The 121,896-nt window shown below is 37.8% G+C and overlaps 10 protein-coding genes and 2 long non-coding RNA genes across 19 annotated transcripts in view; 8 read left to right on the top strand and 4 right to left on the bottom strand.

The window, feature by feature from the left end:
• The first annotated feature begins 285 nt into the window (after positions 1-285).
• Positions 286-2,846, top strand: LOC121805959. Its single transcript, XM_042206013.1, has 3 exons — positions 286-540; positions 635-2,517; positions 2,597-2,846. Exons 1-3 carry the CDS (start codon positions 366-368, stop codon positions 2,672-2,674), a joined length of 2,136 nt encoding a protein of 711 aa, XP_042061947.1. The 5' UTR covers positions 286-365; the 3' UTR covers positions 2,675-2,846.
• Positions 2,847-4,905: 2,059 nt separating this feature from the next.
• On the bottom strand, positions 4,906-9,948 carry LOC121805650 (serine/threonine-protein kinase TOR-like). The gene is made up of 16 exons (XM_042205590.1): positions 9,890-9,948; positions 9,648-9,761; positions 9,365-9,568; positions 9,030-9,110; positions 8,865-8,939; positions 8,710-8,776; positions 8,420-8,580; positions 8,102-8,275; positions 7,868-7,996; positions 7,689-7,772; positions 6,702-6,763; positions 6,552-6,624; positions 6,329-6,463; positions 5,660-5,836; positions 5,330-5,586; positions 4,906-5,158 (listed from the first exon to the last, which is right to left on the bottom strand). The coding sequence occupies exons 2-16, from the start codon at positions 9,753-9,755 to the stop codon at positions 5,140-5,142; spliced, it is 1,806 nt and encodes a 601-aa protein (XP_042061524.1). The 5' UTR covers positions 9,756-9,761; positions 9,890-9,948; the 3' UTR covers positions 4,906-5,139.
• A 9-nt stretch (positions 9,949-9,957) lies between these two features.
• LOC121805651 (serine/threonine-protein kinase TOR-like) lies at positions 9,958-13,559 on the bottom strand. Of its 2 annotated transcripts, XM_042205592.1 has the most exons (6): positions 13,074-13,559; positions 12,281-12,619; positions 12,129-12,203; positions 11,594-11,699; positions 11,018-11,224; positions 9,958-10,013 (listed from the first exon to the last, which is right to left on the bottom strand). In XM_042205592.1, the coding sequence occupies exons 1-4, from the start codon at positions 13,194-13,196 to the stop codon at positions 11,688-11,690; spliced, it is 549 nt and encodes a 182-aa protein (XP_042061526.1). In that variant the 5' UTR covers positions 13,197-13,559; the 3' UTR covers positions 9,958-10,013; positions 11,018-11,224; positions 11,594-11,687. The 2 variants fall into 2 exon arrangements, with proteins under 2 accessions (XP_042061526.1, XP_042061525.1); XM_042205591.1 differs by lacking the exon at positions 9,958-10,013 and having other exon boundaries at positions 10,020-11,224.
• A 2,163-nt stretch (positions 13,560-15,722) lies between these two features.
• On the top strand, positions 15,723-17,308 carry LOC121802307. Its single transcript, XR_006050759.1, has 2 exons — positions 15,723-15,843; positions 16,512-17,308. It is a non-coding gene; the product is annotated as an uncharacterized LOC121802307 (long non-coding RNA).
• Positions 17,309-25,362: 8,054 nt separating this feature from the next.
• On the top strand, positions 25,363-28,582 carry LOC121804975 (pyruvate kinase isozyme A, chloroplastic-like). Its single transcript, XM_042204715.1, has 8 exons — positions 25,363-25,542; positions 25,649-26,210; positions 26,307-26,394; positions 26,491-26,681; positions 26,956-27,074; positions 27,209-27,452; positions 27,729-27,963; positions 28,081-28,582. The coding sequence occupies exons 2-8, from the start codon at positions 25,662-25,664 to the stop codon at positions 28,407-28,409; spliced, it is 1,755 nt and encodes a 584-aa protein (XP_042060649.1). The 5' UTR covers positions 25,363-25,542; positions 25,649-25,661; the 3' UTR covers positions 28,410-28,582.
• A 7,856-nt stretch (positions 28,583-36,438) lies between these two features.
• On the top strand, positions 36,439-39,974 carry LOC121805647. 3 transcript variants are annotated; one of them, XM_042205588.1, is made up of 4 exons: positions 36,439-36,925; positions 37,886-38,050; positions 38,483-38,547; positions 39,701-39,974. In XM_042205588.1, exons 1-4 carry the CDS (start codon positions 36,745-36,747, stop codon positions 39,821-39,823), a joined length of 534 nt encoding a protein of 177 aa, XP_042061522.1. In that variant the 5' UTR covers positions 36,439-36,744; the 3' UTR covers positions 39,824-39,974. The 3 variants fall into 3 exon arrangements, with proteins under 3 accessions (XP_042061522.1, XP_042061523.1, XP_042061521.1); XM_042205589.1 differs by lacking the exon at positions 38,483-38,547 and having other exon boundaries at positions 37,892-38,115; XM_042205587.1 differs by lacking the exon at positions 38,483-38,547 and having other exon boundaries at positions 37,886-38,115.
• LOC121805648 lies at positions 38,556-42,498 on the bottom strand. 3 transcript variants are annotated; one of them, XR_006051518.1, is made up of 3 exons: positions 41,470-42,498; positions 40,128-40,293; positions 38,556-38,712 (listed from the first exon to the last, which is right to left on the bottom strand). It is a non-coding gene; the product is annotated as an uncharacterized LOC121805648 (long non-coding RNA). The 3 variants fall into 3 exon arrangements; XR_006051517.1 differs by lacking the exon at positions 38,556-38,712 and having other exon boundaries at positions 40,002-40,293; positions 41,470-41,605; positions 41,689-42,491; XR_006051516.1 differs by lacking the exon at positions 38,556-38,712 and having other exon boundaries at positions 40,002-40,293; positions 41,470-42,495.
• Positions 42,499-42,804: 306 nt separating this feature from the next.
• Positions 42,805-45,748, top strand: LOC121805646 (probable zinc metallopeptidase EGY3, chloroplastic). Its single transcript, XM_042205586.1, has 6 exons — positions 42,805-43,488; positions 43,616-43,813; positions 44,046-44,270; positions 44,744-44,982; positions 45,061-45,215; positions 45,301-45,748. The coding sequence occupies exons 1-6, from the start codon at positions 42,946-42,948 to the stop codon at positions 45,651-45,653; spliced, it is 1,713 nt and encodes a 570-aa protein (XP_042061520.1). The 5' UTR covers positions 42,805-42,945; the 3' UTR covers positions 45,654-45,748.
• Positions 45,749-50,654: 4,906 nt separating this feature from the next.
• LOC121803223 (protein SOB FIVE-LIKE 5-like) lies at positions 50,655-51,868 on the bottom strand. Its single transcript, XM_042202917.1, has 4 exons — positions 51,308-51,868; positions 51,145-51,222; positions 50,996-51,066; positions 50,655-50,931 (listed from the first exon to the last, which is right to left on the bottom strand). Exons 1-4 carry the CDS (start codon positions 51,638-51,640, stop codon positions 50,901-50,903), a joined length of 513 nt encoding a protein of 170 aa, XP_042058851.1. The 5' UTR covers positions 51,641-51,868; the 3' UTR covers positions 50,655-50,900.
• A 22,595-nt stretch (positions 51,869-74,463) lies between these two features.
• Positions 74,464-76,649, top strand: LOC121804202. Its single transcript, XM_042203731.1, has 5 exons — positions 74,464-74,587; positions 74,865-74,995; positions 75,165-75,619; positions 75,735-76,203; positions 76,620-76,649. Exons 1-5 carry the CDS (start codon positions 74,464-74,466, stop codon positions 76,647-76,649), a joined length of 1,209 nt encoding a protein of 402 aa, XP_042059665.1.
• Positions 76,650-96,593: 19,944 nt separating this feature from the next.
• LOC121803312 (telomere repeat-binding factor 1-like) lies at positions 96,594-101,055 on the top strand. Of its 2 annotated transcripts, XM_042202992.1 has the most exons (7): positions 96,594-96,725; positions 97,121-97,308; positions 97,413-97,630; positions 98,079-98,163; positions 99,590-99,673; positions 99,813-100,160; positions 100,630-101,055. In XM_042202992.1, exons 2-7 carry the CDS (start codon positions 97,159-97,161, stop codon positions 100,654-100,656), a joined length of 912 nt encoding a protein of 303 aa, XP_042058926.1. In that variant the 5' UTR covers positions 96,594-96,725; positions 97,121-97,158; the 3' UTR covers positions 100,657-101,055. The 2 variants fall into 2 exon arrangements, with proteins under 2 accessions (XP_042058926.1, XP_042058927.1); XM_042202993.1 differs by lacking the exon at positions 96,594-96,725 and having other exon boundaries at positions 97,168-97,308; positions 97,403-97,630.
• Positions 101,056-115,136: 14,081 nt separating this feature from the next.
• Positions 115,137-121,896, top strand: part of LOC121805637 (centrosomal protein of 128 kDa-like) — a 6,930-nt gene continuing 170 nt past the window's right edge. The window contains exons 1-18 of one of the 2 annotated variants that reach the window (XM_042205579.1): positions 115,137-115,410; positions 115,715-115,774; positions 116,233-116,326; positions 116,456-116,559; positions 116,653-116,691; positions 116,938-117,021; positions 117,177-117,238; positions 118,197-118,299; positions 118,546-118,695; positions 119,340-119,408; positions 119,510-119,566; positions 119,652-119,918; positions 120,304-120,387; positions 120,459-120,569; positions 120,763-120,833; positions 121,082-121,276; positions 121,448-121,541; positions 121,626-121,896. The exon at positions 121,626-121,896 is cut by the window's right edge and continues 170 nt beyond it. In XM_042205579.1, the coding sequence (XP_042061513.1) occupies positions 115,736-115,774; positions 116,233-116,326; positions 116,456-116,559; positions 116,653-116,691; positions 116,938-117,021; positions 117,177-117,238; positions 118,197-118,299; positions 118,546-118,695; positions 119,340-119,408; positions 119,510-119,566; positions 119,652-119,918; positions 120,304-120,387; positions 120,459-120,569; positions 120,763-120,833; positions 121,082-121,276; positions 121,448-121,541; positions 121,626-121,896 (1,894 nt within the window). In that variant the 5' untranslated portion in view covers positions 115,137-115,410; positions 115,715-115,735. Of the gene's footprint in view, positions 115,411-115,714; positions 115,775-116,232; positions 116,327-116,450; positions 116,560-116,652; positions 116,692-116,937; positions 117,022-117,176; positions 117,239-118,196; positions 118,300-118,545; positions 118,696-119,339; positions 119,409-119,509; positions 119,567-119,651; positions 119,919-120,303; positions 120,388-120,458; positions 120,570-120,762; positions 120,834-121,081; positions 121,277-121,447; positions 121,542-121,625 lie in introns of both variants that reach the window. The other variant, XM_042205578.1, reaches the window with a different exon arrangement.

The raw sequence follows: 121,896 nt of genomic DNA, 5'->3' as shown, positions 1-121,896 counted from the left end.
TAGTGAATTTATTTATAACTTTTGCATCTTATTTAAAATTTCAATCTTCATAAAAGCTTCTGAGTATACAAAAATAAAATACAATAGAGAAAAAGAAAAAAAGTAAAGATTCAATCATACACCAATTTAATAATATGGGTCGATCCAACGGCTGTCACTCATCCTTTTTTCTACCGCTTTCGCCATATCGCAACGGTCAACTTATCAATCAATTTGAATTTACAGTGCAAGCTCAAAACTAGCCGTTACATCAGCTCCTTCAAATCATATCAAACCCAGAAAATAATCCTCATTAATTCAATATCAAGATCCTCCATCTCCATTCAGATTTCCAAAACAAAGAAACTCGAAAGCCCCCATCATCTATGGCGGCTCATTCCAACAGATCCCCCTCCCCACTCTCCTCCAGACCCCTCAATCCAAATCCAAGAAACCCCGAAACCAATTCAACAATTCGCAGAAGCTTCAGTGGTAGCAGACCCTCGCTTCTCACCAATCAGAGACGCCTCGATCCGTTCACTCCTGCTAATAGCCCTTCAGGTAATTCATTCATCTCACACTTTTCTTGATTCTTGACTCGAAAATTGACCCCTTCCTCTGTTTCTTGTTGACTGATTTTGATTGCTATTACCAGATTTTGGGGGTAGACGATCTGTGGGTAAATCTTGGGAAGAAAAAGAGAATGATGAAAAAGACTGCATTTTGAAAGGTTCGAAACTGCAGTCGCCGGCGAAGGGTTGCAAGAATTTCATGGCTCCCACGATTTCAGCAGCCTCGAAGTTCACTCCGTCTCCGAGGAAGAAGGTGCTGGTGGAGAGGAACGAGCCGATTCGGACCTCCATCTCTTTGACTAATGGAAAAGCCCTCTTTTTCTCTAATGATAATTTCTCCGACTCAAATCTTGCTGGCTCCGAAAACAAGAAGGCTGCTGTTGTTGAGAGTCATAAACCAGTTTCGAAGCCTTGCAAGAAGGTGTCGTTTTCGGAGATTCCATCGGATTCTCAGCATTCAGCTGAATCAGTGATTACTGATTCTGATGGTTTGAATGTGGGATCAAAGGTTGTTCAGTCTCCCATCGCGCCATTTGATGCTGATCCTTCTCTCCCGCCGTATGATCCGAAAACCAACTACTTGTCTCCGAGGCCTCAGTTTATTCGTTACAAGCCGAATCCCATAGTTGAAATGCTTTTGAACAAGGAAACCGAGCTGGATTCGGATGAGGTTGAATATAGCTTAATGGCAGAGATGATGATGTCTGAGGGCTTTTCAGACTCTTGTGAGGCCTCGGCAGATATGGTGATTGGAATGGATGAAGAGATAGAAGCCGTTGATCATGTCCCCGAGCTGCCTTCTTTGGCGTTGCCGGTTAGTACAGCTGCAGCTGAGGAGATCTTGGTGGAGGAATTTGTTGGGAGTAATGGGAAGAAGCCAAGGAGGGTGGGTAGATTGATGTGTTTCTCTATGGTTCTGGTTTTTCTGGTAGCAGCTTGTGTGTCGGTTTCTGTGACTCGTGCTCCTTTATTTGATGAGTCCTTTTTCAAGAATGACCTGAGCTTATCTGATTTGAGTAGCAGCTTGTACGAACAATCAAGAGCTGTTGTTGCTTCTGCAAGAGTGAGTTTAGGCCGTGTAGCTGCCAGTTCTGTGGCTCTTGTGTTCGAGCTGGTTGAAGGCGAGAAACAAGCTCCCGTGCAGGTGCAGTTCATGAACCTGTCTGGTCAGCAAGAGAATGCTTGGAAGGAGGCGTATTTTCTGAAACAAGTGGAGAGCATTGAAGAAGAAGAAGAGTTTGAAGGGGAGTTGGATACTGAAACAGAAGAGGCAGATGAGGAGTTTGATTGGGAGCTCGATCTTGAAGATGAAATTGATGCAGTTGAAGAGGAAGAACCATATGCAGAAGGTGATGAATACATTGAGGAAGCTGTGAATCAAGATACTGCTCCAGATTCTGTGATTCAATCAGCTATGAATAAAGAAACCGAGGTGATTCAATCAGCTATGAATCAAGAAATTGCTCCAAATTCTGTAATTCAATCAGCTATGAATGAAGAAACTGAGGTGGAAGCTGCAACTTCAGTTGCAATTGATCAATCAACTGCTGCTCATCAGAATGAAGAAACTGACGTTGAAGTTTCAATGGAAACAGAGAAATCACAAGGCGACATCAATGTTGGAGCATCTGATAATGCTGGCACAGAATCAACAGGGAGTGTTATGGCAGTGGGAATAACTTGTTTCATTGCTGGTGTAGTGGGGGTTGCGGCCTCGGTGTACAAGATGATTCCCAGATCATCGTCTAAAGTTAGTCGGAGGAGCAAAACTAAGGCTATGGAGGAAGAAAAGGAAGGTTGTTCAGAGAATTGGGAAATGAGCAGCAGATACCCGAGGAGTGGTGGTGGAAATGAAGTAGAGAGCTCGGAGAGGAAGGCCAGAAAGTATTCGAAGCTGGCTTCTTCATCAGAGTCACCTTCTAATGGAAGCTTCACCACTTATGAGAGAATTCCCATCAAGACTAATGTGAGTGTAACAAAGCATATATATCACTTCTTATGAAATGTAGTACAAAAGTTGAATGTTAATGTATGTATATATGCAGGGCGGTGGAGATGAGGAGATTATTACTCCTGTTAGGAGATCAAGCAGAATCAGGAAGCAGGTCACCATTTCTACGTAATGGTGTTGCGACTGTAGTAGAAGTAGTAGTAGAAATACGAGCGTCTGAGGCACGTCTCTGATGTGAAACAGACAGTCTAGTTCTGATTAGTGTTCTTGTATTGTGAATTAGACTTAGTTTGCAACATTTCTTTTACGTTTCTGATGAGTGGAGTGCCTTCACGTTTCCAACATTTGCAGTTTCTGTGTGTTTAATAGTGTACAAACTTAGTCGTCCGATTTTTATCTTTTCTTGCTTTACTGAATTATGATCAAATCGTAATGTTAACATAAAAAAGGTTGAACGATGAATTTTACCAAATCACTTGGTGACATCGATGTCCATAACGTGATGTGTTACCTACAAAAGTGTTGAATGATAGATTAAGTGCTAAACAACTGTACATAAATTTTGACAGGTGAAAATGTTTTTGAAGAAAAAGTTGAAATCTTTGTACAAATAAAAACTACTCCATATTGCCTAGTTTTCATTTTTTAGTGGGGAGAGGAAAGAACTCATGCAAAATACGAATTAATAACTAAATTAGGTATCGCACAAGATTTAATAAGAATTTATAATCGGGCGATTTAAGTTTTAGAGTGAACTACGCAAATGGTCCCTGAACATGCCTTTTGCACACCAATGGTTCCTGAACTTTAAAAATATCGTGGGTAGTCCCTGAACTAAGGTGTAATCACATTTATGGTACTTTTTCACTATTCATCACAATTTTACACCCAAAATGCCCCCAAGGCATGAAGGGCATTTTTGGACTTTCATATCTAGGTATTGAATTTGATATTTTCTTTTATCTAGTACTAAATATGATATTTTCTTATAGTTTGAGTACCTAAAATGATATTATTCACTTCAAGTACCTAAAATGATATTATTCACTTCACTTTTTCAACATTTCTTCTTTCTCTCTTTCTCTAAAAATAAAAAAAAATAGTACTATGAAATTATTAAATATATTAATTATGAAAATCAAAATTATAAATTTAATTATAAAATAATTTTCGCAAAATTTAATTTTGATTGTGATTTGATTAATTTTTTAATATTAAAAATTAATTTTTTTAATTAAAACTAAACATTAATTTTTGAAAAATTCTTAATTTTTACGAAAATTCTTAATTTTTGATGATATATTCTCTTGATCTATTATAAGTTTTGATGATATATTCTCTTAATTAATTTTTTTAATTAAAACTAAGCATTAATTTTCAAAAAAATTAAGAATTTTCGCAAAATTAATTTTTAGGAAGTAAAAAATTAATAAGCTTACTTGCATGTAAAACGTGTTGAAGTCGTTGTAGCCATCCCTACATACATGGTAAAAGAAAATTTTGACGCTTGAGTACGAATGCATATACAAGGCTCATCAATCAGCAAGGTTATTAAGTTATGACTATCCCAATTCCCATGGTCAAAAAACAGTTGCAATCATAGATTCTTGGCCAAAAATAAAACTTCCATAATTTCCCAAAACATCAAATACTTTGTGAATTACAAGAGTTTTCCCTCCACACCCAACTGACAACAATCAATCTTCATGTGAGTGAACAATAATAGATCAAGAGAATATATCATCAAAAATTAAGAATTTTCACAAAAATTAAGAATTTTTTGAAAATTAATGCTTAGTTTTAATTAAAAAAATAATCAAATCACAATCAAAATTAAATTTTGTGAAAATTAGTTTATAATTAAATTTATAATTTTGATTTTTATAATTAATATATTTAATAATTTCATAGTACTATTTTTTATTTTTATTTTTAGAGAAAGAGAGAAAGAAGAAATGTTGAAAAAGTGAAGTGAATAATATCATTTTAGGTACTTGAAGTGAATAATATCATTTTAGGTACTCAAACTATAAGAAAATAGTATCATATTTAGTACTAGATAAAGAAAATATCAAATTCAATACCTAGATATGAAAGTCCCAAAATGCCCTTCATGCCTTGGGGGCATTTTGGGTGTAAAATTGTGATGAATAGTGAAAAAGTACCATAAATGTGATTACACCTTAGTTCAGGGACTACCCACGATATTTTTAAAGTTCAAGGATCATTGGTGTGCAAAAGGCATAGTTCAGGGATCATTTGCGTAGTTGACTCTAAGTTTTAATAACTACTCCATTATACACATAAATTGGGTTTTCCAATTTATAAAACAATAAATAATCGATTGAGTTTTACTAATTACTACTAGTACTAGCTCGTGATCCAACATACTGTACATAGAAGGGAGCATAAAATATAGTAGTATAGTATTATTTACAAAATAACTTAACGGTCTGTACAATATTTACACAAATATACATAATGATCTGTACAACAGCAACTGGAAATTGGATAGAAATAGAATTATTACTTGTCCAATAAAGCTAAATTATTTACAAAGAAATTGTTGACTCCACTCACCAATTTTACAACTAGAAACATCTGATACATATTTTTTCATCTGGAAATCTTCACACCTTACCAGAAAGGACACCACCTGAAGCATGAAAACACTTTGTCAAATACAAATGCATCAAAAAAAACTAAAAGATGCAAATAAATACTAATTGAAAAGAGATTCTTAAGCTTAGAGAAAACTGTTACTACCAATAAGTAGGGAATTTGATTCATTTGGAACAACCATCAATTTCTATAACAAAAAACATACCCCACATAGTTTTGGCACAAATTCTCGTGTGACATTGCTTGAAGAATAAGCTTCTGGACTTGTAATTTGACAGATAATCCATGGTCAGCCTCATGAGTGTCACCAGAAATCAAGGTACCATGCTCTAGGGAATGTTGGATGGAGCTCGATGGTATGGAAGAGAAATCCCTTCCAGTAAGTTTGTTGCTCATCCTTGCCATGACAACTACCGCTCTTTCATTCAGAACCTCATTAGCATCGCCCAATTGATTTACAGCCTATAAAGCAGTTTTGTTTAACGTCAATGAGCATGGCTTACAAGCAACAAAAATTCAGACTATTGAGGCATACCTGAAGGAGCTCCCTCTCGCGAACACCTCGCTGTGGTTGAAGCATCTCTCTATTTGAGATAGATTCCTCTTCGTTGACAGCGGGTTGGGCATGCATACTACTTGTGAGGGTAGATATTTGAGGGACTTCATTTAAGTTGAAAAGACGCCAGTTTATCAAGGGATCATGCACAAATGCCTGGACACCAACCAGATATTGTTATACTATTTGAGAGGATAAATGAATTTGTGAAACCACATCTCAGGGTCTTGGATTAAGTCAAAACTATGCCAACTATAAGCAGATAATATAGAAATGTCTAAAAGTTAACTACAAGTTAGATCTAGCAAGATAACATAACTGACATAAAATGATAGTACAAAAGTATGTTTCAATTAGTCAACCCTAAGTGACTTCCTGGATAAAGTTGAGATAGGAGTGTTGCATATTTGAATTAACTTCTGGAGTAGCATATTGGTTGATGAATTGGAGAATGCCCTATTACAATTAACCTACTTGTTCAGTAGTCCAAACACAAGAGAAGCCCTATCTTTTTAATTCCTAAATAAATAGGACAAATTAATATACAAGGATAACATCACAATTATGAACCAAGTTATCACCAGAAAACAAATAAATTTGGAAGCAGACACAAGATTTATTAAAAGCATCTGAAACAGTGAGTTTTACCTCCATCATTGCCATAACACTATCTTTGTTAGTCCGCAAAACCTGCATGACACTTTCACAAGTGGAGCGGAAATTTCCTTCAATACCACTGACCTCCATTGCTTTAACAAGCATTCTTGTGAGCCGAAAAGGAACCTAGACCAGCCAATATTTATTACTAAGACAAATGCCCAAACTTCCACATTTTCCAAGAAAAGAAAGAAAACAAAATTTACTGTCCAACCTTTTCTGGGAACTTTTCCCGGTTCATTGAAGCTTCAAAGCAATCCCCAAAGTCAATGTGCAGTATCTTGCCACTGTCAACAATATCTTTTCTAAATAAACTAAGAAAATCAAACTATTGACAATCATAAATTTGTTATATCTTTGGTACCTGAACCGATGCAGAATGAGATTGCTTGGATGCCGATCACCCAAGCCAAGCAAGTACCCAACCTGGAAAAGGTGGGAGTAAAATTTAAAGCTAGAAAATGTTCAACATGCAAGAGAATTCTGCGATAAAAACAAATGTATATTATTCAAAGCGATAAAAACAAATGTATATTATTCAAATTTAGGGCCAAAAACTATTTTCTTTTCATTAACAGTAACTTGCCAACACTTGAATAGTATTCAAATTATTTGACATTGTTCTACACCAAAATGAATACTCCCTTCGACCCGCCACAAGTGATGGATTTCTTTTGGGCACGAGATTTAAGAAAATGATATAGTACTATATTAAGTTAAAGTAGAGAGAATAAAGTATAAGAGAGGAAAAAGTAAGAAAGAGATAATAAAGTAAGAGAGGGTTAAAGTTTTGTTTTTTGTTAAAAAAGGAAACTGATCACTGGTGGGACAAACCAATATGGAAAGTTGATCGCTTGTGGTGGGACGGAGAGAGTTAGTATTTAAAATCAAAATCAATCTGCGTAGTTGATTTTACAAAAAAACAATGAGATCACTTCAAACTTTATGTTAACTGATAGAGCTAGATGAATATCTCACACTGTGTTTCAGGGATGTAATGAGAAGAAAATTTAACACTAAGGTACCCCTTATCCCAATGTACTAACATTGGAGTACTTTAAATATCACACTGAGCCATTGAAATTCTACACTAAATTATAAAGTATTCCAATATATACAAGCAACAATAATTCATTTAAAAATCTCTTTATAATATATAATTTGTATTTTAGCAATTATATGAATATTGTATATATAATTCCATAATTACATCAAATACATATGTAAGTCTGAACTCTGAACCATACATATACATATATGACGGAAGTTCATAATCACCATTTAATTATTAACTTTTGTCATGGTTTTATAAACAAGTCTACATCTAAATGCTTTTAGAACATAATATTACCATACTGATGACAGCTAAGCTTCTTGTGTAGTTGGTCCTCCTGTCCAACCAGACTTCTGAAGTGCGACTCTTTAGCCAGAGCACCTACCATTTCCATACCAAAATAAGTCAATCCATGGAAATCCATACTTCCATGGGGGGAAGAAATCAAAATAAGCCAATCCATGAACAATCCATACCCTTGAAAGGTCATTGCCTTCTGTATTCTGTAGTGCATAGTCAAACACCTCAACCTTTGCTATAAGAGGCAAATGATCGTAATCTGGAGCAAAACCAAGCATCAGCTTATGCTCCTGGTTCAAAGTGATCTACAAAACAAGAAATAATTGCTATAACTACCAGGAAAAGCCCATAACTATAAATAAGAGATTTGCCGAGGTGCACAAAGGAGGAATAGGAGAAATAGGTTAAACCTTTCTAGCATCTCTGTACTCACGAATGAGATGGTGCAAGGTATCACAATTTGGCACCCATCCTATGATGCCGCTGTTTGGGGATAGTGGAATGACTGAATATCTTTGGATAGAGAGATCCTTTTCAGCAGTTTTTCTAGAATTTCCTAGTAGAGTATTTACCAAACCGAACAACTGATGGAGAAATGCAACAACATTAATTGTTTAAAATGGAAAAGACAATGGATCACTCTGTTACAAGATTAAAAAATTACAGCATGACACTTTGATATTAGAAAAAGAACCACTATTGACAGAGTATAGAAGTATCAACAACACCTGCATGACACGCTCGTCTTGGCGTAAATCTTCATGCCCCTTCAACAAAAAAGCATGTTCTTCCCCATCACTTCCATGAATTGTCAGCTTCCGAGGTCGTTGTTTGGACGTGATGACAACAAGCTGGGGTGCAAATGATGCAATTGTCACCACAGGTGAATCTGGGAAACAAATTGTGACTTCATTAGAATATAGCAATCCGTAATGTATATATATCCACATGGGATGTACATACGTGTTTTTTGGGGCTTTGGGGGGAGAACAGAGCTTGACAAATAATCCAACTATACCAGCTATATAGGTTCCAAGCACAGCTAGTTTCAGATTACGACATTCCAACAGCTCAGGAGAGACAGACTAGTTTATCCAAAAATAAAATAAAATAAAATCAGTCAGCAACTTCTCCAAAGTAAAAAATAAACACCAGTTAGAAATTTCTTCTTGCCTGCAAATCCAGAGTGGTCAGCGATTGAAGCTGCTTATCTATACGCCGAAACACATGATAATACAGATTCCAAGCCTGGACAGATTTAAATAAGCAGGTAGTAATAAAGTCAGCCATAACTTCAATAAAGGTGGAAACATCATGATATTCCTTTACAAATCATACCTGAGTCAAGTCTGCATCATTTCCAGTTCTTCTGTATCTCATGCAGCATTCATAGGCCTCCAAAAGTTCATGCCGGTATGCCTGAAGAGCAAATTGTTTCTCAATCAACGAAAACAAAAATGAAACTGGAATGATTGAAGTGAACTCATTAAAAAAGGTCAATTTTCTTTCTTTTAATAGTTTCAAGGGAAGAGAGGATCATTTTGCACATAGAGGAATATGTATAAAAGAAAATGAAAACTATTACGAGTGCCATCTTATTATAAGTTTTTGGAACTTCAAAAATATATGCTCATGATATTAGAAACAAGCAGTACTGTATAAAGGAGCTCTACCTGAATGAAGGCTTTCTCTTTTATAGTTGAAATATTCCTTGCTGCTCCTTCCTCAAGCATTCTGTGTAATGGCTCTAAGACATTCAACATGCCTTCAATGTTATGTTCGCCGAAGTATAAGCGGCTCGCCTCTTCCAAACCCTCATGCCACATTTCATGCCAAAGTATTGCAACTCGGATCAATTCCGTGGACACAAGTTGTGCCTTTTAATTCAAGAAGCAATGTCAGATAAAGGGGGAAAGCAGACATCAGAGAATAATCATTACGACATTCCTCCGTTACCTCATCCACTAGTATACCACTATGTTGTCGAACTTTATCAACCACTTCTTGCGCTGCCTCTCTCCTTAAATTGCTAATGGATTTACATGCCACGAGAAGAGGGTACATAAGAGCCTGCGTAACAGGCTTAAATTAGACATGTAAACAATAAAGAGATGCTCATATAGTGAAAAGGTTCAGAAAAGGATAATCAAAGTATCAAACTATTCATTACACTAGTCTAGTATCAGTTACATACTTACATTAACTTATCCTCCCTCCGTCCCACCGAAGATGACCCACTTTCCTTTTTAGTTTGTCCCACCCAAGATGACTCATTACTAAGAGTAGAAACCCCGTTATCTCTACTTTATTCCCTCTCTCCACCTAACACACAAAATAAAAGTGCATAAAATTCCGTGCCGCCCAAGGAAGGGGTCATCTTCCTTGGGACGGAGGGAGTACTTCAAATTCGTTCACTAAGATCCTAATATTGAATATCAAATGTTGTCTTGCAGTATCAGCTTGGTTATCTAATTCCTAGTTCTGATTTTTTTTTTAAGAGGTCAGACTTCCTACCTCATTAGCATTAGATTCAATACTACTTCTGACTCTAGCCTCATCACAAGAAAACATAAGTTTAGATAGTTCTAGAGATATGGGAAGAGGGTGTTCAGATAATTCCTAGATTCTTGGTTTGCTAGTAAATTGTTGAGCCTCCATGGTGGAAGTGATCCTTAAAAAGTAATCCATCCATCCCAAGGTAGTTGATTCGTATTCCGTTTCGAGCTGTCCCAAGTTAGTTGAGTCATTACCTTTTTTGGCAAAAAACTTTATTCTCTTTTCTTCTTAATCTCTCATTCTCTCTCATATTTATTTTATCTCATATTTTAGTCTCTCCACTTTAACCTTTAAACACCAATTTCATAAATTATGTCCTTAGAACTATTGTCCGTAATTGTGTAACATGCTCACCACAGGAAAAGTTGCATTTTTTTTCAGATGTCAGATAATGAAAAATAGGCAGACTTTAAGTTTGACCGAGCACTTCACTGTTTTCTGAGTGTTTTTTTAATACTCAGTGTTAGAAATAAACTACCCATTTTTACCTTTCCTAATGGAAAACTACCATTCGAAAAATAACAATCTTTAAAAATTTCAAAATTATTATCACCAATTATTCACAATGCAGCATAGCTGAAAAGCTTATCAACTTCCTAGATGCGACTGAACAAAATTGCACCAAATTTAGAACTTGTGCTGCATGAATAAATTATCCTAAGAAATATCAAGAGAATAAACAAAACATAGTCAGTTTGACCAAAACTAACTATTGATGCCATTGTCTGCTAGTAAACATATGATTACACGGGTTATCTTCCAAAACAAACCTGTGGATGACTCTGACCAATTCGGATTAATAGGGATTGTATCAGTTCCCTTACTGCATGGTTATTGGAATGTATCCTGGCAATTATCTGAGGCAAAACAACCAGCCAAGTGTTTATATTAACAAGGGAAAACCCTGTCTGCAATGCCATCTGAACTTCAGTTGTAGCTCCATGGTTGAACCATAAAGTCAGGAGACGAAGGATATCCTGAAATTCCATGATCACAATGATAAGTAATAGGGTTATCAATGCATGCAGAAATTTAACAAAAAAAGGTAATATCAGTATCATACAATAGAGAATGTCGAGGATATATCTCGAACCTGAGACTAAGCATCTCACTAATGAGAATGCTTGTTGAAATAAAGAACATAAAAGCACTAATAAACATATGAAAATTTACAACCACACCAAACAATACAGAAGAATTCTCAAACAAAACTAGAACATGATAGATCAAATAGAGGAAAACACCCATCCAATTTTCAGCAAAAATTACTTTAAATAACGCAGAAGACCTAGGATTTGATGACCCATAGTCTCACAATAATAAAGAACAACCCCAAAATACAATACCTGTAAACTATCATCCACTCCCTTAGCATGAGCTGCACAAGCTATCGAGTGAAAATATCCAGTTACAGCAGCAACGACAAACTGAGAAGCAATACTAGGGAAACTCCTGAAAGTGTAATGAGACATAACTGCTGTGTTAAAAAGAGCCCATTTATGCCAAGAAAAGAAAAATCAAATTTCAGCTACAAAAGTCAAATCGTCCATTAGTCAAATGAGTAGTCATCCCTTCGGGAACAAGTTGGAAAAAACATAACAATAGGGAGTTATCTCCATTAGTGACTTAGTGTTTGCCACTTAGCTTTTTATACTAATACTATACAAATCAAAGCCATATATCATAAACATTCATGCATCATCAAGACACCAACTCCTTTCAATGTTCTTTCTTCCATTACTCACACAAGCAAACGCAATTTATTTATTTTGCGGAGGGAAACTCTAGCAATATTCAAACAATCATAGTCAAAGTTGTAAGCTTCAACACATAGGTAATTTGGTTTAAGAACAATCTGTAGGAGCAGGTGGCGGGACGTACCTTTAAAATTAAAACAGCAGCAAAACGGCGGTATTCAACTCTATCACCGCGAAGCCAATCCAATGCAATTCTTACCTGAGAAAGACAGCAAGGATAACAGGTCAAAATAATCTGAGGTATTAGGCTACTAATCGCAGAAATTTTGAACATACCAGTCTTTCCACTTCATCAGCTGTCATTGCTCCACCAGCTCTCGCCAAGTGGCCCAAAACTTTACTAGCAATAACTAAAGTTTCAGATTCACGTTTTGCCTCAAATGCAGTTCGCATATAATTTGCGATTTTTGCCACTTTGACTGCATTCTCTCCAATTTCCACATCTATCAGCTCGTCAATGGCCCTCAAAGCACCCAAATTTTCAGCAACATCACTGCTGTCTAAAAGACCAGTAATACGATCATATAACTGATCCATAAAACGTGAAAACGCTTCACCACTGAGATCACGAGCTTGTTCTTCGACATATCTTCTCAATGCTGGAGCAGCTCCATCCTAACAAACACTTCATTCATCAATATGTCCAACAGAATTTACATATTTACAAGTAGTATTGTAGTAGTATAATACAATTTAATTCCTTTAGGGGTGTTCGATTTGCAAGATTGTATCTCGGATTAAATATATAGTGTGTTTGGTTCATGAGATTCAATCCCACAATTCAATCCTAGATGGATAATCATGGGATAAATAGTCATAGCTAACTCCTATGACTAAAATAATCTCACAACACAATCCTAGATTGTATCTTGGCATTATTTTATCTAGAAAACCGAACACAACCTTAGCATCCTGGAAAACACCAAATCCCAGCCCCACAACATCGCAAGATGAGGAAATAAAAAAACAAAATGAAACGGGCTTTAGCTTTAGCTACGTTTAGCTTGCAACCTCAAAACACAAATTAAGTGCGCGCGGCTGATAAGAACAGCGAAACAGTTTTTCAGACCTTGGGATTGCCGCGGATGGAAAGGTCAGCAAGTAGTCGGTAGAGAGCATCAAGGTTGCTAGCTCCGGTGGCAGCTGCCGGAGCAATGTAGCGAATCGACTGTGTTGTCGTTGCGAGCGCCATCCTAAATATACATGTATATACGTGCAAGGACGCTCCAAGAGCAAAATCTCAAAACACGAACCCAAATAAGAGTAGTCTGCTACTGGTATATGGCACAAATTGCGAGTATTTACAGTGAGTAGGGTGAAAATCTTGTGCGGAATCCTCAGAAACCTAACGACGATCTTGTATCTCTGTCACAATCAGGCAGTGAAGACTGAAGATCAACTTGCTGAATTTTTCGGTGGATACATGGAATAATCTATTCTGGGCTAAATTGTAAAACGAGAAAATCATGTAGCAACGCCATATTCTATGGAAGCTCTGCCCGTCTACCTAGCCAAAAACCTTCTTGTGTTATTAGGGTGCGTTCGGCACCACGGAATTAAGGCAGTTGTTCGGCAATATAAAAATATGTGGATTTGGAATTGAATTCTAATTCTACCAATTCTAATTCCATATGGATTTGGAATTGAATTCTAAGAGCATCTCCAATGGCGACGAGCGGACAGGCTAGCTGATTCCTGGCCGGTCCGCTCGCCGAACTATTGGAACTGGCGAGCGCCATTTTGGCGAAAAAATCGGCGACCCGACGCCGATTTTCGGGTGCTGGTCGGTCCGCTCGCCGGTCGGCTGGCCGCCATTGCAGGCTCCCGATCGGCGAGCGATCGGCCAGCTCATTTTTTTTTCGAAACATTATATATACGCGATTTGCACGTCATTTTCATTCGCACCACTTGTTTTAACGAGTTTTCTCTCCATCTTAATTTCTGTACAAGAGCAACAACGTGAAATGAGTAATGCGGGTGGTAGTAGTGGTGGTAGTGGTGGTGATGCTGAGGAGTACGAACGGCAAATGAACGAAGAGTTGGAGGCCTACACGTCCCTCGAGATAAACCGGTTGATACAAAGGGCCATGCAGCCGGTGGTACCTCGACCTCCACCCGTTGTCCACCGACGAGCAGTGATTGATCGGGATCATGTAGCTGCACATCAGCGGCTATATGAAGACTACTTTGCGGAGGAGCCGCAGTTTGGGGCGCCTCTTTTCAGGGGCGTTTTAGGATGCATAGGGCAGTGTTTATGCGTATCGTTGATGCTTTGGAGCGTCGATATTTGTGTTTCCGGTTCAGGTACGATGCGGCTGGCAGACCCGGCCACACACCTATACAAAAGTGCACTACGGCAATCAGACAGTTGGCCTACGGAGGCGCGGCAGACATGTGGGACGAGTACCTCCACATCGGTGAGACGACTGCCCTGGATTGTCTGAAGTATTTCTGTCAGAGCGTCATTGAAATATTCCGTTATCAGTATCTTCGAAGCCCTACCCCTGAAGAGTGCCAGGATCTGATGCAGATGCACGGGGAGAAGCATGGGTTCCCCGGGATGTTGGGCAGCATAGATTGTATGCATTGGGAGTGGAAGAACTGTCCCGCTACCTGGAAAGGGTTCTACACGACCGGCTACAAGGGAAAGAATCCAACGATGATCCTCGAGGTCGTAGCTGATTACCGGTTGTGGATTTGGCATGCATATTTTGGGGTAGCCGGGTCGAACAACGACCTCAACGTCCTCAACTCGTGGCCCCTTTTCAACGAGCAGTGCCAGGGTGTCAGTCCGGCCATCAGTTTTATCGCCAACGGGGACCAGCATGATATGGGCTACTACTTGGCGGATGGGATATACCCTAGGTGGCCTGTCTTTGTGAAGACGATCAGATGCACATCAGATGAGAGGAAGACCTACTTTGCGGAACGGCAGGAGTCGGCGCGCAAGGACGTGGAGCGCGCATTTGGTGTGCTCCAGTCTCGATGGGCGGCAATTAGGGGTCCAACGCGTTTGTGGCATGTCGGCTGCATTGCTGATATAATGTATGCATGTATTATCCTGCACAACATGATTGTCGAAGATGAAGGTGTACAACTGACTAGTTAGGCAAATGACGATGCTAATGAAGCCGGCCCAAGCCACGGCGTGGCCGCCCCCAACGTACGAAGGGGGTACCTCACGATGAAGTCGGCCGCCTCAAGGCACATGCCGACATGCGCCAAGTGGATGCTCGTATTCGACTCCAAAAGGATTTAATTGAAGAGTTGTGGGCGCGGAGGACTGCACGTGGTTAGATTTTTTTTAATTAATGTACTTTTTTAATTTAAATATTATTATTGAATTTTCCCATATCTGTGTCGTAAATTTAATTCCGTATTTTGTGTGATGGTTAATTATTTGTTTTTTATAATTTTATTTATTGTGGCTAGTCTATTGCTTGTCCAGTTGCTTATCATGCTGACGTGACATGAGGAGTTTTTAGTACTGATGATGTGGCAGAAGGAGTTTGTTACTAGCTTATGGCTGACCTATTACCATTGGAGATGCTCTAGTTCTACCAATTCTAATTCCACAATTTTATCTTCATACCATAACAAAAGAATTATGATTCAATTCCATGTAAAAACGGGTTGGAATTTAAAAAAAACGCAGACCCCACACCGGTCAAAATAGAAACGGGTCATATAAAAACTGAAATATGCAACACTTTTTCGTTTCCTCTCTCCTCGCTTCTTTTTTCTCTCTCCCTCCGTCTTCGCGTGCCCTAGCTCTTTCTCTCTGCAATTGCGGCGTGACCTAGCCGCTTCATCTCTGTGATCGATTGATGGATAATCAGGTGAAGAATCAAATTATCAATTTGATTAGTTTTGTTTCGTATTTGATGGAGAGCCACGGTGATGTTCTTAATTTTTTGGATGAATTTATTTGAAATTTTGTTGTTACGAATTAATTTTACTTGCTCATCTTCCGATTCTTGCTTCGATTAAGATTAATTGTTGCTAAATGCTAACCCTTGTTTCCCTAGATTTTTTTCGTGCATTGGGTGACTATCTTGAATTTGTGCGTTTGTTGAGTGCTTTTCCTTCACTTTTCTGCTGCCATTGTTGTGGTTAGTGCTTAGTGCTTACTATAGTCCATCTGTACTTCATTTTGGTTAATTTTTGTTCGTTTGTGATCTTAAAGTTTTCGTAAATTCATCCTGTCTACTGAGCTTCAATTTCGAAGTTAGATGTTGTCAGTCCACTATTTTTTTTGTCTGTGATTTGTGTTGGATTTTTCTCAGAGATTGGGTTTATCGATTCTGATCTTATATACGGTATTCTTTATTGCAAATGCGATTAGTTAATTCTGCTTAGTTCTAATCTGATCCTTATTTCTGGTCAATTTTTAAGCATCCAATGGTACTATTTGTTTGTTGTATATAGTAGTAGTACTTGTATAATTTGGTTTTCAATGAATAGTTCTCTATGATAATGTTGTTTTCTTATAAATGTGTTTCTATAGTTTCACTGAGCTTGCGGCGTGCAGCAAAGAACTAGTGCCACTGGTGGATCATCTTGGAGAGATTCTTGGCAGTAATCATGTTAGGAGGAGTAAGTTATGGAATAATGGAAGTTGGTTTGTGGTTCTGGTGCTGATAGAGCACGAGAGGAAGAGGCTCTGCTGCGTGATGGAGTGCCAGAAGCCGTTCGTTGATGAGTGTATGCGCAAACTGCACAGAATGAGGGTCTCTCTCTGAGTGGTGGTGCAGGTCTTCTTCTCTGAGCAGTTTAAGATAAGCAACGTGGTTGCCATGAAAGATGGCGGGGAGTCACTGTACCAGCCCATGGTGCCAAACCGGAAGACATTTTTGGAGGGAACTTCTCAATCATTTCAAGAAGGATAGATAACGGCAAAGGAGGACATCAGCACTCTCAAGTTCAAGCTGGAGACTGTCAGAACGACATGGAGATGTTGCAGCGCGACTTCAACAAGTTGGACAAGCCCAAGCAGACGTCGGCATGAACATCCGGATGGAAGAAATTCAGCAAGCTCACGAAGATGGCAGACGGCAATGACAATGGATCCCAGCCGCCAACTGCTAGAAGATGGAGAGAAACTCCATTTCTTGAATTGCTTTTGGTCGTTGCTAGGTGCTGCTGTTGTTTCTACGTGTGTTTTCTGTTTAGACTAGTTATTTAAAAAATTTGAATTTTAAATTGAATTCTAGTTCAATTCCAATTCATTTGTTTTGAGTTACTACCAAACAAAGGATTTGGAATTATAATACAATTCCGTATCAATTCTTTAATTATACCAAACAAAGGATTGAAATTGAATTATAATTCAATTCCTTCTAATTCAATTCCATGGAATTGCAATTCCAATTCAATTCCATGGAATTGCAATTCCAATTTAATTCCAATTCCATGGAATTGGCAGGCAAAATGATTTAGGAAAAAAATGAATTTAAATAATACTATCAAAATTTTAAATTTTATAGTACTAGTATTTAATTTAAACACTAAACCAATATTATAATAATTAGAAATTTCATTAATAAAATAATTATTAATAATAATCATATAATCAATACTTTTAAAACTATACTAATACTAATATTTTTTTAAAATAATAATTAAAATATAATAATAGAAAATAATTATTATATTTATTATTATAAGCATAATTTTAAAATTAGATTAAGATTTTTTTAAAATTATAATTTTATAATATCATAATAATAACATATAATTCCTATGTAATTATTTATTAGTATCGTAATTGAATATAATTTATAATTTTAAAAATTCATTAAGACCTTCTATTAGTTATTAATTTATAATAAAATAATAATGACAATAATAACTATCATTATTTAATATTATATGATTTATAATTTAAATAATTATATTATAATTGTTTTGTAAACAGTAGTAATAATAATAATCATAATTAGATATAATTATAATTATTATTATTATTATTAAGTATGATTCATAATTTTTAATTAATATTAAAATAATAAATTAATAATAATAATAATAATAATAGTTGTATAGAAAAATAAAAGTTATTCTCTATTCAGTACTTAAATATGAAGATCCTAAAACTGAGAAATTGAATACCAAGAAAAAGTTGGAATCAGAATCCTGAAAAATTATTTTCCATGATTTTGATTACTTTCCTAGTTTGATTAAAAATCAAGCAAATACTAAATTCCAAAAATTAAGAAATCAGGTTACTTTCCTATATGAAATCTTGACAAACAAGCATGAATATTGTATGCACAACTACTACAAAATGTGCTAATTGAAATAGAGGAAGATATAACAAATATAGAGAAAAAAATTCAAATAGGTTAAAAACCATAATTTTATTCCTGCAATGTTTTTGGAAGCAAATTTATTTTTTTCTACAATGTTAGCACTTAGTGTTTTTCCACAATATAAATTTTATCTCTCTCTTTTCTTTTAAATAATACTTCCTCCGTCCTACAAAAGTATGCGCTTTTAGTTGGAGGTTTTAATATACAATTGATAAAGTAAGAGAAATAGAAAGAAAAAATAATTAATACTATTTGTTAGTGAATAACAGGTCCCACCTCATTGTGAAACGGACTAGAGAGAAAAGAGATATTCTTGTGGGACGAAAGGAGTAACTATAAGGCTAATTTAGGGACCAAATGAGCTTGAGTTCAGGCTTATCCATTGAGCTAAATGTTGATTAACTTAAATTTCAAAAATGTATCTCAAAATATTAACAGAATATTAATATTTATCTCGAAATTAATATTGTTATGATGATATCTCAACTGAATCTCAAACTACTATAATTTGGCCACCTTGACATTAACTATTTCCTATTGTTTAAAATATTTAATACGGAGTGTTAGTTAATTAATTGAATATGTTGTTGGTTTACTTTATTAACTAGTTTTTTTAAAATATCTTGTTCAAGACTTTTATTTATTATGTTTGAGTTAAATTCCAATTAGCCAGAGTTTATGTACAATAAAACTTTATTCTAAAACGTGTTAATAGTATCTTATCAACCCACGTCAAGACGTGATTTGATACAATAATAATTTTAGCACCTTCTAGACATTAATTATCAACACCCAATGTGTGATGATTTCTCCAGTTACGAAAAATCTCCACATTAATTAACAATAATTTGTTATACCTTGTATTTCAGTAATAAACAATATCCTTTGGAGACGTGACTCAAGGTTGTTAGAGCATCCACTACGCTGTCCCCCCACCGTCCTTAAACTATTATTTAAGGACCTCACTGTACTTTTTTACTCCATCTCTTAACTAAGGGGCGGAACCTGCAACGCTCCGTCCCTTAAACCGTCCCTTAAATTATTATTCATTCAATTTCATTTTTTATTTTTATTTCCAACCCAATTAAAACAAACACACTTCATTAAAAACACACACAACATAAAAAAAAGTACAACTTAAAATTTTAAAAAATACACACAATTAAAATCCTAAAAAATTAAACGGTTGCATAATTTAAAATACAAATTTAAAGAAAATAAAAAAAACTACTCCGCCGGCGAATCATCCCCCGAAGGCGGTCGAGGTGGAGGGGTAGTCGGAAGGCCAAGTTGTGCTGCCATATGCACAATTCCGTTACACCAGGCTGCATATTGGGAGGGCGAGTAGCGGGAAACGTCCGCCATTGTGGCGGTCATGTACACCGCCATAAGTGTGTCCGAGCCTCCCCGCGAGCCCGGTCCCGAGCCAGCCTGGCTTGATTCACCTCGGCCCTTCCTCGCTCTAGCCGCTTTCACCGCCTTCGTCCCTTGTGGCAGACGGCGCCCACGGCTGGATCCCCCGGCATCGCCGGTCGTACCCGCAAAACTCCTGCGAGGCAGCCTCTAGTGCGTCGCTGCCCTCACCGGTGTCACCAGACGAGTATTGGCCACTCGCCGTGTGCTTCGTGCGCTTCGAGGTTGAGCTCGAGCTGGAGCGGACACCGCCGGCCCACCGTTCCACGTCCTTGACAGCCTGCCAAACATCAACAAATTTGAATTGTTTGTCGGTGTCCTGGTTGTAGGCGCGCAAAGCCGCCCTCAGAATGTCGTCTCCCGAAGCGCCGCTTTGGTAGTTCGCCGCTTCGGTCGAGTAGATGCCGCATTATTTTTTGACCTGTCTGTCGACTCGGTCAAAATGAGAGCAGAGCATTTTAAATGTGCGCTTGCGGGAGCCTTTCGGCTTCATCTGGTGGTAGAGCTCGCAGACCTTTTCCCAAAAACACTTTCGGGGTTGTTGATTCCCGACGATGGGATCGTACGAGACGGTAACCCAGGCGTTGGACACCGCCAGCGTTTCGAGGTTGCTGTATGGATGCCAGCCTAGATCCTTTTCCTCTTCCTGTTCCTCTTCCTCTTCCCCTTCCTCCTCCTCCTCCTCCTTGCCCGCCTGGGGTTGTACACCGCCTTGGCCACCTCCACCGCCTTGGCCACCTCCACCGCCTCAGCCTACTCCCGGCGTGGGATGAACGGAAAATCCTCCCGAATCTGGGATAATCCCTGCGAATACTGCGGGGCGGAGGGACGGGCATAAGCATCAACGTCAAAATTGGGTGGTTGGTACCCCTCGGCGTCGCCGAACCCTGGGTCCCCGGCGTCGACGAACCGGAACCTCCCAGTGTGTTGATCATGGTCTCCCAATCGCCGAACGCATTGAGATCCCACCCGCCGGAGCCGGAACCGCTGTAGTTGCCGTCGCCAGACATCTTGGAGAAGAGTTGTTAGATGAAAATTGGAGAGGAAATTTAGATGATTTAGGAAGAATAGATGAGTAGTTGTGTGTGAAATGAGGATGAGTTAGGAGTATTTATAGAGTAAAAAATTAATTAAAAAATAAAAAAAAAAACAAAAAATGGTATTATTACCGTTAGATTTTTTTCTTTTATTTTTATTTTTTTTTAAAATACAATTTTTTTAAAAAATATTTATTGCGTCAGCACGTGACGACTCCCACTCGCGGGCCGGCGAGTGGGCGTCATGCACGACGCCGGGTCGCACCACGTCGCCGAGGCGCGCGGCGAGAAGGCCCGTTGCTTGTCTCAGAGACACGGGACCCGGGACGGGCGCAGGACGGGTCGGCGCGCTGCAACGCGTCGCGCGACAGACCCGTCTCTCCGGGACGGGTCACGGGACGCCGGCGCGCCGCGTAGTGGATGCTCTTACTAGACGTCGACTCCCCAAGATGCATACAACGAATTGGCCCAAGGCCCCAAGCCTTGAACAACTTTCAACTTTCCGATGAACCAAAGCTTCATAATAGCCAACAAGGGCGGATCCAGGTGGAGTCGGGCGGGGTCGGCCGACCCCGCCGCCGGCCAACTAAGGCAAGGAAACTCCATTAGTTCCGGCCTTTGAAGTCGCCCGCCGACCCAATGATGCGCCGGAGCGGGAAAGAGAACAGTCATGATTCTTGGTGGTCATATGTGAGTGAGACGATAAATTTATAGGCAGAGAGGAGTTGTTTGAATATTTGAGAAGAAGAATTTAAAAAATTGAGTTGCAGAGAGTGAAAAATGGAGTTACAGGTGAGAAGACGATGAAAAAGAAAAATACTACCCAACTTTTGGTTTGTTAATATAACACTTTTATCCCGCGTTAAATATTAAAAATAAAAATTCTTTTTTTTATCTGTCGCTTAAAATTTAAATTTTTTATTTTAGGAAATAAGCTCCACAATCCATTAACACTGCTTTCATTATTTTTTCTCATTTTTTCCTTTCACTTTACTCTTTTTTTCTCTCATCTCCCTTACTTTACTAATTTTAAATCGAAACTTGTTCCGTATTCAAAATTTCTATTTATAAGAAACTGATGGAGTAAATAATTAATTATGATGGCCACTAGTATTTCTACTTTTTCATACAATGGATTGATAATTACTTATAGTACAATGTTATGTTGTGATCAATTGCTAACTACTTCCTCCGTCGGCGAATAAGAGTCACATTTCTTTCCATCATCAGTTTTAAGAAATGCTAAGAAAAATGGGTAGAAGAAAGTTAGTGTAATATGAGTCCCACTTATTTATATTACTCCCTTTCGTCCCTGAAAATTTATCACTTATTTCTATTTTCGTTCGTCCCTAAAAATTTGTCACATTTCACTTTTACCATTTTTGGTAGTAGACCACACATTCCACTAACTCAAACACATTCACATTTTACTACCCCCTCTGTCCCTTAAATTTTGTCACATTTTTCATTTCCATCCGTCCCAAAAAAATTGTCACATTTAACTTTTTGCCATTTTTAGTAGTGGACCACATATTCCACTAACTCATTTCTCCCTCACATTTTATTATAAAACTAATATATAAAAGTATGATACACTATCCACTAACTTTTTCACCTCAATTTCCTTTACATTTATAAACTCGTGTCCGGTCAAAATATGACAAAATTTAAGGGACTGATGGAGTATTAAAACTAATATATAAAAGTGGAACCTACATGACACAAATTTTATCAACTCACTTTCTATTATATTTCTTAAAACTCATGCCGGGTCAAATGATGACAAATTATAAGGGACGAATGGAGTAGTTTTAAATGATACTATGTGAGTGGAATAAATTGGTGGAATGTGTGCCTCTTTACTTTATAGTAATTATGAACCGGGACTCCTATTCGCGGACGGATGGAGTAATTAGCAATCCAAAATTAAGATAAATTCTTATCCATTAGATTAGAAGATCTAGAAGTTGAAATAATGCCAAGTATATTATATTTTAAATTATATAATTAGTAAATATATTTAAAGAGTATTAATGTCAATTATTATACTCCCTCCGTCCCACTTTAGGAGTCCCGGTTTACCATTTTTGGGTGTCCCACTTTAGGAGTCCCGTTTGAAATATTCCATGAATGGTGATAGGTCTCACATTCCACAAACCATTTTATTATAAAACTATTATATAAAAGTAGGATCCACATTCTACTATCTTTTTTCACCAACTTTTCTTTACATCTCTTAAAACTCGTGCCGAACTCAAATGAAACTCCTAATGTGGGACGGAAGGAGTACACAGTAGTTAAAACTTTCTGTCTCTTCAAAATCATCTCAAAACTTTAAATTTACGTAATTCTCTCGATTTAATTTTTTTTCGGCAAATAATATATCAAATTAAAGGTAATTTTACAAGGATTCTAACGAGATCTCAATTGCATATGTTCCAACTACGTTCGGATGTTGAAATTTGATAATTTTTATTTCAATTTTTGCATATCAACAAATGCATCAAAAAATTTCAATATAATGCATGAAAATATCAATAAAACTTTGTTGAAATTTCTGTGTACATATGTTGAAATACTCATGTGTCCAGAGCCTTTGCCCTAGCGGCAAGGAGCTTAGACATTATTGTATGAAGTGCCGAGTTCGAGGCCTCTTGACATCAGTTGTAATTTCCTCCTTTCTATAGGAGTTTATTTGTAATTTCCTGCATATAGGAGATAAATTCTTTTTTAAAAATGTTGAAATACTCATGTCATTGTGTTGATATTTGTAATACATTATGTTGATATAAAAAAAATCATGAAAATTATCATATGATAATAGAATGATGATCTTACATTTTTGTTGATATTTTGTCTACTATGTGTTGATATTTGTAATACATTAGGTTGATATAAAAAAAATCATGAAAATTATCATATGATAATAGAATGATGATCTTACATTTTTGTTGATATTTTGTCTACTATTTATTGAAATTCATGAGCTTTAATCTCATCCACTAATTTTAAAATTCAAGGGTGTAGATTTTATTTTAATTTTAGATTATGATACTATAAGTCTTATAAAAATACATATCTATCTTATTTATAAAAAAAGAATAAAAATACATGATTTCGTTAAAAGACATCTATTATTTTCGTCTAATTTAAAAACATGTCAAATGTCAATTTTTAATGTCGATATATTTGTCCATCTTAGTAATCTTTCTGCATAACAATTCTTATCGAGTTTATGATTTTATATTAACAATGAAATAAAAATAAGATAAATGTTATTTAAGGCGAGTTGCGATTTTTAAACCACGACGAAGAGCATGAAAAAAATAGTTTAGATGCTGATAATCTTTGCAGATCTGATTACTTTAGTAGGATTTATGAAGACGACAACAGAGAAGGAAGCAACGAAAAGGATGCCATCAGAGTCGAAAAATAATGGAGTATAAATATTCTTTATTGTATCCGACCACGAATTTCATTTCCTGGATCAGTCACTATAGGCAATAGGTACAATTGTAATATGCCTCCAAGTAACGAAACATATTTTCAAAGCGTGTGTCGATATGAACGAAGACCATGTCGTCAAAACTAACAAAAACAAAGACTTTTTGGTAGAGAGATGATCAACCCGATTTTATATAGTGCCGCACGCACATGATATAAGATGAATCTGGCCCCATTTTAACCGAGTTAACCCGGTAATCTAAAATTTATGTGTCATCTGCAACAACTAGAAATTATGGTTGATCGAGGGTCAAGTGAAATTAATACCACATTATTCGAGAGACGATGACCATCTATCAAGAATATAAAAACAAACCTATAGTATAAAGTAATACCAAGACATGGAAAATGTTTGATGCATCGAAAATTGGTCAAATAGCAAATGGAGGCCCAAACAAAGCGCATAAAGCACACCTCTGGCTACAAACACTTCACAAGCAACAAGGAGTTGCGATGCAATCGGCTCCAATAGTTATGAATGACATCACAGCTGGTAGTGTCGGAACCAACTAATTCGACAAAAGGGTGAGAAACGCAAATACAATAGGAAGTCGACGACCTCGAGCAGCACCGAAAAGAAGCGCGATCTATTAACATGGAATGGAGCGAGTAACCAATAAGTGGTACTCATCCGTCCCTCTGTAGCTGAGTCGTATTCTTTTTTGAATTGTCCCATTATAGCTGAGTCATTTCTTTTTTTGGCATAAAGTACTATACTCTCTCTTCATCTCGCTACCTTTTTTTTTCTACCTTATTCTCCTTTTATTTAATTTATTTAAACTAAATTAAAAGCGAAAAGAAATGCCTAAGAACGGAGAGGGAATGATTAAGCTATGTAATATAAAAAATTTGTTTATTATACTATTTATTTAACGCACTCCACGCGTCCATGTGATCAGTATTTTTTACTGTTTTCTGCAGTGAAAAACAAAAACAGCAAAACTAAAATTGAGTCGCCATTTTTGTGTAGTGACAGAGACGCCACGAATCACGTGTTGAACGTTAAACTTGGACAACCCTTAATTAGAACGTACTATGCCGCCCTTTTTTAGCTGTGCCTACTTTTCAAATTAATTAGCTCGCATTTTTTCTCATAATTAGGGTTTGGATTTTTTTCACATTATATATAGATATATACTGTAGATGTCAGCGGCAGTAACCAACCAACTAGCGGGAGTATTTTTCTTGTTAAATCCGAAAATCTTGGCATATTAAATACGAATTCCTGACGGGTTTACCGAACCTAAACATTGGCAAAAGGCTTCTTGTTTTGGTTCGACCTTCGGATTTTAAACAACTTTTGATTTTCTTGATTACTGCAAAGTTTGGTTCCTTCGCTTTTCCTTATACTACTACTTGGCAACTTTTGATATTTACAGGAATTAAAAGGTCATGGTTGCTCTGGGAGATTTAGCAGTCAAGTTTGGTGGGATGATCAAGAGAGAGGGGGCTTTTGATTTCAAGAATGGTGTATTTGGTGTCCCAATTAAGAGGAATGAAGTGTGTGCACTTAATTTAAGGAAGCTGAGAGCTGGTGAGTCTAGAATTGGTGGAGTTCAGGCTGTGATGCAAGTAGGAGTTGAGAGTGATGCAGGGGTTTCTCCAGATTCGAAGAGTTTGGAAGGGGCTCTGGGGTTTGATGTGGTTACAGAAGTGGAATTGAGGGAGAAGGGGTTCTTGGGGCTGAGGAAGACGAAGCTTGTGTGCACGATAGGGCCCGCGTGCTGCTCTCTCGATGATCTGGAGAAGCTGGCTATGGGAGGGATGAATGTGGCTAGGCTCAACATGTGCCACAATACTAGGGAGTGGCATCAGGATTTGATTAGGAAGATTAAGAAGTTGAATGAAGAAAAGGGGTTTTGTGTGTCTCTGATGATTGATACTGAGGGTAGTCAGATTCATGTGGTTGATCATGGTTCTCCTTCCACTGTTAAAGCAGGGGTATTGATTTTGTGACACGGTTATCATACTCTTATACTAGTTGAAAAAGTTGAATTTTTTTGTTATGATAGTTTTCAATTTTTGTTGGATTGTTAGGAAGGCTCAGTTTGGTTCTTTACAAATGAAAAGTTTGAGGGTTCTCGTCCATTTACGATTCAAGCAAATTATGAAGGTTTTGCTGAAGGTATGTGTGCAGTCTGTGAAATTGAATTGGTGACTTCTACTAGCAACAAAAAGCTTTCTTGTTTTGGTTGTTGTTTCAATCGATCCTTCTCTTCAGGCATACATGTAGGCGATGAAATCGTATTTGATGGAGGAATGGCAACCTTCAAAGTGGTGGAAAAGGTTGGGAATGATCTGCGTTGTCAGTGCACAGACCCTGGCTTGCTCTTGCCACGAGCTAAACTAAGTTTTTGGAGAGATGGGAAACTTGTTGAAAAAAATTATCAGCTTCCTACTCTGTCACCTAAGGTGAAGCAAATCCAACTTATATGATTAAATTTCATGTAATTATCATGTGATAAACAAATAGTTTCTGCATTGCCGATGTATAGTGTAGTACTAGTAAATAAAGTCCCTAATGCTAATACAGCTGATTGATATAGTGATCCTCGGAAACTTTTTCATGCACTAAAACAAGTGACAAAAAGGGATTTGATTGACAAACTAGAAGTGAAATTACACATCAGCACTAATACTTTGTTGCTTGATTGAATGTTATAGAGGTTTCTGTCTGATTTATCAGGATTGGTCCGACATAGATTTTGGGATTTCTGAAGGTGTTGATTTTATTGCTATGTCATTTGTGAATGACGCTGATGCTGTCACGCATCTGAAGAACCATATTTCCACCAAATCCTCCAAGTAAGAAACTTGTCCTTTCTCGTATGAATGTGCAGCACCATCAATTGGATGTTGCCAACCATTACTTATATAGGCGTGGATTCCATTTCCATCTTCTATAGTATGTGATGTGATGGGAAATTTATTGTTCACAGATCGATACAAGTATTGGCAAAGATAGAGAGTTTGGAGGCTCTTCATAAATTGCATGAAATCGTTGCAGCTTCTGATGGAATCATGATAGCAAGAGGAGACCTTGGTGTCGAAATCCCACTAGAACAAATTCCAACAGTACAAGAGGAAATCACCTACGTATGCAGGCAGCTTAATAAGCCAGTATTGGTAGCTTCTCAGCTTTTGGAGTCGATGGTTGAATATCCCACCCCGACAAGAGCTGAGGTAGCTAATTCTTTTCCTCATCAGTTAAATTTCTAAACATTGTGAGTATCTAGTTAGTAGATTGGGAAATAAAAGTCTCACCTTTTCAGAAATGCAGAAACCTTTTGATTTACCTTTCAGAGCACATTGCACCCTTTGCTCACATTGCACAATGTGAATTTAAAAAAAAAATGTCTCTGCTGGTTACATCAACTATGTTGGATTTCAGTGTGAATTTGCTAAATTTGAATTGAGAACTTGTAATGTGTTGGTTATTCGTTTGCTACTGTGATCTAGGTTGCTGATGTTTCAGAGGTCGTTCGCCAATATGCTGATGCACTGATGCTCTCTGGAGAGTCGGCTATTGGACCATTCGGACAGAAAGCTCTCTCTGTGCTGCGGATGACCAGTAGCCGGATGGAACTGTGGAGTCGCGAAGAGAACAGGCAAGACGTTCTGTTACAGCATAATCTCGAAGCATCTTTGCCAGACCGAATTGCTGAGCAAATCTGTAATTCTGCTGCAGCAATGGGTATGTTTGCTGCCAAATTCAATCCCCATTCCTAAGTGAAGATATCTGATGTGATCATCATTTCGATTTGCAATCTTTTACTTCAGTCATGTTTACATGCTTTTGTTTTGGTTGCAGCAAACAACTTAGGGCTAGAAGCTATCTTCGTGTACACAAGGCACGGGCAGATGGCATCAGTGATCTCACGCAACCGTCCAAATCCTCCCATATTCGCATTCACAAATGACAGCAGCACGAGGATGGCCCTCAACCTACGTTGGGGAGTCACTCCACTTCTGGTCGATCTATCAGATGATATGGAAGGTAACATCACCAGATCTGTCCATCTTCTGAAGACCAAAGGATTGATCAAGAATGGTGATACGGTGCTAGTCGTCTCCGACGTCATCCCGACCTCCACGACACAGACTGTGTTTCAATCCATTCAGGTGAAAACCATTGTGTAGGTGTGTTGTAGGTGGAGAGGATTAGTGATTGATCTATTTAGTCTGCTTGAACTTTCGAAGGTTTGCTTTTCTGCTTTAGACATGTTTAAATATCAAGTTAAATTAAACTTTTAAGACCTCTATCATGTTCATGTAATGCCAATTTCCACCAAGTGCGACAAAATTCTTTTCAAGAAATGTCTACTTCAAATCAAATTGCCAGAATAATATTTGAACTCTTCCTCAATATCATTGGTGAACAAACAATTTTGTCTGATTGAATCAGTAAAAAATAATTTTGAAGAAAGCGAATTGAAGTATGTAGCCAAACTTCATGTTTTGTTATTAAGACTCAAGTGTCATTGAGATTGACATAATACTACAAAAAGGGTTCATGTCAACCAATTAAATGACACAGTTAATATACTACTTCATCCTCACCTTATCACTCCATCTCTCAAAAATTTGAACTTTCTAATTTTAGAATAATTAAACAACACATTACACCTACACATCATTTTATTTACAACTTATATAATTATATTATATTAATTATGATGTGGAGCTTACTATCCACTAACACTAATTATTTACACTATCCTTTATCTCTCTCTTAATTTACCAATTATATACTTCATCCGTCCGTGAAAATTTGTTACATATTTCCATTTTCGTCCATACCTGAAAATTTGTCACCTTTTATTTTTACCTTTTTTTATAGTGGATCTCACATTCCACTAACTCATTCTCACTCACATTTTATTATAAAACTAATACGTAAAAGTAGGACCAATATGTCACTAACTTTTTCAACTCACTTTCTATTACCTTTCTTAAAGCTCGTGCCGGGTCAAATGGTGATAAATTATAAGGGACGGAGGGAGTATTAAAACTCGTGCCGAACTAAATGTTCATACATTTTAGGCACGGGGGGAGTAATAATTATTTTTTCATGAATTTTAATGCAAAATTGATAAAGTAAAAGATAGAAAAAGTGTGTTAGTAGATAATGAGTCTCGCCTTATTAGAGAAAATAATTTTCTTAAAAAGAAAGTTTCTATTTTTAGGGAATAGATAAAAAAGTAAAAAAAAAAATTTTACTAGACGAATAAAAAAGGAATACTTTTTATTTATATGGGAAGGAAGAAATATAAAAATAAATAGAAAATAAAATTGTGGGCCACCCTATTAAATCTAAACAAATATAAAGTGCCAGTTTTTTGGCATGCCACGTGGCACTGATTTGGGCGGGAAAATGAAGTTGTTTCATTTTTTTTATTTTTCTTTTGCTTATTTCATGCATTTTTGTTAATGTTTTTACACTCAATGTAAAAGCAATTTATGGCTCCAATGTTTGTATTCTGTTTTTTTTTTCGATTTTTTATCTATAGGTTTCATTGGTGTGTGTACTTAAACCTATTCTATTACAAATAAAGAGATATTATAGAAAATTACATATATACATATTTTTGAATAGAAATTGAGATACCTAATTACTCCAGGTTCCAAGGCAATTCGATTCCTGAACAAACATAAAAAATATATTAGTTTTCATACATTTATAACATGAACCATGGGAAAAAATAATATAACTTCATTTGTACAACTATAATATATTCATAAAGTTCAGTTAAATAATCAATTGAAAATCTGCAAAAACAAGAGACTTGGAGAATAAAATCAGAATTATAAAACATGAAAAATAAGACCGTTTGAGAGAGAGAGAGATTCATATTTTATGCAATTTCTAACACATAGAGAAAGATTCATATTTGAGAGAGAGAGAGAGAGAGCTAGAGAGAGAGGGGGAGGTATATTCATATCTTATGCAATTTCCAACACATAGAGAGAGATTCATATTTGATGTTATTTCCAATGCAATTAATACCTGAACAGAGATCAATAATATATTAGTATTCATATGCAAAACATATAATGTGAAATATATATTTGAAATTATGGATTTTGTAAGTACCTGTGATATGAATATCATAGTTACAGAATAAAATCAGATATTAGAACATGAAAAATAAGAGAGAATAATATCACAATTTTAGAACATGAAAAATAAGGCAGAGGGAGAGATAGAGTGATAGAGAGACACCGAGAGAGAGAGAGAGGGACAACTTATTAAATACAAAAATAACTCCTGCAAATCAAAAGAAATTAATTTATCTGTTTCCAATGCAAGGTCTCATTGAACAAAGTTAAATATTGAGTTAGTATTTATATTTAAAATCTACTATGTATATGTTTGATAAATACAGATATGCATTAGATAAATGAGTGATTTTGAATATTTCTTTTTGTGGCAGAAAGCACCAACTGAAGTAATGGCGCCTTTCAATACCATGATCGTATGGTACGTTTGCTAATTTTAGACATTCTAAAACTGAATTTATAAACAAAAATTCATTATTATAATAAACAATCTAAATGAAACAGGAGGCATTAAAAGATCAGTTTTATATACAACAGATGTATTCATTCTAAAAAGTTTTTATTTTTATTTTTGTTTATAGGGCACCAGGTTCCAAGCATCATCTCCAAAGAATTCATGCTAGAAAGTTGGTTCTTAACTTAGGGAATGAGGGATTTTCTTCATTAGGATTTTTGTAAGGGCAACCAATCTCATAAATAAGACTACCAGTTACCAATATAGGCTTTGCTAAAACAAAAATTTTTTAAGTGACTGACTGTAAATTCCAATTTTGTATTTTTAATTTAAGACCTTTTAGGATATGTCAAGACTTTTCAAAGCTACAGAAGAATCATTCTTTGGGACCCAGAGGCTACGCAGCTATTAGGAAAGAAAGTTTCTAATGTTACTGCAAATGAGGAACATAGCTTAAGATATCTTATATTATATTCTAAGTTGTAAATTTTTGTATCTTTTTTTTGTTGTAAATTCATGCAACTGATTTAAGCAAGTAACAATGAGTAGAGGCTATTGACTCACTAAATATGAGGCTTATAACATCTGTATATCACATTCACCACAGTTTTGTTCTTTAACTGAAAATCTTATCTTTAATGCAAAGTAAATTAGCTTTTAACATCCATATTGAGACCAAACTAACCAAAAAGTTTTAAATATCAGTAAAGCATGGTCATATATATTGCAAGCATGCATCAATCTATTTACAAACATACAAATCATGCAAAGTAAATTATTTGGGCTTCAGATTTAGCTTATGTTTTCTACAAACACCCATATTGAACCAAAATGATCACATTATCACAAATATTAGCAAAGTATGCCATACATGTCAAGAAATTTTTGAATTGCCTTGACTGCATAGCATCGGTTTTAGTCATTTTGTACTCAGAAAAACCATTCACTTCATGTACAGAATATGGGAGTGAACTTTAGTGGACAATAATTAAAGAGATGTAGAAAAAAATCATAGTACAGTTTAAAACTTTAAAAAAATCAGGTTGCTGTTTATTAGTATTAAAGTATTGCATACATATTTAAGTTACTACTATTCTACTGTTGAGTAATTACTAAATTACCTTGAATGCAAAACACCAAATTTAGTCTTTTTGTACTCTTAAAATGTCATTCTATTCCTATGCAGAATAAGAGAGTAAACCTTATAAGTTAATTAAAATAAATATATTGCAGATACAAAGGGCAGAGATATTCAGTAAAATATTTTATAGTTTATTATCTTTAAGACTAAAAACTTAATGGAGTAATATTAAAAAACTTAACGGAGTAGTATTTAAAAACTTAATGGAACTAAAAACTCTGAACAACACGTTCAGATACATTCAATTTGTATAAAATAATAAGGAAAAACAAAATATCAACAAATAATACTTTAATATATTCAGAAAGTTCAATTAAAGGATCAATTGAAGATATTGCAAAATCAGTAAGAATGATCATACTACAAAAGGTTCTAAAACATCCCAAACATTGACTCAAATTAAAAGAAATATCATACTTTGTAATGCAAGTTAAGGTTGTTGTTACACACTTCATTTCCAGTGCCAAAACTTTGAAGATTTGAGCAAATTCATTCCTAGGTAAACCCAAAATCCTAGGGTTTTGTAGTGTTTGCGTCATCTGTTGTCAGATCTGTACATCTTGAATCGTCTAAAGCCTTCCATTATTTCTCTGAGTCTGTAAAATAATAGTACATGAAAGATGTTAGAATCTAAGTAAATTTCGAGGATTGGAGAAAAAAAATTAAATTTGTTTAGATTTTACCTTAAATCAAAACCATCTTCGGTCTAACCGAATAACTTCTGAACACCTTGAATTGGGGCTGGGGTTTGCGATTCTATACCGTCGTCGGTTGAATCGAAAAGCTTATCTGCCGGCGATGTCTGTGCCTTGGTCGTCGCCGCTAAAAATCGGCGGAGTAGGGTGGAAGCTTTAGAGTTTGTGGTGAGACGACGCAGTTTTGGCAAGGAGACGTCGCGATTCAGTCCGTTGTGGTCAGATGTCGCAGTTTACGTCTGTTGATGGCGGCGATTCAGTTGCCAGAGCTGAAGATAGCGGAGTCTTCGAATTTCTAGGGTTTGTGTGTGTCGGCGCCACTGAGGAGAGAAGAAATGGTGAAAAACTATATTTATATGTTGTAATAATCAAGCTTAGAAATCCCTAAGTACGATTAATTTAATTAGTTGTATCTCTCATTAATTTAATCAGCTGCAAAGTGTAATTATTTTAATTGTTCAGTAATTGGATTAGAGTTGTGGGGGCCATGAGTATTGTTTCTTTGGGCTATAGCGTTTAGTATATTTTTTGTGGACAAATATGTTAACTTTTATTGGGCTCTTTTTTGGATATTCTAATTCTAATATAATAAGAATTAAATTCTTATATCAATTATATTATTTTTGTAAAATATATTTCTATTTTTGTTTTAATTTACAGAAATTCAAAATTTGAATGATATTTTATTTATTTGGTCGTACTAATAATTATTTATTTTTTTTTAGTCGATGTGGGTGGATCCGTTGAAAGTCGTATTATTCATAGCGAACATAATTCGTGTATTTGAATCAAAATAATTTTGTTAGATTGAGGTATTTTTAATCACTCTTTCTTTTAAATATCAATAATTTTGTAAATGCATTTAGAAATGCCACATTTTCATGAAAAGGTTTTTATCTTCAACGCATATTTATGTGTCAAAATATAAGTTTCTTAACTAAATTTAGGGTTTATGTAATTGAAAACGAATACAAGTCTATAAGTGTTACTCCATAATTATTTTTTTTAGCCGAGGTGGATGAATCCACTAAAGTCGTAATCAAGGCTATCATTCAAATTCCAACAATGACAATTTCCTTTAGGTGTATTGTATGCAATGGCGATTAGCAAAAGTCCATATCAATCTCTCTCTCATGTTGGATTATTTTTAAAAATGTCATTCATCAGACACGGACAACTGCATGTTGCTATATCCATAGTCACAAGTCGTGAAGGTTTGAAAATTTTATTTTTTGGATATGATGATGATATTAGGGGTGATTCTACCGTTAGTGTTGTTTATAAACAAATTTTTTAAAATTTATGAACTACTGGTTTGTTGTTATTTTTCTAATTTTTTTCCTATATATGAATATCTATGTTTTGTTGATCAAAACTATTGAACTAATTATTTAATCAGATTATATGTTTTTTCCTCTTTGATTCTTAGTCGTACATTTTCCTTTATTTGTATACCTTATTCTCACTAACTCATACTATTTGATCCTTAGTCGAACATTTCCTCTTTGTCATTTGCTCTATTTTATTTTACTCTACTCATACCAAAAATTAAAATTGTATAAAATCGTTTACCGAATATGAAACGTTTCATTTAGAGCGAGTTGAGAGAAGTACATTTCCCTTTTAGTTATTATTTATAATACTTTTAATTGTTTACAGTGTTATGGATACTTTATTTGTTTATCGAATTTATAATGAACTATTTATTTTTTTAAATAATTTTATTTATTTACTTTGGTATTTAGTATTTCTCAATCTTTTGTTTGTATATCCTATTCTATTTCTATTTATTTCCTCATGTCCTTTCGTTACAGTGGATTGATTGATTGATAGATGTGGAAGTAGAAGTATGTTTTTTAAATCTTTATAATCTTATGAATACAACATTTAAATAGTTTCTATTCTTGATTTGCAATAACTTTTATATTTTTTTTATATATTCTTTATTTTGATTTAATCCATTTTAAATATATTTTCTTATTTTTTGAAAATCATTTGGCCATAGCACAGGTGATACGGGTGATAAAAGTAGTCGGTTGAAATACTCCCTCCGTCCCGGGCTACTCGCTCATTTCCTTTTCGGCTCGGAGATTAAGGAATGAGTGTATAGGAAAATAAAAAATGACGGCTGTAGGTGAAATTTTTTACTAAAAATGGAAAGAGTGCAAGTAACTTGGGATGCCCAAAAAGGAAATAAGTGCGAGTAGTGCGGGACGGAGGGAGTAGTAAAGTTAAAAAAATTGTTAGGATTTTGTCGATGCACGGTGATATGTAAAATGGTGGGACCAACGAAGTTGAAAAAAACACAACAGAAATCGTTTCAGAAAATCTTTCTTGAAAACTATCATGTTGTCATATACTCTTGTTTTATTTATTTATTGTTTTGTTTTATTTTTTTTAGATCCTTATTCTCTGAGTACTTTGCTCACAAGTATCAAGCCCACATGTTATATTTTCTCCTTCCCGCCATAAGCAATGGACATATAAAAAGTTAAGTGGAGAGATTAATTTATTAGTAGTAAATCATATAGTATTTGCCTAAGATGCACATTCTTAAATACTCCATTCTTCCATAAAAATTAATTCCATTAGTAAAATTTAAATACAAAATTAATAAAGTTTGAGAAATAAATAGATAAAGCGTTTGAAGAAAAGTAAAAAACAAAAACAAAAGATAAAGCGTGTAAATTAAGAGAGAAGATAAAATATAATAAATGTAAGAAAAATAAAAAAAAGAAGTAATAAATTGAGAGTAACTTTACATTTTTAGTATTCTTGCTGTCCCACTATAAGTGAAACGCTTCTTTTAGAGCATTCCCAAGGGGAGGGGTAAATGAAAGGATAAAGTAATCATTCTCCAAGAGGAGAAGTATTTGGGAATGTACTTTACCATTTATCATTTTGAAGAGATATCTTTATCTCTTCATCAATTGAGAAGTAAAATCTCATAACTAGCATATTTGTCTTTTTTTATGAAAATCATTCTCCAAGGGGAAAGTATTTGAGAATGTATCACACTTTATATTTTTTAATGCATTTTGTACCATTATTTTATTGATTTACCTTTCTATATACATTTTTCCTTTGGAATGTGTTATTTTTTGGAAGGGTATATTCCACTTTATGAGAAGGTAAGATAATATACCTCTTTCATTTACCTCTCCTTGTTGGAGATGCTCTTAGACATGAGATTTAAGAAAAATGATATTAAGAAAGTTAAGTGGAAAGAGAAAATAAAGTAGGAGAAAGAGTTTTTTTATTATATTTTGTCAAAAAGAAAAATGACTCACTTTAGATAAACATCCCAAAAAAGAATACGGATTATGCATGGAGAGTGCTAAGTAAAGGACTTCATCCGTTCCTTGTTAATAGAGACATTTCTTTTCGTCACGGAGTTTAAGAATAGTGTATTAAATAGATGGTGAAAAAAGTAAGATAGAATAAAGTAAGAGAGACGAAGAGAAAATAAAGTAAAAGAGAGAATTAATTTTTGCCAAAAATAAAAATAACTCAATTAATTTAGAATTTTTTAAAATAAATAAATGACTCTATTAATATGAAACGAGTTATTATTACGGACTAACATGAATAAAAAGATGTGACTAGTTTTTGTATTGAGAGAGTATTGAATAGGCATTCAAAGAACAAATTTTCTCCCATTTCCAAAATTGAAAATTAGATCATATTTCTTGAATCTAAATTATAAACAGTAAATAAAATAAGTAAATAACCAACCAACCAAGCAACCATGGGAACAAGACAATTCTAAATTTGCATTTGCAGCTGCAGCATCCATAAAATTGAAACAAGACAATTTACTTTACATTTAATGGGGTGACCGTCACAGTGCCACCTCAATCTCCAGATATCCGACGCCTCCACACCACTAACCTCCCACCTTAACTTCTGACCACAAAAATGGCGCCACAGCGCAAAATAGCCATCCACATCCGGCTTTTTCTACCATGCGCCAGTGGTGCGACCCCAACTTTCAGAACCCTGCGTCGCTTTTCGTCCCATTCTTTCGCTTCTGTAGCAATATTCATATTTTCACCTAATCATTACATGATCACGGATAAACTCATCTCTCTTGAAATTTTAATTTTGATTTTTCCGTAATTTGTAATGGCTTGCATTCAGCTGTTAAAACCAACTCCATCAAATTCACAGTCCAAAATCGCCTGTTTCTACGCGGATTTCAGTTTGCAGAAAAGGAGAATAAGACTTCGGAATTCAGGAATCCAAAATAATTACAGGAGATTTAGGGTTACTTGTAAAGTAGAAGACGGTGATAAACAAAGTAATGGTAAGTAGGTGCGTTCATTGTGATCAATTTTTCAATATATGACGCACAATTTTGCTATATATTACTCTATATGCTAGTTATGGGTAACTATTGATGTGCTTGCTTTTCATTTGGAACGGCTTGATGCAAACCCTTTGAAAGTTATTACTATGATCATAAAGATTAAAGGTGTGTGCGATTGAGTGGAGAGCTTTGTTGTTTGCTGTTTCTGGATGAGGTTGCACATGATTGTGATCTACCTGAATTGAATTGAGTCCTCTAGGACTTGAGACTAGACAGATAGTTATTGAAAGGACATGGTTTGTTGATGAACTGATAAATCGCATTAAGTGTTGGCTGAGTTTAATGAATAACATGAAAATAGGTGATGGTCAGAATCCTATTATTTGATATATGGTGAATCCCACAGCATATTGAAAGTATCTTACAAGGAAATTCAATTGCTTTGTTTACACTGTAATTATTAGGCCTGGCAGAAACACAAGAGGTGGATGAAAAGGAAACAAACCATCCAAATTGTCTCTAGTAAATGTACATATGAAAGTAGTCTGTTTTACATAGATAATGCTTTTTAATTCCTGTATTTGAGTCTTTGATAAAAAACCTTATATCTTCACCCAAATTTAAAGTACCATGGAGTTATAGGTCTAAATGGCCCCATGCTCATGCAATTGTGATTAGTTGGGTGGAAAATTAAAAGGTGCATTGTGAGTATTTTCTATAAAAAATGCACTGCTTATGTGCAGTGTGTACTGTATCAATACCTTAACTCCCCATCTGCATGCACATACTTGTAGATATACATGCGATTGTCTAATTTATGCTGCACCTATGTCCCTTTAATAGCACAAGTCTCTTTTTCCTATTAATGATTGCATTTCCTGCATCCGCATGTGATTAATTCCCTCTGGTTGCTTATTCTGTTACATCTTCAAATATCTTTGTGTCTGTATGTCTCAAGTGAAGAACCTCCTGAGTCTTTATTTACGAAGGAACTAAGACGAAGAGGGATGACTCCCACTTCTTTGCTTGAGGAAAAGAATAAAGATTCTGTGAGAGAGGAGATAAAGTTTAGGGAAGAAGATGGGGGTTGGGGTTACTCAAGAAGAAATGGCATCACAACAGGTGCAGAAACAAACCTGACCGGTCAAAGGGAAAAGTCCATGGCACTTAATAGTGAAGGTCTTGAGGTAGGAAGATCTTTCAGTTTCAATTGATGATGTGAATGGATCATATAATGAGTCAACTATTAAATGTATTTGTTGCCTGATTTAGGTCAGCTTATTTAGGTAAGACCCTTTCTCTTCCTCTTCAGCACAAAAGGGTCTTTCTGGTGCTCCAAACTTGCACGCGGCCTTAAAGAAAACATAATTATATATAGTATTAGATTTGTTATTTTGCTTGTTTTAAAGAACTAAGAGTCCACTGAGAGAAAGAGATTTAGCCACAGGGTGATGGTGGTGGAAAGTATAGATGGACTACTCTACTAAAATGCAATTACAAGAAGAATGTGGTTAGTGAAAGAAGATACATAACATATGAATGGCATCACAACAGGTGCAGAAACAAACCTGACCGGTCAAAGGGAAAAGTCCATGGCACTTAATAGTGAAGGTCTTGAGGTAGGAAGATCTTTCAGTTTCAATTGATGATGTGAATGGATCATATAATGAGTCAACTATTAAATGTATTTGTTGCCTGATTTAGGTCAGCTTATTTAGGTAAGACCCTTTCTCTTCCTCTTCAGCACAAAAGGGTCTTTCTGGTGCTCCAAACTTGCACGCGGCCTTAAAGAAAACATAATTATATATAGTATTAGATTTGTTATTTTGCTTGTTTTAAAGAACTAAGAGTCCACTGAGAGAAAGAGATTTAGCCACAGGGTGATGGTGGTGGAAAGTATAGATGGACTACTCTACTAAAATGCAATTACAAGAAGAATGTGGTTAGTGAAAGAAGATACATAACATATACAAGAATATAACAATTTGAGCAAGGTACAATCTTGGTAAAAGGAGCAAAAAGTGGAAAGCAGTGGAACCTTTTAAACTCACATATGCCTCACATGTTGGGTGTCCCTAAAAGTCCTCCAGTTCTATCTCACACCTGATTGCTAGGGAGGATTATGTCATTAAATTAGAGCTCTCGTGTTATTTAGATAAGACAGAAAAAGAAGCTGGCTTCTAGGCCTTGAATTATTGAGGCTTACAGCCTCAAACACAATGTAAAGTAGGAGAGTTGGTGCCTGGGCTCAGTCTTTGAGGCCTACGTGCCGAGACACATTTTTTATTCTCTTTCGACTGCTTATACTTCCTTGTTTAGGACTTTGACTATGATAAGATTTTTAGTTTTACCCCCTATTTGTATACCGTCCGTATAGCAGGTATACTTCTTCAGGGGGGGGGTTAAGTATTTAGAGGCTCTCAGCAATCTCTGTTTTATGGATCTTTTTCCACACTAAATGTTATTCTCCTCAGTGGTTTGATTCCGTATTTAATCTTCGTCCTGGATACAGAACTTTGTCTAACGTCTTCATAATTATTTCAGCTATTGGCTCTACAATCCATGATATGAACTACTCGATCACAAACAACTTATTTGATTGTTCTTGTTTTTTTCTCCGCTTTTTTTCTATGATGGTTGATGAATTTGTAGAGCATAATGGCAGAGCATAATGGATTTGCAGAATGGCACTCTTGTTATGTTGCATTTTCCGTTGATCCTGTTATGTTTGGTTTCAGTACTACTGTAACTGACCCCCATACTCTGGTGCAGTACTTTGGAGCAGAATTTGTTCACGATGGATGTGATAATCCAGCATCTCCGCCCCCATATGTTGATCCTTATGAATTACTTGAAGAAGAGAGGATGTATAAGACTGCTCCCCCTCTTAATTGAAGGACTACGAGCTTCGTGTATAGCAGCATTTCCACTTCATCAAAGATTGAGTTTCTGTAAATCTCCCATGCATGTCAATCACCTTATAACTGAAATGTGTAAAAGCATTACTCTCTCATGTCGGACTTAATATAAAATGTTATTCTGGTTATACTGTTTGGTGAATGAGCGGTTGAACTGTTGTTTGAAAGGTTACGAAGCTTGCTCATAAAATTTGAATATGTACAAATTTAATCTTCTCAAGAAGCATATGTTGTTTTTTGGTTAGGAGGTTAAATAGAATTTTGGTCCATAAATTACTCACAGAACAAAACATACTAACATCCACGCAGCAAGTTGAGACCGATTCCACGACTGGGGCTCGCTCGTCTTCATATGTTCAATAACTACGGTTCTCCTGCAAGTATGAAATCCCACTCCATATTCCACGAATAACCAAAATACTCACGAACACTACGCGTGCAAATAACCTGAAATTATATTGAGTAGAAAATAGATGATCAACAAAATCACATATATCTTCAAGTTTTTTCCAGAATTACAAGACTTAGCCTCTCTGAGAACAAAACATGACATATGTAGCAAATCAAAGACATTGGTAGTTAAAAACTCAATTAGATTTTGAAGTGATTTAGTGAAGTTAGCCACAGGAAAAGTAAAAAGATGTGGAGCCCCAGAAAAATCAAAGAAGAATGGTTGAACATTACTAATGCAGCTAGATATATAACAAGAAAACAAGCACAACAAAAGTCAGCCTATCTATCAATAATCACACCCTAGGGTTCTTATTTAGAGTTCAGGCACTGCTATGAGCAAGGCATCATACAACACATAATATTCATTGAAACCTCAATAGGCCAAAACAATGGCAAAGACCAAACTAGAGGAACATTTCTATTTACCACTCAATGTGAGCAGGAAAAACTCTCAATAAACTAAAATGGAAGCAAATTCACAAAGTCATTCCCTGAAGAAAAGCTTTCAAAACCCACATAAAAGTCAAAATTATGGTTCCATTAACAGCAAATCCGACCTGTATATTAAAGAGAGGACAGGCGCCAACAAAAAATATTTATACAGAAACACTTGATGCAAAAAGAGCATCCACTATAATTTGCAACTAAGGCATAATTTACCCAAAACATTATTTACTTTTATCTAGAGGCCTGTGTATAATAACTAAGAATATTAATCACAAGGAGCATATTTTTACTGGATAATAGAAAAAACTAACAGATGAAATAGCAAGAAACGCAGACCTATGCAATAAACAAGCAAATGATATTTGCAAAATGCAAACAATCCCAACACAATGAAACAGATAGCATGGTCACAAAACAGGATCCAACAAGGCAAGATTGTGATGGCCAGAATTCTCATAACTATTTTTAATAGATGCAAAACAAAACCAACCAGGTTCGCCTAAATGTGCAGAAGCCTGTTAATAGAGCAAGTTGCAATCTATACTTTCACTTCAGCATTCCAAATTTGATGTTTATATACCAAAAGATTTCATATTTACAATCATTTTCAGCATCAAACACCATGAACAACGCCAATAATGCATTTTCTTCAAAACAAACTCGATGCACAATCAAAACCAGAGCACCAGAATTTGTCCAATTTAAGCTCGAGCTACATAATACCTCGATTATTATTGCTCCTATCTTCCTCCTCCTCGTCTTCTTCATCCTCATCATCATCGATGTAGTCACCCATCACCATACCACTTCGCGGCCTTGCGCTTCAAGCCCGAGCTTCGTGGACCGGATTCCGGCATTTCTGTGCGAATCAAAAGCCAATCACTACTTGTGTTAATAATTACCATAAAATCATGTCTGATTTAACTTTACATCGAATTTGACCTTGAGAGGAAGAAGATAATCGTTCGTGAGAGAGAGTATTATCGAGTGAATTGATAAATGTCATATCATACTTACACCGCAGCAAGTAAACTAAAAAACTAGCACAGTCTAAACTCATGGAATATCAATTTTTGGAAATATAGACAAGAGAACTCAAAAACGAGCACAATCTATCACTTCTTCTTCTGTTTCGATCACGAGCGCTGTTCACTGCCCACTGCCGAGAGCTTCTCATCTCAGATCCATATCTGGAAGTAGTGGAAATGCGGCGGATCGCGACGGCACGAGGACTAGCGGCGGGAATGGCGACCACAGGAACAACGTCTACGACCGCAGGAGGAGCTTGGTCGCCGCTGACCATAGAAGGAGCTTCGTCGCCAATGAGAGCAGGAGGAGCTCCTCCTGCGGTCGGTGACGAAGCTCGCTCGGCAACGAAGCTACTGCGGTCGTCGACCTTGTTCGTCTCCGCCCCAGCCGCTCATCCTGGCGCCATCGCGCGATCTGTCGCATTTCCACTATATCTATATGGATCTCCATTTCATATCTGGATCTGTATGGATATTAGATGAGAAGCTCTCGACAGTGAGTTTAGACAGTGCTCGTTTTTTTATATCTCTTGCTGCTATATTTCCAAGAAGTGATACTCCATAACAGTGGCGGCGGGACCTCTGCTTTGACTACAAGAGACAGCGATGCTGAGGACGGAGGGTGACGGCGATCGCCACGACGCCGCCATAACAGTGGCAGCGGGAGCTCTGCTTTGACTGCAAGAGACGGCTCGGATGAATTTGACAGGTTTTGAGGGACTATTTTGAGATTTGGGAAAATTTTGGGTACATATAATGCTTGGTTGCGGATTTTCGCTACTATTCATTTTTCTAAATAATTCACACATTTTTTAAATTTTTTTTGAAACACAGAAATAGAGTTTTCTGTTTCTTTACACGTGGAGATTGAAGCACAAACAAGACAGATTCATGTATCCAAACTCAACAAATCCATCAGCAATTTCAAATTCAAGTAATCCCCACATTATCTTTTCCGGAGTAAACATATCTGTTGGTATCTGTGTTTGATGTGATTCCAGTCTTCCTGTTTCCCTTTGTCCATGTCACTACCTTCAATCTCACTTTCCCTCCAGAACCTCCTCCACTCTTCTGGAAAAATCATGCTCCTCTCTAAAAAGCCTCTTTCTGCCTCTCATTATTCAATTCAGAATCACTCCAACCACCCGATTATACCACCATCACAATTCCAATGGCAACTGTTCTCTTCACTTCAGTTCCGTGCTCCTCTTCTTCGCGGATTGTCGAGCAAAGCTCGCTTCACATCTCATCCTTTTCTTCTCACTCTTCCTTTTCCAAAAGGGCGAGATTTTCGCGCCACAGATTCAATTTTTGTGTGAAAGCTGAGAATTCAGATAAGCCCTCTTCATCTTCGTCTTCATCCGTGGGGGTGGAGGAACCGAAAGATGAAGTGAATGAGAAGAAAGAATTGCACTTCGATAATGGTTCGAGTAGCTCCGAGCACGAGGATGAGACGGAGGAGAGAGAAGTGCGGCAAGAAATGGACTGGAAAGTTGATGAGGAGTTCAAGAATTTCATGGGGAACCCCTCGATTGAGGCTGCAATCAAGCTTGAGAAGAAGAGGGCTGATCGGAAGCTCAAGCAGCTTGATCGAGAGAGGAGTGACAACCCTCTAATTGCTTTCTTCAACAATCTGGTTCGTGAAAATGTGTCGAAAGAGAAAGAAAGGTTGGAGAAAGCGGAGGAGACCTTCAAGGCTCTTGATCTTAACAAGGTTATTATATTTTGCTTTATTGATTTCGTTGATTCATGTTTATGATCGCATTGTAAGTCCTGGTTGAGTTAAACATATTGATTGATTGTCTGCCTGCCTGCCTTTTTTTGGTGGAAACAAATTGCAGCTGAAGAGTTGTTTTGGATTCGATACGTTCTTTGCGACGGATGTTAGGAGGTTTGGAGATGGTGGAATTTTTGTTGGGAATTTGAGAAAACCGATAGAAGAAGTGATACCTAAGTTGGAGAAGAAGTTGTCGGAAGTGGCAGGGAGGGACGTGGTGGTGTGGTTTATGGAGGAGAAAACAAATGATATCACTAAACAGGTACATTTAAATACTACTTGCTAACCCGATTGCTTCTTTGTTTTGCGTATACGGACTCTTGGTTGATTATTTGTGTTTGTTAGGTATGTTTGATAGCATTTAATGTAAATTTCGATTTAGCATTGTTTGGAGGTATATTTGACAATGGTGATAGCTTCTTTGTTATTTATGTACATAGAGTCCTCATGCCGTATCATATTGGGATTCTCAGTTGATTATTTGTGTTTGTTAGGCATGTGTAGTGCAGCCCAAGGCCGAGATGGATCTCCAGTTTGAATCTACGAAGCTAAGTACTCCGTGGGGTTATCTTAGTGCAGTAGCACTATGTGTTACAACATTTGGGACAAGTGCTTTGACAAGTGGCTTTTTCCTGAAGCCTGATGCTACCATTGACGACTACCTGAATAATGTTGCGCCTCTGTTTGGTGGATTCTTGACCATTATTGCGGTCTCTGAGGTACGTGTTGAATTAATCTCCTAACTTGCTGTATGGTTATTGACAGGTTGAAGAAGGTAACATTACTCATAAGCTGTTAGTATACTATCATTATTTTGTGTTAAACAATGAGTTTCTTGGTTGAAATGTTGGTATATAGATGATTTACTGAACGGGATGACTAAATATTATGTTAGGATATGCTTGATTGTACTATGGTGCCAATTTGTATCCATAATACAATCTTAGTTACATAATTCTGAAAGAATAATTTGGCTTTGATAATACTTGTATTCTAGGAAAACTTTTTGAACATAGAGCAGAATAGTGGTAGAAACCTTGGGTGTTGTTAGGTTTGATGCATTCATTTTCTTCACCTTTTCCTTTATGTGTCAAGACTACTATTTGTATATTTGGATAATATGTTAGCCCTCTACTATATTTGTCCACATCAGAACTATGAATTGTGTGTGTAATCTCTTTGTTTTCCTTAGATTGCAACAAGGGTGACTGCAGCTCGTTATGGAGTTAAGCTAAGTCCATCCTTTCTCGTTCCATCAACTTGGACTGGATGCCTCGGTGTCATGAATAACTACGAGTCTCTACTTCCCAATAAGAAGGCTTTGTTTGACATTCCCGTGGCACGAACAGCCAGTGCTTATCTGACATCATTGGTCCTCACTGTTGCTGCATTTATTGCTGATGGTAGCTTTAACGGGGGTGACAACGCACTGTAAGCAACCCTGTTCTCCTTCATACAATAATGCTCACTCATGTTCCCTGGGATTCAGTTTCCCTTCTTTTTATGCAGATACATAAGGCCTGAGTTCTTCTACAACAATCCCCTTCTTTCCTTTATACAATATGTGGTAGGGCCATACACGGATGACCTTGGCAATGTGCTGCCATATGCAGTTGAAGGTGTGGGAGTCCCTGTTGATCCTCTTGCTTTTGCTGGACTGCTAGGTTGGTCTCCTTGTGATCCGAACATATTTATAACTACCCCATGGCCTATTACAATCGGCTTTCTAACTGGATGTTTCTTGGACAGGCATGGTTGTGACTTCTTTGAACTTGCTCCCTTGTGGGAGACTCGAAGGAGGACGCATTGCCCAAGCTATGTTGGGACGTAACACTGCCACTTTGTTATCTTTTGCGACTTCCCTCCTGCTAGGGATTGGCGGCTTAAGTGGAAGCGTGCTGTGTTTGGCGTGGGGGCTCTTCGCGACTTTCTTCCGAGGGGGAGAGGAGATCCCTGCAAAGGACGAGATTACTCCGTTGGGAGACGACAGGTTTGCTTGGGGGTGTGTGCTCTTCCTCATATGTTTCCTCACCCTCTTCCCTAATGTAGGGGGAACTTCCACCTCATATTTTGGAGGTCCATTTTTCAGGGGTGATTTGTAGGTGGTTGTGTATATATGTATGTAATTTGTATTTAAGATTTTATTTTGGCAAGTTAAAAATAGCAAATGAGAGTAAACTCTCTTCGGCCGTCGGAATATAAATTTGCAACATTAATTAGTCGTAAAATATTGACCATCCGATCTCTTAGCATCTACATATATACCCAAATTAAGCTTGGACCTTACTTAGAGAAATTAATCAACATCATGGGCAAAACCAGTACCACAACTATTTGCATAATCACAACATTCCTCCTCCTGTCCTCACACATCACTGCTCGACCGTGCCCTACATTTCACGACGTCACTCCTGAGTCGAGTCGAGTCTCGTGTATAGCCATATATATAGTTTAATACAATATGCGTGTAGTGCGTACATACACGTACGATACGATCTTGGTGTATATAAATTCCAGTCAGAAACAAGGGTGTGTAGGCTGTATACCCAAATATTTTAGTATTATTATTATATAATTATCAAGCAGTTATTATTATATAATTATCAAGCATTTATTATCAAGCATTCTATTCACTATATGTTGAAATTTATCCAGTATTAGACACAAATGGGATTGATTTAGGTGTACGTTCCTTAATACTACTATATGAGTTCCATTTTAAGATAGAATAATTTGTTGGAAAATACTGGGCTGCTACATTACAAACTTAATGTGTATAACTATTTTAAAGTGACCCAAGTTTAAGTTATGAGCTCAAATGTATTAAAATGGTGGATTTTAAAGTGTGAATACCATATTATGATTTTCAATTTGTTAATGAGTCAATTAATAAAAAAAAAGATGTTAGTATTATTATAAGAAATTATGATCCCCAGTTCCAATTTTTCGGTTTTTCGTTCTCTCTTTGAAGTAGCTTGACATAACTTCTCTAATCAGTTGAAAGACCACAACCAATCCGAAGGCCATAACAATCAAGAAATACTACAATATGGTATTAGTACACATCCTTTTATGTGTTTCTAATCCGAATTATTTTAGCCCCAATGTCTCATAGCATAATAACCCAAAAATCCAATAGGATTGGTTTAAAAATATCCCAAACACGAATTGGCTGGCCCTGAAACATTGAGGTTCAGGGAGCCCATAAGTAATTATCTAAGTATTCATTAGGCTAAGTTTTGTTGAAAAATGATTTCTTGGGTTACATCCTTTCATTTCTTTATAAGACTTCAAACAGAGCTTCCATTACTCATCTTGAATCCGTATAAATGTTGACATGTGAATTTTCTAATATAAAAATGTGAACTAAAATTAAAGATATTAATTTAAATAGTAAGACTACTCAAAGCACCACTTGGTTTTAGATAGAATCTTACTGTGAGTTTGATTGGTCTCCATTCACTTATAATGTATGATTCAATGAATGTGAGATTACCTGGTTCCAGTAAAATCTAACAATTTCAAATTAAATAACATAATAATAATGTAAATTAGAGTCTAGAGAGAGTAGAATATGTCTTGTCAATTAAAAGGCTCTATAGTGTATTAGATTTTGTTTATTTTGACATCTATTGAAATGGTTAACAAGAATCCTATCTATAGTTGCTAGATGATCCTTCTATATAAATCCCTAATTAAAAACATAAGAAAGTAGAATTATATACCATAGTCTATAGACTATTCTAGCCACTACATGAAAATCTAGAATTCTCAACTATAAACTATTCTAGCTACCACATAAGAATCTAGAATAGTTCGAATCTTCTAGATGATTGCATGACTCTTCAATAATAATCAAACATATTTATATCAACTTATTTTCTTTGACAGATAGAAGATTGACATGCTATAATGACTTTGATTTATGCATAAAGAAAAGAAATTCTTTTTCCTACATGTTATAATTGTTTGATCTATTTTGGTTAAAGATAGTAGCACAGAGTCAAATATAGCTAAACGGGGAAGAATTTGACTGTGAAAATTCTGGAGGAGGAGACAAAAACAAAAGAAAACAAAGGAAAAATAATTTGAAAATGGATAGGTTTATTATGGGTTGAACAATGGGGAATATGGGCTAATGCATGGTTGGTCTGAGCCATATATCATGGTCATGCACTGTATCTAATCTCATATTCATTAAATTTCTTCACTTGTTTTTTTCTTTTTCTTTTTTCTTCCCTACTTTGCTCAATCATATTCAACTTCTTCATCTGTGGTCCTATCTCGATTTATCATCTCATCAATTTCCTATATAATACCTGCCATCACCCTTTATGATGCTGCACCACTTGTCTCCATAAAATTGGCATCCAGAATTATATAAATTATAATACATATATTATAATTATTGCCATTATTAATGTACATGTACGTACACCTTTGGATCAAGACAAATGTGGTATTTAAAGACGAACTTTTCCGTCGGTAATTCTCAAAAAAACAATATTATCGACAAACACCTTAACTTCATTTGAATGCACTATTTAAGTAAATAATGTGTGACATTATAATACATGACCTAGCATCAATTAAGGTTGCAGTGCAAGTACGAGATCGGAATAGCTAGATTAACTAATTGAGCCTTTATACGAAATGACAGATACATGTTATTTCAAGTAGCTAGACACGATGGCATTAATTAGTAATTTTAAGTTCCACGGTGACATTAATTAGTCGGAAAACGACAATTGTTCGTGTGAAAACGAGAACAATTAAAAGTAAGAAGTAACCTTGGGTATATGATTATTGCAGCTCGACTGGTGCAAAACACATGGGTGTGGGGCTGCAAGAAAAGCAGATGTTAGAAGTAATAGCTACAGCGACTGCAGAGATAAGGAGTAGAAGATATATTATTTACTGTCATGAGAGGAAGAGTGTTGTCATCAATATTGGGAACAGTCCTAGGTGAAATTATTTAATTTTTTTTCATTTATTTGGAAGAAAATAAAACAATTGTTATGAATATTAATTGGTAGGACAAAAATGTGTCCCTCCATACCCTTTTGATGATCCCATCCAACATAATTCACTGCAAACAAAGAACAATCCAATCATCTATACAATATACAAGTAATTGTTTGTTGGGTTTGTGTTTGCTATCTTTTTGTGTATTCATTGCTTTGTTGGTATTCAACTTTTTTCTTTCCAATACTATGTGCTTAATTTAGTTGGTTGGAGCTAGCTATAAATTGAAAATTGATAATGCATTATTTTAATTTCATATATTCATTTATGATTTATGTTGATTCACACGTGACCTTCATGGATTAATATTTGAGTAGAGAGCAAATGAAAAATTAGAGGAAGTAATTAATGCACTTAACTCACACTAGGAAGAAAAAAAATGGAAATACTGAAGTCAACTTGTTAGATGATACACTCGAATTCGAACAAAATTTTGAAGGAACTCTATAGAAAGGACAAAGGTGCGCTTAGAAGGTCTACTATAATGAATTTTGTATAAAGATTGCATATATATGAATAATTCCAAAAATAAGATAATAAAATATATAGAGGGTGTTTGTAATGGGAGAGGAAGATCTCAGGCAGGATCTGCACACTTTGAAAAGGGTCACAAAGATGCATATGAAATATTCCAACATATGTTTTGGCTTTTACCTTTCATGTCTGACTGCCCATCACCTAGGATTACAAAATCTTTTTATCCTTGCAAATCATTTTATCCTACATTATAATGCATGTCCAAAAACCAAAAAAATGAAACTAAAAAATTAATTTTCTTTTTTAGTCATTAATGTAGAAGAACAATTAAGGTGGGGGTTGCCACCACTAAATAAATAAGTGTGTTGATAGATATTTTGCATCAATTAATGATGTCGTTTGTCATAATTTCAGTCATGTGAATAAGGATTAGAGAACTAGAGGCTTGCTATAAAAATTAATAAATGAAACACTTATTACATTAATATTTTAATACCTATAATTTGACTGGATTTTATAATTAAGTAGGAAAGGGAATTATTCTTTTAATGCAATAAGAAATGGAATTATTCTTTTAATGCAATAAGAAATTAGCTAAGGGTCTATAGTGATCCTCATTTCTCATAATTTAGAGACTCAAACCCGTAGTTCGCATTTTACCAATTAAATTATGCTCCATCTTGAAATTCATTTTTTTAATTTTTTTTCAATCACAAGAAAATCTTGTTAACGCAATGAAGGCTAATTTCAATAATGAGGGGGTTGGATATATAGAGGCGACCGCAACCCCAGGCCGCTAGAAGAACCTTTTTCTTCTAGGATTGGCTGGAAACGCCATGGTCACCCCGGTCTAAATAAATTTTTTTAGAAGATGTCAAACAATGTCGTATTGAGATTTTTTAAATTATTTTAATAAAATTATGATTTTATCCCTCATTTAAAGTAAACAAAAAATCTGCTCTCTCTTGCATTATGTTCTCTTCTCACCATTAATAACCGTGTTTGTCAAAATAATTAATAGTAACTCTAACTTTCCCTGGCTCATAAAGAAGAATCCAATGCTTGGTATAACAAATAAAGTTGGAAGACTTCCAGTTTTTATGTCTAGTTTATGTACTAAAGAAAGTGTAAAAATTTTGAAAAAAAGACAAAAGCTTACTTATACTCGTACTGGTCCAATCTAAAGATCCCTCATGTGGATATCGATATATAATTGGCCCACTTAATAAATCTCGGTTGCTGACAATAATATTGTTACACTTATAGTCTACACTATTCTTGCTCCAAACAAATATTTTTTGACTCAATTTATGAGAATCAAACACTGCTCAAAGGTGGAACCTTTTTTTTGTCCAAGATTTTATTTACATTCATTCTCTTTATGGGATAATGATACACATATTAAGTCATCCAACCTCACCAATAACTTTCACACTAAACCAAATGTAGCTCATACCAATAACTTTCATTGAATATTTCTTTTCAGAATAGCATATATTTAATAGTTACCACACGAAGATAAATTCTAGAGATCTTCAATATTGAAGCAAAATGGTGCACAAGGGGCTGGTTACATAAAAATTTTAAAAAAATTAACATAATAAACCAAATAATTGTTGCCATTATTTCTAAGACAAGAAAATGTAGTTGAGAATGAAATTTTCTTATCTTTTCTCTGAAGCTGTTTCCCACTTGCGTTACAGCTACAAAAAGAGATGGAAGAAGAGGAGAAAGGGAAACAAAACCCCCTTTTTTGAGATTCAATTTCACCATTTTAAAAACATAACTTTTTTTAACATTATTACAGCAGCTAACAAAGGACAGTTGATCAATGTTGTTCCATTTCTTCACCACCTTTTACCTTCGATTTTAAACCACCTGCCACAGATTCACACTACACATTAGAAAAAAAAAGGCTTATTTAGTAAAAAAAAAACTCAACTGGTTTTGCTGCTGCAGTTGATTTCTAGACTGCAAGAAACGATAATGCCCCTCCTGATATGCAGTTCTCTCCTACAAATTTATGCAAATTAAATCTATAAGCTATATTAAATCAATAATTAAATGAAGAGAAGCAAAAAAAAAAAGTACTTCAAACTGAGTTGAGGAGTAGCCTTGTGAATATTCCATTTCCACCACATTCTCCACCGAAGCCTGACTTCTTGTTTTCTGCATATTTATATATAAATTCGGTAAATAAAATAAAATAAAATAAGAAAAACATTAGAAATGTGATGGAATGAATTGAACTAACATTGTAAAGCTGGGAGCTAGCAGTGTCGTCGAGTTCCTGCACCTTTTTCCGACATCGATTTTCTCTGGTTTTGGACAAGGGTTTGGCAAGGGTAGTAGTGTAGTTAAACAAGCAGCCGTTTTTGTCGTTTCCTCCACAGCCTTCTTCCTCATGCAGCTGCGGCGGTGGCCCGGACGAGGCGTCCGACACCATAGACAGATCTTCGTCCTCATTCGATCTCTTGGTCTGATGCTCGGGCGATTCGTCAGTGGAAATCGAAGACTGTTGCAAGTAAAGAGTCCAACCTGACTCGCAACCGCTGCTGCATTCTTCATTTCCGAACATGTAATTCATTATTTGTAATGCAGCTACCACTGTTTGATCAATGTATGTTTATATATATATATATATGTGTGTGTGTGTGTGTGTGTAGGGTTGCTGTTTGTTGGTGTTCTTAGGTTTATGGGAGGAGTAGATATTGAGGATGAAGACTGGGGGTTGAAGGGGAAAAGACGAGAGAAAATGAGAGCTGAATTCAGAGGTTTTTTTTTGGCAATATTCAAACTTCTCTATCTCTAAAGAATGAATAACAGTTGGGCACGAGGGGGCTATGTGTAATATTGCCTTAAGAGCATCTCCAGAAAGACTGGACGTCAAATAGCCCTCACATAGCCTTCACACTGCTACATCATCAGCACTACAATTCTCCTGCCACATATCAGCTTGCCACATCAACTGGACATCAAATAGCTCTCACATAGCCTTCACACTACCCATCCACATCACTAATAACAATTATATAATTTAATTTACACTCGTATCAACATACGTAATTTAATTTACGAGACAAATACGAAAAATTCGAATAATAATATTAAAATTTCAAAAAGTACAATAATTTTAAAAAAATACATTTAAAAAAATTACATTTAAAAAAATTACATAAATTTACATAAAAACTAACGACTTGCAATCCTCCGCGCCCACAACTCTTCAACTAAATCCTTTTGGAGTCGAATATGAGCCTCCGTCTGACGCATGTCGGCATGTGCTTGGAGGAGGGCTTCTTCATCGTGAGGTACCCCACCTCGTACGTTGGCGGTGGCGACGTCGTGGCTTGGACCGGCCTCATTATCGTTGTTGGCCCAATCAGTCAGTTGTACACCTTCATCTTCGACAATCATGTTGTGCATAATAATACAGACGTACATTATATCAGCAATGCAGTCGACATTCCACAAACACGTTGGTCCCTTAACTGCAGCCCATCGAGCCTGAAGCACACCAAATGCGCGGTCCACGTCCTTTCGCGCCGACTCCTGCCGCGTCGCAAAGTAGGCCTTCTTTGCATCTGATGCGCACCGGATCGTCTTCACAAAGACGGGCCACCTAGGGTATATAACTCTGCATCCATCGATCAACCTCACGGCTCGTATATGCATCTAGCTCTTCGTTCATCATACGCTCGTACTCATCTGCATCCCCACCACTACCACCGGCATTACTCATTTCTTGAATTGATCTTGAACAGAAAGTAAGGTAGAGAGAGAGTACTCGTTAAAACAAGTGGTGCAAATGAAAATGACGTTCAAAGCGCGTATATATAGTGTTTTCAAAAGAAAAAAAAATAAAAAATAAAATCTGACGCCGGTTTGACGCTGATCCGGGACCCACAATGGCGCCGTGAGGATCGGCGTCGGAACCGGCGTCATCGCGCGAATCGGCATGGCCACGCCGATTTTGACACCGATTTCGCCGACGCCGGTTCCAATGGTTCGGCGTCAGAACCGGCGTCGGTGAAAAATCGGCGTCGCGATTTTGACGCCGTTACTGGAGATGCTCTAAAATGGCCAAATGATGTCTCATATCTAACCTCATTAGTTTGTGTCACATTTTTAATGTTTAACACGAAAACTTGTTTTAGATTTGCCTAACTATTCTACTCTATCTACACTCACTTTGCACTTGCAATATATACTGTAAATGTTCCGATCGATTCCGATTTTGAATCTGGATAACAAGGGACAATTCAGTGATTTTCATAGCTAGACTAGCATACTATCCAGAATCGATCTTGAATCTGGATAACAAGGGACAATTCAGTGATTTTCATAGCTAGACTAGCATACTATCCAGATCCACTTCACACTCGCATATATGAAGTGGATGTTGTAGATAGTGATGAGGATAATGCTGGAATTACAAGAGATAAACAATACCAGACGTAATACAACCCAAGAAGGAAGGAAGAACTAAAACTGAAAATTACAATGAAATCGAAACTGTAAAACTGTAAAAGCGTTTAGCCGAGTCGAGGAATCCTCTTTCCGCAAGACGGGATACGCCCCGGTAGTGCTCTCGGTTTGGCGTGTCGTCCCCAAAGATAAAACGGCTACGTCTCTGGTGAAGCAGCATCGCAATCAACAGAGCTCCGGCGAACTGGATGGAGGAGAGGGCAGAGCTTCGGAAAGAAAGACTATGCAGAGAGTATGATGCTTGTGAGTATGTTGTTCTGATTGTGCTCTATCCCTAATGCAAGGAATGACTAGCCTATTTATAGGCTTGGTCCAATGCAGGGGTCAACTCAGCCTTGATGGCTGTCATCATGGCTCATTATGGCGGGGCTGTAACCGCCGGCTGTTACGAGTTTGAAAGCTGGAGTGGTCGACTTTGAATCTAGACGTTGTACACGCCCTAATTCAACCGTCACATGTGGACTTCGACTTGATCAAGACGCTGATCAAGCCATCGCTCAAGGCGCGGGCGCGGGTGCGGGAACGGGATCGGCTCGGCTCGGCGCGCATGTGGGCTCTTTCACCCATCTTAGTCCACGATAATTACTAAGTGTAATAAGTCACTTAATAAATACACATTTAAAGATGTGTCTCATCTCCTATGTGGGATAATTAACACTAGTTAATTACTCCCTACACTTTCAACTCCTAGTTTTATCAAAAGCTACAATGTGACCAACTTTAATCCACTATTTCTTACTCAACGGGAATCGGATTTAAGAAAATGAATATACTACGGTCATCTGCGCGGAACGTAGATCGACGCTATATCATTTAATTCTCCAAAATTAAATGTCTCATCATATTTATTATTGGTCAAACTTCATTGACCGGACATCTTAAATCAAGATTCCAACAATCCCCCACATGAGTGGAAATAGCCAAATGCATATGCATGCAGACACAAGCTCAACCCTCACGAGGTATATAAGCATAAGGATAGGTAGTTGTTGGCTTTGAACCCTCCATAGTCGACACCATCAGATACACATGCGGCTTAGTAGCGCGATGCTTTGAACTAATCCCCCACGGAGTGCACCGAGACAATGGTGTTAACGCTTAAACACCTCAACCTCATCCGTTCTCACGTTTTGTGTCCTTTGCGGCCTTGGACACCACTTTGGATTCATAAGTGTGTTATTAGAAGCGGCCTCACTTCACACTTATATAGGTGATTCCTAATCGAGTATCTTGCCCTACTCGGTCTCCTTGAGAACTCAATTTCCTCGAGATCCTTAGGAGTCATTAAAGGTCATAGACTTAGCCTCACCACTAGGCAAGTTTTCCAACACTCTATTGCTCTCTAGGGAATAGATATAGTTGAGTGTTTCTCATGAACTCTCATAGCTTAGTTGTCCCTTTGAACCAAGTTCTTGGGATCTCCAGTCATCATGGTTGGGTTACCACTATGATAATTCTTTAGTTTGTGGATTTCAAACACATTCCCTCTAGCAACTTATTCATTTGATCACGTTTAACCCTTTGGTTAGCGGATCCGCTAGATTATCTATTGACTTCACATAGTCAATTGTAATAACGCCAATTGTGATCAAGTGCCTCACGGTATCGTGTCGTCGACGTATATGTCGAGACTTACCGTTATAGAAGCCATTGTTTGCCCTTCCAATAGCCGCTTGGCAATCGCAGTGGATCAGCACTGGCGGCACTGCCTTAGACCAACATGGAATATCTTCAAGGAAGTTCTTAAGCCACTCGGCTTCCTCACCAGCCTTATCTAAGGCAATGAACTCTGATTCCATTGTTGATCGGGCTATACATGTTTGTTTTGTGGATTTCCACGATACAGCACCACCCCCAATAGTAAAGACGTATCCACTTGTTGAAAGTGAGTCTCTATTGTCGGATATCCAATTTGCATCACAGTACCCTTCAAGTACCGGGGGGTATCTCGAGAAGTGTAACCCATGATCTTGAGTATGTTTTAAATATCTCAAAACCCTCACAAGAGTTCTCCAATGCTCTTTGCTTGGATTGCTCGTGTAACGACTCAACTTGTTCACGGCACAAGCAATGTCAGGTCGAGTGCAATTTGTCAAGTACATAATGCACCCGATGACCCGTGCATACTCTTCTTGTGCAACGGGCTTGTTCTTGCTCAAGTGAACGTCGAGTTCAATTCGAGTCTTAACCGGCGCGCCATCATAGGCTTTGAATTTATTCAATATCTTCTCAACAAAATGAGATTGTGTTAAGATGATTCCATCAGACGTTCTTAGAATCTTCATTCCAAGAATTACATCGGCTAGACCCATGTCTTTCATGTCAAAGTTTCTCTTTAACATAGCCTTTGTATCGTTAATTACTTGAGTGTTGCTACCGAAGATTAACATATCATCAACGTATAGACACACTATAACGTGGCCTTTATTAGTGCTCTTGATGTAGACACATTTGTCGCACTCGTTATTAGTGATCAGGCTACTGAAGCTATCGCTCAAGGCAGCAGGCCGAGTTGATCAAACTGCTGATCAAGGCGCAGCATGTCAAGTTGATCAGGCTGCTGCCCAAACAAGTCCAAGTCCAAGTCCAAGTCCAAGTCCAAGGGCGCGGGCTCGGCTCGGCTCGGCACGCGTGTGGGCTCTTTCACCCATCTTAGCCCACGATAATTACTAAGTGTAATATAAGCCACTTAATAAATACACATTTAAAGATGTGTCTCATCTCCTATGTGGGATAATTAACACTAGTTAATTACTCCCCACACTTTCAACTCCTAGCTTTATCAAAAGCTACAATGTGACCAACTTTAATCCACTATTTCTTACTCACCGGGAATCGGATTTAAGAAAGTGAATATACTACGGTCATCTACGCGGAACGTAGATCGACGCTATATCATTTAATTCTCCAAAATTAAATGTCTCGTCACATTTATTATTGGTCAAACTTTATTGACCGGACATCTTAAAACAAGATTCCAATAGATACTAATAATATCCAATTTCAGTCTGGAATTTGAATATAGCGACTATTAGACCGTCTAACACGAGATTTCTTCTTGAGATAAAAGATTTAGATAGGATGCTATATTTAGGGAATCATTGATTTAGGAGGGACATATAAGTAATTTCATTATAGTATATAGGTAGATAGGGGAGTGGGGTGAGGATGTGAAGAAAGGGAACGTATTATGTAAGGCATGAAGGGATTCACATGCAACACAGCTGGGTAGAGCGTACGTTCATAGCAAAACGGGGTACAACTTCCATTCCCTTTTCTTCACTATTTGGATACATCCTTTTCTTCTATAATAATACTACTTCTATCACTATATATCACAACTCATTTCTTCACTATTTGGATACATCCTTTTCTTCTATAATAATACTACTTCTATCACTATATATCACAACTCATTTCTGCCTACCTACATATTTATTTACCCATATTCTCCAGCTACTCATTTCCCAAACTAAATGCAAATCTTCTTTCTCTAACGTATACACGGACTGAGTCACGTATTTTGCGCTAAAATCCAAGAAAACATTTCACAACTTTCTCATTCTATTAATATTAAAATTATATAGGGATCATCTTTATAGGTCCACAAACTTTGTTAAAGTATCATTTTAGGTCCGTGAATTTTGAAAATATCACTTTAGGTCCGTTAACTACAAGTTAATATCATTTGAGGTATTTTGAATTTTTTCCAGACGAAAATGCCCTTAAGGCCTTCAAAGGGCAATTTGGACAATTCTTTCGCCACTCATCTTGCGTCAAACACCTAGAGTCCAATAATTTTTTTACAACTATTTAATCTAATTACCATCCAAATTGAATTTAAATATAGTTAAAATTTGCCGTAAAAATAGTATTATGTGTTAATTTTTCAATTATTAGATGACCAATTATATAGGGATAGTGAATTGGAACTTGATACTTTATTTTATTTTTTCAATCTAAACTGCATTTTAAGAACTTAATACATGTGATTTGTGAATTATATTTAGTTTATTTGTCTTGAAATTAGATAACTATTAATTTGGATGGTCATTCGGAGTATTATTTATATGAATTTTAGAATGGAGATCAATTACCATCCAAATTGAATTTAATTATAAAAATTTGCCGTTAAAAATTATTGGACTATAGGCTTCTGGTGCAAGATAAGTGGCGAAAGAATTGTCCAAATTGCCCTTTGAAGACCTTAAGGACATTTTCATCCAGAAAAAGTTCAAAATACCTCAAATAATGATATTAATTTGTAATTGATGGACCTAAAATGATATTTTTAAAGTTCACCGACCTAAAATGATACTTTGGCAAAGTTCGTGGACCTAAAAAAATGTTCCCTCAAAATTATAATATAACTTAACTTACAAAAATTTAATAAATCTTCATAAAATTAATAAAAATAAAACTTAATTTAAATCTCATGCTTAAATGTTTGCTTATATCGGAACCTTAGGGCACCCGCAACGCTGTGCCGTTGCGGTTCCTATGCCGTTCCGGCGGAACGGTTCCGCAGCGGCACGCGTTGCGGGGTGCGTTCCGTCGCCGTTCCGTGCCGTCGCCGTTCCTATGCCGTGCCGCGTTCCGTTCCGGAGGAACGCGGAACGGAACGTTCCGCCACGCGCCGAGGCGACGTGGCGGCCTCCCATTCGACGCGTGCAGCCCACTCGCTGCCCCGCGAGTGGGCTTCGTCCGGTGACGCAATAATTAATTTTTTTTAAAAAAATTAGAATTTAATAAAAAAAAAAATTTGGCAACGGTAATGAGACCGTTTTTTTTATATCCGTTTTTTATTTTTTTTTAATTTTTATTTTATTTATTTACTCTATAAATACTTCTATTTCATACTCATTTCAATCACAAACACACATCTATTCCTCTCTATTTCCACCTCAATTTTCATCTCAAATCAACTATATTTTCCTTCTCCCAAATTTAATCAAACTAATGGATCCTTATGAACAAATGCGTCAAATATTAGAACAATCACTTGAAGAAGATCGACGACGGGAGGCGGAAGAAGCCGCGCCACCCCAACGACGCTCCCGTATGTACATCCATCGTAACCGGGAGGAAGCCGCCGCAAGGTTAGTACGCGACTACTTCTGCGATAACCCGGTTTGGGGAGATACGTACTTCCGTCGCCGTTTCCGCATGGGGAACCGTTATTTCTCCACATCGCGAATACTTTGGCAGCCCGGGAAGAGTTCTTCCAGGAAGGGTTCGACGCGGTCGGCCGTCCCAGCCACACGACGCTGCAGAAATGTACTGCAGCAATCCGCCAGCTTGCGACTGGACAAACGGCCGACATGTTCGACGAATACCTCCACATCGGAGACAGCACTGGGCGAATGTGCTTGCTCAAATTCTGCCAAGGCGTCCGGGCAGCCTTCACCGACGAATTTCTCCGAAGGCCAAGCACGACCGATTGTCAGTTCCTGCTCAACCTTCACGAAACAGTGCACGGATTCCCCGGGATGCTCGGCAGCGTCAATTGCATGCACTGGCAATGGAAGAATTGCCCGGTGGCGTGGAAGGGGTCCTACACGAGCGGCCACAAAGGCACCCACCCAACCGTTATACTTGAGGCCGTTGCCGACTACCGTCTTTGGATCTGGCACGCGTACTTCGGGGTCCCCGGGTCGAACAACGACGTAAACGTGCTCCACCAGTCCGACCTCTTGACCGATGTTTTGGATGGTAAAGCGCCGGCCATCAACTTCGTCGCCAACAACCGGCTTTATAAAATGGGGTACTATCTCGCCGATGGCATCTACCCGAAGTGGCCTACCTTCGTGAAGACGTGCAGTGGGTCTGCGAACCCAAAGCAGACTCTTTTTGCGCAGAAGCAGGAGGCTGCTTGCAAGGATGTGGAGAGGGCGTTCGGGGTTCTCCAAGCGTGCTTCAACATCATCAAAGCCCCGGCTCGTACGTGGTTCATGGAAAACATGGTCGACATCATGTATACGTGCATAATCTTGCACAACATGATTGTCCAAGACGAAGGACCCGAGGCGGGAAATTGGTTCGACGACGAATCCCCCGGAAGCTCAACCGCAAGTAGTCCGCCTCGAAGTGGAGCGCATCCGTCTATACAAGAACTGTTATCTATTCGTGCAAGGACACGCGACTCTAGTGCCCACACCCAACTCCAACATGATCTAATTGAGCACATTTGGGCAAATTTTGGCGGATGAAATTATTAAAATTGTGTACTTTTATTTTTTTAGGATTTTAATTGTGTGCTTTTTATTTTTTTACGTTTAAGTTGTAATTTTTTTTAATGTTGTGTGTTTTTTTAATAAAGTGTGTTTGTTTTTTAAAGTGTGTTTATTTAAATTGAATTGAGTTGGAAATAAAAAAAAATGAAATTGAATGAATAGTAATTTAAGGAACGGTTAAGGAACGGTTAAGGAACGGAGGGTTGCAGGTTCCGTTCCTTAGTTAAGGAATGGAGTAAAAAAGTACAGTGGGGCCCTCAAATAGTGGTTTAAGGAACGGTATAGGAACGGTATAGGAACAGCGTTGTGGATGGCCTTAGTGAGTACTCCCTCCGTCCCAGCCTAAGCGAGACGTTTCATTTTTGGACCAGTTTTGGAAAATTAAAATTAGCTAAGAGAGAGAATAATATAGAAGAGAGTCTCTTCTATATTATTCTCTCGCAACTCTCTTCTATATTATTCTCTCGCTTACTTAATTTTATCCCCACTTTAACTATTTATCATCATTTGCGAAAATGAAACGTCTCGCTAAGGCTGGGACGGAGGGAGTACTAGTTAAGTAAAAGACAACCCTTTCTCTATTAAATTGAAAAATACTATTGGTGGAAGCTGCAATAGTATATTCCAAGTGTTAGTTCCAAAACTTAGCTTAAACTAAACTAATACTATTAGTTTAGTACTATGTCCCCTGATTAATTTAAAACCAACTAAAGAAATAGAAAGGATCAAGAAAAGACATAAGGGTCAGTCAAAAACTAAGTCAGTTTGACTTTTAGATGTTCAAAAAAATTGTTTTTTTTGCCTGAAAAGGGAAATTCTTAATTGTGTAATTAATTAGATTAAAATTGCAGGTTGAACTAAAACTTGAAGTATCCAGCATCGGATTCTTTCAAAGGGAGCATGCCGTATTTGGGAGTCCTTAAACTACTAGATTGTGTCCCTTCAAATGTAATTAATTATCTCATAGTATTATACTTAACAAAAATATTAACATTACATGCATTGATTACATTTCATATTGCAATTTAATTGCGTAATTAATCTCTATCACTAGTACACGTGGTATACTGTAATATTTAATGGTGAAATACAATTTGAGATTAATTTAACAGCGGTAATAAAACTAGCTAGGAGGCTTGAGAGAATATGTGGTGTTTCAAGTGTTAATTATGAGATTGGCTGATATTATTATTATTATTATTATTATTATTATTATTATTATTATTATTATTATTATTATTATATTATTATTATTATTATTATTATTATTATTATTATTATTATTATTATTATTATTATTATTATTATTATTATTATTATTATTATTATTATTATTATTATTATTATTATTATTATTTTTACTCTATTGCTGGTGAATCTTTTACCTCTGAGCATTTTCTACCGTGTGAAAAAAATGTGTTAGAGTGTTTTTAATATTGGTTAATTGAGTTTCACATGCCCTCACTTCCTCTCCACTCTAAATAAACACGCACTCACACACACATGTCTGCACGTGTGCATATGGCAATTCAGAATTTCCAACAGATATACACACATGTATGCACGTGCGCACACATTTCAATCTTATACATGGCCTTTCTAGGGCTTAATTTTAACCATTAATTAATTAACTACTTGTTTTGGGCATGTGATCTTTGCTTAATTACTCATTCCAATGTTCAGTTCCTGTTCATTCTTATCCTCCATCATCTAATCATATTTTTATTTTATGCCTCAACACTCACTAGTTTTCATCGACCAACATTTAAACATAGCCTATAAATTACTCAATTTTAAAGATTCTAATTTTGCTCAATTTTCCAACTTAAAGCATCCGAGACTACTGAATTTTTTATTTATCTAATTTTTCTTACACGTTGAATTGTTGACTAATCTAATTAAGATGGCCAAATCGGCCGACGAATAAAACCACTTCGTTTAGAATAATAGCACATAAATTACTAAAGTTTAAGGGATACATACTTCGCATGTTTATTTGACAAATACTGAACTTTTAATTTTGTCTCATTTTGCTAACAAGTTGCATTAGGAGTTTAGGACCTAAGATGTTGACACAAAAATACAATGACATTATTTTAAATATCCAAAATTTTACTTTTCGATAAAAAAAAATCAATAATAGACTGAAATTAATTTAAACATGGCACCAATTTATTATATGATGTTGGAGTACTTTATCCTTCTCTATTTTTATATTTTTGCTCTATCCTAAATTCACTATAAAAAAACTTACATTCATACATTTAATGTCACGTGTGACCACAATTATGTAACTGTCATTTTCTGATTTCCCCAAAACTCGCGGTCTCATTAGCAAAATCGGGTAAAATTGAATATTCAAATAAGAATAAGAATTTGCAACAAGTTCAACAATTTACCTACAAATAGTCCTTAATGCGACTACTATTTGTTGTAAATATGATTGTTTTGCAGTTCACAAATAGCGATAGAGTGATAGTTTGTTGTAGAAAGATATACAGTTAATATAATTGCTAGTATACTACTTCAAATAAAGTTTAACTTAACAAAGTTGTGATGCAGCCTCAAATCAGTTTGATCTAGTTGTAAACTTTATAAATATTTTTTTATAGTTGTTCTAGTATTTTAATCACAACAAATTTCATTTATAGTTTGAGTCGTATATATCCTAAACCCATTGCAGTAAGGGCCATATGTGTTGCAGTAAATAAAAGAAATAAAGATATTTAATTTGAAATTAAGAATGAATTTATGAAAGAGAATGCTGGGAACCATCGGTTAAATTGATGTTATCTGGCAGGGAGACGTGGATTACAACGTTAATTGCAAATTATATATGTATGTACATATGAACCAAGAAGGAAATGGTTATTAATAGTATTAGTATGAAATTAAATAACGTATATAGATATATTTAGAGTGGTGGTGTGCAGCATGATACTTTGATGGGGCTTTGGCAAATGCTGCCTGCCAACATGATAATTGTTATTAAAGAAAACAATTTTAGTTGAGAGAGTTATTAAAGTTTAAAGTTTTAAGATAATTTTTGGGAGAGAGAATGTGATTAGGGCACCCACAGTGGGGCGGACGATAGGCCGCCCGATGCCTCGTCCTCGCCCGACAGATAGTATGCGGAGGAAGCGCGGACGATAGGGCATCGTCCGCGCCATCGTCCGCCCACTATGGGCGACGCGGACGATGCAACGCGTTTTTATTTTTTTTTTAAATTCAAAAAATTCATTTATATAAAAATCCCCTACCCTACCTTCATTTGTAACATTTTCATTCGCATTTTCACTCTCAATTTACACTAGAAAATGGATTCCGGTGATTACTCAAGTCCCAATATTTCTAACTCGTGTAATTTTTTTTAATCAATATAGTATTTGCCGTTTTTTAGTTAATCGTTGTGTTTTTTTAATTAGTTTGTATTTATATATTTGAAAACATTTAAATTAATTAACAAAACAATAGTAAAACCTATAGGGTGCCCCACTGCAGGTGAAAGGGTAGGAGGATAAAATGCTGACGTGGCGGTGCATAGGACGGGCTTTAGGGCGCCCCACTGCTGATGTATTTACTTAGTCCTATACTCATATTCACGTAAATTAGCCACCCTTTACTTATGTAGTGACTAAAATACTCTTATTATTAGCGGAAATGATACTTTCTTCCATAATATGATAGTTTATGAAATTGAATATGGACCACGTATTTTTGGATTGCATGGTCTAAATTGACTTATATGGTTATCACCTAAATTCTAGTTGTCATTCTAATACACCCTTATATATATATTCTTAACTAAATTAATACTAAAATCAAGAGGCGTGATCCGTTGCTAACTTTCTTAAGTTGTTAACTCTATTAATCTATCAATGCAATGCATTAAAAATGTCAACATGATGACATTGAAATGTCAGCTTAAATTTAGTTGATATTCTAATACATTATGTTGATATTGATATATAAAATGTCAACACATTATATTAAAATGTTAACACAAATTTGTGTTGACATTTTAATGTGATCGTGCTGATATTTTTATATACTGCATTAATGAGTTAGTAGTTAGCAATTTCAAAAAAGTTAGCATTATAACGCACCCCTACTAATCAAATCTTTATATACGTATATATGCTGATTTTCCTTTTTAGTAACAGACTACATAGTAAATAAGACTAAAACATACTCTCTTCGTCACATGCTACTTGCACTTTTCGTTTTAGATCGTAAATTTGGAGTAATTAATGTAATTAAATTAGTATTTGAAGTGTAATAAGACAATACTTAATTAACTTGAATATCTTGATTAAATACCCTATTCATATTTAAAATAGAAATACTACAAGTAGTTTGGGACGAGCCGAAATAAAAAAAATCGAGTACATGAGACAGAGGTAGTATATATTATTCAATCAATTAATGAATAATTGATTGATAACTAATTAATTAGTAGATTTAGAAAAAAAAATATTGTGGCTAATTAAGATAAGTGACAAATTGGCAAACGTCCATTTCCATAAATATATAGTTACCAAAAAAATATATTTTATCAATGTGTATTATATTAAAAATATTCAATTCTATTTAAAATTCTATTTAAAATTCTATCACATATTATCACATACTTCATGTGAGATACTCCATCCGTCCCAACTTAAAAGTCATGTTTTGTCATTTTCGTCCGTCCCAACTTAAGTCTTATTTCACTTTTATCATAGTAGGCCCACATTCCACCAACTTATTCCACTCACATTTTATTATAAAAATAATATATATAAGTGAGACTCATATTCCACTAATTTATTCAATCCACTTATTTTCATTTCTTAAAGTCTGTACTTTAACTAATTAGGACTCTTAAGTTGGGACGGAGTGAGTATAAAACTAACTATTCATAATTGAGTGGATCGTTCATCAGTTCAATTAATAACGACCAAAAATAACTATGTATTTCATTATTTAAGAGAAATAAGGTAAATGGATTGTTCAACTGATAAAACTCAGCATAGTTCATTTTTATAACTAGGAAAGTATATTTGGTCATCTGCAACGCTGTCTCTTATCCGACCCTTAACCGTCCCTTAAATTACTATTCATGGGCTTCACTGTACTTTTTTACTCCATCTCTTAACTAAGGGACGGAACCTGCAACCCTCCATCTCTTATCCGTCCCTTAACCGTCTCTTAAATTACTATTCATTCAATTTCATTTTTTATTTTTATTTTCAACCAAATTAAATTAATAAAAACACACTTCATTAAATAAAACAAAATTACAACATAAAATATAAAAAAAAAAAACTTAAAATTCAAAAAAACAAAAAAAAACACATAATTAAAATCCTAAAAAAATAAAAATTACATAATTTAAAATACAATTTTATAAAAATTAAAAAAACTACTCCGCCGGCGAATCATCCCCCGAAGGCGGTGGAGGTGCACTGAAGCCACCTGGAGGCGTAATACCAAGTTGTCTTGCCATAAACTCAATTCCGGCAAGATAGGCTTGGTATTGGGGAAGCGTCATGCGAGAAGTGTCCGCCATTGTGGTGGTCATGTACATGGACATTAGGGAGTTCGAGGGTGCCCCTAAGCCCGAGTCCGCCTGGCTTGATTCGGCTCGGCCCCTCCTCCCTCTAGCCGCCTTCGCCGCATTTCTCCCTTGCGGCCGACGGAGCCCACGGGAGGACCCCCCGGCATTGTCTGACGTGCCCTCAACCTCCTGCGAGGCAAACTCTTGTGCGGCGCTGCCAGAACCGCCCTCAACAGACGAGTATTGGTCACCTGTCGTGTACTTCGTGTGCTTCGAGGTCGAGCCCGAGCTGGACCGGACACCGCCGACCCACCTTTCCTCGTCTTTGACGACCTCCCAAACATCGTCATATTTCAATTGTTTGTCGGTGTCGTCGAAGTAGACTCGCAAAGCCGAACTCAGAATGTCGGCTCCCGTGGCTCCACTTTGGTAATGAGCCGCTTCACTCTTGTAGATGGCGCATAATTTTTTGACCTCTCTGTTGACTCGGTCAAAGTGAGCGCGGAGCATCTTAAATGTGCAGCGGCGGGACCCCTTCGGCTTAATCTCGTGGTATGCCTCGGTGACCTTTTCTCAGAAGCATTTCCGGGATTGTTGATTCCCGACGATGGGATCGTATGAGACGCTGATCCAGGCATTGTACACTGCCAGCGTTTCTTTGGGGCTGTATGGATGCCGGCCTAGATCCTCCTCCTCCTCCTCCTCCGCCTCCGCCCTGGAGCTTCCACTCCTCGGCCTTCTTCCAGAGTGGGTTCAACGGAATAATCCTCCCGAATCTGGGATAATCCCTGCGAATACCTCGGGGCGGAGGGACGGGCGTATGCATCCACATCAAAATGGGGTGGTTGGTACCCCCCGGCGTCGACGACCCTGGGTGCTCGGCTTCGACGAACCGGAACCACCACCCAGGACATTGTACATGCCCCCAGTCATCGAACGCGTTGATATCGAACCCTTCGGAGCCGCCACCGCCAGAGTTTCCATCGCCGGACATTTTGTGATAAGAGGTTAGATGAAAATTGGAGAGGAAATGGAGATGATTTGGGAAGAATAGATGTGTATTTGTGTGTGAAATGAGGATGAATTAGGAGTATTTATAGAGTAAAAAAATAAAAAAAAATAATAAAAAACGGTAATATTACCGTTTTTCATTTTTTTATTTTTAACTTTTTTAATTCAAAATTTTTTAAAAAAATGATTTATTGCGTCAGCTTGACGATGCCCACTCGCGTCCTGGCGAGTGGGCGTCACGCATGGCGCCGGAGAGCGCCACGTCGCGCTGGCGCGTGGCGAGACGTCTCGCCATCCGTCACGGTGGGATGGGGACGAGACGGGGTGCTGCAACGCGTCACGCCGTTGTCTCGTCCCGGCGTGCCGGATTATGGGCCACCCGCGTGACGCGTTGCGGGTGGCATTAGTAGAAATTGGGCATGTCAACTATTTTAAAGCCCATTTACTTCCACCTTATATTTGAATTGCGAATCCCTTTCTGTTTATTTCATGAATAAATGATGGCATGCCACATGCGCCACAACGTGCTCAATCGTTGGAACACGACATTGAGCATGTCATCCTCACACGCCCTTGTGCACATATTCGCTGGCCAATCACGTACTGACTTACGATAAAAAAAATAGATTTAAAATTAATTATTGCTACTTATTTTAAATCATGCACTAGAGTACTAGAGTGTGAAATTAATGGACAGTTTTTCATATTCGCTTTGATATTGATAAAAAGTTAAGCTCGGGCTCTTATTCGAATTAACTTATTATTACTCACTCCGTCTCATAAAAAAATGTCACACTTGGATGATGATACATGATTTTAGGAGAGGTTGTTTGCATGTTAAGTGGAGAGAAAAAATATATTTTTATATATGAGTGAACTACATCAAAAGTCCCTAACGTTTCCATTTGTGTCACTGCAGGCCCCTATCAAAAAAAAATATCACCAGACAACCATAACCTTAAACATAATCACATATCATGTTTTTTCTGACTATATTACCCTTAAGCCCTAAAAGGGCATTCCGGTCATTTCAGTGAACATTCTGACAGTGGCGGCCTGCATGCTGCGACTTCTACTGTTGCTGACACAAGTGATGGTTGGCGATTGGACATATTGTGCAGCCATTTCGTATTCTTCACATATACACTTGGAGCGATAATTTTAAAACATTTCAAACTATTCACAATTTCGATTCTACACTTCACAATATTTCCCTCCACACCACTTCACTCCCACACCCCTACTCAGTATCTGTTGTAAACCCTCCCTTCGTCATTGAAGTCTCTTGCATGAATGGCGCCAAAACGGAAGCGAGTTGGGTCCTCCGGTGCTTCCTCCTCGCGAAATGGGTCTCGGCGTAAAAAACATCCTGCACCACCGCCATCGCCATCGCCACCGCGACCACCTAGACATGTACCGGAGGTCATCGATGTGGATAAAGAAACCTGGGATGTCCGAGATCCCGAACTGAATTTTTTCTATCCCGAAGAAGAATACAGTAAGTTGCTTTAAAATCGCAATTTACAATTTCACTGATAGATAGTCTCAGTTTGTGATTTAGGGCTCCGAAATTTCTAAATTTTGGTAATTTAGATCCATGTCTTGGTTTGATTTATTTCCATTTCTCAGTTTGTCACAAGTTAGGTTATTTAATTTTGTCTGATTTTGAATAATCTTAACAGAGGACGCTCCTGGGAAGTTTTTCGTTGCTTTCCATCATGGTGGTTCGTTCTCGAAACCAAAGAAGAGAAGAATTATGTTGGTGGTTATTTGACTTTCTTCGACGACTACGACATTAACCAGTTCGAGTTGATAGACTTGTCTAGTATGGTATTTAAGTTGAGGTATGACAGGAAGACAATATGCAAATTTTATTATTGTCATCCAAAGTATAGTCCTTGCTGTGAGGACAAAGTAATAGGAGGCCCTTTGATACCCATTGTTGAGGATGCACACCTAATCAAATTCTTCAAGGTTGCTGCTACTAGCACAAAGCTAGTTCACATATATGTTTTGGAGATAGCCCGGGCGGCCGCTATACTAAAAAAGATGAAAGATGAAGCGCAAGAGGTTCTCAAATTCTGGCCGTCGAAATCCGCAGGAGTGATTACTGAAGAGATTGAAGAAGCTCAACTAACTGTCCCAAAGCGTCCACCGAGAAGGAAGAGGATGCAGGAGCAGGAGGTGGTGCAAAAGAATCTGCCTTTGATTATTGGGTGGTATGATAAGGATGTTGAGTTCGATGAATTTCTTATAAAAAGTCTAGAAGATGTCTGTTCTAAGTGGAAAAGGGACGACGAGGTAGCACGTCAAAATTTGGAGAAAGCCTTTGAAGAGGTATCATCCGAAGCAGTACCATTCGAAGCCCCAGTCTCTGAGGTTGAAGCTATGAAAAAAGTTGCAGATGTTATACCAGCAGTGTCTGAGGTCGAAGCAGTGCCAGACGTTGGAGAAGCAGTGCCATACGTTGGAGAAGCAGTGCCAGAAGTTGGAGAAGCAGTGCCAGATGTTGTTGAAGAAGTGCCAGAAGTTGTTGAAGCTATACCACAAGCAGTACCAGATGTTGTTGAAGCTATGGCAGATGTTGGAGAAGTTGGAGGAGAATACTTCCATGCACACGTGCAAGAGGTAATTAGTTGTGATTTGCAATAAATGATTATGATATAGTACCCCGTTTGTGAGTTGTGATTTACATGATTGATTTTAGTACCCCGTTTGTCAGTTGTGATTTCCATAAATGATTTAGAACCCCATTTGTGATTTAGTTCATTTGTGTTTGTGTTCTGTTTTGTTGTGTTGAACATTCCACGCTAACTGGTCTCAATGTCTCCTCAAACTGGTCCCAATGAATTTAGTACATCTGTGTTTACTCTTGTCAGTGTGTTGATTCAGTTTTGTTTTGCGTAGGATATAATTGGTTCGTCATGCGTTGAAGATGAAACTGTGGGTGTCAATGTACTAGAAGATGTGTACCAACCAGTCATGGACGGTGGGTGTCAACCACAAGCGGACATACAGGTTGGCAGTTCATTCTTCCCAGTTCTTGAGGACATTACCCATGAACTGTTCATGTCCGAAGTTGACACCCCTGTGCAAGGGTCAGCTCCAACTGCTGTAGTTTTAGAAGAAGCCGAACCAACTGCAGGAGAAGTACCCCAACAAGTTGCCCAAGATGATGTTTATTGTCCTTCTTTCGAGTATGTTCCGGACGAATGTCATCTTCATAATGAGGGATATAGGAGTGATGGTGATGAGGATGGGGTCGGCCATTTTATCTCCTAGGCAAATGATAAGTCGTATTCTAGGCCTTGGTTACTGGTCAGTATAACGTGCATAATTGGAATATATCTGCAAAACAGTTGCTAAAGTGTGCAGGGAAAGGGTTCCAGTCAGAAGGAAAGGTATCGGATAACTCAGGTGAAAAGGGCATCAGAATGTTGCTATACTGACCAGTATGCATGCCAAAAAGGCTCGAGATGGAGAAGAAGGATTGCTGGGAAGATCAGCCACAAGTAAGGGCAAAAAGGTCATTTCACGAAGAGAGTCTACCCTAAAAATTAAAGGCAGGCCTCCATATAAAAGGGAGCCACTTGGAGAGAGAAACCATCATCGATCATAGGGAATCAACCTTAGGAGCTTTACACTTAGTTAGAATTCTCTCTCGGCAGTTAGTTCCTTCAGCTTTGTCCTTCATATTCTCGTACCTTGCCACAACCATGGTCACCTGAAGTCCACCAGTTCGCCGGAGTTCCGCATTATCTCATTCCAGCCAGCGTGTTTCGTAGTGTTAGCAGTTTCATCGCCCGGAGTGGCAAACAATCTTTATTTGCTTTCTTAGTTAATCTTTACGTGTTTCCTTACGTTGGACCTGCTGCACTTTCAATTTCCGTTTGCTTTTGAAGTATTTCGTTTAGATCCAAACACCTTTTATGCAATGAAGTTATTTTTATGCATTTCTTTCTGTTTGATTCTGTTTCTTTCTGTCTAGATAGCTTAGACTAGTTATTACTGTAATTCTAAGTGTTGCGAGCATGTTTTCATTTCCGCATTGATAAATCTGAGTTCATGAATTTAGATAGCTGTTAGATTTTAGATCTGAAATGGTTAAGTTTGAAAGCCTAGTCTACGTGATTTCTGCCACCTTGCATGTTACCCAGTAAGCGTAATTTCAGTTTCGTTAGTTTAATCTTTTGATTTGGAGTTTAGATTGTAGATTTGTTCTTGTGAAGTTGTTAATCTGCATTTCTCGTCCATGAATCCGGGTTTGTTAATCTGAGTTTATTCATGTTGAAGAAGAAGACATCCACATCCAAGTTTGGGACCACTTTTGCTTTTTAGTTACTTTTTGCTTTTGTCCTTACTTTTATCTACCTTTTCTGGTGGTACCCTACAGATCTGTCAGCCTAGTCACCTAACTACCACTTATTCTCTGATATTCTGTTTAGTATTTTATAGTAACCCCGTACCTCCCACATATTTTCTGAAACATAATGTTCCCCCACTCTCACGTACACAGCTGTTTATCAATCATTTTTCACCCCTCCTAGTTAGTAAAGTACCACCTTAATTTCCTGTCTAGTTAGAATCTCAACCCCAAGCGTGGTAGCTAACCAACCTTTCCAGAATATCACCACAATTACCAAAACGCATTCATCTCTGTGGGATTCGACCCTTACATCCACTATACTAGTCAGTAGAAGTGGGTTGAGGAATTTTTGATACCAGGTTCAGGCTTAGCTAGGACTTCCATCCTGATCAGTAGGATACATCATTTGCTTGACGCGACACATGCTCAAACCTGGCACTTATCAGCAAACATGTGTCGAGATGATCAGCCATTTATATCCTATTACCAATCCCTATGTCAGCAACAACCGGAACAACAAGAGGAACAACAACGGAGTGCGGATGCGGAGACTGAACAACAGGGGTTTGGACAGCAGAATGGTGAGGGCAGTGGAGGGTCTAAGAAACGGCGAAAGTATTCCCCTGTTGTGGAACAAAGGAACTCGACGGATACAAACCCACTATGCGAGCAAGAAACAGTGGATGAGCTACAAGATCTACAAGATCTTGAAGATTTGGAGGGGTTAAAGAAGAAGGGTATAAAGTACACCCCATTCAAGCTGACCAATGAGCTTCCAGTTTGGAAGCCTGGTGATATTTTTAAGGATAGAGATTTCTTCTATCAGGTCATTCGCTAGTACGCGATAATGACTAGACGACGTTTACATGTATCCAAAAATGATGGCAAGAGACTCCGTGCCAATTGTAAAGGCATGGCATGCGAATAGTGTGTGTATGCAAGGAAGATCGAAACTGTTAAGGACATAATTCCTTAACGGAGATCGGCGGCTGTCTTCTCGGTGATCAAGAGATTTTTCCGGCGTCTCGAGAGGAGATCGGCGGTGGTTCTAGTGTCTTGTTGTGCGCGGAACTCCTACGTCGGGCAGCGAGTAAACTAGGGTTACGAGAATATTTCACAATCTTGTGGACTAAATAATATTTCATTCATTGAATAATTAAAATGATAACATCCTCTCCTATTTATAATACTAGAATACTACTACTCTAACTTATTGAATAAGAAAACAAAGATATGGAAAAGATACTATGAATCAAAAAGATAACTAAATAAAAGATATGGAAGATATGGGAAGATATGGCAATGTCTCGTATCAACTCCCCCACGGTTAAAATTCACCTTGTCCTCAAGGTATGAACCACGAAGCAACGAAGAGTTGAAAGAAGAAGCTTTGGCGACTTATCTCCTCCGGGATCAAATGTAAATGTGCACGGACGTTGTTTCAATCTCCAATGACCTACTATTGCATATTCGATGTAAACCTCCTCAACGAGCATCCTCATGATCGTAACCTGAAATGGTTTGTTATCAAGTTCCCCCATCCTCTTCACACCCATACGAGAGTATATGGACTTGTCTTTCAACCTATTAACAGTATCTTCGCGAGCATCTTTTAGCTCATCTTTATACCGATTATGGAGCTTCTCTGGTATTGAAGGTGACACGAGGGATGTCTTTGGAAGACAACCATCGAAATCAAATGTTGCAATTTTACCTGAATCATGAAGACCACCATCGGCATCAATTTTATCTACCTCTATAGCTCGTGCTTCTTCATCTACTCCGTGCTTATCACAAAGCAAGGCCATCGACTGATTCGTTACACCAACCACATCTAAATTAGATGCACCATGATCACCCACTCCGTCCACCTCTATTTCTAATCTAGAGTCCATTAAAAATGAACTTCCCAGATTGTCACTATGCTCCTCCAACACATCATCTTCGTCCGCATAACACAGGAGACGTTGTTTACACACGTGCCCCATTACCCATTTTTTCGGGCAATGCCAACACAATCCCAGACGGGAACGTTCCGCCTTCTCCGCCTGAGAAACCCGAATTAAAGGGGGGCGCTGCTGCTCCGGAGCCCGTCCTGAACTCCCCTGTGTCGGCTCTGTACCAGGTGCAGACCGAGTCGGAGGGTGGTTGTTGGTTGTCACCGTTGTGCCACGGTTGTCCCTGTTCTGCCAAGGGCGACGAGTAGCAGCGGAAGGCTGAGGCTGAGGAGCCCTGTCTGCTTGGGAGTCAGCAAATTCCAACGTGAGAGCCATTGCTGCGGCTAGGGACGACGGGCGATGAAGCTTCAGCCGCTCCTGCCAATCTGGTTTAAGACCTGCCACAAATAAAGTGAAGAGGTCCAATTCGGAGACTCCCTTAACCCGGTTTAGATATTTTTGGAATGTGTCATGGTACTCCTCCACCGTTCCTGTTTGTGTGAGCTTGGCGATCAGGCCGTAATAATTCTTGAAACTCTGCCTATCAAAACGGTGTCGCACATCTTCCAAAAATTCTTGCCACTTGACGAAGTCATTATTTGCACAATAATTAAACACCCACTCCGAAGCCGGGGGGTCAAATAACATCACCGCATAGTGAAATCGCTGTGCCTCCGGTATCATCAAGTGATCAAAATAGTAATGAACCCTGGACCCACTTCGTCGCATCCGATCCATCGAAACGGGGTGTCTGCATCTTCACCCGCTCCGTTTTGTCGTACCCAGATTCGTGTGATTGGAATCGCTGGGGGGGATCCCAACAAGAAGTTGGTCTGTCAAATTACTGCTCAAAACCTCCCTCTCTACCTCGGTGATTTAGAGTACCCGGCGGACTCCAGCCACCGCTAGCACGGTCTCGCCTGTCACAGCGACCACGATCCATCACTGGGCCCTCGCGAGAAACTGGTTAGGGTTTCGTGTCTGATACCCTCTCTCCCCTGGATTTCGCCTGCGAAAACCCTCGTCCACCCAATCATCGCCGTCATCAAACCCTAAGGGCGGTTCCACATCGCGAGCGATCGCGAGTTCAATATAATCAAACCATCGATCTGCCTCGTCCCTCCAAGCTTCAAACTTGTCAAATTTCTCCATCAAGCGAGCCAGTTTGTGGCCAACCGAATCATCGGGACGCGTCTCGTCCACGAGTCTACTCTCGAATTCACTGTCCTCAAACTGCGGGCATTGGTAATTGGCAGAATCGCGGCGGACAACATGTTGTTGTCGACGCAAAAATCCGTTCGGAGAAGTATCAGGGCGATAAGCACCCCAGGGCGCCTTTCTGTTGTTGTTAAAGCGTTTCATGAGTTACACAAGATGAAAGCACCAGTTGTTAAGGACCTAATTCCTTAACGGAGATCGGCGGTTGTCTGCTCGGCGATCAAGGGATTTTTCCGGCGTCTCGAGAGGAGATCGGCGGTGGTTCTAGTGTCTTGCTGTGCGCGGAACTCCTCCGTCGGGAAGCGAGTAAACTAAGGTTACGAGAATATTTCACAATCTTGTGGACTAAATAATATTTCATTAATTGAATAATTAAAATGATAACATCCTCTCCTATTTATAATACTAGAATACTACTACCCTAACTTATTGAATAAGAAAACAAAGATATGGAAAAGATACTATGAATCAAAAAGATAACTAAATAAAAGATATGGAAGATATGAGAAGATATGGCAATGTCTCGTATCAGAAACCCACAACAATACCGATTATGTGGTAATGAATATGTAGAGAGATAAGAGATGGATCACGTCCAAGTGGCTAGTTGAGCGTTACATGGAGAAAATCAAAGTGAATCCCCACATTCCGTTGGCAGCTATACGGCAGTGTGTGGATGAGGAGTTTGGGCTGAAAGTTGGTAGGATGAAGGCATATCACGCAAGAGACAGTGCATTAGAAGGTATCTTTGGCTAGGCGGGACTCCAATACCGGAGACTGTTCTACTACAAATTTGAATTGGAACGGACACACCTTGATTCGAGTGTGCATATACACTACAAGAACTTCAGGGATCTTGAAGCTGTAGGCCCGAGATTCTTGAGGTTTTATTGTTGCCTCGGGCCTTTGAAAAATGGTTGGATGCATTTTTTCCGTCCAATTATATTCTTTGATGTCTGTTTCTTGAGAGGTATGTACAGAGGCTAACTTATGACGGCCATGGGAATTGATCTAAACAGCGGTTGGTGGCCTATTGGTGACTGAGGCAGAGAGCTATGATCTGTGGAAATGGTTTCTCGCCTACCTATCAAAGGACCATCACATACAAGAGAATGCCCCAAGATACGTCTTCATGTCTGATCAGCAAAAGGTACGAGTAATGTGATTTCAGTAAAAAGTGTATACTGTAATTGTGATTTTTTAAATAATAATACTTAGTTGTGATTCGACCTATAGATTAATAGTTCGATTGTGATTATAGATTTTGTGCTGTGGCTTATACATGTGCTAATGGGTGTTGTGTTACATGAATTTGGTAGGGTCTTGCAAAAGCCATCCTTGAGGATTTCCCACAGAGCGAGCATCGCTTCTGTGTTCAGCACATATACAACAACTTCAAGAAGAGATTCATCGGGGAAAATTTTAAGGAAATATTGTGGGAGTTTGCGCCGAGTACAACCCACGAACAGTATGTGGAGCGGATGGATACGTTGCGGATTATATATCCCCAAGCACATCAATACATACTCGGTGTTGCTCCAAAACAAAAATGGGTGAATGCATATTTCACTTCACATGTTTGTTGTGATGTTATCCTCAACAATATCTGCGAGACCTTTAATTCAAAGATATCAATTGCTCGAGAGTTGGCCATTATCACCATGTTGGAGGAGATCCGGACGAGTCAAATGGAGAGGATTCAGATTAGAGGCCAGTGCATCAAGACATACGATCACGCACTGTTGCCCGTTATCAAAGAGATTGTGGATAAGTTGTACGTGGGGGACTTCTTCCTGGATATCAACATGGAACGGAGAGGATTCGTACCAAGTGGCTGGACCGTCAGCCCAGTATGTAGTGAACATGCGTGAATTTACTTGCTCGTGCAGATCACGACAGCTGACTGGGATCCCGTGCACTCATGCCGTCGCTACAATCAACAAGAATGAGAATGATGTATCAGGCTATGTCTCCCACTATTATTTACGGTCCACAATGTCGATTCTGTACGAGAATGTCATGTACCCAATTAATGAGATGGATAATTGGCCTAAGACTTCTGACGTTGGATTTGAACTGGCACCCCCGAGGACAAAGCGACAGCGTGGACGGCCAAAGAAACTGAGGCGTGAAGAGCCCCAGGTTCGTCATCATGAGAATGGATCTGAGTCACTACGATTAACCTTTGTACTCAGATGTCGTCGGTGCGGACAAGATGATCATAATAAGAGAACATGCACCAATGATCCCCGTGTAGATGCTCAAACTGAAGTTGGACAGAGTTCACAGCCCAGTGAGCCACCCACGACGGATAGCGGTGACAGAGCTGAGTTGTCTAACTTGTTTCAAAGTCAAGAGGTACTATTCAGTACGATTATATGAATTCCCTACCCGTTGGCCTGTATTTTAATGGTTTGTTTGTTACAGACCAATCTATCTCGTCTGGGACGACCTAGCACACGTCGATCTACGCAGCCAAACCAAGAGGTAGTATTCGGTATCAATTTTTCACTTTTCATTTCCTAACCATTGACAGTCAATTTGACCGGTTTGTTGTTTGTTGTAGACTAATCCCACTGGTCCCAAGGGCTAGCACACGTCGGACCAGGACTCAGCCGCAACGCTGTGGCCATCGCGGGGATCAGGATTGAATAATTGCGGTGATCAAGTTTGGGAACCTTAAAAGTCTAAACAATGGTGTTGGTTTATGTTAGTGTCTTGAAGCCTTTTTTTCAAACATTATGCTGATATTATATTATGACTATGCTTGTTAGGGATCATCATGGGAAGGCCCTTGTATGTAGTTAACTGTCTTTTTTGTCAAACATTATGACTATGTTTTTGTCTATGCTTTATGGGAAGGCTCTTGTATGTAGTTGTAGTTAACTGCATTTTTTGTCTGTATTTTATGACTATACTTTTGTGTATCCTTTATGGGAAGGCCCTTCTTGTCTGTTGATAACTACCTATACGTATGTTATTAATTGAGTACTGCATATTTTAACTTTGTACGTAGGATGTGATTTCACAAAAAGTCTTGTACGTCGGGTGTTATTAACTAAGTATTGCCTATTTTAACTTTGTACGTAGGGTGTTATTTCACAAAAAGTTTTATACGTCGGGTGTTATTCAACAAAAAGTTTTGTACGTAGGGTGGTATTTCACCAAAAGCTGGGTACTTCATTCGTTATTATAAAACGTCAGAGTGTTAGTTTAATGTACCTATTGTATTTAAGGTACTTCATTCGTGATTATAAAACTTCATTCGGGAACTTCATTCGTGATTGTAAAACTTCATTCGTGTACAATAATTAAAGTGTCACTTATTTACCCCTTACTGTGGAACTTCAAACGTTTAGTACTAAAAAATCCCCTCTTATTGATTGAAGAAGAAAAGTGTTACCATTACATTAGGAAAATAATTAAAACGCATAACAACAATATTACAATCTTCATATTTCGGGACATTTTGGTGGTTTTAATAATTTCTAAATTAAGACGTACACTCCTCAGTCTTCATGCTCAATTTAAAATTCAGCTCTTCACATTAGTCACTTTTCATGAGCAATTTATCTTCAAGAACACCTTCTACAATATTCTTGCATCGGAGTTGTTCTTCAAACTTGTCTCGTTCGAGCTTGATTCTTTGAAAGTAAGTGTCTTGGCTTGGCGATAGACCCGCATCAACCAACGAAATAATCTGCAATCATCTTCCTTCCATATTGGACAACGATAGTAACGTCGACCAGGATTAGCAGCCTTCCTAGATATCACTAGCTCAGCCTCAAGATCATGATTATAGTTCATAATCTCTGGAAGAGGACAATTCCAATTAAAACTTGACCCGTAAGATTGAGAACTAAAAGAAGACATTGCAACAATGACCTGAATTGAAAATTAAAACCAAAAATATTTTCATAACTTATACGCTATTATTTGTCAAACGAATCCCCAAAAATTGGAATGACACAGCCCAAAAATTAGAACGACACAGCCTAACACACATAAACCCTATATTGAACACAACCAAAATCAGTTGCAGGAACACACAAAAAACATCCTACATTTTACCGGTCACAGTGGAACTTACCTAAATTGCGATGTCAAACTCAGCGATAGGGATGAATGAGTGAGTAAACGACGGTAGGTGCAGACTCAAAACCCCCAAGTGAGATAAATGATTTGAAGTGTGAGAAATGAAAATGAAGCATACCCCTAAACCCCTTACAATATGTATATATCGTGGCAAATTTAAAATATGACATGACATTACAGAGGGTAGGTCTGCAAGGCAGTGGAGGTCTGCAGTGTAGGTGTACAAGTTTTTGGTAAGTTGACTAAAATGCCCCTGGAGGAATTTAGGCATTTTGGTCCGAAAATGGCTACAAATATACGATATGTGATTATGTTTAAGGTTAGGGTTGTCTGACGATATTTTTTTTGTTAGGGGCCTGCAGTGACACAAATGGAAACGTTAGGGACTTTTGATGTAGTTCACTCTTTATATATTAATGTGAGAGAGAACTTTTTGAAAAAAATGTGACTTATTTTGTGGGACAAACTAAAAAGAAAAGTGTGACATATATTATGAGATGAATGGAATAGTATTTGGAGGGGGCAGTGTATTCAGCTCACTTATAATATTCCTTGTCGTGGTCAAAGGCCTATCTATGGCCTATAGATTGTGTTATCATATTAATAAATTTAAGATTATTGCAGCAAAAAGGCGATTCCGTTGCCTTGGCGGCCCCCACACTCTGGCCCGATATTATGTGAGGGGGTTCAATCAGGGTACGCATAAGCCCGTTAAAGGGGAGGCCTTAAAGCACTAACTGTCAGAAGTCCATCTCCCAAGGCCTCAAACTTGTGCTTTAGAGATGAAAGCAACTACACGACAGCAGTGAGATTTGAACCCAAACTCATTGCAGCAAGATCTGCCCTCTGTTGCCAACTGCGCTGCCCCTGATGGCATAAATTTAAGATTATGGTGTTAATAAATGTAGGGTTGTGGATCTCTTATCCTATAGCCATATTTGGAGTTGTCCTTTGTCCTTGGGTTCAAGATTATTGAATGGCAAAGGAGACCTACCAAATTCATATTATCCAAACTATGCAAACAAGGATAGCTTTTATGGCCATTCGCCTTTACTACAATCCTCTTTCTTCACCAGCCCAGCATCATGTGATAATCATTTTCTTCTTTATATATATCTAAGTGGAAAATCTCAAATAATTCCACAATTAAAATTTAGAGTAATGTTTACACTGGTTCGAGAAGAAAAGCATGTGTGTACGTAATTTATAGTGAGTACTAAGTATTAAGATCTGAATTATTGATCAACTTTATCAGAATATTGGTCATAATTCATATTGAAAAAAATAATGGTATGGAAATATAAATGGGGAGAAGACCATGTCTGCAAGGGTGACCACCACTCCTAGAGCATCCGATCATCATTATGGATGGACCATAGCTATAAATCATAAACCTTATTAATGTAGAATATAGAAATATTGGTCCCATCTAAATAATTCAATGATTAAAAATGAATAACTCAGACTACCTACTTATTTCTTATAATAAATTGTACTCCCTCCGATAGAAATGTTGGTCCCAACTAAATAATTCAATGATTAAAAATGAATAACTCATACTACCTACTTATTTCTTATAATAAATTGTACTCCCTCCGTCCTAGTTAAGATGACCTCTTTCGTTTTTCGCACATGTTTTATAAAAATCATTATAAATAGTTAAAGTTGAGAGAAAGTAAATTAAGAAAGAGAATAATATGGAAGAGACTTTCTTCTACATTATTCTCCCCCTTACTATATTTTTCTCCACTTTAACTATTTATTAGTATGATTTTTCCAAAACACGTGTGAAAAAAGAAATGAATCATCTTAAATGGGACAGAGGGAGTAGTATAACAAGAATGTTTGTTCTTCGACTCTATATCGGAATTTGATAAAAAAAATGTTTTGTTTTCCCTTGAACAATATTAATTACTAGCATATACTCCCCCCGTCCGCAAAATATTATCCATGTTTGACTCGACGCGAGATTTAAGAAATATGAAGAAAAATGAATGGAAAAAGTTAGTGGAATGTAGACTCCACATTTATATAGTTTTATAATAGAAATGTGAGTGTAATGAGTTGGTGGAAAGTAGAGTCCATTAACCAAAAATGGAAAAAAAAAAAAAAAGGTAAAGTGGACAACATTTCACGGATGAACCGAAATGGCAAAACTGGACAACATTTCACGGACGGAAGGAGTAGTATGTTACGCATAATAAAAAACCATAATAAAAATGTTTTATTGAATACTACTCCATAACAAAACGCATTTAATTTTCTTTGGAAATGTCAGTTATATAGATTAATAATTTAATACAACTATTCTTTTTAATTAATCCTTATTCACTTCCCATGCACACACATTAATTTAACAGATTTTAAATTACATTATTTTAGAAATGTTTAATTGTGCCGCGCGTGTGAGGGGTGATTGTTATAGAGATGAGGTCGGCAACAACTACAATAACTGTTTTTGCTGAGTTTTTCCAACTTCATAAGGCCACCCGCAACGCGTCACGCGGGTGGCCCGTAATCCGTCACTAAGGGACGAGACAGCGGCGTGACGCGTTGCAGAGCCCCATCTCGTCCCCAGCCCGCCACACTTTACGTCCCACCATGACGGATGGCGAGACGTCTCGCCACGCGCCAGGGTGACGTGGCGCACTCCGGCGCCATGCGTGACGCCCACTCGCCGACCCGTGAGTGGGCATCGTCACGCTGATGCAATAAATTATTTTTTTTAAAATCCGAATTAAAAAAAAAATTATAAAACGAAAAACGGTAATATTACCGTTTTTTCTTTTTTATATTATTATTTTTATTTTTTTACTCTATAAATACTCCTAATTCATCCTCATTTCACACACAAATACACATCTATTCTTCCCAAATCATCTCCATTTCCTCTCCAATTTTCATCTTTCCTCTCATCATAAAATGTCCGGCGAGGGAAACTCTGGCGGTGGCGGCTCCGGCGGGTTCGACATCAACGCGTTCGACGACTGGGGGGCATGTACAATGTCCTGGGTGGTGGATCCGGTTCGTCGACGCCGGGCACCCAGGGTTCGTCGACGTCGGGGGTACCAACCACCCCATTTTGATGTGGATGCATACGCCCGTCCCTCCGCCCCGAGGTATTCGCAGGGATTATCACAGATTCGGGAGGATTATTCCGTTGAACCCACTCTGGAAGAAGGCCGAGGCGGAGGAGGAAGCCGAGGCGGTGGAGGAGGCCGAGGCGGGGGAGGAGTCCGAGGCGGAGGAAGCTCCAGGGCGGGGGCGGATGAGGAGGCGGAGGATCTAGGCCGGCATCCGTATAGCCCCAAAGAAACGCTGGCGGTGTACAACGCTTGGATCACGTTTCGTACGATCCCATCGTCGGGAATCAACAAATCCGGAAGTGCTTTTGGGAAAAGGTCACCGAGGCCTACCACGAGATTAAGCCGAAGGGGTCCCGCCGCCGCACATATAAGATGCTCCGCGATCACTTTGACCAAGTCGACAGAGAGGTCAAAAAATTCTGCGCTATCTACAAGAGTGAATCGGCTCATTACCAAAGCGGAGCCACGAGAGCCGACATTCTGAGGTCGGCTTTGCGAGTCTACTACGACGACACCGCCAAACAATTCAAATGTGTCGATGTTTGGGAGGTCGTCAAAGACGAGGAACGGTGGGCCGGCGGTGTCCGGTCCAGCTCGGGCTCGACCCTGAAGCTCCCGGAAGCTCATCCACAAGTAGTCCGCCTCGAAGTGGAGTGCATCCGTCTATACAAGAACAGTTGTCTATTCGGGCAAGGACACGTGACTCTACCGCCCACGCCCAACTCCAAGATGATCTAATGGAGCACATTTGGGCAAACTTTGGCGGAGGAAATTAAATTATGTATTTTTAATTATGTTTTTTAAATTTTTTTCGAATTTTATGTTGTAATGTTATTTTATTTTTAATGAAGTGTGTTTTTTATTAATTGAGTATATTGGAAAAAAAAAATGAAATTGAATGAATAGTAATTTAAGGAACGGATAAGTGACGGAGGGTTGTAGGTTCAATCCATTAGTTAAGGGATGAAGTAAAAAAGTACATTGAGGCCCGCGAATAGTAATTTAAGGGACGATTAAGGGACGGCTTAGTGACAGCGTTGTGGATGGCCTAAGAAATTAGCGCTCACAATATTGATATCACAATCAAAATTACACGTTCAATACTCAATCACGGGAATTTTTTGGTGGGACGTTTTATGACGGTTACTAATTACAATTATCTAAATAATGTGATACAGTATTTATTAATAACGCACTAAATAATATGACAAAATCTACCATTTATTCAAAATAAAAATCCATTCTTTCTTGTAGCCAATTTAGGAAATAATTACATTGTAAATTAAAATTATTTTATTTTTAAATCCTTCGTCAATTATCCAATTAATTTTCATTAATCTATGTGGAAAATAAATGAGACTGCTACCCACTCAATTTCTTAAAATTTCTGATAAATGCAAATAAAAAATTTTAATTCAAAATTGGAAGGACGAAACAGTACATGTTATAAAAAAGAATCAAAATTTGTTTTTTTTGTAGTGAACCAATTGATGAACTTCGGTTACAACGATTCCTCTACATCCAGGGCAGATAATCTCGGCCGCTTGATTTCAGAGTCGGAGCTGGGTGGATTTTCGGAGTGATTAGCACAAGCCGTCGCATCGAGTACGCCGAGAGGACTCAGCGGCGTGGCTTTGACCCTGTCCGGACATGTGTCCAACAAGTATTCCTCCATTAGCTGATGACAGCTCTTTAGAGCATCCACAATGGCGGCGAGCGGACCAGCTAGCCGATTCCCGGCGCTGGCCGGTCCGCTCGACGAACCATTGCAGCCGGCCAGCGCCAAATCGGCGAGCGCATGCCGATTCCCGAGCGCTGGCCGATGCGCTCGCCTATCGGCTGGCCGCCATTGCAGGCTCCCGATCGGCGAGCGATCGGCCAGCCGATTTTTTAATTTTTTTATTTAATTTTCGAAACACTATATATACGTGATTTGCATGTCATTTTCATTCGCACCACTTGTTTTAACGAATTTTCTCTCTATCTTAATTTCTGTACAAGAGCAACAACGCGAAATGAGTAGCGCGGGTGGTAGTAGTGGTGGTAGTGGTGGGGATGCTGAGCAGTACGAACGACGAATGAACGAAGAGTTGGAGGCCTATATGTCACGTGAGATAAACCGGCTGATACAAAGGGCCTTACAGCCGGCGGTACCTCGACCCGTTGTCCACCACCGAGCAGTGATTGAGCGGGATCACGTAGCTGCACATCAGCGGCTATATGAAGACTACTTCGCAGCGGAGCCGCGGTTGATATATGTGTTTTAGGATGAGCAGGGCCCTATTTATTCGTATTGTTGACGCTTTGGAGCGTCGATATATGTGTTTCCGCTTCAGGAACGATGCGGCTGACAGACCCGGCCACACACTTATTTAAAAGTGCACTGCGGCAATCAGGCAGTTGGACTACGGAGGCGCGGCAGACATGTGGGACGAGTACCTCCACATCGGTGAGACGACTTCCCTTGAATGTATGAAGTATTTCTGTCGGGGCGTGGTTGAAATATTCCGTGATCAGTACCTTCGAAACCCTACCCCACATTTGGTGTGCTCCAGTCTCGATGGACGGCAATTAGGGGTCCAACGCTTTTGTGGCATGTCGACTGCATTACTGATATAATGTACGCTTGTATTATCATGCACAACATGATTGTCGAAGATGAAGGTGTACAACTGACTAGTTGGGCCAACGACGATAATGAAGCCGGTCCAAGCCACGGCGTGGCCGCCCCCAACGTACGAAGTGGGGTACCTCACGATGAAGTCGGCCGCCTCCAAGCACATGCCGACATGCGCCAAGTGGAAGCTCATATTCGACTCCAAAAAGATTTAATTGAAGAGTTGTGGGCGCGGTGGACTGCACAGCGTTAGTTTTTTTTTTAATTATGTAATTTTATTAAAGTACCTTTTTTTATTTAAATAAAATTATTGCATTTTCCCGTATCTGTGTCGTAAGTTGAATTTCGTATTTTGTGTGATTGTTATTTTTATAATTTTGTTTATTGTGGCTATCCTATGGCTAGGCTATTGCTTGTCCAGTTGATTGTCATGATGATGTGGCAGGGGGAGTTTTTAGTGTTGATGATGTGGCAGGAGGAGTTTGTGGCTAGGCTATGGCTGAGCTATTGCCATTGTGGATGCTCTTACGTTTTACTGCAAAATCAGAAATATTTCTTTTTTCAACCCAAAGAGAATGTTAAATTCGATTTGACTACCTCAAATTTACAAAATTACAAACAAAAAATCTTTACTCTGTTTATCCTCTCATCGAACGTATCAGCGCCCATGCCGCCGGCGGATAACGCGGCAGCTGCTGCAATCACCGATGGAGGAAACCTCGTAAAGTCTATCACTGATTCATTCAATACAACGCAATTTAGATCGACATTGATAAAAACTAATCCACAGTTAAATAGGCGATTCGAGTTTTTATTTTACCACGAATGGTGTTGATGATGATATCGAAGGCGACAGAGTGATCGAAGGAAGGATTGAGATGAATTGATGGAGGTAATCGAATGAAGTGACGGAGCGCAATCTCCAATTGAGAGTCGCCAAAACCAGAAGCTCCATCCTGTGAATCGTCCTGGGGTCGAAAATGCAGGCGGTGTGGAGCGATTGGAGGTCTAGAAGGCATGGGAAGTGCGATTCCTCCATTTTGGCTGCTAGAGATAGGCACGCGACGGATAGAAGCTGAAACGACCATCCAGTTTCCTATTGAATGGAAGGAAGATTATGTTAAGTTGTGCAATGAAACAGAAGTATAGATTGAAAAAAGAGATGGAGTACCGGAAGCGAATAAGCGGCGAGGAAACGGTGGAAGTAGTTGAGGGTGAGGAAAGCCGTGACCGGTTTGAAATGGAAGTGCACATGTACCTATATATATGAAATGTAGTAGTAATCGTTTTCATATGAACAAAGTGATGCAGTTGTGTGTTTAAGGGCATACCTTGAGAATGGAATTGATGGAGTCCTGGCGAGAGGTGAGGTTGATGGAGCGGATGTAGTCCGGGTGGGGCATATGGTGGGGCTCCGATTCGAGCAATCGGGCGGATTCATCGGGGCATAGCTGCGGCGGAGAGAGAAGACAAATGGCCGTCTATGGGTAGATAAGGATGAGTAGTTGTAGCAGTGAGGACATCTCGGCTCTATACTTATCTCAGTCTCAGAGTTGAGTCCGTGTTTGTTTCTCTCTCACTAAAATCTAAATAAGTAGCAGTTCGAAATGCCAAATGAGTAAGGAGATTGTTGTGGAGGGATGTTGAATGAGAGTATTAGCCAAGATCCATTATATTTTAATAGTGTCCCATATAGGGTTGGAACGGTAAGGTATACCGTGCCGAAATGGCCATACCGCATATCGTACCGTACCGTGCGGTATGACAAAAAACCATACCTTTACCGTACCGCTTTTGTCGGTATACCGCAATTGCGGTATACCGAAAAGTCGGTATACCAAAATTTAGATATCGTTACCGTACCGCTTTTGTCGGTATATCGTACCGTGTTTTTGGTATACCGCAATATGCGGTATACCGCGGTATACCGTGATTTCCGGTATATACCTCAATTGCGGTATACCGTGTTATTTGCGGTATATACCGTAAATTTGTGGTATGATGCGGTATAACGCGGTATATACAAAATGCATACCTTTACCGTACCTAAAACTGTCGGTATGGTATGATACCGTACCGAAAAGTATGGTATACCGAAAATTCAGTATTTTTGGTATTTTTTCGGTACGGTAAGTGCGGTATTTCAGTATATTTTCCCAGCCCTAGTCCCATATTTTATTTTGTACATTCACTAATTACCGGGACCTATTTTATTGATTATGGTCTGAGATGGCTAATCTCAGAGATACAAGCCAAGTACAACCGTAGAACCAAGATTACAAGTAATCCAAGTACAAACAAAAAGAATCAGAAACCCTAGCTATAAGTCAGCCTTCCACCAGACTTGACACCAAGCATCTTCTGATTCTTTACCTGCACACTTAGTAGAACGATTAGGCTTACAAGAAATTGATCCATAAGGATCTAAACAAGGTCACAGCAGTGACTGCACTAGGCCCCAGACCTCCCCAATCCTCACTGCAAGTCACAAAGAAGAAAACCGTTGAACGAACCACACAGCCATAGATCAGTGAAACCCTAGATCTCACTAGTTATCGTACACCACGATCATCTCTACACATGGACCTGCACAACACCTCTCAGATACAGCCTTACACCAAAGAAACTCTCACACAACACCTTTAAGCACAAATGGTTGGTCACAGAAGAAGACTGAACCCTAGGGTTTGAGAAGGAAGCCGAAGAAGTTGCCTAACACTCAAACTACACTGATAGGTCTCTTAGAAAATGAGAATCATCGGTAGAACCAAAAGCTTGAAGGAAATCGCCGTCTAAAACCGCCGGAAACTTAGAGAGAAGGTAGAGAGAAGACGGAGTGAGTTCAAAGAGAGAGTAGAATCAACCGAATGAGAGAAGTGAAGAGTCGGCTCCTCACTTAACAAACACACCCTAGATCCAACAAGTGAGGAGCGAGACCAGCGTGGAGGTGCTAGGTGGCAACCATCCAGTGCATCAGGTAAGTGATCGGGCCAACACTTGTTTGGGCCACAATTAAATTGTATGGGCTCAACAATAACCAGCCCAACCATTTAATAATAGAAGCCCAATTCAAGGAGTCCAATATTCAACATTCTCCACCTTTGGACTACTTCAGAAGAAACAAGGGAGAGCCTTGGTCTACTCCTGCTTCACCATAGCCTACAAGGAATTCATATCAGCAAAGAACGCAAAGTTCATTAGATAAGAAAACCAGGTTGCCTAACAAAACACCAAATGGTAAACCAATTAGTTTTGTAGGACTTTAGATGCCTTGTGACTTCAAAGAGTCAGCAAGGTCTTTACCCGGGACATGCACATGCTCAACCAAAATAAAAATTCAACTTTTTGATGCATGAGGGCAATTTATCCACAGAAAGACATTTAGTACCCATATCAGCAGTATGCACCTTTTGTAAAAGAACTTCACCTTTTTCCACAACATCTCTAATGAAATGGAGCTTAACATCTATATGCTTAGTTCTATCATGGAAAAAAGGATTTTTACACAATTGTATGGCAGACTGACTATCAGAATATAACACAGGAGCAAATTTAATAAACTTGAGTTCAGAAAGAACCCCCTTTAACCAGATTGTCTCCTTCATAGCTTCGGTGATAGCTATATATTCTGACTTTGTTGTAGACAGTGCTACAATGTGCTGGAGTTGAGATTTCCAACTAACACAAGACCTGCAAACTTGAAACACATAGGAAGTGGTTGACTTCCTCTTATCCTTGTCATTAGCATAGTTAGAATCCATAAACCACATAGCTCAACACCTTGATCATGATTAGAAAAACAGAGACCATACTTGGAAGTATTTTTCAAATATCTAAGCAGATATTTAAGAGCTTACCAATGCACAAGACCTGGGTTAGCGATGTATCTACTTAAGCAAGAAACAACATAGGCAATGTCAGGCCTAGTACTAACCATAATATACATCACAGAGCCAATAGCATTAGAATAAGGGACCTTGTTCATAGCTTTAATTTCAGACTCAGTCTTAGGACAAAGGTTCTTACTCAGCATGAAATGGGCATCTAAATGAACAGAAGCAATTTTAGCACCAAGCATATTAAACTTTTCAAGAATTTTTTGCACATAAGGTTCCTGGTGAAGAACCAGAGTAATGGACTTCCTATCCCTAAGGATATTGATCCCCAGAACCTTTTTTGCATCACCAAGATCTTTCATGTCAAAATTATCACATAAAACAAATTGCACATGTTTAATAGACTTAATGCAAGGACCCATGATCAGCATATCATCCACATATAGCAGCAAGAACACATACACTTTATCATGATTTTTCACATACAAACAAGCATCAAAGGTACTCCTAACAAAGCCTAACTTCTGCATGCATATATTAAACTTGATATTCCACTGCCTGCGGATTGTTTTAAACCATACAAAGCCTTTTTTAGCAAACAAACATGATTGGGAAAATTTGGATACACAAAACCCTCAGGCAGTTTTATATAGATAGGTTTATCCAAAGCACCATGAATTAAAAGCAGTTTTGAAATCCATTTGTTTCAATTCCCAATTAAAATGAGCACATAAGACAAGCATCATTCTCACAATAGTAAACTTAACCACAGGAGCAAAAATTTCAGTATAATCTATCCCCTCTTACTGAGTAAAACCTTTTGCAACCAACCTTGCCTTGTACCTAAGCCCCTCTATCTCATCTTTCAATTTAAACAACTACCTGCAATCAACCACAGAGGCACCAGGAGGCAAAGGCACAAGGATCCAGGTTTTATTAACAAACAGAGAGTGGATCTCCTCTTTCATAGCTATGAACCTCATATCCCAGAACTTGGACTTTTGAGCCTGCTTATAAGACTGAGGCTCATTCCCATCGGATTCATACACATTAAAGACTAAAGCAATTAAGTTCACAAATTGACCATATCTGTCAGGGGGATTAACCACCCTTCTACCTCTGTCCCTAGTCAATTGATAGTTGTGTAAATCTGGATTATTATTGGATTGTGGCTCATTGTCAAAAATATTTTCAAGATCTGGGTCTTGGTTTTCCTGAGGCTCGGGGGGATAGGATCTGGGTTTATAGGGGAAGAATTCCACACATGCTCCACCTCAGTGGAAACATCATTGCCCTGGGACTCCACCTCACTTAAGGACCTCTCCTCAGATTGCTCCACCTCAGTAAGAGGTTCACCATCTGCGGATGGAGAAGCAGGGGACCTAGCAGAAACCAAACAAGTGAAATTTTCTTCATTGAAGATAACATCCCTACTCACAACAACCTTGAAACCAGGCTCATCCATAACCCAAACCCTATAACCCGTAATACCATCAGGATACCCAACAAAAACACCCTTCCTAGACCTTGGGTCTAATTTATCAGTTTTTGAATGAATAAAAACACTGCACCCAAACACCCTGAGGTGTGACAGATTTGGTTTTCTACCAGTAAACACATGCTCAGGGCACTTGCCCTTAAGAGGAACATAAGTGGATCTATTTATCAAATAACATGCAGTGTAAAGAGCTTCACCCCAAAACTTTTTAGACAAACCACTTTTGGACAAGAGACACCTAACCTTTTCAAGTAAAGTCCTATTCATCCTCTCAGCAACTACATATTGCTGAGGGGTATAAGGAGTGGTCATTATCTATCCATTTGAGCATTGCAAAACTTAAGGCCATTATCTATCCTAATGGTCTTGATACTTTTCCCAGTTTGATTTTCAATTAAAACCCTCCAATTTGAAAAAGTTTGAAAAATATCAGATTTGTGTTTTAAAAGAAAGCACCAAAATTTTCTTGAGAAATCATCCACAATGGACAGAAAATAAACTGCCCCAGAGTGGGTAGTAACAGAGGCAGGGCCCCAAACATCCATATGAAGGTACTCTAAGACCGAGTGACTGATATTTTCAGTCACTGGGGTAGGGAAAGAAACCATGTGTTGCTTTCCCATCACACAAGTTTCACAAAAGGGAAGCTCATTTTTGAAATCCAACTCACTAAAAATCTCAAAATCTTTCAAAAGTTTTAACCCCTTTTGACTCATATGCCCAAGTCTATTATGTCACAATAGAGTCTTATCCATTTTAACCAGGTTTACACTATGATAATAACAGGTCAGAGGCTTAACAATACATATATATAGATTACACTTTTTCACAACTTTAAACAGGCACAACACACCCTTACAGATCTTCATAACACCCTGCCCCCACTTACCTTCAAAACCCTCAGATTCAAGACAAGAGCAAGAAAGTGGATTATAACTCAGATCAAGCACATATCTCACATTATTCAAAGTCAGCAAGTAACCATTCTCAAACTTTAACGTCACAGTACCAATGCTAAGAATTTTACACTTCTTGCCATTGGCCATTGAAACAAAAGCATTTTCAACAGGTTTGAGCCTTGTAAAAGGATCTTTGAAAGGACATATGTGAAAGGTGCATCCTGAATCAATTAACCAATCATTCTTGGTAAAGAAACACCCAGAGGCAGAGTTAACAGAGAGCACATCATGATTCATGAAGCACGCACCATCTGAACCATCATCTTTGGCTAGATTAGCACAGGTTCCAACTGATTGTTATTATTGTTATTCTTACCTTTTGTGGGTCTGGTACATTCTGCCCTGTAATGACCCACTTCACCACAACTAAAACATTTTCTTTTAAACTTGGGGTCTTAACTTTTAGACCTAGACCTGCCTCTGCTATTTCTCTTACCATTTCCAGAAGAATTATTGCTATCGCCTCTAGATTTAGACCTCCCTCTAACATTCGAAGCCTTAGTTTGAGAAGATTTAGAGTTATAATTTTCTTTAATTTCCAGTTCCTTTGATTTTAAAGAACTTATTATGAGGTCTAGAGGGGCACTATCCCTGCCATACTTTATACTGCCTTAATACCACTATAAGTATCAGGGATAACATTCAAGAGGGCTATGCTGGTATACTCATCAACAGTTTTATCTCCAGACCTTTTAATGTCCTGGACAAGTTTTTGAAATCTATCAGTGTTATCATCTATGTCCTTTGAAAGATTCAGTTTGAATTTAAAAAGTTTTTCAAGAAGATACATCCTGGATGACATAGAAGTTTCAGTAAAAAGATACATCCTGGATAACATTCATGAGGGTTATGCTTAGTCCACATCTCAGATGCAGATTCTATGACCTAGCTAATTCATTCATCTCAGCAGACTCAGTATCAGGGGTAGTCCCTTCTACAAATTTGAAAACTTTCTGCTGATTTAACACTTTACTTTTTATTTCCAAATAACAAAATCATTTTTCCCATTGAAAGGGACAATACCAACAGGTTGAGTCATTTTGAAGTGAAGTTTTACACACACTAAAGAACCCAACACACAGAAGGCACTACAAGCAACTCTGCTTTCACAAATAGTGGACTTAAAAACGAAACAGACCTTTCGAGATTCACTAATTACCGGGACCTCTTTGATTTGATATGGTCTGAGATGGCTAATCTCAGAGATACAAGCCAAGTACAACCGTAAAACCAAGATTACAAGTAATCCAAGTACATACAAAATGAATCAGAAACCCTAGGTATAAGTCAGCCTTCCATCGGACTTGAAACCAAGCATCTTTTGATTCTTTACCTGCACACTTAGTAGAACGATTAGTCTCACAAGAAATTCATCCCTAAGGATCTAAACAAGTAAGAGAGACTAAGTCGGAGAATTGGGCCACGGATGGCTTAGGTTACATCAATGACTGCACTAGGCCTTAGACCTCCCCAATCCTCACTGCAAGTCACAAAGGAGAACACCGTTTAACGAATCACACAACCACAAATTAGTGAAACCCTAGTTCTCACTGGTTATCGCACACCACGACCATCTCTACACATGGACCCACAGAACACCTCTCAGGACATAGCCTTACACCAAAGAAACCCTCACACAACACCTTCAAGCACAAATGGTTGGTCACAGAAGAAGACTGAATCCCAGGGTTTGAAAAGGAAACCGAAGAAGTTGCCTAACACTCAAACTACACTGATAGATCTCTTAGAAACTGAGAATCGTCGGTAGAACCAAAAGCTTGAAGGAAATCGCTGGCTAAAACCGTCGGAAACTTAGAGAGAAGGTAGAGAGAATACGAAGTGAGTTCAGAGAGAGAGAATAGAATCAACCGAATGAGAGAAGTGAAGAGTCGGCTCCCCACTTAACAAACACACCCTAGATCCAATGGGTGAGGAGCGAGATCCGCATGGAGGTGCCAGGTGGCAACCATCCAGTGCATCAGGTAAGTGATCGGGGCCAACATTTATTTGGGCCACAATTAAATTATATGGGCTCAACAATAACCAGCCCAACCATTTAATAATAGAAGCCCAAAGCAAGGAGTCCAATATTCAACACATTTTTATGTATTCCACTCAATTCTCTTATATCAACTTTTTCTTTTTATAGTAGTAGTATCAACTCCAACGTATGAGAAAGAGCATTAATATCAATCAGTCACAAACCCTTTAAGTCAAAAGTGTTTAATCATCCATAGACAAATAAACTAAAACAATTAGAAGAGAAAACAATTTTTAACATAAAATAAACTAGAAAAACCCTCTTGAATTTAATCATGTCGACTTCGGTATTCCTTTAATCATACCCATGTATTGTTTGATCAGACTCTCACAGTTCTCGTAGTGGTGTATGGATGTATAGAATCAGAATGTGTAGAACATGATATGGTGTTTATAGAAATCAAGTCATACAACTTTATTTATAGTTCAAAATAAATCGAGCTTCAAAAGACAAGAAATATAGCGAAAATCACGTTTCCTGGACCAAGTCAGCAGACCGTTGGGTTGGTAAATACCAATGTACCGAATCACCAGGATTATATCTAGAGTCCCTAACCATTCCAGCTGATTGTTGGGTTGGTTGCCTTGCAAATTTGGCGAAGCACTATATCTTTCCTGTCATTGGCCGACGTTTCCAATTGATCACTCACTTTGCAAAACTCGCAAATCAAACTCCAAATTCTAAATGTTCTATTCTTAACCTCTTTTAAGCCATTTTTTGGGTATAAAACTCAAAAAAATCTTTAAACAACCAATTGGTAGGAATATAAATATACTCATACTTAAATACTAGTTTTTTTTTCTTCATATTTTGGTTCATCCCACAAAAATGTTGATAAGGCTCGTTTCATGCATTGTTTTTTGGTAATATTACATGCTTTTTGGGGGAGATAATGCGCAAATTTGAGCTTAAGTGTGCAGATATTTGCTGGGTCAAGTAGATACTGCAAATTGACCGAGCAGATGCAAAATGAGCAGAAAATGAGTAAAAAGTGTCAAAAATCCGCTAGGTCAAGGAGAATTACCAGGAGACCAGGAGCGTGAAAAATCTGCCGAACCCAGGAACGCACACAATTACCAGGAGCAGGGAAAATGGAGCAGAGCAGATTTAAAAGATCCTATTTTAAGGGTACAAACGTCAAATCATGAAGAACATACCCTAGGGATTCGAGCTTGAAGCCTCCCTATATAAAGGGACCAACATGAATGAAGAAAGGGAGCGCTTAACGCTATGGTAGTTTAGGTAGGGAGCTCTCGGTAGCGCTTAATGCTACCGTTCTCGTAGTTTAGGTAGGAAACTCTCATAGGCGCTTAACGCCACTGCTCTCTTAGCTTAGTTTAGTTTGGTTGCTGATTTCTTAGCATAGTTCAATAGTTTCGACGGTGGAATTGACGCCTCCGATGTTGGATCCTTGCTTTCTTTACCGTTTTTGAGACGATGTAGTAAGATCTCGAGTTTCATCGGAGGAATTGACGACTCCGCCTTTGGATCTCGACTTATTTCTGGTTTTATTAAGCTTTGGTGTTTACTTTCATGTTGATGATGTTTTTACTTATGTTTCTTGGATGCTTTTCGCAATTGATGGCTTAGATGTTTAGATCCATGATGTTTACATGATTTCCAGTAGTTTAGAGGTTGAGATCTAGTTGTTCTCGTGCTCGATTTCTGAGATCTGTTAGTTTAGGTGATGCATGCAAGGTATATCTGTGTTTATTCTGCTTTCCGCTTGACCCAGGAGAGTAGATCTGTTAGTTCTAGCTTGAATTTCGTGTTTACGAGAGGTTTTGAAGCATGCTCTGTTTTATTTCGTCAATGGTGTTCAATGCTCTGCTTTCACTCTGTTTTAGCTTAGTTACATGAAGAAGATGAAGTGGGAAGTTGGTTAGAGAATCAGATCTGCTTTGCTTTTGCTTTTTGCTTTTACAGTTTCTGTCAGACTACTTAGGGAAATCTGTTCTGCTGTTTTTCTTACAATCTGTTGTCTGGCTGTTTTAGGAAATTTATTTGCTTGACCCAGGAAATTCGGTGAATGTTCCAAAGTTAAATTCAGTTTCGAATCATGCATGCATTTATATTTCAAGCAATTTCCATTCTCTGGACCCAGCAGATAGAATAGATTAGGTTTAATTTCCCAGGTCTAGGAGTTAAAACTCAACCCTCTCGTTGCGTGGCAGCAGCCGATCACTTTTCTGAATGTGTCGTAGAAACAATCTCGAGTAGGTCCCTAGTCTCAGTGGTTCGACCCCGCTCTTGCCGCTTATACTTCGTAATATTTGTTGCATTAGTGGGAAAATTATAAATCTTGTTGAAAGGGGGAACACGTGCATACGACACACGTGCAAAAAACCTCTCTTCAAATGTCCACTTCTATATTGATACGTTTTTCTCTCTTGTGAGGTGGGCCTCATTCTCTTAGAAAAATCAACTCTGTTTCCACCAATACATTTGACAAGGTGGCAATGTGATTTGGTATGTCTAACCAAATACTTCATCCGTCCCAAGATAAACGACTCACATTCATTTTTCGGACGTCCCAAGATAAGTGAGCCATTTCTTTTTTTGGCATTCTCTCTACTTTATTAACTCTCTTATTCTCTCTACTTTTTCTCTCTACCTTATTAACTCTCTTACTTTATTCACTTTCCACTTTACTAATAAAACTCCATTTTTTTAAATCCCGTGCCGAAAAGTTTTGGCTCACTTATCTTGGGACGGATGGAGTATATTTTTGACAAGTGGAAATAAATAGGGTTTCAATTTCATAATTTATAGTATATTCCTTTAGAAGTGGAGCCCTATTTACTTCCACTTGTTTAAAATGTATTGGTAGAACATACCAATTCACATTGCCACTAGTATATCATGACCACTGAATATTTTCTCGACTCACAGATGTTGGCCTTCAAGACATAATGTTTTATCTGCTCATTAAAATTTGAATGCCAACTCACTATTTTTGCCAAAAAAAGAATCGGTAAAATAGCTTGTGACATTGCAAAAATGAAATATGGAGCAAATAGCTTGGGAAAGAGAGAATGAGAAGATTTCAAAATGGTACTCCCTCCGTTCCAAGATAAGCGACTCACATTTCTTTTTGGGACGTCCCAAGATAAGTGAGTCATTTCCTTTTTTGGTATTCTTTCTCTTACTTTTTCTCTCTACTTTATTAACTCTCTTACTTTATTCACTTTCCACTTTACTAACAAAACCACATTTTCTTAAATCTCGTGCCGAAAAGTTTGTGCTCACTATCTTGGGATGGAGGGAGTATTAAATTGAATAATCTTTTAGTTTTGGATTAAATTGGATGACCATTCAAAATATGGGATCGGACGAACTTTTCGTTTTAGGGGATTATTGCTTTTTTTCTTATTATTTCTCTCACAAAATACATGAATTGACCAAACTACCCAAAATAAGATTTCTTTCTCAATCCTTCTTTTTCTCTTTCTTTCTCAATCTATCTTTCCTCTTCTGACTTCCCTTCCTCTATTGCTCTCTCCCGCCAACTGACCATACACCGGCCATGTTACCCTTCCCACCTTACAACACTACTCTCTCTAGGAGAAAGCAACAGAGAGAGTGAAGATGAAAATATCGATTGAGAAAGAAATCTTATATTGGGTAGTTTGGTCAATTCATATAATTTTTTAGAGAAATAATAAGAAAAGAAGAGAAAATCAAAGAAAAATGCAACAGTCCCTTAAAATGAAAAGTTTGCATGGCCTGATTCCATATTTTGAAAGACCGTCTGATTTAAACCTAAAAACTGAAAGGTAATCCAATTTAATTCAATTATGAAATCTCTCAAACAGTAGGAGTGAGTATTCGATTTTCGATTCGTTTTTTGGCTAAACCGAATGAAAATCAAAATTTCGTCAAAATGAAAACCAAATTATCCGAAAAACCAAAATCCGAACCGAAAAAAATCAAAATTTCATAAATACTCCCTATGTCCACGAAAATAGACAAGTTTTGTCATTTTGGCCCGTCCACGAAAAATAGACAAAGTTCAAAAATGAAAGTTTTCAACCAATACTAACACTCATTCCACTACCATACACATCATTCTAAATGTGGACCCCACAATCCACTAACACTCATTCCACTACCTTCTCCCTGCCTCTCTCTTACTTTTACCTATCTCTCTCTTAATTTAGCAATTATACATTAAAACTCATGCCGTTCACAATCTTATCTATTTTTCGTGGACAGAGGGAGTAGTGTATTAAAAAAACAAAAAAGTTCAACAATACGAAAATTAGCTTTTAATAAATAAAACAAAAATCATATTCTATCAACCAATTAACATATACAACCAATTACAATCTTTATAAAAATCTAAATATTATTACATTCTTTAATACTCCTATTAAACACCGATAGACTTTGATTTTTTAACTATATTATGGAGTAGTGTTAAAATGAAATTTGATATTTTCTATTTTTTTGGATCACCGAATCCCGAAATATAAAAAAAAATTAATTATATTTTAAATTTTGATTTAGTTTAAATCGAATATTCAATTTCCAGTTATTTCTCACCTATGGTAAAGAGAATAATCATTTCCAAGATAATTTGATATTATTAATTAATTTATAAAAAGTTTTGTAGGATAACTTCCATCAAACGGATGTACTAATACCGTTAATTCACGCCCACAGACGAGTTTGGGTATTGAAATAAAGGGAGTTTTGAGATTTTGATTGTCAAATCTCTAATTCACTGTTGCAATTGCCGCCTTCAGGTGATATTTCTTGTATATTTGATGCTTACTGATTCATTTCAGCTGCAATAGAACCCAATTTTTCCAGATATTGCCACTTCTCTTGTTAAAATAGGGTTAGGGTTTCGCTTCTGCAGCTCCTCCATTCCTAATTTTAATGTGTCCTGTAAAACGCCTCTGGCTTCGATTGAGTTTTGGTAATCGACCTGCGATTGTAGTTGGATTTGATCCGTGAAATTTTGTGGAACTTGATGGGTGTGGTCAGGGTATTTTAATTGGATGTGTTTGTTGTTAAGGATGTAGTTTTCCCTCTCCCCCCAGATGATAGGATAGGGCAGTTGCTTGCTCTTCGTGAACTTGATTAATGGTTTTGGGGATAAGCTGAGCCGCTTAATGGTCTTTAACCTTGTATGCAGTTAATCTCGTTTTTAGCAATCTGTCAGTATTAGAAATAATGGGGGCACCTAAGCAAAAATGGACTCCAGAGGAAGAAGCAGCTCTTAAAGCTGGAGTCCTTAAACACGGGCCAGGGAAATGGCGTACCATCCTGAAGGACCCACAATTCAGTGAAGTTCTCTATCTGAGATCCAATGTTGATCTGAAGGTAAAAATTTTCTGCCCCCAATGCTTTTGTTGTTATTATGCAATTTACTCGCTTTAGAGTTTTAGAAGTTTAGATGTTTCTGATTTCATGCTAGTGCTGGTTAGGACAAGTGGAGGAACATGAGTGTCATGACAAATGGATGGGGCTCGAGGGAGAGGGCCAGGTTATCTCTAAAAAGGATGCATCCTACCCCCAAGCATGAAGAGAGCTCTATGGCTTTGTCCACTTTTAGTCAAAGTGACGACGAACTAGTAGATGCGAGGTCTCTTGATCCTTCAGGAGGTTCTTCACCAAATGATGGGCCAAAGAGATCTATCATGAGGTTATGCATTTATGTTTCAAGTTTTCAGTTATAAATCCCTACTAAAAAATTGACAGGGCACTGTCACAACTGTATGTGAATTATTTAGATTCTCATTCTTTTGTCCGTCCTTTTTATGTTTGATTTACATTTGGGCATGTAGATGAGTTGGATTAAAATCTTTTACTTCTAACTAGTTATATACGACTATCCTTTTTTGACTTATGTCCATATAAAATGGCAAAAGATTCTGCCACCTGTATTTTGTTAACGAGCAAGCTTCTTAAGTTGCACTGTCGACTAACAGTGTACTTAGCACTTACCCATTTGATAGGTAGTTCTCTATGCACCATGCCTGTGATTTGGACATCCTTACTTACTGCGTTTGTTTCTAGTAACTTTAGAGCAGTTCTGTTTTAAATGTCAGGGATCAACTGACAGTGGATGTTTATGTTTTCTATGACTGAAGGTTGGACAATCTCATATTGGAGGCGATAAGCAACTTCAGGGAGCCTGGTGGCTCTAACAAGACATCAATAGCTGCATATATAGAGGTGATATTTTTATTTTTTTACTATGTCATGAAATTTTCTTTTGGTTGATGCAGACTTGCAGCTTATCTGTATGCACTTTGCTATTAACCTATGTGTTGGGAATGACGCGCACACAACCATGAAAAAACCAATAAAGAACACAAGAGAACTGCTTCCCAGTTCATAAATCGTAACTATATGATTCTCATATACAAAATACATAGGGAAACAACCATTATATGCTGTAGCAACCAAGTCCTAATCCTAATCCCATTAGGATTCCATCTGGGCCAGAAACATGGACCCAAAAAGTTTGGCACTGCAATCAGGCTCTTGTGTTTATTACATTCAGGCTCCATACTCCAACACCATATTCACATTGACCCAAAGTGCATTCTATAATACAAGAGGGTAGTATATTTCGTCACCACATTCTTGTCATCTCCTCCTTAGACTTATTTTGGTGAAAATGCAATTTTTTTCAACCTATATATATTGGCGCAGATAAAAATATTCAGTGAATTTCTTTTAAATATATTCTTTCTGTGCTTTACTGATTGGCTGCACCTATCAGGGTGAATATCTATCAAATTCATTCATTCTGTTCTTTACTGCTTAGTTGGCTGATATCCATTTGTTTATGATTAGTAACTATAGGGGTCCTCATGCGGCTCGGAGACAATCTATAGATTTTATTGCATGAGTGTGGTTATGTGCTCACTCTATTTCTTACACAATTAGTAGAATATATTGGGAAAATAATACTCTCTCCGTCCGTAAAAAATAGTCCCCTTTTGCCATTTTGATCTGTCCACCACCATCCACCAATATTAGTCCACTTTTAATTTTGGAAACTTTTTCGCCATACATTACGCTACGACACTACTTCAACTACCTTTTACTTTTACTAGTTTCGCATTAGAACTTGTGTCATCCCCAAAGTGTCTATTTTTAGGGGATGAAGAAGAGAGTATGGGTTTGGTTGGATTGTGATCTGTAGTGAGTAGATTTAATATTCAGTAATAAATATAGCTGTGCGTAGTATATGCTTAAAGGGATAAATTGTTTGATAGAATAGATAAACACTGCCATTATATTTTTGAAATTCACAACCTAACATAGCAATTCTTGTGCCCTCGAACTGCTTTTGTTTTCTCCCAGAAACAATAGAATAGATGTATCATTACTCTTTTGTTTCCTTGTTGTATTTGTTCCACTTAAATTATTCCAGCATATTCTTGTTACTTGCTGGTACTTTTTATTATTTGCAACATTAAATTGATGTTTGGGGGTGCAGCAGTTCTGATGGTACGCTTGCATGCATTTATTTTTCACCTAATACCTCATGGCTTTGTTCTTGCCTTGGAGAACTGATTGGAAACTACAGTTGCTGAGTTTATATTCTCCATCTTCATCTAATCTCAGTACTAGTTTCTTTTTTCCCTAGGATCAATACTGGGCACCTCCAAACTTTAAGAGAATATTGTCTGCAAAGTTGAAGCATATGGCTGCAACTGGGAAACTTATCAAGGTCATTGTCTCTTAATATCTCCAATTTTTTTCACCCTCCCCTTCTATTTCTGAATATTACATACAATCAACTTCTAGAAATCTTAATTTAGCTGAACTGCTGTAAGTTGACTGAAACTTTGAGGTCGTTTCTTCTGCAGATGAAACGCAAGTATAAAATAGCCGGAGCCTCTACATTATCTGAACGAAGAAGGAATCCATCCATTTATGTGGAAGGAAGACACAAGATGTTTCCAAGAATTGGCCATTATGACATTAGTCATATCACAAAATCTCAGATTGATGTAGAGTTAGCCAAGATGAGGAGTATGACTCCACAAGAAGCTGCAGCAGCTGCTGCCCAAGCAGTTGCTGATGCCGAAGCCGCAATGGCTGAAGCTGAAGAGGCAGCTCATGAGGCTGAGGCTGCAGAAGCTGATGCAGAAGCAGCCCAGGCTTTTGCAGAGGCAGCATTGAAGACACTGAAAGGAAGAAACACCCCCGACATGGTGAGATCTTAATGACATTCTTGTTTAATTCCTCAACAATTGCATGTTTGCTTGCTACAAGTTTGTAGAAATCCTTGTGGATCATAAATTCATGCAACAACAGAGCTTTAAAAAATCTTGAAATGAAAATAAACATTTTTCTGTTTCTTTAAGGACATGGATTTTCTTAACTAATCTAGATGGAACTGTGTGGACATAGCATATGCCGAGTCATTGACTGGTAAAGATAATTAACGAACCTCTGTTTGCGGTCACCAACACTAATCTAACTCTCAGATGAAGAAAAAGAAGAAGAGTTATGCTGTTTTGTAACTTGTGTTATTGTTGCACTATGACCCTTAGTCTGGTAATTGGGGTGGACAGATTGTTACTTTTGTACACTTATTTACCATTCGTGTGGTGTGATGGATTAAGTTTGTTCCACTTTGTCTTTCTTTGCATCTCACATTATTTATTTTGTTCTTGACAGAAGAATGTACAGATGATTCCTGCGTGATGGGGTTTAATCTGATCACTAGCCGCTTACAGTTCCTCTCGAACAAAACTTGGTTAAATGTCTTCCATGGACATGAGATCTTTCATGTAAATATAGCAACCAGATATTTAGCCTATAATATGAGGGAGGAGGAGGTGTTCCCAGGCCAGCCTGACGCTGTCACCATTTTTTAGGGTGATGCTGTATGTAGAGATGTCAATCGGGCCAGCTCACAGGGTTTCGTGCCAACCCTATTCGGGTTGCGGGTCAATCGGGTGCGGGCTAATCGGATTGTATTTTTCCGGGTTATAAAAATTCAACCCTAACCCTAAAAGCTCGGGTTTCGGGCTGACCCATCGGGTTAATCGGGTTGCTACCGATAAAAATAACATGCGATCAATCCAATAAATAATAGTGAAAATTAGTTATATTTATAAAATGTAAAATATTTAATTATGATAAATTTGAGATATATGCTTAAACTCAAACATAAATATGATCAAATACTAATATTTGAGATTTATGCAAAATAAAACATAAATATTAAGAAATTAAGAAATTTTACAGCATGTTTAGAAATTTAAACATATTTTTTTAGTGAAATTGAAGTTTCTAATTCATTTATCTATTATTATATTAATAAAAATTTAATATATAATTTATATATTTAATATATAAAATGGAAAGTTATTTTTTCAGTAATCTATATTATAAAATAATCAATGAAGTGTCGAATTAGAGTCAAACAAATAAAACAATAGAAATTTTATCGGGTTTTCGGGCCAGCCCATCGAGTTTTCGGGTCTGGCCTTAACGGGTTGCGGGTTACTCGGGTGCGGGCTAATCGGGCTGGAAATTTTTAGCCCTAACCCTATAAATTTGGCGGGCTATTCGGGCCAGCCCACGGGTTGCGGGCTAAATTGATATCCCTAGCTGTATGTTTATTCATTCTATTGTTAAATTAGTGGATGAGAGACGTTTGCTGGGAAAAAATGAAAAGAGAGATGTTTCTTTAAATAGCTTAAGATGGTAGATTTATGGGCGATTGTAGCAGACTGCAGTATGTCCTCTGTTGTTGTATGAATGTATTAACAATAATAAGGCTAATTATAAAAGTATGGTGGAGCGAATATAATTCGACTACGATTTGAAGATTGTTTGTTTACTTAAAATTTAGAACAGAATTTTGATGAGTCTATTGCATGCATGACCATCGATGCTCTATTCATGCATGCATGCAACCGTGCTACATGCGATATCGTGCGTGATGCGATACATGTGGCCTACTAGATATTAAATAAGCTGAGATGGATCAAATAAGAGCACATGCCTCATCCGAGCTAGCGTGCTGAGGTGGCGAAGGTAGCGCATGAAACGCGTGAAGGACAGAGTATAAAAGGGACCACAGCCTTCTTCAAAGCATGTTATGTTGTGTGATTGTTCATGATGCTAGGATCGTGGATCTAAGGCATTTCTATCTTTCATTTCTTACATATTGTACTGCATTCCTCTTTGATTATGTTAAATGCAATTCATATCGGTTGATTCGTTCCAATTATTGTGTGTTCATTGTTTGTTATTGTGAATTGTTTGTTTTGGTGTTGAGTTGCGATCGAGATTGGGAAGTCACGGGGTAAGATCGTAACAAGTGGTATTCAGAGCCTTCGGTCTCCGGACGTCGGAGCGGTGACTCGTGGTGTCGAGATGGAGAAAAACGTAATTGAAATGATGGAGCAAAGGATGGGTGAACCGGTGGGGCAGGTGATGCAAACTCAAGGGGGAGGATTGATGAGTTGGCGCAGGCAATCTCTACGATCAATTTACAGAACCAGAAAAACAAATCGGCGATGGAAAATGGAGAAGGCAATAGCGGAGGAGGTTCAGGTGAAGGGAGGAATGATTGGAGATCCACACGCTATGAATTTATTAAGTTTGATGGAGATGGATTTGAAGGCTGGGTAATGAGAGCATAATATTTTTTTCAGGTGGTGAAAGTGCCGGAGGAGGAGCGAGTGAGAGTAGCGGCGATCCATCTCGAAGGAAGAGCTTTGCAATGGCACCGGGGATTTGAGAGCTTGCATGGGGATATGGCTTATGCGGATTGGGCGTGCTACATTTCTTCCTTGGCAGCTTGATTTGGAGCTCACGCATACGAAGATCCTCTAGCAGATCTGCGAAATCTCAAGCAAAAGGGGACGTTGCAGGATTACATGGATGCGTTTGATGAGTTGTTCCATCAATTAGTAGGTATGAGAGGATTCAATGCTCTAAACGAAAGTCTTGTGTGATACACTTGATAGAAATGGGGGAGGTAATAAGGAGTGAGGAACCAGAGGAGAATGGGGAAGAGGCAGAGGAGAATGGGAAGAAGGAGTTGATCTCCAATTGTCTCTACATGGAGTTTGAGGGAAAGATGGACCTCAAGTAATGAGGATCAGAGGAAATTGTCAGAAAAAAAGCTCTTAAGGTGCTAATAGATACATGCAACACCCATAATTTCTTGAGTTCTAAGATGGCTAAGAAGATCAGTTGTGAGCTCATTCCAGCCAGTTCTAAGGTTGTTGAGGTAGCCAATGGGTAGATCTTACAGTGTAATCAAAAGTGTAACAACTTAGAATGGGAAATGCAAGGCTCATTATTTCAAACTGAAGTCTACATTATCGATTTGGAGACTTATGATCTTATATTGGGGGAGAATGGATGTCCACCTTGGGTGAAATTAAGTGGAATTTTAACAAACTCAGTATGATTTTTGAAGTGGATGGAGTGGAAATGAAGTTGCAAGGGGAATTGTGGTCACCAAAAACTGAGCAACTTCATTGTTTGCATGTCTTGAATCAACATGAAGCAGATGGAGATGAAAGAAAAAACAATCAGTGGATGCCCTCTGTCGAAGAAAATTTTGGTAGCTGCTGCAAGGCCAGTGTTGTGGAGTTATGGCCAGACCTCAATCTGATTTTAGATAAGTATAAAGAGCTTTTTGAAGAACCAAAACGGCTACCACCTCAGAGTGAGAAAGATCACAAAATTGTTTTGAAAGGGGGAACAGAAGCAGACAATATAAGGCCCTATAAGTATGCTTCGCAACAAAAGGATGTGATTGAAACCATGATTGCAGAGATGTTAGAGGCAGGGGTTATAAGGCATAGTGAGAGTTCTTTTGCTAGTCCCATAGTCCTAGTCAAGAAGAAGGACTTATCTTGGAGAATGTGTGTTGATTACCGGGCTTTGAATGCAATCACGGTGAAAGATAAGTATCCTATACCAGTCATAGAGGAGCTACTTGATGAGTTGGGAATGGCTGCTTGGTTTTCCAAAATAGACTTGCGTTCTGGGTATTGGCAAGTAAGGATGAGGCCGGAGGATGTACATAAAACTGCCTTCAAAACACACTCGGGTCACTATGAATTTTTATTCATGCCATTTGGTTTAACTAATGCTCCTGCCACCTTTCAAAATTTAATGAACACGGTTTTCAGAGAGCAGTTGAGGAAATTTGTCTTGGTCTTTTTCGATGATATTTAATATATAGTACAAGTAAAGAGGAGCATGAACAACACCTGACTATGGTGATGGAGATTATGAAGAAGCATTGCCTTCTAGCTAAGAGGTCTAAATGTAACTTTGGATGTAAGAAGATAGAGTATCTGGGACATGTTATATCTGAAGAGGGGGTTGCAACTGATGAGGGGAAAATTGAGGCTGTAAGGAATTGGCCTCAGCCCTAAACTACCAAGCACATCAGAAGTTTCTTGGGGCTAATAGGGTACTACAGGAGATTTGTGTATAATTATGGGGTGATGGCTCGGCCACTGATAGAAGTAATGAAAAATGTTGTGTTCAAATGGACAAACGAAGCTTAGGAAGCTTTTGAAAAATTGAAAGTGGCTATGATCACAACCCCTGTGCTTGCCTTACCTGATTTCACAAAAGAATTTGTGGTTGAAACAGATGCTTCTAGAGTGGGGATTGGAGTCGTTTTAATGCAGGAAAAACATCATATAGCCTTCATCAGTAAGTCACTATCTCCAAAATACAAAGCCTTATCTGTATATGAGAAAGAGTTGATGGCAATCTTGATGGCAGTGAAGAAGTGGTACCATTATCTCCAGAGTAAAAAGTTTGTCATCCTAACTGACCATCAGAGCCTGAAGTATCTAGTAGAACAGAAGTTAACAACACCTACTCAACAAGTTTGGATGACTAAGCTTATGCACTTTGACTATGAAATCAGGTACAAGAAGGGTATTGATAACTCAACACCTGATGTTATCTAGAGCGCCTGAAGTGATGACATATGCTTTGACCTCTTTTGTGATTCCTCTGGAATTGATAGCAAAGATTAAGGCTTATTGGGAGAATGATTTGCAGATACAACAGATATTGAAAGAAAAACAGCATAATGGAAATTCTCATCCTAAATTTAGTTGGAGTAAAGGGGAGCTAAGGTGAAATGGCAAGTTGGTGGTTGGGAATGATTTACAGCTGAAGGCTTAAATTTTGTCTATTTTTCATGAATGTGCTCTAGCTGACCATTCTGGAGTTTTGGACACTTACAAAAGGATTTCTTCTCTATTGTACTGGCCCAATCTGAGGAAAGAGATCAAGGAATTTGTGAGGGTTTGTGTTACTTGTCAGAAATATAAACTAGGTAACTCTTCCCCTGCTAGTTTATTACAACCCTTACCAATGCCTGCTGTTATATTCACTGATTTAACCATGGACTTTATTGAGGTACATCCAAACTCTCAAGGAAAGGATACTATATTGGTAGTGGTTGATAGATTGAGCAAATATGCTCATTTCATGGCATTATCACACCCCTTTACTGCCAAGAAAGTAGCTGAAATTTTCTTGGATTCTGTTTTTAAACTTCATGGGATGCCAGTTAAGGTGGTGAGTGACAGAGGAGCAATATTTATAGGATCCTTTTGGAAGGAATTCTTGACCTTGTTGGGTGTGGATCTACTTTACTCTACTTCCTACCATCCAGAAACAGATGGTCAATCCGAAGTTGTCAACAAGTGTCTGCAGTGCTACTTAAGGTGCACTATAGGAGAGAAGTCCCACTCTTGGGCATAGTGGTTGGGACTAGCTGAATAAATACTGGTATAATACCTCATTCCATTTCAGTATCAGAATGACTCCATTTGAAGCTCTATACGGCTATGCCCCTCCACTACATGTTCCCTATCTGCCTGGGCATTCAGTTGTGGAAGCTGTGGATATTGCTCTTCGAGATAGAGAGGAAATGATAGCTATCCTCAAGCGAAATATATCTAAAGCTGCTGACAGAATGAAGAAGCAAGCTTATCAACATCGAAGTGATAAGGAGTATGCTGTGGGTGATTGGGTGTGGTTGAAACTACAAGACTACAGACAGAGGTCCATAAGAGGGCAACATCACAAGTTTGAGCCAAAATATTTTGGACCCTATCAAGTCGTGGACAGGATTGGTAAGGTTACATATAAGCTCAATTTGCCTTCTTCGGCTACTATCCATGATGTGTTCCATGTCTCTCTATTGAAGTCAGGCACACAACCTTCTAGGCCAGTAGCTGATCTTCCTTATGTTTCTCATATCAATGATGCGGTACCACAAGCAATCTTGGACCGAAAAATGGTGAAGCGGCACAATCAAGCAGCTACGAAGTGGCTGATACACTGGGCAGGCAAGTCTCCGGCCGATGCTTCTTGGGAATTCGCAGATGTTATCAAAGAAAGATTTCCTTGATTCCTTGAGGACAAGGAACCTTAAGGGGAGGGCTTTGTTGCATGCATGACCATCGATGCTCTATTCATACATGCATGCAACCGTGCTACATGCGATATCGTGCGTTATGTGATACATATGGCCTACTAGATATTAAATCAGCTGAGATGGATCAAATAAGAGCACATGTTTCATCCGAGCTAGCGTGTTGAGGTGGCGAGTTGAGTATAAAAGGGACCACAGCCTTCTTCAAAGCATGTTATGTTGTGTGATTGTTCATGATGCTAGGATCGTGGATCTAAGGCATTTCTATCGTTCATTTCTTACGTATTGTACTGCATTCCTCTTTGATTACGTTAAATACAATTCCTATCGATTGATTCATTCCAATTATTGTGTGTTTATTGTTTGCTATTGTGAATTGGTTGTTTTGGTGTTGAGTTGCGATCGAGATTGGGAAGTCACGGGGTAAGATCGTAACAGAGTCATATGACGCGATTAGTTTATTATTTGTATGGTATTGACTCATTAAGTATAGAGATGCAATACTTATGCTGCCAGTTAGAGAAATAACTAGATCTCAAATAATAACTAAGGCTAAATTTAGCGATTACATTTTAAGATTTAATAGTTAAAATAATGTTAAGTAGATTATATTTTAAAATTATAAAATTATAAAATAAATTGAAAAGAGACTAGACTAATCACTTTCTTTCTCCTGTAAATCATCACAAAACTTTAAATTCTTATAACTTTTTTGAATTTACTTATTTTTCGCAAAGAATATAATCTCTCTGTCCCACTTGTCATTTGTTAATGTTTAATGGTTAAAGTGGAGAGAGGATAAAATAATATATTTAATATTGTAGTTAAAATAGAGAGAGACCAAAGTATAAGATGAAGTATTAAATTGAAGGTAATATTATAGAGATTATAAGGAGATCTCAATTGCATATGTTTGGATGATGAATGTTGAAATTTAAGAATTTTTATTTGAGTTTTCGTGTATTTCGATAATCAGCTTAATTTCAACAAATCTAATATTGGTGGGACCATACGTGGCAAGTTATTCATAAGCGACGTGTTAAATTTAAGGCTAAATTAATATTCTCTCTCTAAAATGTGATACTTCCACAAATTGTGGTAGTGGTGGGACCATCAATTCTCTTACCTACGCATGCACAAACCGAATCGGACCGGCGGTTAACCGCCGGTTCATAAACCGGAACCGGCACGACGGTTCACACGATCTGATTCAGGTTCAATGAAATGCGAAATCGGAACCACCGGTTTCGAACCACCGGTTCAACCGAAATTTTAAAAAATTATATTTTTATTTATAAAAATTGATTTTTATATTTAAAAACAATTTTTACAAATAAATGAATACAAGAAATTCATAATAGCCCATATATATTTGATGGGCTTGCGAATTTATGAAACCATTCTAGGTTGTTTCTCTTTTATAGAGACATCCTTGAATATTTTTTGTCTCACTTTCAATGTGGGACAAACTATGTTGAAGTTTCTTTTATAACTACATGTTTAGATCAGTCATTCACCTTTTTCCAATGTGGGATACAAAACTTTCTTTTGTTTTATACTTTTCTTTATTTTTTACTATATTTTATTATTCACTAACTTTATCTTTATTTTTGTTATGATTCTTTTTCTAAGACAAATTTATAGATAATAATAACATCAACTAGAATAGTTTAATTAAATTTGAATGTTGCATGTTGCTAATAATTTGTATATTTATAGAATTTGGACGTGTTCAAATAATTGGATTTAAATGTAAGTATGTTGCTAATTTTTCTCAATATATTGATTAAAATGTGAAAAAAATAACAATTAATATAATTGGTATAATAATGATAAAAATAGATAACTAAAGAATGATTTGTTTAGTGGTATAATATAGTTTATATATTTATATATTAGTAGTAGACTAATAGTATGATTTTGTATAATAGTTGTTATTCTAATAGATGTAGTAGTATAATTTATATAAATAAAATTATTATTTGTGAATATATTCTTGATAGATAAGAATAAACACTTATTGAGTAATATGATGTATATAGATAAATAATTATTCATATTATAGTTATCGCTAGATTAATACAATTTATATAATAATTATTCTCTTAATGTGTATAATGGTATTTATTAGTTAACATACACATAAACTTATACACAAACAAATTGATAATGATAAAGAATTAAAGAATAATATGTTATGTAATTATATTTGTTGTTAAGTTATAATAATAGAAGATAGTCAAGATATAAACTAATATAAACAAAGATGATGGAGATGTATCATGTAGTTATAAATAAGGAGTTTTATTCCACATTGAAAGAAAGAGCAACACATCAAAGAACATGTAGCTATAAAAGGGAATCATCCAATACACTATATTTTCAACCCAAAGGCTCAAGTCCAACATTAAGTGTAAATTGTAAACTTATAAGTTGTGACTTGTAGTCTCGTTGAAATAAATACTAAAACGATCGGTTTCGGCCAAAAACCGACAGTTTTGAACCGTCGCCGGAACCGCCAGGGATTTTGGCGGGCCGGTTCAGGTTCATGGAAATCTTGAACCGTGAACCGCCGGTTCCGAACCGGAACCTGCGGTTTTCGAACCGTGTGCATGCTTACTCTTACCCATTGTTCGTCTTCAACCTTCGGAATGAGGTTTTTTTCACCATGGCATGGATCAAAGCTTCCCACAATTTCAATTCAATTAGAATTACTCAGCATATTTCAACGAAATTTCGCTGGTAATTTTCACAAAGTTTCTACTAATTCTTCCTAAAATATAATGAAAAATTTGTCGCAGATTTAAATTTTTTTCAAAATGATCTTTGCAGACAAACATTCATATACAAATTGAACTCGTTTTGAAATGGTTCATTCCCCTCGACATATAATATCAAATTTGCGATCACATCTATGATAATAACAGTCCAACTTTCAATCTAAACCGTTAAGAGTTGTAGAAAAAATTGTAGGAGTATTCAAGAAATTCACAGAAAAGGGAGAATTTGCAGATAAGAGTGGGAAGGTAGAATATAGGAACGGAATAGCGAAGATGGCAACCAGATTTTTGTAGAAAGATTTAAAGTTTTGGACTCTCATAGTCTCAGTTGCCTTAATATCAGAATAATATGGAAACAAAGGTTTAGGGAATAGTGGTATTAAAAAAAATATTCAATAGGAGAAAATTTATGATTCACTTCCCACGTATGCAGTCGCCTATGAGACGCTCTCATACTAGTATATCAATATAATACTTGTAATTGTGATGATATTTCTGTGTTCATAGTAATATTAATATTCCAAGATGAATCTTTTTAGTCCAATAATGAGACTTTTTATATAGGCAAATAAAATTCTAAATATAATAACAATAAAACTTAAAAGAACAAAACTAGAAGGAAATCTTAATAGATGGAATGACAAAATATCAAAATATCTTTCTATTTACTTATTCTTCAAACTATAAAAGCAAATAAATATAGTACGAATTTAGGGAACTCTAATTTATACAGGCTAATTAATTTGTACCACATTAAACTACATTTTTTTGACTCGAATTATAAAAGCTGATTCTTTTTGAACTTTGAACTGCCATATTTAAAAAGTCATGTTGAATTTATAAGAATAAAAAATATTCAAAATATGGAAGTTGATTCAAAATTGTTTGAGATCTCCGATTTTATACATTACCCTAGTTAACATAAAATTTCAGAAGACAAGACAATATTTGATGTCCGATTTTATGCCGCCTCCTCATTCACAGACGCCCGGTAATTATTAAAAAATATCGTTTGTGCTTCTTGAAAAAGATATTGTTTGAATTTTCTTGAAAAAGTTTTTCTAATTCCAAAAGAAGCTAAATTGGATATTTTAAGTTGGACTTGGATTGAAGTTGCAATCTTTATGTTTTTGTTTGTAATTTTGGTGTTTAAGTCATACTGTATATTGAAGTTTGCGTGTTTAATTTTGTCTGTCAGCCATGGATCAGAATCCCGATTATGAATCGATGGTTGCTCGTGTTCAAGAGTTGGAGAGAGGTATGCATTCGTGTGTCTTTGTGTTCAAGAGTTTCTATTTTTGACGAATTAAACAGATTCACAAACCTTGGCTTTGTCAATTTTCATATCTATGTAAATGTTTTCCATGTGTTATGCAGAAGGTAATGAGATGCTGAAAGTTATTGAACAAGCTGGACCTACTGCCTAAATTGAAGCACAATTACATTTATGGCGAAGTATGACTCCACAAGAAGCCGCTGCAGCTGAAGAGAAAGGCTAAGGCTGCAGTAGCTGAGGCAGAAGCAGTAACTGACTGGCCCAAGATGTTTTGTGTTGGCCCTGTGGTTACGCTGCATGGCCTCCACGAGGATCACAAGCAAGAGCCGTCCGATTGAGTTTGTGTTTCTTCTGTGAGTTGCTTACTCTATCTAACTCTTTGGCTCTCTCATTCTATTCACACTCTCTCTCACCTCATATTAGGGTTTTCTTTTCTCCTCCTTCTCTACAACTTTCTTTCTCTCTCTCTCTGATCGTTTTCTTCTCTTTCTCTATGAGATTTGAGCGAGGTTCCTCTTGAAGAGGCAGGCAACTTCTGTGTTGACTCGTGAGGTCCGGTGTTTGGTTGAATAATTTGTTTGGTTTCTGGGGATTACAAGAGATAAAAGCCGGGCGTAATACAACCCAAAAGAAGGAATACAAAAGAGAAAACTGAACTAGAATGAGATTACAAATGCAAAAACGAAACAGTAACCGTGAATAATGTTTAAGCCGAGTCGAGGAGGCCTCTTCCCGCAAGACGAGATACGCCCCGGTAGTGCTCTTCGGTTTGGCGTGTCGTCCCCAAAGGTAAAACGGCTACGTCTCTATTGATGCAGCACCGCAATCAGCAGAGCTCCGGCGAACTGGATGGAGGAGAGGGCAGAGCTTCGACAGAAAGACAATGCAGAGAGGGAGAGAGCTTATGTTGTAATGCTTGTGAATGATGTAGTAGCTAATGCAGTGGAATGGCTAGATCATGGCAGGGTCAACCAAGCCATGAAGGCTCATCATGGCAGATCCGTAACCGCCGACGGTTACGAGCGTGTGGCAGGAGTGTGCCATCCGTGTGTGGAGCGTGTGGATTTCTCACGTGGCAGCCGTGACTGTGCCTCGCTTGACGACGTGTCAAGCCACTTGGATTGCTGACTCGACGGAGGTCTAAAAAGAAAGTTTGGGCCAAACACCAAGCCCAAAGACCACCCAAAGACCAATTGCCAAGATCGAGATCGGGCCCGGGCCCAAGGCCCGCGACCACGAGCACGAGCACGGGCTTGGGCGGGCGGCTGCGGCGGCGCGCGCGTGTGCGCGCGTGTGGGCTCTTTCACCCATCTTGGTCCACTATAATTATTAAGTAACATAAAGTCACTTAATTTATACACATTAAAAGATGTGTTAATCCTCCAATGTGGGATAATTAACACTAGTTAATTATTCCCTAAGCTCCAACTACAAGCTTTAATTAAAAGCTAATTATGTCCAACTTTAATCCACTATTTCTCACTCACTGGAAATCGGATTTGAGAAAGTGAATATACTACATTTATCTACGTAAAATGTAGATCGACGATATGTCATTTAATTTCACAAAATTAAATGTCTCGTCACATTTATTATTTGGTCAAAATCTATTGACCGGACATATTTTAATCCATGATTTTTTACACAATTGTGTTCTATATGTAACAGAACATGCAATGTTCTACGTACAGTGTATGTAATGCTCTAAGAGCAGTTCATATAATGCCAATAAAATGAGTGTATTTTCAAATTATATGTATATATAATAGGGATATTGGTCACTAAAACCATAAACTTTGGCCAAAATTTGATATTTCCCACAAACTTTAAAATTGGCGTAGAATATCACAAACTTTACACTTTGTTTGGTATTTCTCAAACATATCCAAATAAGATATTTTCATCAAAATCTTATTACGTGGACAACCGTGATACGTTTTATGATATTTTAAATCACTTTTTAAATTCATAACAAATATGATAAAAAAAAGTTACGTAGAAAAACACATTGATTTCATTGTGTCAAGTATGATAAAAAAAAAAGCCTCACAAGTTAGTCAAATATGGTGATAGACATGCCGTGGGAAATACCAAACAAAGTGCAAAGTTTGTGATATTCTATGCTAAATTTAAAGTTCGTGGGAAATACCAAATTTTGACCAAAGTTCATAATTTTAGGGACCAATATCCCTATATGATACAATTATCAATCAGATCATTTTACCCCTTAATGCTGTTTTCACATGTAACTAATGCTGAGTGAAAATCCTAAGGCCATCCGCAACACCGTCTCTTAACCGTCTCATCTCTTAACTATTCATGGGCCCCACTGTACTTTTCACTCCATCTCTTAACTAAGAGACAACATCTGCAACCCTCTATCTCTTATCCGTCTCTTATGCATCTCATCCCTTAACTATTCATTCAATTTCATTTTTTATTTTTATTTCCAACAAATTCAATTAATAAAAACACACTTCATTAAATAAAATAAAATTACAACTTAAAATCCTAAAAAAAATACATAATTAAATTTGTGGCAAAATAAATAAAAAAAAGACATAATTTAAAATACAATTTTATAGAAATTAAAAAAACTATTCCGCCGGCGAATCATCCCCCGAAGGCGGTGGCGGTGCACTCAAGCTACCTGGAGGCGGAATACCAATTTGTCTTGCCATATACTAAATTCCCGCAAGATGGACTTGATATTGTGGAGGCGTCATGCGGGAAGTGTCCGCCATCGTGGCAGTCAAGTACATGGACAATAGGGTGTTCGGGCCCGAGACCAAGCCCGAGCCCGCCTGGCTTGATTCGCCTCAGCCCCTCCTCCCTCTAGCCCCCTTCGCCGCCTTGGTCCCTTGCGGCCGACGGCGCCCACGGGAGGAGCCCCCTGCATCGGTGGCTGTGCCGTCAACCTCTTGTGAGGCGCTGTCTGACCCGCCATCACTAGACGAGTATTGGCCACCCGCCGTGTGCTTCGTAAGCTTCGAGCTCGAGCCCTGGCTGGACTAGACACGGCCGACCCACCTTTCAACGTCTTTGACGGCCTCCCAAATATCGACATGTTTGAATTCTTTGCCGTTGTCGTCAAAGAAGACTCACAAAGCCGCTCTCATAATGTCGGCTCCACTTTGGTATTGAGCTGCTTCAGTCTTGTAGATGTCGCAAAAATTTTTGACATCTCTGTCGACGCGGTCAAAATGACTGCGGAGCATCTTCAGGGTGCGGCGGCGGGACCGAGCCAGCTTGTTCTTGTTGTAGGCGGCAGTGACCTTTTCCCAAAAACACTTGCGGGTTTATTGATTCCCGACGATGAGATCGTACGAGACGCTGACCCAAGCGTTGAACAGAGTCATCGTGTCCGCCCGGCTGTATGGATGACGGCCTATATCCTCCTCTTCCTCCACGGCGTCGAATGCGCGACCCCGGGACCTTCCACCGCCTCGTCCTCCTTCCGAATTGGGTTTATCCGGATAATCCTCCCTAATTTGGGATAATCCCTGCGAATACCTCGGGGCGGAGGGACGAGAGTATGCATCCACATCAAAATATGGTGGTTGGTACTACGCCGGCGTCGACGAGCTTTGGGTGCCCAGCGTCGACGAACCGTAACCGGAACCACCCAAGACATTGTACATGCCCCCCCAATCGCCAAACGCGTTCAAGTCATATCCGCCGGAGCCGTCCTCGTTTCCGTCGCCGGACATTTTTTAGATGAAAATTGGAGAGGTGAGATGAAAATTGGAGAGGAAATGAAGATGATTTGAGAAGAATAGATGTGTGTTTGTGTGTATAATGATGACGAAAGAGAAGTATTTATAGAGTAAAAAAAGAAAAAATATATTTTTTTAAAATGACCGTTTTTTATTTTATTTATTTATTTTTTTTATTAAAATCGATTTTTTTTAAAAAAAATGATTTATTGCGTCAGCAATGACGTCGCCCACTCGCGGGCCGGCGAGTGGGCGTCACGCCTAGCGCCAGCGCGCGCCACGTGGCGCTGGCGCGTGGCGCTGGCGCGTCATCCGTCTCGTTGGGACGAGACGCTCGCCGAGACGCGGGGCTGCAACGCTGTCTCGTCTCATCGAGACGAGATAGAGATGGCAACGAGACGCGTTGCGGATGCTCTAAATCTCATCATCTATTTTTTTTATCTAATAGTTCATATTTGACTTTAATTTTAATACTCCTAAAATTAGAATTTATTTTATTCCTATCCCTAATAAATAATATATACTCCTCCCGTCCCATAATAGAGGTCACACTTTCTTCTTTAGTTTATTTCGTAAAAGATGTCAAATTTCATTTTCTGAAAAAAGTTTTCTATATATTAATATAACAATATTATTTTGTTTCTATACTTATCAAATACTCCCTCCATCCCCAAAGAATATGTACTTTGGGTTCGGCATGAGTTTTAACGTAAAATTGGTAAAATAAGAGAGAGGTAGAGAGAAAAAGTAATTAAAGTATTGATAGTGGTGAATTGGTCCCACTTTATTAAAGAGAAATGAGTTTATAAAATTGAAAAATCCACATTCTTATGGAACGGACTCTTATGGAACGGACTAAAAAAGAAATAGCGGATATTGTTACTACATTTGTACACATCAAGAGATAGGGAAGCGGCAATATTAGTAGAGAAGTAATAGAATTCAAATGACCGAAAATAAAAAAGAATCAAATTGTGATTTTTGAATCTTCGGCAAACAATGTTTTTATCCGTATAAACGTAAAAGATCTCTGATTCTATCTCACCAACCTCTCCTTGTCCAACTCAAGAAATTACATAAAATTCCTACTAACATTTCAGAAAAAGATTTTATGTCTGTGAAATTGATTAAATTGTTAACATACAGAGAGGACACAATCATTATTCCGCCTCCTCATTCGGGCTCCAAGGAATCGAATTACACACGCCCGGTTCCAGAGCTCCGAATCAAAAATTTGATTTCCCGGTGATTATTTTATGGTTTTGTCATATTTCAATTTTTTGTTTGTGCTGCTTGTTTATTTTCTTGAAACAGATATTGGTTGAATTTTCTTGAAAAAGTTTAAATTCGTGAAGAACCTAAAATTTCGTTGAAAATGTTAGTTGTTTGGATAATTTAAGTTCCCAGCCAGGACTTGAATTGGGCTTCAATTAAAGCTGCACTCTTTATGTTTTCTTTATAATTTTGGTGTTTAAGTCATATATGTGGGGGTTGCAGGTTTAGTTTGTGTGTTTAATTTAGTATATTTTGCTGAACCTCTGTTTTTCAGCCATGGATCAGAATCCCAATTATGAATCGATGGTTGCTCGTGTTCAACAGTTGGAGAGAGGTATGCTATCGTATATCTTGTGTTCTGTTTCTTTTTTTAGAAAGATACATTCTTAGTTAAATAGTTGGGACTGATTGTGAGAAACAATGGAAATTATTAGCTGCAGCCTGCAATAGAAGCTTCAGTTTTTCTAGAAACCATTCATGAGATTCTCAAACCTTTGTCAATCTTCGTATTTTGTTGGAGTCCGATTAATATTGAGGACTCCACAAAGTTAATTTTTCTTGTAAGGGTGTAAAAATTAGTATGTCGGTGTGATTGAACAGAAGATACCTTATTTAGTCTAATGTTTGAACCTGGATATTCTAGTTTACAACGTGACCTCTTGTGGGTGATTGGAGGATTTTTTCTTATGACTTCGATGTTGAGAGTCTATTGGTTGACTATGATGACTAAAGATATTCTGGTACCTTGGACTTAATTTTGCTCATCTGGTGTTATGTTGATCCCTTCTGCAGAACGTATTGAATTGCAGAAAGATATTGAACAGTTGTGTATGCAACAAGCTGGACCTGCCTATATTGGAGTGGCAACACGTTTACATTTTCAGAGGTAGAACTATTTTACCAATTACAGTGAACTGCTTACAATTAATGCCACATATATACGAGGATAATGGATCATTATGTTCTTCTCTCAACAAAAATGACGGCATTCTTTATTTTTCTCAAATTAGGACAGCTGGGTTGGAGCAGGAGATCGAGAACTTGAAAAAACAGTTGGCTACTTGCATAAGACAAAATCAAAATCTTCAAGAGGAGCTATCCGAAGCTTATCGCATTAAAGTGAGATCTTCTGTTTTGATTGATTAGTTCCACTTGTGTGGATTTCTGTCATTCTTTCTAAGTACATCTTGTCTTGCATGTAACTTTTTTTAGAGCCAAATAGCCGATCTACATAAGGCTGAAGTGTCAAAGGTACATATCACTCTCCATCATGGCATAAGTAGCACTGATTCTTCTTAATACACGTTTCCAGTATACCCTACCTTTTGATGTTCAACTTCTGAAAATATTCTCTCCAAAAGTACCTGTTTTTTTCTTTTATAAGTTGATAATTGATATCATCGCCATATTCTGGTTTAAAAAATTTAAAAAGGTTAAATATATTAGTGAAAAGTTCATGCTCAAGACTCATGTATTATTGTTTACTTTCTGTACCAGAATGTCGAAGCTGAGAATCAGCTTAGGTTTTTTCAAGATTGTGTAGCTGCTGCTTTTGCTGAGCGAGATAATGCAATAATGGAGGTTAATTTTTCTTCTCCTGTGGTCCTTCCTCTACCCTTCCTTAGCTTTGATGATAGCTTAGACCGTAGGCTGTAAGGTTTACGATAGGTGCCTTTGTTGGCAAAGCATAGTGGGTCTTTTGGTGGTTCCAGTTTAAGCCAACTTCTTTTGGACAGGCTGAAAAGGCTAAAGAGAGAGAGGAGCTACTGCCGCAGGAGCTGACAAATTTTCAGAGAAGGTATTGTGTATAATATTCTGTATACATTTTCCCTAGTTACTAAAACCATGTTTTAAAGCTCAAGATGAACTTTTGTTTTTATTTTGTGATGTTTTGTTGGGATAAATGGTTGATATGGACTTATGGAGAGGGTACATGAACACTTGAGTGTATTCTGCATTGCATTTATGTTCTGTTTAAGGCTGTTTATCCGGATTGTAGCTTAGTTTAAAATATGTTAAGAAATGAGTAGTGATCTTTTGTACTTATCATAATATTCAATAGAGCAAACGCTATTCACAAACTTTTTTATTATAGTAGTTAATAGTTGATAAAGTGGCGCCTGTGGAAAAAGGTGCCCGTAGTACGACCTGCTGTTGCTTAGAATGTCAAAGGAGGGTGCTATTCTACAGTCACACACCTGGGTTCACTTTGTGCCTCAGGTGAGGCACTCTAAAGGAACGCCTTTGAGACAGAAAATACAGTGCTAACTGAAGTTCTATATGAGAGTAAAGGGACTTTTTTACTTTTTGTAGCACTGAGTATCAAATGATAGTCTTGTCTTCCATGAAGTGACATATGCCATGTAGGAGGTTCTGGTTTCAAAAAAATTTGTTACCAATTTATTCATATGAAGTGCAGGAATTAGAAAAAAAAACTGTTAGCTCTTCTTGCACGGAATATGGCATGCTAAAGTACAAGTTGGTTAAACCACAGCTTTGGATAAGGACTTGTATGTGATCTTTAATGTTGGATTTGCATTCTGTTTTCTGCCTTTTATTTCATCGCCCAACTATGACTAAATCTGTATATGTATTACCAAATACCAAATGTATGGAAAACCATTCGTGAATTTGGGCCGATATGTGTATGCTATCTTCTTTTTTGTTCATCTCGCATATGGCTTCTCTTGGCTGCAAATGAAAAAAGAGTCCTGTGTAGGGTACACATATTAAAATATACTTTCTATTACCTACAGGGTTGAAGAGCTGACTGCTGAACTTCTTGAAGAAAAGGAACAAGCAGCAAATATCCGTATTGATTTCGAAAAGCACGAAAGGCAGAATGAGATATTCAGAGAGGTGGTTGCCTAGATTCTTATGATCCACCTGGAACTTGAAACAAAGACTTCCTTAACTAGCCTCTACTACATTACCTTGATTATTCCTACAATGTAGCATGTAATCTGTGCATTGTGGTCCTGCCACTTACAAAATGCTCCCTTAATGAAAACTGAGAATCATGTCTTCAACTTTAGACAATCAGTTTTGCTCAAGTCCTGCCATTCATAAATTCTGCTTTTTAAGGATTTGCTTTCTTCATAATAGGTGATTGATAAATTCTATAGCATCAGACAAGATTCCCTTAATGATTCCACTGATGGAAGTTGGGAAGAGAAATGTCTTTCTCTTCTGAATGATTCAGAGGATACATGGAGGTTCCAAAATGATGAGGATGCTTCAACCTCCAATTACATTGTAAGTCCTACTAAGTAATAAATGACAATTGCCCTTAGCTTATTTGAATTTCAGTTGATTCGTTGAGCTGTTCCTATGTTTCCTGATATCCTGAGTGAATGCGTGTTATTATTTTTGTGGTGTTATATTTTTAGTCTTTGGGTCTTATTGCTACTCCCACTTCATTCTAGAACTTGTATGCATTGTCTACATTTTGATGTCATTTGCCTGCATCTGATTGGGACTCATCTCAGAGCCAATCATCAGGTTATGTGGCATAAGCTATTCAACATATGAATGTTGTGGTGATCTTCGCTATATGGCTAGTTATTCAGGATGTTGTAGGAGAAGATGGTTAGGGTAGTGAGATTTGGAGTGCTTTTGAGAAGGAATTGGTGCTTGTATGTATATGTGTCGTTGTATTGTTTAGAAAAAAAGAAATTGATTTATGTAGGGAAGTTTTTTACTGTTTTTCTTTAATTGAAATAGTGATCGATGATTCAATCAGTGCTTGGGTAAATATTAGTGGCAGTTGATCAGCAAAAGAATCATGCATGATGTATGGTTGTTAGTATTGCCTAAGAGCTAGAAGGAATTCCAAATATTAACATTCCTATTTTATGACTTGCTTTTTGAGGTTTATTGATTAAATTCCCTTCAGACAGAACTCTCTCGAAGCAGAGATTGAAACTCTGAGGAGACGTCTCGATAATTTGCAAAACAAGCTTCGAGTGGTGAGCTTCTGATTTCTTCACTCTTCTATTGCATGGCATGCATGACATCTGTTGTTCTCACATTGTTGATAGTTGTTACATTATTATGTATTGATGATTAGGGACTGGAAATTGAAACTCACTTGAAGAAGAAAGTTCGTGATTTGGAGAGGAAGAAAGTAAGACATTTTGATCTCTAGTAAAAGACGTACAATTTCCAGTTGTATTTGCTTGCTACTTATTTAAAAACTGCGTAAACTGCAGATCCATTCAAAAGAGAAGAATAAAAAGTGGATTTCGGCATTATCTCATCACCATTCTCAGTTCAGAAACGGTATCAAAAGCTTACTTGATGAGGGATATTCGGAGCTAAAATCAATTAGCGATCTGGTAATTGAGAAGATCAAGCAACTTGAAACGAGCAGAGAATGCGATTTGAGATCTTCTCAGCTACAAGAGAGAGAATTTGACAAGAGTGAATGCAGGGATGTCCATGTTAGTGCCGATTCTAGTCCAGTTGCAATCACTGAGGCATGTTCTTGTTATTCCCTATTATATCTACATATGCCTTTACACCTTTTAGTAGTTTTTTTTCTCAATACAGTTTATATTGTCTTGTATCGAAAGATCAGCTCAACATTTTGTCAAGAAATTGTAGCTGAATACTTGGTGTTTTGGTATAAGGAATGTGAGTCAAAACTTTTCGGCACGGGATTTAAGAAAATGGGGTTTTGTTAGTAAAGTGGAAAGTGAATAAAGTAAGAGAGTTAATAAAGTAGAGGGAAAAAGTAAGAGAGAGAATGCTAAAAAAGGAAATGACTCACTTATCTTGGGACGTCCCAAAAAGGAATGTGAGTCGCTTATCTTGAGACGGAGGGAGTATATGCATAACAACGGTTTTTCCCTCACACTGCAGAAAAGTCATCCGGGCTTGCCAATTCCAAGTGCTTGTGAAACTGGCGATGCATCTGAAGCCCTTGCTCTGGCATTGCACGATAAGGTTTTCTAAAACACTCCTTCCCTGTTTTTAGCACTGTAACATCAACCTTATGTTGTTTCTATGATTTTCAGGTGTCAGCATTATTACTTATGTCGCAGCAAGAAGAAAGACACCTATTAGAGAGGGATGTAAATGCAGCTTTGCAAAAAAAAATCGAGGAACTGCAGAGAAACTTAATGCAGGTGATTTTGAATGTTTACCTTTAGCATCTCTATTGCTCCCAGTTTCTTATTCAGATAGTCAATATAATGATTCTTTACCCTTCAGAAATAGGGCATTGCTGCATATCATTATGAAACCTATAGTCTCTCTAGACATGTGTTTCGTGGTTTATACATATCTGATGCTCTACTTCATAATCTTTTGTTGGTCTAGGTTACGAATGAAAAGGTGAAATCTCTTATGGAGTTAGCACAGCTGAAGCAGGAATTATATATACTACAACCGTATGTTCACTCATTTTATGATGAGCTTTGCTTTATTGTTTCTTCTTATGCATTGCTGTTGTGATGGCATACACATTTCTATCGCAACTGTCATATTTGGTCGTCACAATAATGATTTGATCATGGGCTGAACTGCTCTGCCCCTTTGCTCATTGGTTAACATCTACTGTTGTGTGCTTGTTCGAAATTTTATTTTGCTGCCATAATGTATCATAGCATCACAATAACATAAGGTACAACGACTGCAGAAAGATCAGTCAGGACAAAGTACAAGGAATCGATCCGGTGGAGACTGCAGAACGGAGAATGGTACCAGAAAAAGACGGGAAACTGAAAAGTCTGCTGAAGAAAACTTACTTAACACGTTGGGTCGGAGGCTCCGATGGAAGTGATATATTGGCACATCTACATAACGAAAAACCACATCAAGTGGATTTCGCAAGGTTAGAGTGGATATTAGAAAGTGATGGTTACCAGCTTAGTGGTTGTGGTATTTTCATGAATAACATCTTAAACAGATGCTCGTAGACTATATTAGACATATAACGTTCTTCCGTATCCTCCATTACTGCTATGAATCACAACCAACAAAATTTGTGTCACTATTTTTACAGGATGAAGATTGAAAATGCCACTCTTAAGGAGAGCCTGGACAGTATGGAGCATCTACTTTCTTCTGTTCGAAGACTCCGTATTTCCCTATTGAAGGTGACTGTTCGTTCCAGTTAGCGACTTAGCGCTCTATATTGACTAGAAAGTCAACTGAGAGTTTTCTTGCGATATTTATTACAGGTGAAAGAGTCGGGTGCAGGGAAAGATGAAGGCATGAGGTGTTCCGAAGATTTGGAACAAGTTATTGCAGAAGCAAACCTTCTGAAGACAGCCTTTGGCAGCTCTCTCCCCGTTAGTTGGCTGGCTGAAACGGAACGATCGTTGGATGAAATAAGTGGGGCCGCTCGGGAGTCTGGACAAGAGAAAGTGGATCTTGTTTCTGCAGCTGGATTTGAGATGGTGGAGCTCTTGATATTTGCTGCTCAGAACCTCAAGGAGTGTTGTGGTAAGT

Source organism: Salvia splendens, chromosome 5, assembly GCF_004379255.2.
Source record: "Salvia splendens isolate huo1 chromosome 5, SspV2, whole genome shotgun sequence".
Taxonomy (NCBI): Eukaryota; Viridiplantae; Streptophyta; class Magnoliopsida; order Lamiales; family Lamiaceae; genus Salvia; species Salvia splendens.
This window is presented reverse-complemented; position numbering and strand designations above follow the sequence as displayed.

What these genes read in the sequence shown, in the direction of transcription:
- LOC121804202 (XM_042203731.1), top strand. Translation starts at nt 74,464, where the DNA reads ATGGAGAAAATCAAAGTGAATCCCCACATTCCGTTGGCAGCTATACGG. An exon ending in AAGAGACAGTGCATTAGAAG is followed by an intron (nt 74,588 to 74,864) that starts GTATCTTTGGCT and finishes TGATCTAAACAG; the next exon opens with CGGTTGGTGGCCTATTGGTG. An exon ending in AAAGAGATTGTGGATAAGTT is followed by an intron (nt 75,620 to 75,734) that starts GTACGTGGGGGA and finishes TTGCTCGTGCAG; the next exon opens with ATCACGACAGCTGACTGGGA.
- LOC121805646 (XM_042205586.1), top strand. Translation starts at nt 42,946, where the DNA reads ATGGCAACTGTTCTCTTCACTTCAGTTCCGTGCTCCTCTTCTTCGCGG. An exon ending in AGGCTCTTGATCTTAACAAG is followed by an intron (nt 43,489 to 43,615) that starts GTTATTATATTT and finishes AACAAATTGCAG; the next exon opens with CTGAAGAGTTGTTTTGGATT. An exon ending in CCATTATTGCGGTCTCTGAG is followed by an intron (nt 44,271 to 44,743) that starts GTACGTGTTGAA and finishes TGTTTTCCTTAG; the next exon opens with ATTGCAACAAGGGTGACTGC.
- LOC121805650 (XM_042205590.1), bottom strand. Translation starts at nt 9,755, where the DNA reads ATGTACCCTCTTCTCGTGGCATGTAAATCCATTAGCAATTTAAGGAGA. An exon ending in AAGACGAGCGTGTCATGCAG is followed by an intron (nt 8,276 to 8,419) that starts GTGTTGTTGATA and finishes TTTCTCCATCAG; the next exon opens with TTGTTCGGTTTGGTAAATAC. An exon ending in GTGTTATGGCAATGATGGAG is followed by an intron (nt 5,837 to 6,328) that starts GTAAAACTCACT and finishes GTTGGTGTCCAG; the next exon opens with GCATTTGTGCATGATCCCTT.
- LOC121805959 (XM_042206013.1), top strand. Translation starts at nt 366, where the DNA reads ATGGCGGCTCATTCCAACAGATCCCCCTCCCCACTCTCCTCCAGACCC. An exon ending in TCCTGCTAATAGCCCTTCAG is followed by an intron (nt 541 to 634) that starts GTAATTCATTCA and finishes TGCTATTACCAG; the next exon opens with ATTTTGGGGGTAGACGATCT. An exon ending in GAATTCCCATCAAGACTAAT is followed by an intron (nt 2,518 to 2,596) that starts GTGAGTGTAACA and finishes GTATATATGCAG; the next exon opens with GGCGGTGGAGATGAGGAGAT.
- LOC121805647 (XM_042205588.1), top strand. Translation starts at nt 36,745, where the DNA reads ATGGCTTGCATTCAGCTGTTAAAACCAACTCCATCAAATTCACAGTCC. An exon ending in CGGTGATAAACAAAGTAATG is followed by an intron (nt 36,926 to 37,885) that starts GTAAGTAGGTGC and finishes TGTATGTCTCAA; the next exon opens with GTGAAGAACCTCCTGAGTCT. An exon ending in TTAATAGTGAAGGTCTTGAG is followed by an intron (nt 38,548 to 39,700) that starts GTAGGAAGATCT and finishes ACTCTGGTGCAG; the next exon opens with TACTTTGGAGCAGAATTTGT.
- LOC121803312 (XM_042202992.1), top strand. Translation starts at nt 97,159, where the DNA reads ATGGGGGCACCTAAGCAAAAATGGACTCCAGAGGAAGAAGCAGCTCTT. An exon ending in CCAAAGAGATCTATCATGAG is followed by an intron (nt 97,631 to 98,078) that starts GTTATGCATTTA and finishes CTATGACTGAAG; the next exon opens with GTTGGACAATCTCATATTGG. An exon ending in CAACTGGGAAACTTATCAAG is followed by an intron (nt 99,674 to 99,812) that starts GTCATTGTCTCT and finishes TTTCTTCTGCAG; the next exon opens with ATGAAACGCAAGTATAAAAT.
- LOC121804975 (XM_042204715.1), top strand. Translation starts at nt 25,662, where the DNA reads ATGGTTGCTCTGGGAGATTTAGCAGTCAAGTTTGGTGGGATGATCAAG. An exon ending in CCACCCCGACAAGAGCTGAG is followed by an intron (nt 27,453 to 27,728) that starts GTAGCTAATTCT and finishes ACTGTGATCTAG; the next exon opens with GTTGCTGATGTTTCAGAGGT. An exon ending in TAATTCTGCTGCAGCAATGG is followed by an intron (nt 27,964 to 28,080) that starts GTATGTTTGCTG and finishes TTTTGGTTGCAG; the next exon opens with CAAACAACTTAGGGCTAGAA.
- LOC121805651 (XM_042205592.1), bottom strand. Translation starts at nt 13,196, where the DNA reads ATGGCGCTCGCAACGACAACACAGTCGATTCGCTACATTGCTCCGGCA. An exon ending in CCATCCGCGGCAATCCCAAG is followed by an intron (nt 12,620 to 13,073) that starts GTCTGAAAAACT and finishes AGTGTTTGTTAG; the next exon opens with GATGGAGCTGCTCCAGCATT. An exon ending in CTGATGAAGTGGAAAGACTG is followed by an intron (nt 12,204 to 12,280) that starts GTATGTTCAAAA and finishes TGTCTTTCTCAG; the next exon opens with GTAAGAATTGCATTGGATTG.
- LOC121803223 (XM_042202917.1), bottom strand. Translation starts at nt 51,640, where the DNA reads ATGAATTACATGTTCGGAAATGAAGAATGCAGCAGCGGTTGCGAGTCA. An exon ending in CTAGCTCCCAGCTTTACAAT is followed by an intron (nt 51,223 to 51,307) that starts GTTAGTTCAATT and finishes ATAAATATGCAG; the next exon opens with AAAACAAGAAGTCAGGCTTC. An exon ending in ACTCCTCAACTCAGTTTGAA is followed by an intron (nt 51,067 to 51,144) that starts GTACTTTTTTTT and finishes ATAAATTTGTAG; the next exon opens with GAGAGAACTGCATATCAGGA.